Source organism: Coffea arabica, chromosome 2e (assembly GCF_036785885.1).
Source record: "Coffea arabica cultivar ET-39 chromosome 2e, Coffea Arabica ET-39 HiFi, whole genome shotgun sequence".
Lineage (NCBI taxonomy): Eukaryota > Viridiplantae > Streptophyta > Magnoliopsida > Gentianales > Rubiaceae > Coffea > Coffea arabica.
Genome location: NC_092313.1, coordinates 22,527,779 through 22,667,352, shown reverse-complemented (window position 1 = coordinate 22,667,352; position 139,574 = coordinate 22,527,779). Strand labels below are relative to the sequence as shown.

General features: G+C 35.8%; 16 protein-coding genes across 28 annotated transcripts in view; 8 read left to right on the top strand and 8 right to left on the bottom strand.

Moving 5' to 3' along the window:
* Window positions 1–9,083: 9,083 nt before the first annotated feature.
* Window positions 9,084–11,005, top strand: LOC140036159 (uncharacterized). The gene is made up of 3 exons (XM_072077459.1): window positions 9,084–9,394; window positions 9,790–10,904; window positions 10,985–11,005. The coding sequence occupies exons 1-3, from the start codon at window positions 9,289–9,291 to the stop codon at window positions 11,003–11,005; spliced, it is 1,242 nt and encodes a 413-aa protein (XP_071933560.1). The 5' UTR covers window positions 9,084–9,288.
* Window positions 11,006–11,027: 22 nt separating this feature from the next.
* Window positions 11,028–12,799, top strand: LOC140037235 (uncharacterized). The gene is made up of 2 exons (XM_072081421.1): window positions 11,028–11,645; window positions 11,726–12,799. Exons 1-2 carry the CDS (start codon window positions 11,040–11,042, stop codon window positions 12,689–12,691), a joined length of 1,572 nt encoding a protein of 523 aa, XP_071937522.1. The 5' UTR covers window positions 11,028–11,039; the 3' UTR covers window positions 12,692–12,799.
* A 5,254-nt stretch (window positions 12,800–18,053) lies between these two features.
* LOC113728731 (deoxypodophyllotoxin synthase-like) lies at window positions 18,054–19,613 on the top strand. Its single transcript, XM_027253096.2, has 3 exons — window positions 18,054–18,544; window positions 18,675–18,999; window positions 19,247–19,613. The coding sequence occupies exons 1-3, from the start codon at window positions 18,171–18,173 to the stop codon at window positions 19,493–19,495; spliced, it is 948 nt and encodes a 315-aa protein (XP_027108897.1). The 5' UTR covers window positions 18,054–18,170; the 3' UTR covers window positions 19,496–19,613.
* Window positions 19,614–20,582: 969 nt separating this feature from the next.
* On the bottom strand, window positions 20,583–30,415 carry LOC113731738 (probable helicase CHR10). 6 transcript variants are annotated; one of them, XM_027257144.2, is made up of 17 exons: window positions 30,160–30,415; window positions 29,896–29,903; window positions 29,079–29,157; window positions 28,817–28,977; window positions 28,512–28,643; window positions 27,642–27,819; window positions 26,456–26,591; window positions 26,154–26,271; window positions 25,863–25,952; window positions 25,440–25,547; window positions 25,143–25,346; window positions 23,801–23,926; window positions 23,067–23,731; window positions 22,590–22,735; window positions 22,014–22,178; window positions 21,481–21,595; window positions 20,583–21,036 (listed from the first exon to the last, which is right to left on the bottom strand). In XM_027257144.2, exons 1-17 carry the CDS (start codon window positions 30,341–30,343, stop codon window positions 21,012–21,014), a joined length of 2,640 nt encoding a protein of 879 aa, XP_027112945.2. In that variant the 5' UTR covers window positions 30,344–30,415; the 3' UTR covers window positions 20,583–21,011. The 6 variants fall into 6 exon arrangements, with proteins under 6 accessions (XP_027112945.2, XP_027112947.2, XP_027112946.2 ...); XM_027257146.2 differs by having other exon boundaries at window positions 29,852–29,903; window positions 30,160–30,248; XM_027257145.2 differs by lacking the exon at window positions 29,896–29,903 and having other exon boundaries at window positions 30,160–30,299.
* Window positions 30,416–37,756: 7,341 nt separating this feature from the next.
* On the top strand, window positions 37,757–41,633 carry LOC113728842 (carotenoid cleavage dioxygenase 7, chloroplastic). The gene is made up of 7 exons (XM_027253204.2): window positions 37,757–38,549; window positions 38,719–38,847; window positions 39,629–39,760; window positions 39,874–40,149; window positions 40,234–40,313; window positions 40,500–40,823; window positions 41,104–41,633. The coding sequence occupies exons 1-7, from the start codon at window positions 37,787–37,789 to the stop codon at window positions 41,266–41,268; spliced, it is 1,869 nt and encodes a 622-aa protein (XP_027109005.1). The 5' UTR covers window positions 37,757–37,786; the 3' UTR covers window positions 41,269–41,633.
* Window positions 41,634–44,520: 2,887 nt separating this feature from the next.
* LOC113731739 (uncharacterized) lies at window positions 44,521–54,140 on the top strand. Its single transcript, XM_027257148.2, has 9 exons — window positions 44,521–46,231; window positions 48,393–48,483; window positions 49,341–49,419; window positions 49,794–49,916; window positions 50,289–50,366; window positions 51,012–51,115; window positions 52,455–52,542; window positions 52,622–52,720; window positions 53,758–54,140. Exons 1-9 carry the CDS (start codon window positions 44,629–44,631, stop codon window positions 53,848–53,850), a joined length of 2,358 nt encoding a protein of 785 aa, XP_027112949.1. The 5' UTR covers window positions 44,521–44,628; the 3' UTR covers window positions 53,851–54,140.
* Window positions 54,141–54,266: 126 nt separating this feature from the next.
* On the bottom strand, window positions 54,267–57,144 carry LOC113731741 (uncharacterized). Of its 4 annotated transcripts, none has more exons than XM_072079995.1 (4): window positions 56,657–57,144; window positions 56,104–56,279; window positions 55,825–55,953; window positions 54,267–54,920 (listed from the first exon to the last, which is right to left on the bottom strand). In XM_072079995.1, exons 1-4 carry the CDS (start codon window positions 56,983–56,985, stop codon window positions 54,826–54,828), a joined length of 729 nt encoding a protein of 242 aa, XP_071936096.1. In that variant the 5' UTR covers window positions 56,986–57,144; the 3' UTR covers window positions 54,267–54,825. The 4 variants fall into 4 exon arrangements, with proteins under 4 accessions (XP_071936096.1, XP_071936097.1, XP_071936094.1 ...); XM_072079996.1 differs by having other exon boundaries at window positions 55,825–55,918; window positions 56,135–56,279; window positions 56,657–57,139; XM_072079993.1 differs by having other exon boundaries at window positions 54,834–55,292; window positions 56,657–57,140.
* Window positions 57,145–58,847: 1,703 nt separating this feature from the next.
* Window positions 58,848–65,591, top strand: LOC113731742 (uncharacterized). Of its 4 annotated transcripts, none has more exons than XM_072079992.1 (11): window positions 58,848–59,052; window positions 59,291–59,517; window positions 59,837–60,125; window positions 61,859–62,171; window positions 62,299–62,411; window positions 62,779–62,857; window positions 63,467–63,495; window positions 64,087–64,180; window positions 64,326–64,415; window positions 64,560–64,749; window positions 64,951–65,591. In XM_072079992.1, exons 4-11 carry the CDS (start codon window positions 62,028–62,030, stop codon window positions 65,340–65,342), a joined length of 1,131 nt encoding a protein of 376 aa, XP_071936093.1. In that variant the 5' UTR covers window positions 58,848–59,052; window positions 59,291–59,517; window positions 59,837–60,125; window positions 61,859–62,027; the 3' UTR covers window positions 65,343–65,591. The 4 variants fall into 4 exon arrangements, with proteins under 4 accessions (XP_071936093.1, XP_071936092.1, XP_027112952.1 ...); XM_072079991.1 differs by having other exon boundaries at window positions 59,821–60,125; XM_027257151.2 differs by lacking the exon at window positions 59,837–60,125.
* An 18,394-nt stretch (window positions 65,592–83,985) lies between these two features.
* LOC113728732 (uncharacterized) lies at window positions 83,986–91,949 on the bottom strand. The gene is made up of 4 exons (XM_027253097.2): window positions 90,501–91,949; window positions 88,078–88,141; window positions 84,655–85,637; window positions 83,986–84,597 (listed from the first exon to the last, which is right to left on the bottom strand). The coding sequence occupies exons 1-4, from the start codon at window positions 91,947–91,949 to the stop codon at window positions 84,316–84,318; spliced, it is 2,778 nt and encodes a 925-aa protein (XP_027108898.2). The 3' UTR covers window positions 83,986–84,315.
* A 1,260-nt stretch (window positions 91,950–93,209) lies between these two features.
* LOC113729685 (expansin-B6) lies at window positions 93,210–94,722 on the bottom strand. The gene is made up of 4 exons (XM_027253938.2): window positions 94,562–94,722; window positions 94,363–94,481; window positions 93,808–94,004; window positions 93,210–93,667 (listed from the first exon to the last, which is right to left on the bottom strand). The coding sequence occupies exons 1-4, from the start codon at window positions 94,704–94,706 to the stop codon at window positions 93,343–93,345; spliced, it is 786 nt and encodes a 261-aa protein (XP_027109739.1). The 5' UTR covers window positions 94,707–94,722; the 3' UTR covers window positions 93,210–93,342.
* Window positions 94,723–99,281: 4,559 nt separating this feature from the next.
* LOC113728733 (expansin-B6-like) lies at window positions 99,282–100,746 on the top strand. Its single transcript, XM_027253098.1, has 4 exons — window positions 99,282–99,384; window positions 99,625–99,743; window positions 100,124–100,320; window positions 100,422–100,746. Exons 1-4 carry the CDS (start codon window positions 99,282–99,284, stop codon window positions 100,744–100,746), a joined length of 744 nt encoding a protein of 247 aa, XP_027108899.1.
* An 885-nt stretch (window positions 100,747–101,631) lies between these two features.
* LOC113728734 (expansin-B4-like) lies at window positions 101,632–102,909 on the bottom strand. The gene is made up of 4 exons (XM_027253099.2): window positions 102,840–102,909; window positions 102,592–102,726; window positions 102,090–102,192; window positions 101,632–101,797 (listed from the first exon to the last, which is right to left on the bottom strand). Exons 1-4 carry the CDS (start codon window positions 102,907–102,909, stop codon window positions 101,632–101,634), a joined length of 474 nt encoding a protein of 157 aa, XP_027108900.2.
* Window positions 102,910–104,307: 1,398 nt separating this feature from the next.
* LOC113728735 (expansin-B18-like) lies at window positions 104,308–106,119 on the bottom strand. The gene is made up of 4 exons (XM_027253100.2): window positions 105,877–106,119; window positions 105,451–105,563; window positions 105,099–105,298; window positions 104,308–104,728 (listed from the first exon to the last, which is right to left on the bottom strand). The coding sequence occupies exons 1-4, from the start codon at window positions 106,058–106,060 to the stop codon at window positions 104,398–104,400; spliced, it is 828 nt and encodes a 275-aa protein (XP_027108901.1). The 5' UTR covers window positions 106,061–106,119; the 3' UTR covers window positions 104,308–104,397.
* Window positions 106,120–115,831: 9,712 nt separating this feature from the next.
* LOC113731744 (cyclin-U2-2) lies at window positions 115,832–117,776 on the bottom strand. Of its 2 annotated transcripts, XM_027257155.2 has the most exons (3): window positions 117,073–117,776; window positions 116,578–116,859; window positions 115,832–116,327 (listed from the first exon to the last, which is right to left on the bottom strand). In XM_027257155.2, the coding sequence occupies exons 1-2, from the start codon at window positions 117,489–117,491 to the stop codon at window positions 116,595–116,597; spliced, it is 684 nt and encodes a 227-aa protein (XP_027112956.1). In that variant the 5' UTR covers window positions 117,492–117,776; the 3' UTR covers window positions 115,832–116,327; window positions 116,578–116,594. The 2 variants fall into 2 exon arrangements, with proteins under 2 accessions (XP_027112956.1, XP_027112955.1); XM_027257154.2 differs by lacking the exon at window positions 115,832–116,327 and having other exon boundaries at window positions 116,385–116,859.
* Window positions 117,777–129,289: 11,513 nt separating this feature from the next.
* Window positions 129,290–132,456, bottom strand: LOC113731745 (transcription factor UNE10-like). Its single transcript, XM_027257156.2, has 5 exons — window positions 131,558–132,456; window positions 131,249–131,350; window positions 131,068–131,133; window positions 129,688–130,047; window positions 129,290–129,575 (listed from the first exon to the last, which is right to left on the bottom strand). The coding sequence occupies exons 1-5, from the start codon at window positions 132,284–132,286 to the stop codon at window positions 129,489–129,491; spliced, it is 1,344 nt and encodes a 447-aa protein (XP_027112957.2). The 5' UTR covers window positions 132,287–132,456; the 3' UTR covers window positions 129,290–129,488.
* Window positions 132,457–138,727: 6,271 nt separating this feature from the next.
* The window catches only part of LOC113731746 (F-box protein At5g51370-like), a 2,641-nt gene continuing 1,794 nt past the window's right edge, over window positions 138,728–139,574 (top strand). Inside the window, exon 1 of the mRNA XM_027257157.2 lies at window positions 138,728–139,574. This exon is cut by the window's right edge and continues 510 nt beyond it. Within this exon, the coding sequence (XP_027112958.1) occupies window positions 138,874–139,574 (701 nt within the window). The 5' untranslated portion in view covers window positions 138,728–138,873.

Genomic DNA, 139,574 nt, shown 5'->3' with positions numbered 1-139,574 from the left:
AACTATTAAAAATGGCATCCTTTGATCACCAAACTTTTTTTATGGCCGAAAAGATCACTAACTCGCAAAAATTTTTCAGCGGAGTCATTTTACCGAATTTCAGCGGTTTCTCATCCGGTTACAAGGGTCTTGAATTGAATAAATATTCTGATATGGGCAAAAATGTCCAAAAGATTATTGGGGCAAGTGAACTCACAGACTGTTTCGTTCCCAAAGTTGACCAATCAACCGACATTCACTTCATCTTCTCCGGTGAAGTTTACTGGCTGTGAACACTTCACTTTCCAATTTGACCCAGTGCAGAAGTTTACTAGCTGTGACCGAGATTCACTCTCCTCTCTGTCTCGTCACTTCCGACTAGGGGTGGCAATTCGGGTCCAAATCAGGTTGGCGGGTCGGGTTCGGGTCAACCCGCCAGAAAATCTGTTGACCCGAACCCGACCCGCCAACCCGTGACGGGTCAGGTATGCTGACCCGAACCCGAAAATTTAAGGTTGACGGGTTGGCGGGTCGACCCGAAATGACCCGAAACTTAATTTTAATTTATTAATTTATCACTGTAATTTCTAATAAAATCAATTTCTCACAAAACTAATTACATAATCAAGTAATAAAAATTTAAATAAATAATTCCAAACCAAATCTAAAATAAATTAAACACCGTAAAAGTGTTTTATCCCAAACAAAATATAAAATAAATTAAAACAATATAAAAGTAAAAAATAATATAATATATTATTTGTCCAAATATAATAATTTCAACTTCACACAAATTAAATAAATTCATTTAGGATTAAGTAATTAATGCCTTTGAAAAAAAGAATAACTTAGTTTAGTTAGATAAAATTATTTTTATGTTTATTAAATTATTTTTAATTCGTAAACGGGTCATATCGGGTCATATCAGGTCACCACGGGTTGACCCGAAATCGACCTGTTTTCTTTTCGGGTTCATCGGGTCCAACCCGATTCTGACCCGAATTCCCGAAACCTCAACCCAAACCCATTAATTTCGTGTTAGGTTCGTGTCGTGTTTTCAGGTCGTGTCGAAAATTGCCACCCCTACTTCCGACCTCCCCACTCTCCCTATCCGTCCCACCACTAACCCCAACCCCACATCTAACTCCGACGACGATGACCCCTTTGAGCCCACAAGTTTCATCACTGCTTTCTCAACGTGGTCTTTCGAGCCATACCCATTATTTGCTTAGTCTTCGATTTCCTTCGCCGGCCACCTAGCTGAGCTGGAAAGAGTCTTGGTAGTTCTAATGACTACACCCGGCCAAAAAAAAAAAAAAAGAAAGAAGAGTGACTCCACTACATATATATTTACCCAGAAAAATGTTTTTTTCTTTTACAGAAAAAGAAAAGAAAAGAATGATACTTTTTTTTTGTATTTCCGCAGCCGTGTGCTCTCACCCGTCACCAGTGGGCTGCCGAGGGCAGTCGTTGAAGGGAGTGCTATGCTATCCCATTCTTCTCAGAGAAAAGAAAATGAATAAATCCTAAAAGGTAAAGGCAAAAGAAGAATCTCAGGGCCTTACCTCTCTCTCTGATTTGTGTGCGTACCAGTTTCTACTCAATGGTAGGGGGAGGAGGGAGTGCAGAACAACAATTATTCACACCACCACCATTCCCCATCCCCATCCCCTTCTCTTCAAGTCAGCGATAATACTCTATAATTATTGCCACTGCCTTTAATCATTCCCCCTTTCTCATTTTAAATTACAGTCTCTATTTTTATTGCCGGAGAAGACGAAGTCAATCTAGGGGTTCAAAAGTGGTTTGGGAACGAGACAATCTATGGCTTCACCTGTTTCAATAATCTTTTGGATATTTTTGCCCTTGACTATATTCCTCCATTCCACGTTGCCCATGCCACCGGATGAGAAACCGTTGAAATTCGATAAAATGACTATGCTGGAGAGTTTTTGCTAGTTTAGTGACCTTTTTGGCCACAAAAAAAGTTTAGTGATCAAAGGATGCCATTTTTATTAGTTTAGTGATCTTTTGGGCCATTCACTCTTTGGGAAACGCTATGATTGCATAATTCAATTTGGGACTTTTCAGTTTAAGAATAGTACAAAACAGACAAATTCCTATTGGCACGAGAAAGAGATCATAGTAATGGTTTTCTATCCCACTGAGGTACCTTGTTCTAACATAAAAGAACAAAAATTCTTCTTCGAAAGCAAAAAGAAACAACACATTGAGGATCGCTAAAGGAAATTGAAACAAACTCTTGACATGCACAAACAAATCCAAAGTTGAGTTGAGGAAAAAAAGGAGAGTGATTACTGTTACAATCTGATTGGAAGACAAAACTAATGTGGTCTTTGGAGTTGAGGGCGTTGGAGATGGAGATGAGAGAGTTTAGAATGAAGAGAAAAGAAAGGAAAGAGATTGATAAGCATGTTACTGATGATAAGGAGGCAGAACCTTTTTCATTTGAGTGCTGTTGTTGTTAATAGCTGAAACGGTGTGGTGTGCGGGCTGCTAAGGAGAGGAGATGGTGGGGTATTTTGGACACATTCAGAGGAAGATACAAATGATTTCCAAGACCGATCAAGATGGAACAGCCCCCTGCTATGGTGTAGGTGAAAAGTCCAATTCTTGTTTCTTGATTTCTGCTCTTTGGTTTACTTTTCTTCCCTTTCCCTTATTAAGAAATGAACTATGATTGTGTGGTTTGAGTTTTTGGGAAATTTCCTCTATTGCAACTAGGGATTGAAGCAGCTGCTTTTGGACGGGAGAAGCAGTGGCTTTTGGACAAGAATGCCATTGCAATTTCCTGGTGCATCGCATGTGATGCTATTTTCATTTGCTCATAACTGGTAAAATTAACAGAAGGGCGAAAAAATTGTACTTTTAATAAATTGGGAGTTAAAAATTTTCTCATAATTGTTGGAGGGTTAAAACTTTGCATGGCTAAAAGTTTTAGGGCCACTGAGACTTTTTTTCCCTATTGTAAATGGCTGACTAAAATGGAGATTGGAGGAATAAAATGTGCAAGAGTGATAAAGAATAAGAGGCACGAAGACAATGGAGGACAGTAAATAGGACAAAATTGAACAAAAAAAGGGATTACAAATTTATACATATCTTCAAACAAATACATTTGAAAAAAATATTTATAATTAAACATAAGTTCCATGATTATAGACATACTGAGTTCAAGCATGAAAGAGAATTTAATCCTCTTGACACTCATTAAAGTCTATTCAAACACGTTGAATGCAAATCCTACATAGCTAGATTTTTTTTTTTGGTGGAGAATTGGTGAGCTTTATATAAACAAAATATAAGAATTTACATTGCAACAGTTAACTTTCCCCTCCTATCCTCCTCTACAATTTAGAAGATGCCGAAAAGGAAGAGGAGATTGGAGTTTGAATCAAAAATAACTTTATCTATCTTATTGAGATAAACAAAAGGAGTAGCCTAGATGACAAACAAGATGAGGAAAGAGAGAAGAGAGAAGTCATAATAAATTCAGAGTCAAAAACTTGTGGCTGGTTGGCTACAGGAAGGAGTTCCAAACCACTAAAATGGAAAAAGTGGAATGACAAAAGGAGGGTAGAAAATTGGTTATAATTGTATTATAACTGGCCATTTGGATAATTGTTAAGGCACATAATACCCTAAAATTACAATAAAACCAGTAGGAGAGGACAAAAAGGACAATAGGAGGATAAAAACTGAAGGAAACACATCTATCCACGGAGAAGAAGCAGCAGCTAGAACCGAATGAAACGGCCCAATTGACAAAAAAAAGGGGCCAACCATTTAGCAAGAATTACGGGATAATTGCTTGACAAAAAAAATACTATTCATAGGGCAACTCTACTTTTTATATTATCATATATTGTTATATATATACACACATACACACACACACCCACCCATACATACATACATACTAGGTTTGTATCCCGCACATCGAGTGGAAAATGTTTAATTCTGAGAAAAGTCACGTGTGCATATGTTGGATGCTTAATCCGATATTGAACTTATATGTGAATACTTATGTATTGCAGACTGTCAAATAAGATTAAGTTCAATTAAAGTAATCAATTATAGTTTGGATTTTAATGTATCTAATTGGATGTGAGCCTTTAATGTGTAGAAACCTAAGGTAATTTCTATTTCTATGATAGGTTGAAATAGGAATTCAAACGATAACATGAAAGTTATCTATAAATAGGATTATGGTTCTTAGGTCACATGTATTCTTATTGTTACAAAATAGCTATTTCCTGATATCCTAGGAAATATATCAAAGAGAAAATAAAGGGCTCTCTCAAGGAACCAGCGAATTCGTGTTGATTTGGAAGGTTACCCTAAAATCTCCAAAGATCCAAGTACCAATTAGTCAACAACTCAACATAAATTCACGTACGCTTCCGTAATTTTGCTATTAATTTATTTCTCAATTATTACCATAATGATTTTGAATTTAATAGGTGATAATTTTTCCTAAAAGTCAATATAAACAACCACCAATAAGTAGTATCAGAGCTAGATATGGTTGATTATTGAGAAACAATTAGAATTTAGTAATTCATAGTTTTTGAGTTTTTAATAAAGAACTATGATTAATTCTAGGGACGGCAACAGGGCGGGGTTGGGGCGGGGGACCCCTCCCCCATCCCCCGCCCCGCTACCTACAAACTCCCCCCGCCCCGTCCCCGCCGCCGCCCCGCCCCGCCCCGCTTCCCCCGCGGGTGCACCCGCGGGGTTAATAAAATTTTCCCCGTTAGGTTAATAAAATTTTATTATAGTTAAATTTTAATAAATAATCAAGTACTAAAATATCAACACATCATCAAGTTATTATTCATTTTAATTTTACAATTGAAACTCATAAAAACAATCAAACAAAAATTATTTGAATACAATCCAACATGATGAAATAAATACAACTAAAATAGTTAAGTTTTCACTTTTGGTACAAATACAATCACTAATTCATTATTGTGTTTGTACTTTTTTTTTTTGAGAAAAAAGTGTTATGCTATTAAGTGTAATTAGAAATTTAGTATAAATGTATTAGTAAATTTAGTATAACTAATTAATAAATTCTATTAGTAGACATGTCTAATTATTCGTATAATTGATAATATTAATTATATTACATACACTAATATACATTATATAATACATCTAACTAATAATATCATTATCATAAGTGTATAACTAATTAAATTACATATTATATATAATTATATATATATAACTTTTTTTTTTGCGTGTGGCGGGGCGGGGGTATACTCACCCGTCCCGTTTCTAAACGGGAGGAAAAAATTCCCCCTCCCCGCCCCCGCCCCAACCCCCGCCCCGAGAGCCCTCCACGGGGTGGTTGCCCGCGGGCACCCGCCCCCATTGTCATCCCTAATTAATTCTGATTTTGTTTGCATGGCCAACGAGTTTTTGTTTCGTGGTTCTGGTCTCGTTCACGATTCCATATTTGTACGTAGTCTACCATGTAAAAATTATGATAAGTTGGCACATGTTTCGGGAATCAAGTTGATTGTTTAATTTGATTATATCACATGAATACAGAACTTGAACGGGACAAGTCATGATATGACATTCATGTTCACTGATTGTTCACTATTGTTTCATAGGACAAGGAGGGGTCTGGATGGTTGCTAAACAACCGTCGAGAAACTTTTGACCGCTTGAGATAAGTGTTATATTAAAAAGCTCAAGGGTACTAGGTCCTAGAAAGTTTTAAAAAAAAACACAATAACTTAATAATCTTCCATTTATAATGTCTAAATGTGTAAAATGTATTCATAGTCGTATTAGGACCGGATTATTTAATTGCATAAACAATATTAATATATTAAGGTTATTATGATCATTTTATAGGATCAAGGGAGGTAAGTGTAATATTAAAAATTTCAAGAGTACTAGGTGAAATTATGAAAAATGTCAAGGGAGGTTTTTGAAATTATCCCTCTGCTTTAATGTTGAAAACTCATCTTGACGGTTTCACTCTTGTGTTCAATAATGAATAGCAAAATTTTGGGCTTCTCTAGGAAGAAAGTATCAGCTATGTTTTCAGAACCGGACCGGATATCGACTCGGTTGAACTGAGGGGTCAGGGGTCAATGGGTTCAATCGGGTTCGATAGGGGTTGAACCGGATGACGTCATAAATAAAATTTATTTAAAAATTAAAATATTATATGTAAAATATTTAATAACATGTTAATATTAATAAATGTATATTCATATATACTTGATGTTTCAAATATATTTAATAAGAAAATACAAATAAATTAGAGCAATCAAGTAGCATTAACAAGTTTAGAATTAAAATTATGGATTTAACTGAAAAATAACACTAAACTTTAAGACAACATTTATAAAGTATGAAATATTTAAGGTATGTCAATAATTTTTAACAACTTAAGGATCAAAACATCGTATTAAAAATATTCTGCCCTTTCAAAAAAAGTAAAAAAAAAAAAGATCGGGTTCATTTTTCCGGTCAAACCGGGTCAAACCCAGGATTTGACCTGGTTTGACCGAGTTTTTAATTTCCCTGTTTTTAGGATTAACTCGGACCGGTCAACTTGTCGATTCTCGGTTCGACCGGTCGAACCGTCCGATCCGATCCGAGTTTAAAAACAGAGAGTATCAGATATTCGTTAGATTTGTTAGCAAAATGAATGATTTACCAAACTATGTGGGTTGGGGGGAAGAAGTATCATATGATTCTTTAGAGGGATCTCTTGTACATGTGTTGCGGCTCATGATTCGTATGGTACCTCAATCCAATGATGACAGAAAAATTTTTTTTTTGTCAAATGATGACAGAAATGTTCGTTGTGGACAAAGGGTCTAAACAGTCATCAGGAAAATTATTCGGAGCGATTTTGTGCAAAGTACACAACATATAATTTTGTATGCACACGGTGTAACTCACTTTCAACAACATGTAATTATATAACAAATTTTTATGAGTCCCACATATAGTATGCTAAACGATGTACAAAATGAAATTTGAACCTTATATTTTTTTTAGCCAAATCTTGATAATGAACCTTCAGGAATAATTGCTTCCCCACCCCTGTTGCAGGCCATGAACCTGCAACCGTTCCTGCCTCTCCTCCGTTGGTTGTGCGCCTTGTACAGACAAGCACTTGACATCTATCCTTTCATCAAAATCAAGTGAATGGCTTGGAGGTGAAAACCAAGGACGGAAAATGGATTATTGTCCATATTCCTCCTCCTTGCCTGGTTGTTTTCGCTGGGATTCCCTATCGCTTTGCTTCCTTCTATTCTCCTACACGAGATTTTGTAATAGAGAAAAACAATAAACAATTGGGCGTACTTTATCATTTTTTTAAATTATTCCATATTTACCAATTAAATGCATGCTCATATTTGTTCAGTACCTTGCACATAGACAGTTTTTTTATTTAGCTTTACTTATCGAGGGTTAAAAGACAAGCCAAGTGACTTGATATATGAATTAATCTTAATAAAAACTTGTTTGAATTTGGTTTGCCAATCACTAAAGCAAAATATACATGAACAGCATTTTACGTTTCTTGAAGTTTCATTCTCGATCCAATGTGGCACATCTACATAAAATTTGAAATTTAAATGTAAAAAGTTTAAGTTACTTAATCTCGACTCATTAAGAGCTGATTTGAATTCATTCGATGATAGATAAGTCAAATTTGACTACAATTTCAGTAATCGGTATTCTCATTGTTCTTCTTTTGTTTGATTGTTTCTGCTTTGGAGGCTACGTATTATCATCCTTGTTTCTTTGGCTCAGCCATGGAGCAATGGTAGCTAGAATAAATCCTCCAATACATAAAGTGGTAAAGAGAGAAAACGAAGGCAGATTCAATGCTGCATTATTTTCATTTTGCAACGGAATGATACAAACAGCAGAAGAGCTAGTGGACAAAGAACAACCTATGGTATACAAGCCATTTGATGCTGTCGGCTTAATCAACTTATTTTTGGCAAAGGATTGAGAAGGTCAGCACAAAAACAAATTCTTTATGGCGGCTGAAGGTCAGCAAGCTGAAGACATGCTCACGAGTCAAGGCCTATACATTATGGTGTTTAATATCCCTTCATTAAAGCGCAAAAATTGTAGAAAAGTTCATTAAAGTTATGGTTTTGTACAATCTTGTCCCTATAATCTCCTTATGCCATATAATCCTTGTTCATGAGAACCGAAGTAGTTGCAGAATGAGGTGATGCAAATGAAGCCACAATTTACATTAGAGATATGGATTTTGCAATGCTTATGTTGGTACTATTGCCAAAATTTGGCAGTTTGGTTTCGCTTTTCAACCGATTTTATCTAATTTTTGAATTAGACCTAACTAATTTTCAACTACCAAATTTAGACATAACCTCAGCCCGACCTTTATATACAGTGTAAGTGGGAAGATTTAAATCTAAAATTTCTCACTTACACTTTCTCTCTTCGAACCACCCAAACCCACCCACCTCTCCCTTCTTCTCCTCTCCCCATCCCCCCCGCCCTTAACAAACTGTAGGCCCTTGAACCCTTCCTAATCAAATTAATCAATTTTCACGAGCTTATCAACACCATTATGCTAAAATGAATTAATCTTTTTTTCATTGACAGTGTTTACATTCGTAAACCTGGATGAATAACATATATGCATGAAGGGAAGCAACAATGGATGGAATAAAGCTAAAATTTGAATTTGGGCACTATTCGATGACACAATTCAGTATTAAACTTAATAGGTTGAAGCCTTAGTGTGTATAAACATATTTGATAACCAAAAATAGAATCTTAATTAATTAAGTGGTTATGATTCATTTAGGCAAAACTTAATAAAAAAAATAAGTGATAGGCTGTTCATTTATCACTTAATGTAGAATACACTCAAATGTTAAGATTTCAGTATATAACAATTCAATAGCTTCATTCAAATTTCAATGGGCAAATCGCCAATTTAGTCCCTAAACATTTTCACTAACGCCAATTTGATCCCTAAAAATTTTTAACTACTAAATTAGTCCTCAAAGTAAAATACATACGCCAATTTAAGACCTCCGTCGCAGCGCCGCTCCAAAGTTGTCTCTTATTGAAGTAGACGGCAGTCCATTCAGGGGCATTTTGGGCACTTCATGCCAAGATGATTTTAATGCTTGGATACAAAATTGATTTGCGTCCAACACTGTCCAAAATTAGGAAAGCTTCGTGCGAGAGTGTGTGTGAAACCGATTTAGGGCATTTTGCTGCCAACTGAAATCTGCATCAGTGCAGCTGAATCTGATGATGAAAAGCGACTTCGACAAAGGCAAAACGGTAAAGAAGGAACAATTGGGACCACCTAAGAGTGCTGGAGCTAAATCCCCCGAAATGGTAGTGGGAAAGTCTGGTAAGTCGAAACTTATTGTGAATCTATTGTGATGAATATGGGATTGATGTCTGGGGTCAGGAATGTGGATTGATGTTACTTTTTCGATTTTTCTTTAACTCGTGTGGTCCCTTTGTTGACAAAACTGCACTACATTGTTGCTTTCATAGTACTTTACTTTTCTTTAGCTCATGTGGTCCCTTTGTTAGCTCAGGTGGTACATTTCTTTACTTCGGCAGTTCACACTTTGTTGGAATGTTGCTTTTTTTTTATTTTCTTTAACTTATGTGGTCCCTTTGTTGGCAAAAATACATTATATTGTTGCTTCTATGGTACTGGAAATAGGGACAAAATAAAGGTTGAGCACGTGAAAAATAATTAATAAAATTTTTTTTGTCTTTATGTGAAAAAAAAAGAAACAGGACACAGATTGGATTATTTTACGCTGAAAATATTTCATGGTGGGGTATATTTTGGACCACCAGAAGAAAAGTATGTCGGAGGTAGTGTGGAATCTTTTGAGGGTGTTCTTACAAATGGATTGAATTTGAAAAGTCTCTCTGCATTCTGTATTTTGCTTAGATATGAAGGCAATGTAAAAATGTATTATAGAGTAGTTGGCAGAGAGAACAAATTTAAACTTTGCAAAATAGACAGTGAAGATGATGTTGCAGATATGGCTGCCATAGGGAGCCAAATTGGTGATGTTGAACTATATTTGGTACAAGAATTTCATATTAGGTTGTTGGAGAGTAAATTAGACAGGTATAATGTTGGTGCGGCTGAGTCTAGTGTGTCAAAAGAGGATTGTTGTTATGTTGACATAACCTTCGATGACTGCACTACCTTTGAAGATACTACAGTGCCAGTTGAAGTTATTGAGGAGGAAGGTGAGTGTATTGTTGATGATGATGAAGAATTAGAGTCTACTGATGCTGAAAGTTTTCATGATAGTGATTATGACTTTAGCAAAGATGAAGATGATGTGATTTTCCAGAAAGCTGTTGCTAGTACTGAAAAAGAGGTAAAAACTGATTTGAAAATAGGAGAAACACTTGCTGGTGGAGAGACTCAAGGTAGTAAAAATAATGCCACAAAACCAAGTGTTGATGCACTAGGAAAAACAGCAGCATGCAAACAAGAAAGTAACAAAAATGGGGCTGATCAGAAAAGAGGAGAAACACTTGCTGATGGAGAGACAAATGGTAGTCAAAATAATGCCACAAAACCAACTGTTGATGCACTAGGAAAAACAGCAGCATGCAAACAAGAAAGTTGCAAAAAAGGGGCTCCTAAGGATGACTGGAATCTATATGGTGGAGATCCCATTTTAGTGTGTGAAGAATCAGCCACAATGAACACTGAGGATCTAAATAGCAGCTGTGAGTCCTCGGATGAGGACAGTTTAAGAATGAGGAAGCCAAGATATATCAGGTTTAGGCCTGAAATTGACATGGCAGAACCAAAATTCTATGTTGGGTTGTTATTCGATGATAAACAAATCTTCAAGAGAGCAGTTGATTACTATGGTGTGAAATGGGGAAAAATTTTTCAATGGAAAAAGAATGATACTAGAAGAATGAGGGCTAATTGCAAGGCTGCAAATTGCAGCTGGTTCATTTATGCTTCTAAAGAGCCTAATAGTGATGCATTTGTCATACGAACCATGGGACCATCTTGTCATTGTGGTAGGACATTTTATCACAAACGGGCCAATTCTGGTTTCTTAAGTAGACATTACATGGAATTCCTTAGGCTGAATAAGAAGGTGACAGTTGCACAATTCATGGAAAAAGTTCACCTTGAACTCAATGTCAACATCACTAAGCACCAGGCAAGCAAGACTTTCATGAAGGCCAAGTTGTTGATTCATGGTAGTTACAAAAATCAATACAGAAAGCTGTGGGACTATTGTGATGAACTGCTTATGTGTAATCCAGGGACAACAGTGCATATGGAGACCATACTTGACGAAAGCAGTGGTAAGGAGAGATTTTTAAGATTGTATATATGCTTTGAAGCATTGAAAAGAGGGTTCAAAGCTGGTTGTAGACGTGTGATTGGGGTGGATGGTTGTCACCTGAGGGGTCCACACCCCGGAATGTTGTTAACAGCAGTCGGTATTGATGCAAATGACTGCATTTACCCTGTTGCTTATGCCGTGGTGGAGGTCGAAAATAAAAATTCTTGGAAGTGGTTCATAGAATTCTTGAAGTATGATTTGTCAATTTCTGAACAGAATAGCTGGACTATCATCAGTGATAGGCAAAAGGTAATATTGTACTGCTTATGCTTGCTGGATTTTTTTTTGTGTCAATGAATCGTCTTTTGCTTATTGGTCTACACTTGCAGGGTTTAGGATCTGCTATTGAAGAAGTGGTTCCAGGAGTAGAGCATAGACATTGTGTACGGCACCTACACAACAACATGAAGAAGTTGCACCCTGGACAATCCATTAAGAATAGATTTTGGGCGTGTGCACGATCATCCTATATGAGGAGATTTGAATCTGAAATGGAAATTTTAAGAGAGTATGATGGCAATGCTCACAGGTGGCTGCTAGACAACACTAATCCAAAACACTGGTCAAGATCACACTTTAGAGAAGCAGCAAAGTGTGATATTCTATTGAATAACTTATGTGAGAGTTTCAACTCAGTCATCTTAGAGGCCAGAGAAAAACCAATTCTTGGTATGCTTGAGAACATTAGAGTTTATCTCATGGAGAGATTAAGGACAAAAAGAGAATGGATGAAGAAACGGACTGATGACATTTGCCCAAAAATTCAGAACAAGTTGGAAAAGGCAAAAATTGAGTGTGCTGCCAATATTGCTCGACAGTCAGATGACAAAAGATTTGAAGTCCAACACATCTATGGGGGAACTTATGTGGTAGACCTAGACAAGTGTACATGTACTTGTAGAAAGTGGGAGCTCACAGGCTTGCCTTGTTGCCATGCAATTGCATGCATTTCACTTGCCGGAGGCAAACCAGAGGACTATGTGCACAAGTGTTATTCAAGGGAGGCGTATTTGGCTGCATATGAACCTGCTATTGCTCCAATAAGTGGTCCAAATGCGTGGAAATGCTCGACCAAGGAACCTGTACTGCCACCTAACAAAGTGAGACTTCCTGGAAGGCCTAAGAAAGCAAGGCGAAGGGAACCGGATGAACCTCGAAAATGCAGTAATGGAGTTACAAAGCTGTCAAAAGCAGGAGTATGTCCACTGAGTTGCTCAAACTGCCATGAAAAAGGACACACTAAAAGAAAAATGCCCCCGACTTATACCACCGGAGCAGTTAACTACACATGGTAGCAGTAGAGGGCCATCTGTCAACAGTAATAGGTGCAGAAATTGTCAAGAGTTGGGTCACAATAGAAGAACGTGCCCAAAAATTCACAACAACAAGCAAAGATGTGCAAATGAGATAAATACTTCAATAGCTGGTTTGTTATTCCTACCAAACACCTACATTATTTTGAGTAATATTAAGTCTCTTTGCTAATGTTTTCTCTAAACAGAGGGGTTACGTCCTACTGTGGCTAATCAACATCATGCTTGGCAAGGCTTTCCTGCTGGAGAACAAGCTACTAGAGGTGCAGGACATAGTTACTCCATAATCAAATTACAACTCGCATGTTAATTGTATCTATATAGCCACTGATGATTATTATTTTCCCTTGTAGCTCCCTGTGCACGAACTGAAGATCAAGAACCAGCTGAAACAATAGAGTTGACATCTTCAGCTCCTAGTGAAATTCTTGAACAAAAGACAAAGACTGTAAAATGCAGAATTTGTAGAGCTCCAGGACATAACAGGAAAACATGTCCTACATATCAAGCACAATCTTGGAGAATACGGAAGGCATCTATGGATGCTTATGGCCCATATGTTGAGTCAGTTGGGAAAAAACGCAGAGTAAAACAGAGGGTTGGTTTATGAGATTGTTAATTGTTTCTACTTTGCATATTTTCTTTATAACAGCACACTTATACTTGCATGTTTATGCAGGCACACAGGCTCATAGATGAACTAGACGAGGAGAATGAACCCAGAACTGAAGACCATCTAGCTGGTTATGATAAAGACCAAGTATCTGCAGTAGGTCACATCCAAAGTTGATCAATATATTAGTTGAAGAATATAGGGACTGAAGGCAGTTTTTTGAGCCTACTTATGTATTTTGGCTGACAATATTTGGCTAAACCTTGTTTGTGAGCCTACTTATGGAACATGTATCCTGGTTCCCTAGTTAAGTCATATTAGTTGGAACATTTAGTTTGCTGGATTGTGCTATTATTTTGGTATCTAACGATCATGTCCAACTGATATGAACATTTCCCTTTTTTGTTAATGGTTGGAATGATACTCATTGGCAGGTTCTGAAATTTTTTATTGCTAAGCTTGTTATCTAAAAAAACCTTAGCGTACTGTGTATTTAGTTGCTAGTTAGGATTCTTAAAAATGAAAGCAAAACTCTGCAGAAATTTTTTTTTGGGTGAGTATGACATAGTTGATATCTAGTTGCGGTCATAGCTGGTTATTTTGCTGTTGTTTGGTTTCAAGGTTGGGATTTTTCATATTCAAAGCAAAACTCTATTGAAATTAAACATGAGAAATAAGTACCAAACCATGTTCAATAGTCATACATAGTTATCACTCAACATCCAGCACTATCTTAGCTACTAGTTGCCGCTATCCAGCACTATCCAGCACTATTACTCATACATAGTTGCCGCTTTCTAAGCTAGGTTCAACATCCAGCACTATCCGAGCTACTGCAACATTTTGAGTCCTTGCTCTACATGCCTCTTTTTGGCATTATCACTCAACATTATCACTAATAAAATGCAGCAGCTAAACACAACCAACAGTAATAGCACGATCCTTTTATTCAAATTTTTTATTTCTTTCTTCATTTCCATGTTCTCCCCCTCTGCTTTTCTTAGCTCTCGTAGCAATTTCACCATCACGTTCTTGGTGTACTCCGGCATGGGAGGATCATGCCATAAAAAGAAATTGCAAGCATGGCCCCTCTGCAATGGGATCATATATTCTCAGATTAGTAATAAAAAAAACAATTAGCCAAAAAAAAGGAATGAACCTAAATAAATCCCATTCCAGTTGGGCACATACACCGTAATTTCTGCATCCGTAAAACCTTCTTGATGGATTTGCTGTCGTCCATGAACTAACTATTTTGCATACTTCTCGGCAATGGCACTCCACACGGGCATCTTCAGTGTAGTTTTCAAACTTTTCACCACTGAATCCTCCAACAGTTGAAGTGTGATATGTCCTGTTCCTTAGATCTCCATTGGTGGCTGAACTGGACGAACCCTCATCCATATTTCTCCTCCTATTGTGTGTTCGAAAAGAGGAATTTGAAGACATTTTAGAATGGGATCTGCTCAAGACCACACACACTCTCGCACGAAGCTTTCCTAATTTTGGACAGTGTTGGACGCAAATCAATTTTGTATCCAAGCATTAAAATCATCTTGGCATGAAGTGCCCAAAATGCCCCTGAATGGACTGCCGTCTACTTCAATAAGAGACAACTTTGGAGCGGCGCTGCGACGGAGGTCTTAAATTGGCGTATGTATTTTACTTTGAGGACTAATTTAGTAGTTAAAAATTTTTAGGGATCAAATTGGCGTTAGTGAAAATGTTTAGGGACTAAATTGGCGATTTGCCCAATTTCAATTTATCAAATGCATATGTGAACTCTATGTTTTACCCATATAACATACATTTAGATATGCTAACATATTCAACTTGAGAGTAGGAATGATTTATCATAATAAAGCATATCTTAGCTAAACTATCCAATCATTTAATATGTGTGTCTATACACACACATAACGGTAGCATCACAAAGGTCTGTAAGTTTTAAACTTACATACGCTATATCTACCAGTTGTCTAGTTTAAGTTTTACCCTTTTCCTTTTTATTTTGCTTAATTTTTGGTGCTAAAATTCCTTTGTTTTTCCTAGCTTGAACAAGAAATATGCCATGCTGGAGACTGGTTATGATCATCTGCCATTTAGTAAAAATAATCACAAACTAGTAGACTATAATGAATCTTGAAACTAATAAAATTGATTATATGTAGGAACATCTGGATACCATGTTTTCTATTTTTCTATGCCTGTGCATTGTATGACTGGTTCGGCTTGAACAATAGATCAACGTAATTGCATATAAATGCCAACATGACTATATATGTTTTTGCTATTAAAGCTTAATGGGTTTGCTTGACATGTGTTTAACAGGCACTAGTTATGAGAAGTTCCTAATCCTACTATACTGAAAAAGGAAAGTTAAATAAATCGAGTATCCAAATGCAGGAAAGAGTATAAAGTGTTTACATACATCGAGAAATTAGGCATGAGTAGAAAAATCCAATTGAATTGATGTCAACTTTACTGTGCTGTTTCCTGCCCAGGTTGTAGTTCAGATTTTGCTGTACTCAAATGATGTTTCACAACTAGAGACGTATTATCATGAATATGACGTCAATTGTTTCAAATCTTCTATCCCCAAATTAGTCTCTATTCCCTCTGTCGCTTCTTTGTATAGCTACCACATCGTTTCTAACTTTTTGATAACCCAAATTCAAACAAACCGATAATAATCGGTTGACAAGTTTACTTAAAACCAATTAAAACAGATAACTCTAAACTTTTTATTATTATTATTATTTTTTTGTAAAAAAGTCTTGTTGGTCGTAAACATAAAAATCAACTAATATTCTTTTTTAGTTTTTACCCCAAATCATCTTTTTCTTAAACCCTAACAAGGATTTTGATTCACTCATTATATCTTTAATCTTGCAACAAAAATAACGGGCCCTCATAGTTTCCGTGAGCAATTGCAGGTGTAAACGTCATAATCTAACATGGTAGACAGAGTTAAAGACAACGATATCGTAGGGATTTGGTGAGCAATTGAAACAAAAGAATAATTAGTTCGAGGATTAATTGATTGACATAATGTTGCAGGCTTGCAGTCTTCTTCTTCATGTAAACTAGAGTTGAAGGAATTCTGATTAGGGAACCACCGCTTGATTTATCTAAAGAAAAAAACAGTTTTAAGTTATTGGATGAATTTGTTTTGAGTAAACTTGTCAACCGATTATTGTCGGTTTATTTGAATTTGAGTTATCAAAAAGTTAGACGCAACGTGACAGCTATATCAAAAAAAAGACAGAGAGGGTAGAGACTAATTTGGGAGCGGAAAATTCAAAGCGGACCTCAACGGGATGTGCAAATCTAACGTATGTCATGTTTGATTTAATATCCATTTATTTGTCAGCAAAACTATATTTGTTTATGAGAACAAACACATAAGTACTCACGCATGTACTACGTATAGTTATTCATGAGAAAAATTTTTAAGGCAAGGACAGTACTATTTCGATAATATTGCAAAACAATCCAGGTGCATGTCATAGCTGCTGATCACCACAGGCATGCACCCAATTAGTTGACTTTTACCTCCTAATTATTTACTCTCTGATTTTCTATCTGCCTTTACTAGTTTATTACATAGGTTAAATCATCTCCCAAGTCTCAAGTACAGGGAGTTGAATACGTCAATTAAATATAATAGCCATTTGATATTGATTTTTTTAGTCTACCAATCAAAGATGAAAGAAAAAATCATAAATATATATTAATAGTGCTTCTTCTTTATCCTTCCCTCTTTAACCCAATTTGATTATTTCAGAGGGCAGCGGAAAGGTTCTTATAACACACATATATATATATATATATGGATTAGTCAGTCCCATGGGAACAGCATAGCTAGGTTTGGCAAACCTTGTGTAATCACAGACATTCACTGACCTTGGGAAAGGCACCCCAGACGTGCTAAGAATCATAATAAAGAAGTTTCTAGTCTAGCCCCCTTGATTAGCGATAAAACTCTCTTGTTCCCACCAACGCACAATTTTTATTACATAGGGAATAAATCCAACTTTGATAATAATTAAGGGACCGATGGAGTAATTTGACTTGTCCAGAGGCCCCCTATACGAAGTTGCTCTTTTGAAAGAACAGTGCAATTATTTAAATTTTAAATGTCCGATCCATGGAAGTAGCTTTCAGTGCACGAGCCAACTTCCGCTTCATGCAAGGGAGGTTCTGAACGAGAGATGTTATCTTGTAATTGTAAGCGTTGAATCCTCTTTTTCCGACTATGGCATACTCAAGTGAACTTGCCCAGCCACTAAACCTCAGATTGGGCTATTCTCCAATTGATTGGAGAGAATTCCCTCAAATACACATCTGCATAAATTAAGTTTTAAAATTAATTGTTTGAAGTCTAAAACCGTTCATAATCTGATTCACTTACAGAAGTTACACCAAAAAATTGATTTAGTCTTATATTTCTCTCTCTATCCAACTCTTAATGAATGTGGTGGTGTATTCACTTTTTCTTGATGTTCTTAAATAAGCATCAATATTGTGAAATCAACACAAAATGTTGATTCCTTTTCAACTTTGCCATTCAGAAAAGTGTAACTTTTCCAACTTTTATACTTGGATGGAGGGAGTATGATTTAGTCATGATTTTTGCCCTCCGTCACCCATTCAAGTGTTTCACGCAAATGCGATCATAATGCGCCCTCTATATTTGTTTACTACTGTGTATAGTAAAAGAGAAGAGCTCAACACGTGTTGGGATCACTCCATATAAAGGGAACGCTTCTCTTTACAACCTGCGGCATCCTAGCTCTCTTTTGCCTTGTAGAGTTGCAAGCAGGCCAAAAAGCTACGAGGTCCATCATGGCCGCTTCGCAATCACCCTGCAAACTCCCCATCATAGATCTAAAAAAAGACAACTTGAAACCAGGTACAAGTTCATGGACAGCGACTTGTGACTCAGTCCGCCATGCTCTCGAAGAATATGGCTGTTTTTTGGTAGTGCAGGATCATGTTTCTGCACAATTTGAAAAGGAAGTCTTTGATGTGGTGAGGGAATTGTTTGATCTTCCTACTGAAACAAAATCCCAACATAACCTCGACATGTTCGTAGGCTATGTTGGTCAACTTCCTCATGCTCCTCTCCACGAAAGCATGGAAATTCCCAATGCAACAACGATTGATGGAGTTCAAGCTTTCACAGATCTCATGTGGCCTTCAGGAAACAAGAGATTTTGGTACGAATGACGGAAAGATTGGGGTGCATATAGTTTTTTGTGCTTCCCTTTTAACACTAAATCCTTCTCTTTTCCAATATGCTTCTGCTTGCTTAATTTCTGTGTTCGTGATTATCTATCTTTTTCCCAGTGAAAGTATGCTAACTTATGCAAAGTCGGTGGCTGAAGTGGAACAAACAGTGGACAGGGTGGTATTCGCAAGCTACGGTACAATGGACCACTTGGAATCACATATTGAGTCTTCCACATATATCCTTCGACCACTAAAGTACACCCCACCAGAAATGCACAACAACGTTGATGTTGGCGCTGATGTTCATACTGATAAGGGCTTCATCACCGTGCTTCATCAGAACCAAGTGAATGCCTTGAAGGTACAAGCAAGGAATGGGGAATGGATTGATGTGGACTTCTCACCAGCATCGTTTCTCGTCCTAGCAGGCGACGCATACCAGGTTATTATCTTCTTCATCTTCCTGTTCCTTGTGTCTTTTCCATTTTCCTCCCTGTAAAGTATGTAACCTTGCTATCTTAATTAACAGAAGAGAGATAGGTGATCGAGTGACAAATATGCGTAGTCTTAAACTATGCAAAAGCATACACACATCAACCAGACAAACATTGTGTATTAAATATTATATAATCTCTTCAATCAAATTTAACGTCCTTAATTTTTCTCTTTCTTTTGTTTTTTTGGTATAGGCATGGAGCAATGACAGAATTCACCCTCCAAGGCACCAAGTGATCATGAAAGAAAACAAGGAAAGGTACTGCATTGCCCTGTTTGCTTACAACTACGGGATGGTGAATGTACCGGAGATACTAATTGATGAAAAGCACCCTTTGGCATTTAAGCCATTTGATAATTTTGATTTACTCCGGTGCTTCTTATCACGTACGACTGACATGTCCTCCAGTACTGCTAAAGCCTATTGTGGCATTAACGCCTGATTAAATTCCTCAGAATGAAAGGAGAAAGGAGAAGAGAAAGGCAAATCGTCGTTTGTAAGATAAATAAATAAATCATGGTTAAGATTGAAATCCGAAAACTACAAGTTCTGAATTCAAATACCACTCTCTCTCTTTACCATTTCTTCAATCCTACTATTCCCCTGCTGAAGTAATTTCGAACAAAAGAGAGTCAAACTTGTGCAAATAACTACCCATGCATGCGGGCGTGTCTTTGCATGCGCATGTGTTGTAAAAAAGTGCAAACATGTACCCTTCTGGTGACGACTCAGTTATATAAATTAATCACAGGTTGTATCGTGATAAGCTTTTCATCCTGTTCTAATTTACAGCGCTGTCCTCATATTAGCCAATCAAAGCGTGCAACCATTTCCTAAAGTATTTCCAATCCAATGCAAAACAAAGATGGGATATATAAATTCTACAGTCAAATAGCACATTGACTTACCCATCCAAAGTAAAAGATACCACATCCTTTTTAAAGTGAAAGGTACATTGGACTGCACTTAAAAACATCTAAAACATTTTGATTCCTCACCTCGCCATGGGCTACTTTCATCATTTTCCCTACTTCAACTTTTATTTTCTTTTTATCCTGCTTACACGGATTTTCCAATTCCATTTCTTTCTTGTTTTCGTGACGAGAAGAATTAAAAAGTGAAAAAACTAAAATACAGCAGAAAAAATGAAAAAAAAAAAAGAAACGAATTTTACCCCTATCATGGCTTTACAGACTTGCCATGATTGAAGCTTTAATACGCTAGAGATCCCAAGATTTAAAGGTCCTAGATTCGAATACCCCTTACTCCCTCCCCGCTTCTTAAGCTCCAAGAAGCTCCACCCTTTCCAAGAAACTGTAATATGCTCGACACAAGAAGTAAACTCCTATTATAAAATTGTCCAGCGGTGATTGACGCTCACTCGCTTCTTAGACTAAGACTTTAGAGTGCATGCTGAACAACAGAGAAATTGACATGAAATACCTCATCATCAATTATATTTTATGGCGGCTGTAGTATAACCAACAGAGAAATGTATAATGATCAAATCCAAATGTAACTCGATGAAATTGTATGAATGCCAATTAAAGACAATCATAAGATTAAAAAGCAAATTAGAATGTGGAGAAATTTACAAGCCAAATCCAAGTATGCACAATAAGCAAACTGAACACTTCCCCCCCCCCAAAAAAAACAGAGAGAGAGAGACCTGAGTTTCTTACCCGTGATCAGTTTTGCAAATACTAACTTTATACAGCCCACGAAGAGAAGCGAAAAAGAAACAAGCCACAATGCTAATACAACTATTTACATTACAAAGATAACATTCACTGCAAGAATGATGAACAAGTCTTCCGAAAAAAACACTCTATTTTCACTCTGGTTTTCCTAAAACTGACATCAAGGAAATCCAAAACAAGATAATAACTAAACACTGCAACCTAGAATACACGGACAGTTACATTTCATAGATGACATGAGCATCACACAAACCTTGCTCAACCAGAGCGCCGATAGTAGTACCTGCATGTACAGTTGTTACTAGGTTATCATTTCCAACAAACATACTGAAACAAATTAAGGAACCAACAAGCACAAATAAATTATCTCTATGCAATTTCACATCACATCAGATGACTTTGGTGCTTTTAAACCCAAGTGAATGAACCGAGTATGTCTAAAACTCCCCCATAAGATGTGATTAGTGAATATGACCGCTGACCTCTATGTTTCCTCTGAAGGATGCTGCCAAGTTAAAAATGAAGGAATGTCTAGCCTGAGAGTTTATTTGATACTATCGGACTTAGTTTAGTGAAGAATCATGAAATCCCAGGGATCATTCTTCCATAAGGTGAAATCTTAATATTCAACTTCAGACATATGCACACCCAGGCATACTTGCACATGAATATTTAAGCTGGTTATACACATAGTAACAGATGGAGATGGAAAGAGAAAGAAACTTACACAAAAATATTTGTTCCATATACAGCAGCATATTTCCTTAGAAGACGTTCAACAGTATACCATTCTGACCGATCTGATGCGTCCTGGTAACCAATCCTTGGCATATGGATTGAAGCTTTTGAAAATATTGAAAAACTGCTTCAGATAATTGCAAGGTATATGGAGACAAAAGGGCAGATAAAAAACATGATTGCAATTTTACTGAACATAAATGACAGATTAAACATTAGATCTGTCAGGAGGCGATTTAAGAATTAAAGCTACAGAATATATGCCACATCTTCAACCCACTCACATGAATGAGTAAAAAGATAACAATGACTTCAACAAAACACTAGTAAGAGACCTCACGGTAGACCCGATTTTAAAATGGAACAGATGGAGATGAAGTAAAAGAATTAGATGAAAACAATACAAGTTGCCCATCCAAGACAATAAACAGAATGAGCTCAAAATGCCATATTGAATGCATTAGACCAAAAGAGTGAAAATTGGAATTTGATTTCATTCAAATGGTGTAGAATCATATATACCTGAATTTTGAGATGCAAAAAATGATGCTTTAGCTAGACAACATTCCAAATCAGGAATAGAAATATTGCTCCGAGGGACCTTACGCCTAGGATTATATGATTGTACAACAGCTAAAGCTACCCATTGACGAACAGGACTGCCACTAGCTACTTCACCAGAATCCTCTGCAGAGTAACAAATCCATTATAAATCTGATAACGAAAGAACAACAGAGCATAGCTAAAGCTAATACTCAGATTTAAAAGCAAAACAGGAAACAAACAAAGGTATCAACAGGAGAAAAACCTCCCATCATTTCAAAAAAAATACAAACTATTTTCTCAATTCCTGTATCAAGATTACAGAAGTTAAGCACCACCCATTAAAACAGAAAGCCCAGGACATGCACTAGCCACAGCCTTTGCATTATTTATTAGTTTAGCAATTCATCTTGTTTTAGACCAACAATGATTCCTCTTGTAAAATTCCACGTCACATGCATGCTTCAATACAAGCTCTAGTTCTCACATCAGGAGACTACAAGATGATTGGAGCTTATTTTTAAAAATAAATCAAAGAAAACACACATAACCTACTTGTAATTTCAACGACATGCAGATCACCCAGATGAAGATCGCCAAACTCATGAGCTCGTTGGTATGCAGCCGGAATGGAAGCTGAAAGTTTTTGAAGTGCATCAAACAGACCACCATGACCCCAATTTCCAGAGTTATCTATGCAGCTGACAATAAGAAATACATCTTAAGTGTGTAAGTCTCTTTGGGTGCAAATGTAATGGCCAACTGCTTTGGAAGGATTTTCATATGTAGAGCAATAACTTTATGGTTTGACGAGTCACTAATATCCTCTATACTGCTTTCCTTTGGTATTATAAAGATCCTTTAGTTCACAAGAGAAAAACAAACACATAAATTTGTGAAAAAATGATTGTTAACACTCACAAAAGTTGTAGAGGTACGTACAGTTATAATCATCCAATCAGTAAAAGAGATTAAAAGAGAAACATAAAAGAGGCAATAAACAAATATGCTTACTGCATAAAGCACGCTTACCTGAATATAACTGTAGATTCTGATGCAGAAAATCGTGAAGGATCTGTGCAATCCCCATAAACAAAATTAACAGAACCAGAATCTGACAAAATGTTGTCCTCTGTAGGGATCACAGGATCAACAACAGCTAATGAAACATATCCAAGAGCTTCCCACTTGGACAATTTCTTCTGCTCTGCTTTTTTCCTAGCAGCCTGGGCTTTGAGGTGCTTGTCCTCCAGTATGCCTCTCCTATTTCCTACCTCTATAATACTATCATGGTTTGATGGTGATGTTTCCTTAAACTTTTCCACCCACTCACAGTAAGTTGCCTCATCTAAGTCAGGGTCATACTTTATGGACTCTGGACCTCCTCGAGTTAAAATGTCTGTCCCATGCAACATATCTACTGGATTGACCTCAAACTTTCTGTCATCTATTTCTGATTGTAGCTTGTAGCGAAATGCAACAACCCTCTCTGCCATTGCAGTCAATTCATTTTTGTCAATTTGATTGGAATTTTCATTGCTCATCTCTAGAGGGTCAAATTTATGCAAACCAAGCATGACAGACCGCAAGTCACCATCTTCAGGTCCTGACATCTCTTTCCCTTCCTGATTGACAATATCATCTCCTATAACATTATGGCTAAGTTGCAATTTGCGTTCTGCCCGACGCATAATAACCTGCATTTCTTTTAAACTCAGCAATAACTATGAGACAGAGGAACAGCAAAAGTAGGTTCTTGAAATTACCTCCTCTACTGTTTTTGATGTCACTAAATTTATGGATAAAACATGATTCTTTTGACCAATCCTGTGAGCACGTTGGAGAGCTTGCTTGTCGACCTGGGGATTCCAATCTTGTTCGTAAAATATGACCTGCATGATAGCCATTGTGAGCAACTTTTTACAAATCAACATACACAGCTACGGGATAAATAATCCCACCCTGCAATTCTAATGCAAAAATTAGCCAAAAGAAGATAATATCACTAAATTACTTTCATGAAATCAAGGGAGGATAGAGTAATTGGCATCTTAGCAAAATATAGATATAAAAGTTTCCCCACCATTCATTTTCTTTAAATTTGGTAGAGCCATCTTGACTGTCATTTTTATTCTACCATGGAAGAAGCTGGGCAATGTAACCAAAAGTTAAGCACTTAACTTCCATTCATTTGCATCTTTCAAGCGTCGATTATTTGCAGCCCACCCTTTTTTTTTTTGGGGTTGAAGCTACCTCTCTAATTCTGTCTAACCAAAATCGCATCAGAATTGTCTATCCCAAGAACAAGACATCAAAAAGCTTCTAACATAAACAAATTTTAATAAACGTCAAACATAAAAACTACAGAAGTTCTAACCGATTAACTAGTTAAAATACACTAAAATGTAACATCTCATAGGTTTTTACTACAATGCCATTCTTTATGCACATTTTTCAATTATTATGGAATTAACTGTTCGAACATTTTAACTCACTAACTAATATAAGCTAGCGACATGCCAGAATCTTCGTCATATCACATGCTCCATGGAATGAGGTACATATCCTTCTAGAATTCACAATATAAAATGTTTGCTATAATAAAATAAAGAATTAATCTTTCCTACACTGACAGTGTATACACTATCAGGGTTGGATAATTGACAACTATGCAAAATTTGAATTTGAAATTCAACTTTTGCACACATGTCATGAATCCAATGATGATAGTGTATACACCGTCAGTGTAGGAAAGATTTACTCTAAAATAAAAGAACAACTTTTATTGTTGAAATAAAATTGACCCAAGCCTGCATAAGATGTTTCGATTGTCCATACTGTTCTCTTTTGTCCCTACACAACCAAAATTAATACCAACCGTCAAGAATGGATACTCCAATCTACTTAATGCCCAATAGATACCCACCTTTGTATGTTAAGATGAACTCAATTAATCCCTTTGAAGAGGAGAAATACATGTGCTTTCAATCACACCCAATATTCATGTCACAAAGAATTCACCAATAATTGTTGAGCTTCAGGAAGTGCATGAAAATTTCTTATAAACCTAGAATGATAGGATTTATGAGAAGAAGCTGATAAACTCACAGTATCAGCAGCCACCAGATTCAGCCCGACTCCCCCAGCTCTAGTAGAAATCATAAAGACAAATTCACTGCTTTCATCTGCTTTAGAAGTTGAGCTTCCTTTTTGGGATTGTTGGCTGAAACTTCTTATTGCCACAAACCGCTCCTCGGCACGAACTGAACCATCAAGACGCTCATAAGAGTATTTCCTCCATTCTAGAAAATCCTGCAATTAAGAAACATATACTGAAGAGTTAGCGTCCAATTAGCCTACATGATAATTTCCAACTGTTCTGATAGCACATTACTATAAATCTACCTGTAATATATCAAGTGTTTTGGTCATCTGAGCAAAAAGAAGAACACGATGTCCAGAATTATGCAGCTTCTGCAGTATATGATCTAGAATTACGAGTTTCCCGCTAGCCTGATTACAAAATTAGAAAAGCTGCTAAGATCTAATTGCATAAAAATAGCAGGAAACTCACTGAGATGTAAAAAAGCAAAATTTTCCAAAGGAAAAAAATGATAGTTTAGGCTAAATCTTTTAATGCACAACTACTTGTCATGGAATTGTCTTCTACTTTCTCTCACCCTTCCATTCTACACACCCAAAAAAAAAAAATCAACTACTACAAATATAACAAGGAGAAGATTTGATCCCATAAAATAATATACCATCCAAAAAATTTGTCTAAATAAGTTGAAATAAACAAACATATAGGTTTTAGAATGCAGATACCTGAACTAGGTGTTCACCCTCTTGATATGGTTCAGGCTCAATACCAGGAAAAAGGTAAGGATGACTACATGCCTTGCGTAGCTGAACTACCTGTTAAAGCAGCAAACATTAATATATGTCTCAATGAACAGGACAAACACACTCACAATAAATCAGGTAGGTAAGACTGTTCTTTCTGATCTTACCCACACTATGATGCCATGATCCAAAAAGATTTTCAACTTTCCAAATGAAGTTGTCTAAAAGAACTGAATACCGAAGACTTAGAATAAGTGCAAGGCGTTCACATACAATGTTCCGCAAGGAAGCAGCATTTAAGGCTCCTGAAGCAAATGCCAGCAGCTTAGGAAGCTCTTTGCGCAATATGGACACATAGACTTTCTTCTGCAGAGGAACCAAGGGTGCCATCCTATTAAGACAAGTTGAAATGCATCATAGAAGTGTGTCACATGAGAATCGCAAAGAAGACAAATACAAAGATTTACGGCCAAGTTTGTATGAACAGATTACATAGCTAAATGTTTGACAACTTGAAAGTTCAAACTAATAGCTTAGCTTATAAAGACCTCCACGTAGATATAATGAGAACTAACACAGTGATCTCAGTGAGAGGCGGCAGCACAAGGTTCCCAGACTCAATAAGCTTTGATTTGGTTCTTCGAAGCATGAATGCTCCAAGTACATATTTCAGTTTAATAAACTGATTTCGAGCTATCTCTGAATTGCAACCTGCTTACCAAAAGCATAAAACATGGTCATTACTTATTTAATAGGTCAGAGAATTTTTTTCCAAAAAAATAAATGAGAGTCTGACAATAAAAAGAAGGAAGAAGAGTTAGCTCATGTAACAAACCCAAAATCATGTATCCAAGTTCCATATTCCTTCATTTTCAGTTCTAAAAATTTTAAGGGTCATTTTCCAGAAGGGAAATGTGATTTGCGCTCCAATATTTGTTATTTGCACTCCCGCCATTTGTTTTATCATATAATCTAATAAGTGAAAGCTATATGATTAAAATGATAGTGGGAGTGTGATTAACAAAAATGGGAGTGCTAATAACATTTCCCTTTCCAGAATATAGAAACTTCTGTTTTCTTGTTTTACATACTACTCTTAAATCCAAGTAGCAATCTAGAACACTTGGGACACATATCAATAACCTTTGCTATCTCATGTAATCTTGAGTTTTTCATCAAGACAATGAAAGGAAACCCATGAGTATCATAGATTTCTAGGAACCTATCCACTATACTTGAGCAATGCTCGGTGTAAGATGAAGAAAAAATGGAGTCAACTAAAAGGGCAAAGTCATTCAACAAGACCACAAGACAAGAAGATCCTCAGAAACATGTTTGACAGTCCATCAAAGTCTTGAAAGTCCAAATTTCCATCTTGATTAGTATCTTGAAAAATAGAAAACAAATTTGGGCAATTATCTGCACAACCAAATTTACTAATTAAAAAACTAGACTAACCTAGATCATTAGTAGGAGCAAGAAAGTAGATTTTGAGGTTTACTAACCCATTACAGTCAACCCAATTTACGATTTGCAAGGGAAGACACGTCATATTATTCCTAAGGACTCAAAAGCAATGAACAATTTCTGCCCACCTAAAGGCTAAAGTTCCAAAAACACTCTGGAGGAAAAGCAATGAATCACTTGGTCTTAACTTTGTAAAAGAAAACTTCAAATATAAATTATGTACTCATACTACAAGCTATAATCATATACTATAGGAAAATCCATGCCGCAGATTAATAGGAAGTGAGAAATTACATGAAGGATCTCCAGCTTCTTTGAATGCTGAAAGGAACTCCTCCAATCTTCCAAATACTAAGGGCATACAGAAGTGCATCAAAGCCCAAAGTTCAGTTAGATTGTTCTGGATAGGAGTGCCAGTCATCAGCAACTTTCTCAGCATAATGAACCTTTCTTTGAGGACATGATACAAAACCTATTGAATATAACAACCACAATACTTGAAATAAGAAAATTGAAGGAAAAAGCAGTTTACTCCTTCCAAAAGTAAGGGCCACATCACAAGTTACTTTTACAATGCCGCATCTTTTCCTTAAATACTAGAAATTTTAGTTCCTCCCAGGGAAGAAAAAATACTGCATTCTTCCCCAAATACTTTTATAACAATAGACTACTCAGTTGCAATGATTTTAAGCTGAAGAATACTCAACAACATTCAGCAATCCCAACAGATAAGATTATTATATCTCAAAAAATAACATATTTAGCAAAAGGGGCAGAACACATAAATCAAGTATTTTCTTCTTTAAGCGGGCTGGAGAAATCCATAAATAGACCTTCTTTTTTTTTTTTTTTTGGTTTTTTCTGTTTTTAAGGACTGCAAAGTAATAATGGATCTATAGTCTACATCTGCAAAAGTTCTGAAAGGGCTGGAAAGTAAATAGCTCTATTATGTACATAAATAGACCCTTTTTTTGGTTTTTTCTGTTTTAAGGGGTGCAAAGTAATAATAAGTCTATAGTCTACATCTGCAAAAGTTCTGAAGGATTTTCAAAATTTTTAAAAATTTGGAGGGGTATTGACTTCACATGGCCACTTGCATTAACACTGTTCACAAACAAGCAACAGGAAGATAAATTTAAAAGATAGAGAAACTTTTAGACATACACTTGAAGGATTTTTAAGTCTCTGTGCTTCATCAATGATTGCATAATGCCATGGAAATTGCGACAGAAAATCCTGATCAATTAATGCTATGTCATATGTAGTCAGTAGCATATCAAAAGCTAATGATGGTACCTGTAGCATCCATAAAAGAAGAAGGCTATTAGAAAATGACAGCAACTTTATGTGGTAATTTAACAAAATGCAATACTGTTTTCAATCTTCAATAACTACACCCAAAAACTTCTAACACTAATAGAGATACATTGAGTCATGTTAAAAGCAATGCAAAAGGGTGAAGCTCTTACATTAGACAATAAAAGCTGGCCTTTGACATGCTCATACATCTTCTTGCGCAAGGTACATCTATGTTCCTTTTCTCCAACATAACAGAGGACTCTTATCTTGGGAGCAAAATTGGCTACTTCGGATACCCAGCTATCAGTCACACTCAGTGGACATAATACCACTATAAAGGAATATAGTCAGAACTCAAAACATTTTGAAAGAAACATATAGAACATAGAACCAGCACATCAAAGTGCCCAACATAAGAGCACACCTACTTACAGAATGGCCCAGAAGACCTCCGATGAACCTTCAAATAACTCAAAAAAGATATTGCTTGTAAAGTCTTTCCCAACCCCATCTGCCAATAAAGCATTATAATCAGTGCACATCCACTCCAAGGTTACAAGAATCACATGGAGACACCACGTAATCTAGTCAATAATATAAGGAATGAGAGGAGGCGGTCAAAGAATGGAAATGGCTAAACATTTGATATTTTCGAGACAAAATCATGATCTACAACATGTAAAAAGCTCTTTTTACCCTTAAAAATCATCATCATTTACGACCTTAAAAATTTCTCATTTTTTATAGTGTTAAGAACTTCCCATTTGATACTGATTACAGCTTATTTTCTATTTTTTTTTCTTTCCACAAGAAAGCACAAGATAAAAATACTTTCCTGAACTTTCATTTCCTATCCTTACCAAATCTTAAGTTCCAAATGAGGCCAAATAGTAAATCACTTGAAAAGCCAACTACCATAAGCCATTTGACATCAACTTAAGAAACACATTGCAAATAAAAATGACGACTTAAACAAATATATATATATATATATATATATATATATTTATAGATTTCTGAAATCAAAACTTATCCTACTACACTTAAATAACTTGAAACTAACTATTACTCAAATAGCAACTTCACTTCTAAAATTCAGCTAGAATTCAAAATCATCCAACATGGTTAAAAACTTTGCCTTGGTAAACTAATAATCACAAAAATTTGCTTACGTTTGCATAAGTTTAAACCTTAGCTAAAATTACCAATTCAAACTAAGACAGTGCAATTCAGGCAATTAAAACAGTACCTCATCCCCTGCAAAAAGAAAAAAAAAAAGAGTTGCAATTACTGTTAATATTAAACATGTATGAATACGAGAAAGTTCAAGTGAAAAAAATAGGAAATTTCCAGAAACAACAGCTAGTTTTCTTCTCATTTTCGCTAATTCCTCTACTTTGTAGCAAATAGTCCGATAGTTCTACTCAATTACTCTTCTCAAAAAAATTAGTTGCCAAACTTGTATAATCTCAATCGTTATTCTTCATTCTTTGGCCTGTCACAGAAGTCGTACCTAGAATAACGTTGACGCCGAGAAGGTAGCGTTTAATTAGCCAGGAGAGGCCTTCTACTTGGTGAGGTTTGAGAGTGGCAGTGATTCCGAAGTCAACGGGATTGACCACCGGATCATCTCTGGCGGGGGAGTCGCCGGCGTAGACATACTTGGCCGCTGCCATCAGTCTTTGCTGGTAGTTCATCGTTGGATTTGGAGGTAAGAGTAGCAAAAATGGAATGGCGGTGGACCGAACCAAAACCGCCCCAATTTGAAAATCCAATAATTGACTAGAAGTTATAGAGGGGGCGCGGCTGTTTTTGGGAAAAAAAAAAGGGGTTAATATCAGAAACCTCCCTTGAGGTTTCTTCTAATCACATCTAGCACCCCCCATGTTTTTGAAATCACACTTAGCACTCCTGGAATGACAACTTTGGTATCTTGTCAGCCCCTCTATTTGAAAATGGTAGTAAAAAATGAATTGTAGGAGAGAGACTTTATTTTTGTTCCACTTTTACCCAAAGCCCAAAATGATTAGTGAATTTTAGAAGATAAAAATAGAAATAAATAGGCATATGATATTAATTTAAAAGCTGAGGGTGTAAAAGTGTAATAAAAAGAATGTTATAACTAATTATCAGAGATTTTGGCGATATAGTGATGCATAACTAATTATGGACCTGGGGCCGGAACGGTTGCACTCCGGAAGCTTGTGTGCATTTTGCACACGGTGTAACATCATTTGTACACGTTGTAACACTAGAACAACAGCGAGTAATTATATTACCTTTAACACAAGCATTTTGCACACGGTGTAACATCATTTGTACACGTTGTAACACTAGAACAACAACGAGTAATTATACTACCTTTAACACAAGTATTTTGCACACGGTGTAACATCATTTGTACACGTTGTAACACTAGAACAACAGCGAGTAATTATACTACCTTTAACAGCAGTAACCGTCCATGCCCCTTCTCCACTAAGTACATAGTCCATGATACTACATTGGATCGGTCTGGTAACATGATACGTAAGCCTTATATTGCAATCCAATTCTGAACAAAAACACCATCTATAACTAGTTGTTTAAATGGTGACGATTGCAATGCACAAAACTATACACAAGTAGTTCTAAGATTAGTCAAACAACACCATAAGTGGCAGGAAATATAAATCAGATGCACATTGCACCACTTATCAAAAAATTGTCCACAAAAGCTAACATTGCTTCAGTATTGCTGGGAGCTAAGAAGACTAGTACCTAAACTACTTCAGATACCAAAAGCAAGGATTGCGGGGAACCTTTAGCACTCTCAAAACATCATAGAGAAACTGCTGGTAATAGTGTTAGAGGCCACTATTGCAGCAGTATTAATGCTAACAGAAGTTTCGGCTTGAGATCCACCATTTAGAGTAGCTTGAGCATTTGGTACAAAGGGAATTATACCTTGCTTGTTTACAGCAGCATTGGTTTTCCAGCATTTCCCCGCTTAAAAATTTGCCTGGTGTTGGTGGTTTTTGGGTAATTTCTCACCTTTTGATTAGGACAACCTGTCACATTCTACTGTCAGGGGTGCTAAGTGTGATTTCAAAAACATGGGGGGTACTAGATGTGATTAGAAGAAATCTCAGGGGAGGTTTCTGATATTAACCCAAAAAAAAAGGCATATTTTGTGGCTCCGTTTGAATTAACTGTTTTTTAGGGTATTTTTAAAAAATTTTATTGTAACAATGTATATTAAATTTTTTTTTTCAAATATTTGATATATTGTATGGATGAAATATTTTTTGATGTATTATTATAGCATTGTATTTGAAAAACTTATTTTTGAAAAAATGATCAATCCAAACGGAGCCAGTATTTGAACTACTTGACAATTTCTCCCTCTAATTTCAGATAGTACATCCTAATTCTATAGCACAATATAGGTAAACAGTATTATATATGATATATTTTAACCTAGGTGTATTAATGAAAATATAGTGTAGAGAGTTTCATTGCTATTGTTCACTTTAAATAATTCATTTAATCATCTCAAAAGTCATAATAAATAACTCATAATACTTAATTTTAAGTTATAGAGTAAACAGACAAGTAGTTATGTGATCACAAGGAAAAGTTAAAAATTACCTAGTGATGATGTTCTTGACTTACCAACGGTTGAGATTTAGCTAAATCAATTTTATTCATTCTTGAAGAGCCAGTTTATTGGCTCAATATGTCTTTTTGATGCACATTATATACGATTATTGGTGTCTAATGTCTATTAGTACAAATTTGAGGGAACACAGACTAACAATAAATAAGTAATGAGTAAGGCACATGCTATATGTGCATATTGTAAAAGAAATCAACGAATAAATAAATTTTAAAAGGATAAAGAATACCTAATTAATTAGAGAAACAAAAGGTGAAAAAGCTTCGTGCAACTTATAGTTATCATTTTTTTTAAGTATTAAATGAGTGTCATGGGTTAATGATTGTTTGTAAGGGTATGAACGAAATTAATCAAATTGAATGCCTTAGTGTTTAAGTTTGTTTGATTATTTTAACAAGATTGAAATCTTGTTCAAACTTAGTTTGTTTATTTGCCAAACCGATTTTCAATGTGTTTTTTTATTGAGTTTGAATGTCGTCGAATATAAAACGCTGTTCATCCTTAGTTTGACTAGTTGGCGAATCAATCTCATACAAAATCTCACCAAGTTAAGATCGATTCGAATATCAAATAACTTGATTTATCTTTCAACTCTAATTATTTGGAGGAAGTTATACTAATGTCCTGTTTGATAACTCAATTTAGCACTTAAACTTAATGGATTTAGATCTTAACATATTCAGATCATTTGATAAATAAAAAATTAAACATTTGAATTAATTAAGTGGTACTGAATTTCCTAATCAAAACCTGCTCCCAAAATTAAATAATAAGCTATTTACTTATCACTGAATGTGATATGCATTCAAATATATTAGATTTAATACTTAACAATTCAATAACTTAATTCAAATTTCAGATTTTAGATTTCACACTTTAGTTTTCAAACTTCAGTTTTATTAAACACACCCTAAATACTAGTATCATATTATCCTTCTTCAATGTCACTGCTTACATAAATGCCATAAACATTGGAATTCTGTACTTTTACCTTAAAGTCCGAGTTCAGCATATTAACTGTTAAGAGTTCATTGTAATGCTCAAAAAAGTCGACATCTCTTTTTCGTTAGCCTTTTCTTCTTACTATCTTTTGTTTAATTTTTTTTGCTGTTGGTTGAATGGAGGTACTCGCATAACTAAAAATTTTCTTAGTGGATTGTACTAGATGTGTTCTAGTATAAAAATGTTTTAACCATTAGATGATCATCAGCCAATAGTTTCAGAGGCTTTGCATGTCCTGAATTGTCTTGAGGGTAGGTAATTACACAGAGCAAGGTCTCCTTTACAATTGTTAATGGCAATTAAACTATGAAATGTTGACACTAAACTAATAAATGTAGACACTAATACAATTTTTTTAATACAAATTTTAACAAGTAAAAGAATTTATTTTATTTTTATATGTTGCTGGGGTTAGTGTTTATATTTATTTTTTTTAGTATCCATGCTGCAAGGTTCAATTGTCACTGAGAATCGTAGAGACTTGCACCGTCTGAAATTTGCACTCCCTTCCCCACCTAAAATTTGCAAAAACTGGATAATAGAGTGAAAATTTGACATATCTGTGAGCTATTCTCACAATTACACCCCCTAAATTTTGAAGAATTCCGTCCTTCCTGTACTGTACATTCACCCCTTGAATTCTCCATTGACATTTGCCCATTTGCCCGTTGCGGGCAAAACAAACAACCACATATATTTTCTAAGGTACAGTGTTTTGGACCTATTAGAATCGAAATTACATACCACTTGAATGAGAAATAATTGTAGACAGTTTGAAGCTAAAAACATAATGTATACATTGTCTAAGTCTAATTTCCTATCCATAATAATAGTTTGAACTTACTGAGACGCCACCAACCTCTCTATAAATATTGATTCCGCCATTGCCAGCTTTAAAGCCATAACTATTCAAAATTATTGATTACTTAAAAGTAGCTATATATCTTTTTATATTAACAGTGTAAAGATATTTATAAATTGGCTTGGATTCATCATAATAATTTTTATTCACATATGCAATGTCATTTCACAAGCAAAGAATTAAAAATCTAACAGAAGAAACTTCCCCAAAGAAAAGCTAAATCATGTGAAAGCTTTTGAAGATGATCAATAGTTGATTTTTGCAAAAGATAACCAGACTGCGGACGGCTTGTTAAAGTATCGAACTCAAGCACATACAACTACAATCAAAACATGGCTTGGCTTGAAATTTCATGTTATATTATATATATATTTTCACCCAAATTTGTTACTTTTTTTCCCTAAATTTTTGCTCTATGATATTCAAGAAATCTATTACGATGAACTATGGATATGATTAAAGTCAATTATGGCTATTCAAGAAATTTATTATGATGTCTTGCAACTTCTACAAAATTTCTCCAAGTGGGAAGCCATATGGATACTACGTTCGTTGAACGGTGCAGCTCATAGCTTTGCTAGGAATGCTTGTATTGCCATGGATGACTATTTGTGGAAACATTCACCTTCGTCTTTTGTATTATTCGCACTTCAAGCGGATCTTATTCCATCTTAATAAAATTTTACACTTTTCTATCAAAAAAAAAAAAGAAGAAATCTATTATGATAAATTAGGGATGCAATTAAAATCAATTATGACTATTCAAGAGATAAGAGTATTATATACTTGCTATTTTATAAGATAAGCAATGTCCAGGAAGGAAGGAAAGAAGTAGAGTTAAAGAAGCAAACCATGTATATTTTTATGAAATTTACTTTGCCTTCTATGTTTCTGAATATGTCGAACTAAATAACATATAGATCGTGATTGGTTAGTTAATATTTTCGAGTTTAAAATCATGTTCGGGTTTGCATTGATTCCTAAACGAACAAACTTGAACGAGTCGGATTCGAGATGAGTTCAAATCGAATACCAAGTTATTTGGTTCGATTTACAACCCTACCCTGTCGGACGAAGCTCTTATACCACATCCTCAAACTAAGTTAGTGGCTGGCACTTAGCACTGCCGCTTCTCAATTTACTTAACCAATGAAACACAATCTCAAGAAGTCATAATCACGTCATTCGGGAAGATTCGGGGATTACTACTGATTAACACTAGTTGGTCATTAGCTTCACATAATCAGCAAGTTTATTATAGTTCTAGCACTTTGGCACACCATAATATCGTCTGTTCCCTATTTGGTGATTCTCAAAGCTTGAACTTTTGGTCCTACCATTAGCTAGAGATCCACACAATGGGAACAACCCTGATTGGGCTGCGGTCAAAATAACCCCAAATTGGAAACTCCCGCACATTTGGCTGCTTTTTCCTGTTACTTCTAATGCATCAATTATGAAAGAGTTGAAAATGAAATCATCAGATTCCCTCATTAAACGGCCGAGGTAGGGAACGTGGACCTTTCTTGTCTGTATGCCCCTGGCATCAAACCAACAACACCAGAGGCATCAGACCTAAAATAATGATGATTTACTAGTGCCACTAATTTAGTTGAATTATTAATATACCGCAAACCTATTTGTATGGTCACACAAGTGTTCATGTGTCATGGAATTTGAAAATTTTTCATTGGAGGAGAGCCATTCAACAAAGTGATGATGATAAAGTTAGCAGGAGCTTTGGTTTTGCTGGCCATCTCCCGCTTAGTGCCACCAAAGTCCAAGACATTTGATTTATAAGTTTGCTACTAGTATACGTCTGTTTTAATAAATTTTCACATATGATAATAATAATAATAATCTTATTCCATACATTTTTAGCAAACTGTTATGTTCAAGAAGATGGTGCTTTTCAATGTTTCTATTTTTTGGTTATTTTAATTTGAATGAGCTAACCATTTTCTGATGTTTTATGTCAATTTATATCTCAACCATCGACGGTCAATTTTTGTCTGTGTTTTCTTATATTTCGTGGTTACATTTTCTTAGCCTTCCATATATATATATATATATGCTGCAAAAGATGATTTAACCCATTTTAGATTTGCTATAAAGAAACAAATATCGCATGGCATGTAGGAAAACTCCACACCATAGAAGAATAGAAATATTTATGGATAATTATGTAAAATCACTAAGCAAACAAATATGATTAGACATAAGCATATTTAGGGTGCATTTGATAAAATTGAAATTTAAAAACAGAAATCTGAAATCCGAATCCATTAAGTGATTGAATCGTTAAATATTAAATCAAATACATTTGAGTGTATATCACATTCAATAATAAGTGAATAGCTTATCATTTATTTTTGAGAGCAAGTTTTGCCCAGAAAATTCAGTGCCACTTAATTAATTCAGATGCTCAATTTTTGGTTATCAAATGCATCTGAACATATTAAATCTGAATCTATTAAATTTAAGTACTGAATTGGATTATCAAATAGGGTCTTAGCGTCTAGAAACTGCAACTAAAACAACTTTTGTTGTGTGTTTATGGAGAACGAATCCTCAAAAATATTTTCCCTACTTTTAGTTCGTCCATTTTGTTCTTATGCTTTCGGAATATCAAATGGCCAATAATTCTACAACTTGGCAGTATTGATGGCTTACATCTCATAATCTTTTGTTGGAGTGTTTGCAAGTGAGGCGGCATATTTCCCACTATTTGAATGCCTTTCTGATGTGCAAATGCAAATGCAACCTTTGTCTTCTAACAATTAGACTAATACGAAACACCAATGGCCCAACACATGATTGACGTAATCAATGTAATTTCAATATGGTAACATATATAGTCCCACCATGCATATCTAAAGTGCACACAAATTAAGAAAGCACACAGCAATTTCCTTATTGGAAGACACGTAAACTTATTTTTAGACTCTAAATTGTCCAAGAAATCCTCAAAATTTTTACAGAATGGTCTTTTGCCGTGAGTCTCTAAGTGTCATTTTACAGAATGATTTGTTAAAACTAAGTTCAAGCAGGAATTGAAAAGTAGCATATTTTGACAAGCAAAAGTTAGAGCCTGTCAAAATTCCGATTCCCATTTTCAATTCGAATTCGGTTGATAAATCGGAATTTTTCGATTTTACACACCCCTAGTTGTGATTGCATGACATTTGGAGGTAACAAAAGAGAGGGAGATTTTGCTGTCATTTTTGAGTGTCATACTTACAAGTAAATCTACGTGAACACGAAGCGTTATTAATCCTTAGAGTAAATTAAATATTGTTAAGTATTTAAAAAATTTAAATTATTATTTTCAGTAAGAGATAAAAATTGAGAAAATGTCTTGCATACATTTCTATCATTCTATGTGGTTAGGTGAGGCCCTGTCACTTTTGATAGCATACTAAAATTAATTATACTTATGTTAGTTGTATTTGTAAAGATTAATTGCCAGGATTTTGAATTAGTTTTGTTGTAGGACAAATTCGTCAATTTGCACCCATGACCAAAAAAATATTTTTTTTTTCCTGTAGTGTATATATGCATCGAGAGCATCACGGCTTCTTCTTCATAAACTGCCACCCTTCTTCAAGCGAAGCCAAAATGCAGGCCAAGGCTCAGAATATCATCCCACCAAAGTTCATTTCACCAGCAAAGCTACCTCCAATTCCCAATATTTCATTGCCAAGTAATGTTCCACAAGCCATCTCAATCACTGCACCGAGTCCAGAAGTTTCATCAGCACCTCCCGATCATCATCCTCAACTGGTAGATGACAAAGTGGCTGCCTTCTGGGACTACCAATTCCTCTTTGTTTCACAACGCTCAGAAACAGCTGAGCCCATCACCCTTCGCATTGTCGACGGCAAAATCCCACAAGACTTCCCTTTAGGAACGTATTATCTGACCGGACCGGGGCTCTTCACCGATGATCACGGCTCCACGGTGCACCCTCTGGACGGTCACGGGTACCTCAGAACGTTTAAGATTGATGGGGCTAGAGGAGAAGTGGAGTTCATGGCTAGGTACATCCAGACCGAGGCTCAGGTGGAGGAGTGCGACCGCATCACCGGCCAGTGGCGATTCACTCATCGTGGTCCGTTTTCGGTCTTGAAAGGTGGAAACATGGTTGGAAATACCAAGGTAATGAAAAATGTCGCCAATACAAGTGTGCTGAGATGGGCTGGAAGACTGTTTTGTTTGTGGGAAGGTGGTGATCCTTATGAGATTGAATCTACTACGCTTGATACTCTTGGGAGATTTGACATAATTAATGGCCGCCACAAATTGCTGCAAGATGAAGACGCAACACCAAAGGTGGACGTTTGGGATGTAGCTGCAGAAATCTTGAAACCTATACTATATGGTAAGCACCTAGAGCTACACAACAAGCAACTTTATCCAACAACATTAATCAATCTCCTCATTAGCCTTCTCTTTTCTTTCCTTCTCTATTTTGGAATCAAAACTAGTATTAGACTATAATAACCTACTTCATTAGACTTTTGCCAATTTGGTATCAACTGCTGGTCCAGGAGTATTCAAGATGCCGCCGAAACGATTATTGTCCCATTACAAGATTGATGGCCGGAGGAAGAGGCTACTCATCATGTCATGCAACGCAGAGGACATGCTTCTGCCACGAAGTAATTTTACCTTCTACGGTATGTACTGAGAAGTGGTACAGCGACCAGATAGTGATATGTATGTTGTTTTCAGAATGTTCACCAATAACTCCACAACTTGTCGTAAAAACTTTTCTTCTTCTGATGAATATTGCCGTGAAAACTATCATAGTTTCATTACGTCAATGAAAATTAAGTACACAGCAAAAAAGAAAAAGAGTAGTGAAAATATAAATGACTGTATGATTCGTAATTTCAAGTTTTTGTGGATTATTTTTGAAAACGAGCTCATCTTCATCATATATTTCTTTTCCCTCTTGATAAACTGAACCTAGAAGTTGCAACTTCACAAGTAAGAATGACAAGGACTATCGTCTCTGGCGTGTACATAATTATCAAGACTTCACTTCAACTACTGAATGTCGTTGTATGCTGAATTTGACAAGATGTAACGATAAGAAGAATACTATAGAGTGGATAAGACTTATTTCGGTGACAATTCATTTCTTTTTCAATGTCAACGTTTGCAATGGAAACTAAGAGAAGTATGATGGTTATCGTATATATGTAGATAACAAGCTAAACATACGGAAAAATCCTGGGCATAAGCATTTTGTTACGTTTGTGAATCTTAAGGTATTTCCAACTTCGCCTTTTTTTCCCCCTTTTTTCTTCTCCAACTCCATGTTTAATTCACCTGAGTATGTTGGTCAGGACCTCCCACTTACCACCAAAAAAAAGATTCACAATTTTTTAGTTTATTGAATTAAGTCACAAGAACAGCTGCAAGTAACTGATTCGTTTTTGTTATTTGCACTAGAATTCGACTCGAATTTCAAGTTGCTGCAAAGCCAAGAATTCAACATTCCAGACCATCTGATGATTCATGACTGGGCCTTCACTGATAATTATTACATATTATTTGGCAATCGCATCAAGCTGGATGTTGCTGGTATATACTATTGCCCCTTCTCCAATCATCTAGTTTTGAATCTCACAAGAACTTCAATGCACTAATTAATCAATCTAACACACAAGTATTTTTGGCATCTAATTAATTTTCAGGATCAATGACAGCAGTATGTGGACTATCTCCTATGATATCTGCACTGTCACTAAATGCTAGCAAGCCCACATCTCCCATTTACATGCTCCCTCGATTTCCAAGTGAATCAAATGGACAAAGAGACTGGAAAATTCCCATAGAAGCTCCTTCACAAATGTGGGTGCTTCATGTTGGAAATGCTTTTGAAGAAGAAAGGGATGAGAATGGAAGTTCCAAGATTCAAATTCAAGCAAGTGGTTGCTCCTATCGTTGGTTCAATTTCCAAAAGATGTTTGGTAAGTGATGTTTGAAAATTATTTTGATTTATCATATGAGTGGCAAGAGATGCAACTTAAAATTCTTTGCCCATTTTCGTCCAGGGTACGACTGGCAAAGTGGAAAACTGGACCCTTCCATGATGAATGCAGATCAAGATAAATTATTGCCTCATCTTGTTCAGGTTTGATATCTTTCTCTCTAGCTTACGCAATATATTCTTTTGAAAAAGTGAAAGGGAAGTGATACCAAATTTAAGTAACATTAATTATGTAAGTAAATCAGTAAGTTCTTTTTCCACCATCAGGGAATTAAATTATCATCAAGGTGGAACAATTTTGCTAAAGCAAGTTATAATGCTTTAATGCAGGTATCAGTAAGTTTGGATGCAAGTGGGGATTGTCAAAACTGTAGTGTAAACGATTTGAACGAATGGAGGAAACCATCAGATTTTCCTGCGATTAATCAGGATTTCTCAGGCTGCAAGAACACATTTGTGTATGCAGCAACTTCGTCTGGCTCCCGTCAAGCTTTACCACATTTTCCCTTTGACACTGTGGTGAAACTCAATGTTAGAGATAAATCCATTTCCACTTGGTCTACAACCAGACGGAGATTCATTGGTGAGCCAATATTTGTACCGAAAGGAACCGGAGGAGGAGGAGAAGATGATGGCTATCTCCTTGTGGTGGAAGTGAGTACTTTTACCTATCTTGAACGTGGGATCCCACATGCTACTTGGGACACATTCTTTCTTGTTATAGATTCCCTAGACCGACTCTTGCAAACAGTTCTCAATAGAATATCGATTTTTATTAGCCTAACACATAAGGATTAGCTTATTTGAAATAAAAACGATACCATATATCTCTTGTCACTAAAAAAATAAGGCACTTGTTTCATTATAACCTTGTGACAAGGATCTTGCATCTGCTCAAAATTCTGAGGGATTTTCTGTTTGTAAAATTTTGCAGTATGCAGTTTCGACACAAAGGTGCTATCTTGTTATTTTGGACTCCAAACTGATCGGGAAGACCAATGCACTGGTTGCTAGAGTTGAAGTTCCAAGACACTTAAATTTTCCTCTTGGCTTTCATGGATTTTGGGAGTCTGCAGGGGATTGTGGCTTTGGTAATTAACCAAGTCCAACTGTCCAACAACAATCTCCATCATGCGAGGCAACAGAGAGGGAGACATGGCTCATTCTTTGTTAGCATAAATAGATATGTCCATAAATATTTGTACAGATAGAAATTTGACCACATTCAGGCAGGTATAAGGAGAGAGAGAGAGCATTTAGCTAACAAAGACAGAGTAGCTGGAAATTTTAGATTTCAACCATCTAGCCACGTTCAAGGTTGCTTCTGGTTCATTCTTGGAATTGTTATTGAATTGAAACTGAACTGCTCCAAATTATTTGGATGTGAAAAATGTGTACGAAATCTATTGTACTTTATGGCAAATCAAATGTTTAAATACCCTCTTCTCAAGGGAGCTTTTCTCATGGGAGTTTAGCTAATGTGTTCATACTTGACTAGGCACCAGCATGAGATGGTTTCGGATTGAAGGTTACTTAGATAACCCAAAAAAACAAAAAAACAAAAAAACCTCGGGTAATGATTGAATCCAAATGAAACCTTGACTAGGTTCTCATGTACTAAATTTGCAAAAAATGATACGGATTAAATTGATCCAATCCATGCCCAATTTATCCCACACATCTTCACATTTGATATATTTGTGGTACGTCTGATGTATATTTTGTCATTAGTGTAGATTTTACGAATGATATGATGTTTATATTAAAAAAAAATGGATGTATGCCCGATTTATAGCCAGGAATCCATTTGAATTGCAAGTTCAGTAAAAAAAAAAAAAAAAAAAAAGAAGCTACATAAAGAATTTTTAAGCTTACATGGAAAGAAACTTTATCTTGAGATGCTAGGGGAGTGAGTACCTGTCTTGAAAACTTGTAAATAATAAAATTGTAGTTTCATTGTTCTCAAAAAAATTTTAAAGAAATTGGAAATGTATAATATGGTAACGAGTTGAAATCTACATATTCCACAACTTTACCTTTAATAATAGAACTTTACCTTTAATTTTGCCAAAAATAATTAAATGGTACTATATTAAAGGCAGTGTAAATTATAATCTCTTCCTTGACTTCTTTATAAGATGATTTTTCTTCATCTTGAAAAAGCAAAACAAGTTTAGAATGACACTATAAGGAAAATCAAAAAATTAATAAGGCCAAAGAGCTAGAGAGTAAGCACTGTTCTTACCAATGCTTTTGCAAATGAAACACTAACATCTTCATTTTCAGCATTATTTTTATCATTAAATTCCAAGTAGCTTTCCCTTTATTTTGCTTTGAATCCTACAGCTTTGTCCAAACAAGCCAACCAAAGCATTTGAAATATCAAAATCATTTGAAATTGATAAACTATTTTCGTATAATTAATAGACAATAAATTCAAGCATATCAAAAGTGCACTCAATTTTTGTTCAATTTTAGACTTTCATTTCTCACCACCCTCTTTGGCAACTTGAATAATTGGATCATCAAATATTCATGTCACAAAAAACCAAATAAAGAATGTGCTTTTCAAGTTTAAAACATAATAATAAGTAAATACGGGTATTTGGATTTTCTTTCTTTCTCTTCTTATATTTGGATTCAATAGCTAGTTAAGATACGATTACCAGTCCATACATAAAGCAAAAAGGTATAACACAAAAAGAAGCATGAAAAATCATTAATCTAAAAATATATACAATTGTAAGACATTGTAGATCACTCATTTAAACCATTAATTGACATACACAATTAACATGCCATCTAATCCAAGTAATTTTAAAGATAGGAAATATAAAATATTGAGAAACTTAATTTGGAATACAAATCTACATATAAAAAGGAAGTTGTAAGCAAGTAAATTTAATCATTGAAATCACAGTTCCAATAGTATGTACCTAAAAGAATGTTAACCAAAGAATTCAAAACAACACTTCGACAAAATCTTAGTTAACAACATGTAGAGCAAGTAATTTTAATTTATCAATTCAGGAAAAAAAAATAAAGAGATTAAGTCATATGAAGGCCTAATTAATTGTTGATATATCCAATTAAACAAAATTTCTTAAATTTAACCAACAAAACAACGTGAATTTCAAAAATAGATAGAAAAATTTTTGTACAAAAGACTTTGAATAAAAAAGCAAATAGATTTGATTTCAAGCAAAAAATAATATAAAATAACTAATTCATTACCTTAATAACAAGATGAAATATGTCTCTTCAAAAATTCTAGCTTACAATACCTTTCAAATCCTGTAAAAAGAGTGAAAAAAAAGATGATAGATAGCAACACAAACTTAGGAAGGGTAAGTAGAAGACAATGTTTTGAAAATCGGACCGAATCGATCGAACCGTAAATCAGTTGTAGCTTCGGTTCGATTCATATTTTGGGTTAATTAGACTTAAAAATCGGATTGAACCGTTCAAACCGTGTGAATCGAATTGAACCGACGGTTTTTTTGTCCACTAAATTGAAAAAAATAAAAAAAGAATAGATTTTCTTTAACCCTAAAAACTATTTATTAAATGCCATATCCACTCATTTTTTTCTCATTTTTTGCCTTTTATTAAGTTTGTATCTCTATTTTCTATTTTCTTGACTTCCTCCAAACTCCAATATTTTTTTTAAGTTACAATCTTTAAATATAAAAAATGTGAATTAAAATTTAAACTCACAATATCTAATTCCCATAGACGTGAATTTTGTATAATTTTAGAATATATGTGGTTTTTTGGGTTGGATTTAAGATTTTTTTAGTAAATTCAATTAAGATGCAATTTATTTGTTTCAATTTATAATTTAAAAAATTTATTTGTGAATATCCAAGTTCTTTGAAAAATATTAAACTTTTCATCATATAAAATCTTAAATTAGTCCAATGCATGTCTTATTTTGTGCATATATATTTAGATAAATTATTTTTTTAAAATTTATGGAACCAGAATTAAATTAATCCAATCAATTAAATCTCGACTTGAACACTCTACCGATTCAATTAACGTTCCGAGTTTCAAAACATAATTGTATAAGAACATAGAAGCGGAAGAGAAGATGAAAAGGGTCATCGGCTGTTCAATTAATTCATTTGACTTAAAAGGGGAAAAGAAAGAAATTAATAAAGAAGGCTGTATTCAAGTGAAATGGAAGTAAAAGGCAAGAACTTTAAGAGGTCGGAATTACAATTGTAACCGATATATTTTTTTTTTTTTCAAAAAAGGCGAAAAAATGAAAAATCGCGGGTCACGGGTCAATCCGGTTCGCGGTTCACGAGTGACCTCCTCCTAATTTTCTAAACCACAATCTCAAAAACCCCTTTGCTCTCCCTCCACTTCTCTTTGCATTTGTGCAGTCTTCCTCGCCGTTCGCCTCCCTCTCGCCACCGTCTTATGCCCAAGTCCCGGCCCTCAATCTACCACAATGGCTGGGACCGGCTTTTCCGCCTCTTCATTATTCTCTTCCTCTTCCTCTTCCTCTTCGCCCTTCTTCTCTTCCTCCGCGCCTTCCCCTCCCTTCTCCTTCTCCACAAACCCTACCGCTTCTTCCACCCCCACAACAGCCTTCTCGTCTTCACCATTCTCATTCACTAACCCTAGCTCCACTTCAACGACGACTTCGTCTCCTGCTCCCTACACCTTTCCTTTTGGCTTTGGGAATTCGACCGGAGTACCGGGTTCTGGTTTTCCTAGCTCCACTTCAGTGACGTCATCTCCTGCTCCCTCCACCTCTCCCTTAGGCTTGGGCGGGAATTCCGCTTCCTCTGCCCCTTCCACCACTCCATTTGGCTTCGGGAATTCGTCCGCGGCATCCAGTTCTGGTTTCACCTCGGGGCTTTTCGGATCAAGTTCTACTGCTTCAACTACAAGCTCTACTAATTCCCCACTTTTTGGAGTGACGCCGTCTGTATCAGCCGCGGCCTCCTCATCTCCGTTCGGAACTCCCTCCGCGTCAAGCTCGGCCCAGTCACAATCACAAACTAGCATTTTCGGGTCGGATTCAAGCCAGGCAAGCGTATTCGGTTCTTCACCTTTGTCATCCGGCTCAAGCGCATTTGGGTCCTTCGCCACGCAACCTGGTTCAGGCCTGTTGGGAGCCGCCTCTACTAGTTCACCTGCGTTCTCTTCTACTACTTTTGGTGCTTCCACTTCGCCATTCGGGTCATCTTCATCTTCCCCCGTCGCCTCCGTTGCACCAACTGCATCCTCCTCAGCTTCCTCCGTACCGTCATTTGCATTTCCCGCGGCCACATCAGCGTCCATTTTCGCTTCATCAGCATCCGGCTTTAGCTCTGCGGCCACAGCAGCCACAGGTCTGGCTTCATCAGCGTCTGCATTCACCTTTCCAGCCACATCAGCTGTGAGTTCCACTTCACCAGCCACTGGATTTTCGTTTCCAGCCACATCAGCAAGTGGATTCTCTTTTCCTGCGGGAGTAAGCTTTCGTACTGCTTCTTCTTCTCCTGCTGCTGCGGTATCTACTCCATTCCAGTCTTCTTCAGCATCTGCATTTTCATTCCCTAAAGGCACCGGAAGCTCAGCAACGCCATCACTGACATCGTCATCAGCAGCAGCATCTGCAGCTGTCTCGTCCTCAGGGGGTTTTTCATTTGGGACTTCTGGATTTCAACCCTCTGCGTCCACATCAGCATCTATTTTTTCTACTCCGGCTTCCAAGTCTGGTTTTGGAACTGCTTCTACCACGACCTTGTTTTCAACAGTTACTACCACCACCAGCGCCTCAATGACTGCGGCAACAACTACAACTGCTGCTGTCAGTACTAGTTTAACTGGGTCTGGTCTAAGTTTCCCTGTTTTAAGCCCGGCTGCCTCTTCTGCTGCTACAACAGCATTCACTTCTGGTTCAGCTGCTGCTTCATCATCAGGAGGTTTTACTGGTTTTAGTGCTAGCACTTCTATTGGATCGGGCACAACCTCTGGATCATTTTCACTCTCAACAAAAACACCTGCAACTGGTACATCGTCACAACAGCACACAATTTCAACTGCAGCTGCAACTTCCTTTGGTATTTTTCTGATCAATTTACACCTTTATGACTTTTGTAGTAATTCTTGTATGTCTTAGGAATTATTGTCATTGCGGTGCCTGCAATTTGATACTTTTGCTTATCTGCCGCTCTGTACATGTTAGTCTTCTATGCTTTTTGTGGATTATGCCATGAAAACTTAACTTGAAAATGACATTAGTCATAATATATTTTCTGCTGAATGAGAACAGTATGAGCGACCAGTTCTCTTCTTGTTCATATTTTTAAGATAACTTCTTATATCTGGTGCTCTTGTGGTGTTGAATTTATTTGTTGAAGGGTGAGTTATGTGTGTGGTAGAGAAATACTTGTTATGGTATCAGTTTCATTAGATTCTGAAGTTGACAATTTTGGGGTAAATTGAGTTGAAGTTCCTCTTCAATTCATTTCAGGAAATCTTTCTTTTACTAGCAGTTGTTCTACTATCATTCTCAGGGTAGACTTAGGTAACGAATTGGAGGGCATATATGGTGATGAGATGCAGGTTAGATGCAATGAGAAAGAATTTTCTGGGGTTGGGTCTAATGATGGTGATATAGGAGAGGCTGGGAATGACCTTATGGTTGGCAAGCAAGACAGTGAATCCTTTGCCACTGCTGCTAGCACCATGCATCTTACCAATGGAGTGGAAGCCAATTCAGTTGCAGTTCCTTCTGTGAGTGTTTTCATGGATGTATCATTTTCTGAGCCAACTTTAACTATCATAGACGCATCAAACACAGAGTCTGCTGTGGTAGATGTGGGAAAGAAACAGCCTAGTGAGGGTGTTGGATTGATTGCAGAAGAAGCTGTGTTAGAATAGGATGCCCTTCTAACTCTATTTCCTACTGTGTTCCTATCCCTCCTTTTCCCCCACCGATCCTGTTTTAGAAGTTGTGTACTAGTGATTCATGTGTGTAAAAAAAGATTAATAATGATGTCCATTTTGTGGATTTCTTTTTCTCTGTAGATTTGTGTGTGCATGTGGAAAACTGGTGCAAGGGGCAGCACAAAATTGGTCATTTTTGGTCAATAGAATCTTTTCTTATATAACCCCAAAAAGGAGGAGTGCAAGGAATTTAATAGTGGAGGAAGAACCTTACTGACTTTTACAGCTGTTTTTTTCGTTGGTTCTCATCTCCATGTCCCATGTATTATCTTGGAAACTCAGTTATGCTTGTAATGAGGACAAAAAGTTGACTAAGCAGATAAATTATAAAGGTGTAGTTACTTTTAGATCAATAATGGAAAAATATGGTTGAAATTGAACAAATGCATTTTGCAATAGTATAGTGATTGAGTTTTTAGTGAGAAAACACACGAATCAGATTGTGAATTTGTTTATTTTTTGGCTTTTCTCATAATCATCAAATGTATGATTGGTTGAAAGTGAAGAAAATTGGTGTCATAATATTTCTCATCCGTGCAAGATGGCAAGCAAGGTCATTATTTTTGTGAGGGCATATTAAGTATCGGAACATTTTGTTAAAAGTTAGTTATAAACCTGTTTTCTGATGCTTTGAAGTGCTCAGATTTTTGTCTTGTTTCTTTTTCTTCAGTTTCTTTCTGATATTATATACAATGACTAGTCTGCTTTTGCCATTTGTTTTCCCTCTGTTCATTTTGTTAATTATGGATGTTTGTGTTTAATTCGTCGGCTTCGATGGAGTTATCACCATTTGTTAATTATGCTTTAATTGGATCTTATGCCACTCAAATCTTGTTAGGATGTTGAGAGTTGCTTGATATGGGTTGACATCAATAACTATTTCTCCTATGGGAATTTGTTGTGTTGCAAACTTGAGGATTGTTGGTAGGATGCAAAGGGTTGGAAACCTACTATTACTTTTCCACTTCTGTTGTAGTGATTGTGCTCCATGATGTTGCCTGCTTAAGCAAACTTATACTTCAGCATTTCCAGCACATTTATGTTCTCATCTTCAGCTCATATATGTTCTTGAATTCAGCATTTCCAACATTTTCTAAAATAGCCTAGAAGCCTCATTTATGTGCCAATATATACTTTCAGTTTGCACTTTTTCACCCATATTTCCATCTTGTCCTTGCATGTATATTAATTTGAGAGTCAGGTCATTTTCATGCAGCTGGAATGACATTCATTAAACTTTTTGATTTGTGGTCTTCCAAATTCTTTGTTTAGGTCTGCCTGCTTCAACTTCTACAGCAGCAGCAACTACTAGTACCAGTTCTGCTCCTCAAGCATCAGCATTGGTTGTAGCTTCTAGTAGTGGGTCAGTATAAACCCAGATATGCTTCTGCTTCTTTCCCTGATATAAGAAAAATGCATAAAGTCAGTGTTGTATTTTAGAAATAGCTCGATTCACTTTTTCTCTGAGAAGTGTGACTATAAAAAAAGGCAAAGATAATGCCTCAAAGCAACAAAATATTGTAAATGAATTTGAAATTCAACTTACTTAATGTGCATGGGAACAGATACTAAGAGTTTTATACAAGAATCTTTTTGTGTATAACTCTTACAGAATTGTATCAAAATACACTACAACTGAAACAAAACATCTCTTGCATTCTTCATTATTGGACATGCCAATGCAAATACAAAGTTACTTCCATCCATATATATAGTGAAGATGACATGCACTAAATGTTCTTTTAGGCTACAAAGTTAGTGGCTAAAGAGACATTAAATCTAATTTGTACAAGACACACAAGTATCATGTAATAAAGAATATCTCATTTAAAAGTCAATTGTTTTCGATGCAAGTGACACCATCAACGTAATTACCACACATTTTGAACATGGTTTGTATTGGAATACACCTATTAAAACCTTTGTTAGGTATAGTATTGGACTAGTCCAACAAAATTGGATAATTATGTTATAAAATGGTTACAAGGTCAACAAGTTCAGCATGGTGTGAAATTTCTCAATGTCCCTGCTCTTCTATTTGCACTCTACACCATGGAAAAAGAAAAAGAAAAGGAAAAAAACAGATATAGTTAGTGGTATGAGGAGATATTATTGTCTGCTGAATTTCATTTCTGATCTTATGTATCATATATATTTGATTCCTAGCAGTTCATAATATTTGCAATGTTGGAGCCTAAGTTCTATTTTATTGTCCTGTAGTACCACTTCAACTGCAACAGCAGGTCTAGCTGCCAAACCAAAATTGCCATCTGAAATCACTGGAAAATCTGTCGAGGAGGTAATTATGTGTTCTAATTTCCTTTACAGGTTATACATTTTACCATTGTACTTTCTTTCAACGATGTAGCTCATTCTGTGCTTTATGTTATTTTTAGGTCTTATCTGCTAAAGTTTTGCTATGATGTACTTTTGGAAACACTGGGATGTCTCCCCTATTGCTTTATTTGAGGGTTGATTGCATGTAACCTTTTAAGAGGTGTTTTATGCTTCTAGTAAATATGAGGATGGGTTTCTTTCTTTTGTACATCAGGAGGAAACCATGATGTCTTTTGCCTGGACAATTGTGGATTTGCTACATCTTATTTCCTTTTTCGCCTGTCCATTTGCGGGAATGTTCCGGTTTGACAAATAATTTTATATCATTTTCTGTAGATCATCAAGGAGTGGAATACAGAGTTACAGGAACGTACGCGCAAGTTTCAGAAGCAGGCTAGTGCAATTGCTGAGTGGGATAAAAGGATCTTGCAGAATCGTGACATCCTCGTTAGGCTTGAGGTATTAATCTCTTAGGGAACATAATGGTTTTTTTCTGTCCAGGTTGATGAATAACTCTGCTCTGGTATATGACTGCAATATACTGTTATGGAATATCAGCCTGTGACATTTTTCGTGTACATTTACTTTTTATTTGTTTCTGTCATGATACGTCTGGTTTTTTCTATGTCATATAGCACTTTGGGTATTGCGTATCCCAAGATCTATCTTTAGGATCATTTTATTCATAGTTTGTATTTGTTTTCTGTTGCACGTGTCAGGATGATGCATCATCTTTCTATCTGGCTTGTATAATCATGAAATATGAGTTTATTTTAAATTGGCATTTTCTCATTGGCCTCATTAAATTCAAGTGCTTGAACCTTTTCTCAGACTGAAGTTGCAAAAGTCGTTGAGACACAAGCTAACTTAGAGCGACACTTGGAGCTGATTGAGACTCATCAAGAAGAGGTATCCAATCTCTTCCATTGTCCTAGCTAAGTCTCACATCATGGTGTATGTGCTTGATGCTTGGATAGGTAGTGCTTCTTTAAGGTTCATGCATTTTTATGACACTTCCAGTCTGGTTACTTGTTGGTATGATGTGAGTTAATAACTATGGGCTGTGTAATAGCTTTTACAAACAACTTTCTGACAAGCTCTCAATGCACACAATGTACATATCTTCCTAAACACACTGAAATTATAGGAAACCCACCTCATAATTTCCCTTTAAACTCTTTTCCTTTTTGGTGACTTTAAACATCCAATGGTTAGTTTTTGATTTGGCTGCCTTCTATAAGAGGTTTGTGGCTTATAACACAGACCACATAAACTTGCTTTCTGGTTGTTGGATGTAATTCTTAAGGAGTTACACATTCTGCGCAACTTTGTGGTTATTATTATTGATTTTATATAATTTAGAAAAAGGAGGAGGTCTGTTGCAATGAATGTAATCGAATATCAATGACAATAGTGCTTAATGTTGTTAGTCACGAACCTGCTTTCTTCTTCAAAGACGAAAATTGTGATCTCCTAAAAAATATAATTTCATGATTAGCTATACAAGTATTTTTTGTGTCTGTTATATTATTCGCTTAATTATGTCATTTTAAGGTTGACAAATCGTTGCTAAGTATGGAAGAAGAAGCTGAGCGGATATACAAAGATGAGCGTGCATTGCTTCTTGATGATGAAGCTGCATCTACAAGAGATGCAATGTAAGTAACGGTTGATCTTTGTTTTTATGCTATATAATTTTTTTTTCATTTACAAATATGGTTGCGTACTACCTTATGTCACCTACCATTGAAATGTCATGTTAGTGTACGTTGGAGGGGTTGCATGAATTTTTTGAATGAATTTGGCGGCGATTTCTACTTTGCATCTTAATGTGGTTTTTGTACTGAGTTAATTGCAGGACCAAAGTTGCCCTCATCTGTTCATTAGTGCGGAAAAGCAAATGTTTGGTTTAATCTATCCTAGTGATAACTCGTGGACAATGGCCAAATGACTAGAACTATCACTGACATGTATTTGTTACTATAGATGGTCGGATTAACTGAGTATTGGTAGGATACTAAGTGAAAATTCTGTTGATCACCAAGCATGGTTCCCTTTGGAGCAAACAGATTTTAGGTAAAGGGCTTGTTCTCAAATGATTCTGTAACCTGATTTTAGCTTTTGATTTTAAGAAGTCTACTTTTTTTCTGTTCTTAACTGCTTTTCAAATCCTGCTTTTGGCCTTTTTCAAGGCAAAAAAAAAAAAAAATTCAGAAGCATAGAATTAGGTGCTTTTGGATTTTGATTCTGATTTTAAAAATGAGAATCAGTTGATAACAAGCACAATATATATAAACCTCCCATTAGGTTTGTTGTTGATAGATAGACCTCTGGGGTTCTCAAAATTACATTGTATCATGGTTAAACCTCTCCCACGGTCACTAAACAAGTTAAGATTTGATGGTGCAATTGAATAATCCTGATTTATTTCATAAGTACCGTTACAAACCTATGAAGAAGGCAGGTTATTCTGAGTACTCTTTTTGTCAAAACACATTTTAGACAATAAAATCAATTACAGGAGAGGTCAGTGCAATTTGAGAAATTGCACCGGTGGTTTTATAATTAGTAAAAATGCAGGAAGTTATTTTTGCTTCTCATGGCCTCCTAGAATCTAAACCCTGGGCTTCCAAAGCTTTGCTTTTCTTTCCAAGTTAACCTAGAATTACGGCATCACATCTGCCCTCCTTGTATTAGGAAAGCAATTTTTCAAAGATTGAGATGAACTGAAGTCCTATCTTATCTTTCCTGGTTTGACACTAGTATATCCTGTAGAAAGTTCACAGCAGAATATCGAAACAGCTTTCTGCTGGCTGGTGCATGAGAGCTTTGATCAAACAGTTTGAGCTCGTCTCAAGTTATCTCCTAAACAGATTAACAAAGTGATGTTTTTATATTCCATGAGCCTATCAGATAACCATACAAATGAAGGAGCTAAACTATAATACAAGTTCTCATCACTTGGTCTTTGATAGGTATTTTTCTTGGTATTATCAGGTACGAGCAAGCAGAGTTTATAGAGAGGGAATTGGAACAGATGACGGAACAGATCAAAGGAATTATTACTACTCTCAATAGAAGCCAGGTGATTGACCGCCTTTGGTTTCCCAAATTGTAGTTAAGCATTGCAAACTTCATGAACTTATCTTCTGTGCTTAATTTAGGGTGGGGAACTGGAGGTGACTGATGGAATGTCTCCATTGGATGTCGTCGTTCGTATTTTAAACAATCAACTTAGTTCCTTGATGTGGATTGATGAAAAGGTCAGTACATTCCTTGCAACTTGGTTCGCTATTTTTCATGGATGTAGGGTTAGTATTGTGCACTTATGACTTTCAAACTCATTCTGTAACAGTGGCATGAATGAAGTAAATTATAATGAAATTTAAGTGGTTTGATCTTTCCGATTAAGTTAGTTGAAATGTTCTTCATGAAAGTACCTGAAGATTGCTTAGCCATCTTTAAATTTCCTGTAGATCTTCTTCCTCTTGAACCATTGTATTTCTGTTATGATCTGAGTGGATTGGAGGGAGAAAAAAGAGAACAGAAACAGGAGAGAGAGTAGAGAGAGGGAAAGAGGGGGAATTTTATTGAGAGAAGAATGACTGTACAAATTGAATATTATCAGGTAATTATTTCGTTATAGAGAGCTATTACGTATACAAGATATCTGCTCAAAATAGCTGATCATCTACTAGCTAACTGCCATAACTGAATTAGCTAACTGCTAATACTAGAGGCCCCCACCTAACAATTACACTAATCTAACTAACGTCTCTCTTGCTGGTACTGAGATTCTGTAATGCTCCAGTCATAACAAATTCGTTGAGACTAAAATAGACTATAAGTTGCATCTCAATTTTTTTTTCTAGGTCCCTTCTTTTCTTCTTCCTCTTTTCCCCTGATGAGATTGCTTTTACCTGCTGCAAATGAAATGGCAACTAAAAATGTTTTGTCCTAACTCATTGTTCTCCATCTGCATCTCTCTAACAGCTTTCCTTTGTCTTTCGTTGGATGAGCTCACTAAATACCCATTAATATTATCTTTTCAATATCTGGAGCAATATTCCTTTGTGGTATCTGGTTCTCCAGTTTTCCATGACTGCAAGTCACTCCTGTTAATTCACGTATTGATGGTTATTGTGTTTGTGGAGATCATTGTACATACCTGTTTTGCAGAAACTTCTTCTTCCCACCTGAAGTTGAGTAGGGTTATTGTATAACATTATACTCCTTGCCAAGGATGGACAGATAGACTGACCATTTCTTGCTAATATGCTGGCTCTTTGCTCTTCCTTAGGCTGAAGAATTCTCTTCGCGCGTTCAGAAGATTGCTAGCCAAGGTCCTGCAGTGGATCGGCAAATGATGGGCCCTAAGCTTTGGTTGACTTAGTGAGAGAAGCTCGTCACAGTTCTCAGATATGTGCGATATATAACCTGGAGGAATAAGTGGACTGCACACTAGTGCTGTTCTCTAAACTACGAGACCTTGTGATTAGTTTATTTAGTACCTCTTTTGAAGTTCAGTCTTGTCTTTGATAGGAACAATTAACTTCTTAAGGCGTACCAAGATTCGGGAGATGTATAGTTTCTGTGCTCTTGTAGCATAAATTGGCTTGGAATATGTATTCTGCGGTGATATCATTGACGAACATTTTTTAGTGAATTCATGTTCTTAAAGCACGGGCATCTTCTTCCTTGTTTCTAAACCATGTTCCATTTTTAATCACGGAAGTAGGAATATATGCTATGATCTGATTTTATCAGATTAAAGTCTTGATGGCATCTCAAGTTGTTCATTAGAAGGGCTTTCTAAAATTCTCCAGCATGAAGAACTTTTTCGATGTTTTATGACGAAGTCATTTGTGGCCCTCAAAGTTGGAGCTGTAGAGGATATCTGACAGTTTAGGGAAACGAGAGGTTATTAATAAGTACAACTTTTATACTCCACTAAAGATGGAGAATAAAACAAAAAAAATGCAGCAAACGGTTTAATCACAAAGATGTGGCTGCTTCGTTTGCTAATCCAACAATTACCACCATGTACTGAAAAGCGATCCTACTAGAAGTCGATTTGCAAGCGTAATTAGTCCAGCAAATTCTTGTACTGGTAATGTTCCTTACCTGGCATCTCCACAGAAGCAGCAGCGTTGTGGTTGAATTGTGAACGGAGCAAAAGTTGTTCTTTGTTTACAAGTGAGCATGATTGATAGGCTGCTATTCTATTCCAGAGGATGGATATTAGACTTTGCTTACACTCAAAAGGACGAGCCTTTCCTTTCCTTTCTTTCTTTCATTTTTTCTTTCCCACCATCATTTTTCTGAAATAAATACATCAGTGTCTTTCTTAGCTCTGCTTGAAGGGCGGCTAGCAGCTATGGAAGCTTTGAGTTCCCGAGATTATTTTGTTGCATGTGTATGTTGAGACAAAGCATACAAACACGATAATGATATCCAGATAATCTACAACAAAGAAATGACAAAAGACATCAGATGAGATGCTAAAATGACTAAAGACTAAAGACCAACTTGTGTAGCCGCCGTTTATGCATTTGTCCGAAGACGAAGGCCTTCATCAGGCGCCATTGTTTCGGGTGACAACCACAATCAAAAGAATAACAACCGAAAGAAGCAACGAAGATCTAATCTTTTCTTCGACAAGATCAGTGAGTTCTGAGGTTGGTTTTTCCTTGTCACCGGGTATAAATAATTCAGCCATCATCAATCCAATTTTCTCAACCACATCCATAATCTTTGATATGGTAAATTCCAAAATCCACTTAAAGATGAGGCTCGCTATGTCTGCTTGTTCACTAGATGCCTGCGTCCTTTGTTCTACACATGCATGGAATGGATAAACATCGTCGAAAATAATCAAGGCACATAATATAATGGATATGTATGCTGCAAAAATACTGCCACAGCATATATGCCATTAAATTAAGCTACAAACTTCAAACCACAAAAGAGCAGAACGAGAAAACAAATGGTCTGTTTTTTGTTTGCTAAGCTGTGATCTTCATATTGTTTGACATGGTAACTGCTGGAAAGAAGAGTCAGTTGAAGCATTCATGTTTCTTCATTGTAAAGCCACAAGTGCATGCAAACTTCAGCTAAACATGTCTCTGGTCTTTGTCAGGCAATACAAGAAGTTCAAACAAGGTTTAGAAAGCTTTTGTTTTAAGCAATGAACAGATGTGAATAATAAAACTTCACCCTTGAATTCTTCAAATTATCTAAAAGATTCCTAGTAGGATGAATTGTTGCTGAGGTAAATGACTCTGTATGATTAATCATACAGAGGAGGCAGGGGAATAAACGTGTATATATTTTGAAATTTTTGTCAAATAAATTTGTTGCATATGACCTGCAGAGATTGAGCCCCCGAGATCCTGAACTGCCCTGTTGTTCAAGATGGCGTCCCAAACAGCTTTGTCGCAGGAGATCGAGGCCACCAGGTTCTGCAATTTTAAGTACGCACCTTTTAGAGACAGAACTGAAAGAAAAATTCATGTGGAAATGAAGTTAAAAAACTTTCAAACTATAAGCTGATATCTTTTAACAATAAATGCCATCCTGAGAAGAAGAGCAACAAGAAGGGCAGAAATGACTAAGTCATCAGCAGAATGAGATTTTAGAGAATTACACAGACGACAACTGCATATGCATTGTTTCACCTGAACTGATGGCTCTCTTTGAAGCATACCAAAAGCATCTTGGATTCTTCTATATCCAGGAGATTGCAGCATCCTTGAGTCGCTAGGATAAACTATTGGTTGAAGCCAGCGGAAGTTAGATTTAGCTTCTTCACCATGCAGAAACCTGAGCTAAACAAAAGCGGAATTGAACCAGAGATCAATTAGAAGTCATTAGATGCTTCTAAAGACTAACCATACGATCCAATTTATCTGGAGGTGAAACTCCTTGACCGATAGATACAAACAAGTATTGCTTCTGCTTTTTGGTTTTAACATCCATAAACCATCAAATGCTGCAGAAAAAGGTAGTCCAATCAATTCTACCAGATTGCAGCAATGTATGATGCCAGGGCTGATAGAGAGTATCTATTATACATTGACCCTGGTTTATCAAAGAATCATTATAATTTCATTTTTGTTTAATTTCAAGTTCTAATCATGTGATCAACAATAAACAGGAATTCTCTGTACTTTTAATGCGAAACAGGTGTTGTATTATACCTCTGTAAGTCAGTCATGGCCTTTTCTACCTCCAATCTTGATGGTGCAGGCCCAAAAACACAGCCAGAACAACACTTTCCTGCTGCAGCACCATATTCTGTTCCACTTGTACCATCCACTGGAGAACCCACGTTTTCATGGTGCATACAGCTTATCCCTGTTGATGGATTATTATTGAAGGGTTCTTGACTGGAAATGGCAGAGACTGAATTAAGTGACTCAATATTGGTGGTTGTAACGGCTGTTGATGGCTTAGCTACGGTGGATGAACAATAAGCAGCTGCTCCACCTTGTCCAGAGACCGCTGGGGACATGGCTCCCCCTCCCATGTTTCTTTCTTCTCCCTCAATAATTTTGGCAAGATGGATACCCACTCTTGCACGATATATGGACCTGTATATTATCGGATAAAAAACCTAATCTATGTTCGATACCTATACCTATACTGGAGGAGAGGAGTAGGCCTACCCAATATTTTAATTTAGCTAGAATAGGAAATGTTTTAGTTTCATAAACGATGTTTTCATTTTTTTTTTTGGAGAATTTGAATTGTTAGAAAAACTTTTAAAAGCATTAGTATGTGGTATTTTTAATTTCAAGTATCTTAGTTCCAGAAATGTTTTTACTCAGAAATTGTTTTTGAAAAAAAAAAGAAGAATAAATCGATGGAGAAAAGTATTCCAGTAGATTTCATTTGTAATTCCTTCCTAGTTATCATAAAAAAGGAGACAGAATTGTGCTCATATTGTAGAAAATAACGTTAAATTGAAAATAAACTTAAGAAAAGCAATGATTAATAAATTTATATTCTAAATGATAAAGCCTCCATCGTATTTTTTGATATGTTTATTTCTATTTCTTTTAGTTAAATGATGACAAAAATCATTTGTATGGTTTAGAAAAATAAAATAAAATAAAATAATAGAGATGAATTTTGTGACAAATACCAAGTTGTAACTTTTTGCTTTTATGTTTTTTCGAGATAGACATATATGATCGAAATACGTCTAATAGTTGAAACTACTAGAAAGACTCTTTTGGGTTTGATTGATTTGCTAACCAAAAAAAATTCTCAAAGCCAAGGCTCAGCTAGGTTCAATATTTTAAAATTCAGATTGGAGAGTGTACCCAAAAGAGCTTCTGGTTCTTGATTCAATCTGTTCAATTGGTTCAATTTTGGCTCAAAGATTTAATCAGTTTTTATTTATTATTGTATTATTGAAATATTCTTTTTAAAAAGAAAATATTAGTGAACTCCAATTGATTCTTTCGATTTTATCAGTCCAATTAGTTCTTAATCAAGCTGGTTAGGTTCAATTGAATTTTCGAGTTAACCATTAAATTGGATTGCAAACATGATTCGCTTTACAATTTAACCGGCACCTCACCTGCCAATGAGCCATCCCACATGGCGGGAAAAGCAGGAACCTACAGTTTCATTCCATCCCTGTCTAAGTTTCTACTTTCTACACGGTGGCTGATATAATTCATACTTCAACTCTCTCTCTCTCTCTCTCTTTTTTTAAGTGTAAGCGGGAGAACTGAAATCCGAGACCTCTCGTTTACACTCCCTCTCCCTGTACCACCCAACCCAACCGTCCCCTGTACTTCAACTCTCTTAATTACTTCTTTATCCCTCCTTTCGTTAGACTTATAAAATGTTCTTGAAACTCTAATATCATAATAGAATCATAAAATAAGATTAATATTACTTTTATAGCTAAGACTATTAAGATTACTTTTATGGTTACGATACAAAGATTAGCTTTCATATAGTTATACAAGAGTTCTGTGAATTAGTTTTCCTAACATTCTAATAAGTATTTATCTTCGAAAAAAAACTTCCTTGATAGTGTCCTCAGCTAAAATATTGCTCCAAAGGTTAAAAAAAGCGCCATAACTATCCTCTCTCCTCAATTTAGAAATTGGTTTGTAAATTGTTGAATGAACAAAAAAAAGATTTGTTATTGTTAGTGTATTTGCAACTGTTTCAATATATAGTAAAAATACTTTTGCTATGTAAGAGGTAAATAAATTTTGTCATCCCTGTCACTCAACAAAGATCACAAAATTTTAAATAAAAACAATGATAGGGCATATGTTTTTTTTTTTTTTTTTTTTTGAAAAAGATGGGGCGTAAGTTCAGCAAAATAAATAGTCGGCTTAGACTCACGCAATCAATCAGAGGAAAAGCTCAAATAAAGATTACATGCAAACCGTTGTATTATATATATATATTTTACGTTACCATAGGATTGTTGACTGAATTGAATTTGTATCTTCCACGATATATAGTAAGAATTCTTGTCAGTGTATGAAACCAAGAGCCATTCTTTTCCAAAAAGAACTTTGAGGAGCGATTATCCCCTTCTTCCGGCTTGTATCCCCTTCTTCCGGCATGTATCCTTCATGATTATGATTTTTATGTCGGACTTTTAGGTTTTGTTTGTTTGGGTGGAAAAGATTTTTTGAAAAATATTTTCTATATTTTTTGTTGTTTGATTGTCAATTAATTTAGAAAAATAAATTCTGAGAGAAAATAAGTTACATCACACGGGAGGAAAGTAACTTCCTTATTTATCATTATCACTGTGAAGTTATTTTCCTTTCTTAAAAGCAGTCTTCTTTTCACAGCCTCCGGTGAGGAACCATCGATAAAAAGACCAGTCTCTTCTTCGGCAGTGATAACAGACCATCTCCAGCGACATCTCATCAGCAAACAAATCCCTTCTTCGCCGGCGGCATCTCCAACTCCGGCGGCCAATATCAACGGCTCATCCCCACTCTGGCAGCGACATCTCATTCCCGTTCCTACAATAGCATTTCCAACAAGGGTGAAGACTCCTTCAGTATTTCCAGAGGTATGATGGTCTCTTATTAGCATTTTTTTCCTCCCTTTTCCTTTGAAAAATTGTCTAGAATTACTGGTGTAGATTCTTGAAGTTGGATTTGAATGAATTTTTGTGGGTTGCTTTTGTTTTAGTTTGTTCTTACCTGATTAGGGTTAAATCTGATTTGATTGATGCTAATGAATTAATTTGGCTGCTGAGTTTTGGGGGTTTTATGATTCTTGGAATCAGAATCCGGGTAGGGTAGGGTAGTGTTTTTCTTACAATCTGGTGAGCCTGTTGAGGGGATCATGATTGCTCACTCTGGGCGATCAGTGGTTACCCTTTTCAGGTTCGGGGATACAGCAATGAGTCATACCAAAACCAGGATGGAAGAAGCATGGACCATCGAGGAAGTAGCCTTTAATGTTCCTGGTCTGTCGGGAGAGTGTTTCATTCCACCTGCTGAGTTGAGATTGGGTTCTCTCAGCGAAGCATGTGAACTTCCTCAAGGACAGAGGGCAAGGACAGTGGCTGCAGCAGCAGCAGCTTATCGGGCTAAGGTTGTTGCACTGGAGAAATCACAGGAGAGCAATGTCAACAATATTGTACTCAAGATGGATATTTAAGACATGAAACTGGTTAGTAGCTTCTTAGTCCCAGTAGGCTAGTTTATTTGCACAAATAGACTGACGAAAGGAGGTAAGTTAGTTTGCTAGGAACTCAGTTGATCGAAGAATTTTGAACTTGAATACAGATCTTTCTGAATTGTATCTATTAAACTAGATATCTGCCTTGAAATGAAACTCTCAGTCAGCAGTTTCTTGCTAGTGGAGGCTTATGTTATGTACTCGCAGGGCACTTTCAAGCTCAGTTGAGCTGTAACTTTTTAACATTTGAGATTTCGCTCTTGTAAAATCTCGTCTCAACTGTAATATTGAATATGGTCATCCCTTTCTGTCTTGGTTTTGTATTATTTTAGGTTGTACTGGCATCCAAATATTAACTACCGGTACTGAAAAGCTGTTTGCGTGAGAGGCATTGGAGCTCTTAAATGTCTTTGTTCGTTTTGTATCGTGTCTAATTATTTCTGCCACTCTTTGATACGTCCACGTCTTAGCAGCCCCTGTATCTATATGCTAATACATTTGCAGGGAGTGCTCTGCAGAGCGATTATCCCCTTCTTCCGGCTTGTATCCTTCGTGATTATGATTTATATGTTGGACTTTTAATTTCATAATCCTTCCATTTTATCTTTTTGTCACGTGAAAAGACTAAAGTGCCTATACTAATATTATAGCACCTTAAGCTTTAATATGAAAAATATTCAAGGGCTCTTTAGTCTTTGCATTTTAAAGGGGGAAAAAAAACACGAATGAGTCTGTTTAGTTAAAAGCCAGATGTCTAAATCATTCCTTGAATTTTTCTAGGAGATTTTACAAAGTTCTTCAACAGAGTCGGACCAAATTGCAATTAGGATACACGTCTTTAGGTTTTGACCCTAAATCTTATATATTATGCCACTAGTAGCTAGCAGTTCGGTCAACGGCTCGACTCGAATTCAGTCAAAACCATTCTTAACTTGTTCAAGTCGGGCACGAGTCTTAGAGAAGAAGACCTGAGTGCTCGACGAGCTAGTTGGAGTAATTACGCTTTTTTTTTTATTAAAAATAATATATATGTGAAATTACACTTATAGGTATGGAAGTTGTGCAATTTATCACTACAAAATCGATTTAGAGCTACTCAAATGGCTTGCAAGGATCCTCAAACTCATTTGAGTCGAGCTCAAACTCATATACTACTTGCTAATAATCTTTATTTGATCGAGCTTGAATTGGACTAAATTCGAATGCAACCTTAGTCACAAGTACCCTCAGAGCCTTCCCACCATGTAACAACTTAATGAGAATATAAGAGATTTTAAACATAGAAGATTCTACTACCTATAGGTACTTGTTCAAAAACTTATTAAATAAATTATTTGTTGGTTGAATAAAATATTTGAGACAATAAGACTAATTTGTATTCAAAAACTGATATTTATATTATATATAAGTATGATTGAGAACGTTAAATACTAAATTATGTACATTATTGTTAAAATAGCCTTTGTGAAAGTCGATATTTGCAATGTTGGAACGGTCATAAGTTGTATTTGGTACATACCTAGAAACTTTTTTGGGATCCATTTACATTTATGGATTTTATTTAAGGACAAATTGATTTGTTCAAGGAACTTTGAGGATCAAACCGACTTGATTGTGATAGATGAAGGACTAGATGAACAAATTAAGATTTTTTAGGTATCCTGTTTTCCCGTCGCTTTATTTTTGGTGACCTTTGACGAGTTCTGAATGAACCCTGTTTCCAGGAACAACCTCCGATAACTCCCCTCCGGCTCTCGCCACCACTTGGCCTTTTCAAGAATCTCTGCCTGAAACAGCTTCGTGCATGAAAATTGTGTATTTGACATTCGAGTTAAGCTTCTCTTGTGGTAACAGGATGAGCAGCGAGTGTAGTTATTAGCATTATTAAAGGTAATGGGTTCGGAATTTGAATTAGTTGAGGAGAGATTGAAGACTTTTTTGGGTCGGCTGCAGACAGAATTTGCAATTCTCGATAGAATTGTCTACAAAAATAAGAATCAGCATCGAAGGTGCTCTTATTTTCAGTACCTGCTTAAGGTTGGTATTTTTTTTTTCGGCTAAAGTTTCAGTTTTTACTTGCCCAGTGTAAAGCACTAACCTGTATGCCTTCAAGCATTTGCTTATTGGGTTTGTTGGTTTAAAATTAATTGTGATTTTGTGACAGGTTAGAAGGGATTTGAGGCTTCTGCAATCAGCAAAGTTGGAGGAAATCTTGAATTCCTGCTTTCTGGTAATCCATGGCAAAAGGCCTAAACAAAAACTGCAGCTTTTGGAAAGGTATAAACATAAAGAAGGGCACATTTTCCAACATTGTTGTTTACCATATGCGTTGATTAGTGATTCATGCATTTTTTTTTTCTGGAGGAAATAGCAAGATTTCATTGAGGTTTCATCAGTAGATCGCAAAGCCATAAATTCTTAACGTTTTCTTAGTAATTTGATGTGGAGGCTTCAAAAAGTTAAATTGGAAGTTGAAAGTTAATATCCAAGGAAAATTGATTAAGTGACCAGTCTGTGAATGTAATGTACAATCAGTAGTGATTAGACTGTTACTTTCCGTCAAATTGCACATACCAAAACTTTTGGCCTTTCATTTGTTCAATTTGTAATCCTGTTTGCATGCCTGTTTTACATTGGGTTTCAGTTTGAAGCGGAGAAGGTGTGATGGTGGCAAATATAACTTTTTGGAAAGGCTTCTTGGAGTTGCACGTTTACTATCAAAGGTAGTACATTTGTTTGTGATTTGTTGCTCACAGCTGTTTCTTTAAATTGTTATTCTACCTTCAGTTTTCTACGTGCCTCAGTTGAGCGTATGTTGTGAGGCATGCCATAAACTATGATCTTACATCTGTGCTTTTAAAAAATTTCCCATTGTTTTGATGTCCAAATTAGTCTAAGCCATTGTCCATCAAAATCTTTGGACCTTAGAGGATTAAAATTGGTTGATTTCAGTCTCTTCCATTGTTCTTGTGTTATCTTCCTGTAGCAGCAAACCATTAACAGATCACTGTTGCCTTCTTTCTTTACCATCCTCTTGCATCTACTTCTTTGGTATCATTGTCCACAAGAGAAATAGAATTAGCTGGAATCTTCGTTCTTTCCCAAGGAAGCGTATCTGCTCCTCCACCTTACACCACAACCAGTGGGAGAACTAGAGTGAAGATGTGGTTATTTTCAATTTCTTATGGGGCTTTTAAGCGATTAGTTTCCTTTTGGTCTATTTACATCCAACAAGTACTAATTTTCCCACTAGTTGAAAACATAATTAGAAGGGATCAGTATGCTCTGATTCATGAAACTATCTTCTCAATTGTGCTCTATCTCTGTTGCAGATGGTTGAGCCACTGTTGAAGGCAGCTGTGTATCCTTTGGTTGAATTTTTGTTTTTGTATGCAGTAGCTTTGACTAAAGATTCACTTCTGGAAATTAATGGGTTCATTTATCCTAGATTCCCTACTCATTTCACACCCTTTATTTTCTTTTCAATTGGTTCATGTTAATCTTTTGAAATTGAAAGTCTTGAAGAGCTTCTGCTTGTACCAGTTTCAAAGTGACATTTCAAGTGTGTGAACTAATAATGTGGAGTAACATTTTGAGCTATTTATGTGGTTTCCTGTTAGCTTTCTTTAATCAAGCTAATTTTGTCTTTGTATTTTATGTCCTAAACTAGTTCTATGACTTAAGACCTCCTGTCATATATAAGAAGCATCCTATTGTAATCAGAGATGGGATATGAGTACAATTATCACTGCTCTAATTTACTCTTCTTTGTAGTTTCAGATTAAGATTTGATCCATTATTTTTTTGCTTTCTTTGTCTTAGCATTCATGGTTCAGTTAATCATGTAGGAAATTCCTCTTCACAGTTGGTATTATTGTGTAGGATTTTTTAGTGCAGCCTTGCGTGGTCCTTGCAGATAGTTGTCATCTGTTTTTTCCATAACAACCAACAGAGATATATCTAAACTGCTTGCTCAATCATTCTTCATGGGATTTTCACTGACCATTTTGTCACTGCTTGCACGCCTTCGAGTCTTGATTCAACAAGTAAGTGCTGTTGTGCTGTTTGTTTCTTCAATGAGCTTAGTGATGAAAATCCATGTAATCATATCGGTGATAGAGATTTGATTTCATAATTAATAGAGTTCACAATTTAATTTGTCTAAGTTGGTTTACTGTTCCTTTCAAACAGATACTCCTTGATGTTGTTTGTGTATACGGCTCCGTTTCTTCACTATCTCGAAAGGAGCAGGCTATTAAAATTACTGAAGAAGGTTTCGAGGTTATTTTCACTGAGTTTGTAGTCTAATGAATTCTTTTGCATTAGTTTATATTAGTTACTGTTTTATGGACCTCAGCTTAAAGAGATGATTTCCTTTGCCAATTCATTTGAAACATTCTCTTTTCTTATTTGGGCACTGTGCAGGTATTTAGGGAATATTATCCTATAAAGGAGCAATTTATCTCCTTAGAATGCATTTGGCAGACAGATAAGTATATATTAGTTGAAAAAATGAATGAAAGTGAATCCAAAACGCAAGGAAAGGATGGCAGGGAAGATGTTTCCCAAGGGGCATCTCCAGTGCAGTATCAGAGCATTGAGGTTTTGCTTGGAGGTAATTAAAGATTAGGCCTAAGGGGAAATTACTGCAGCTCTCTCTCTTCGTTTCTGTAACCAACCTTTAAGAAATTTGAAGCAACCCTCCACAATATTGCTTTTATAGGGTAGAGTACCTTTACCTCTACTTCATGCTAATCTTGTTACTAAAGGTATCACCTTTAAAGAACTTAACTGTATGCTTCTGGTTCTCCTCTAGATTACGAAACCGGCAAGGCATATCCTGAAGCTGCTGTAGAAGGTCCTGATGGCATGACCAAGGACAATGGTTCATTAGCTGATCCTGTTTCACAAAGTAATGAAGAGAAGCATCTAAGAGATGGTTCTTCTAGTGCAGGACCAACTGCAAACAGTAATATGGCTCTAGAAGGTGGCCTGCTCACAACTTCAAGCTCATCTCCACATTCGAATCCTTTAAAACGCAAGGCTGGGAAGGAAAAAGTTGCCTTCATGTCCGTGCGAGCTCCTTCACCATCAACATCAAACAAACTTGATTCTGGTTTCAAACTGACGGACAAAGTTGATGAACAGAAAGAAGATCCTTTCTTCAGTCTGCTTACTGGTGGAAATAAGAACACGAGTGTATTTTAGGAGTAATGTTGTCCTGTTACTGTATCTCTATGGCCAATTTTGTAGTCTACATATTTCGTAGCATAAAGCTGGTATCATGTTATGGAAGAAACTTTTGAACGAAGTGTCTTATCAATTTTATTTGTTGCCGACTAAGTGCCCGTGCTGGATAGTTTTTGGATACATGAGAATCAATTTTGTGTGTAACAAATTCTGAATCCTCGTACTTTATTTTTCTTTCTTGTATTTTAGTCCGTCCGGAATTTCTAATGCTTTGTTTCCTGCCATCTAACTTTACATCATCAATTCACAAGTTATTTTCACACCTAGTATTAAACTTCAAACGTATAGGAACCTGGAAGATGAAAAGTTGACAGAGATTATGAGCTTTCTCTTTAATGGGATTGATGGTCGCTCTCAGCAGTGTATTTAGCTGATCGACTCTCTGATGCTGCATAAATTCGCAGGATTGAACTTCTTGACTGGTATTTGATTAGATAGTTTATCTTGTACTAAAGGTTGCAGGTTTGGATATCTGAGAGCAAATGGCTGACATTTTACCAACTCTTATGGTTGAATTTTCATAATATGTAGGAGGATGACAAGGGGGTAGAAGTTCAGTTACATATGATCGGGAAATTCTATGGTCCTCGTAGGAACCGTTCCTTCAATTTGTATTGCTACGTGATAATAGATTTTTTTTTTTTTTTGTATTTTAAATGTTTGAAATTGTTAAAATTTAATGGTCAAAAAAATATTCATTTCATCATTTAATGATGAATTTAACTCGAGGATATTAAACCCAAAGGGATTGTAGAATATAATATATGTTAATAAAATATCTTTCTGAAAAAAAGAAGAAGAAGAACATTTACCAATTGAGATCTCTGTTTAAGCTCTTCCTTCGGCATTTGTTCAACCGCATATTCTCTTCGATCAACAAGGAATCTGAACCTATCGCAATACAACTCAATAGAATAGAATGACGGTGATATATAAGAAAAAAACACCAAGAAAAATTTAGTATTACCCAAGGTAATGTTTGTTTGCAGGGAATAGTATGAACAATTGAAGGAAACTCAGACATTTTTTCCTTTATATATGTTTTGTTAGAGGAATGTTGATTTTTTTTTTTTTTTTTTTTTGCATTTTTCTGCACTTTCCTCCATTTTTTTGCCTTGTGAAAAATTTAACGGATTTTGTAGAAAAATAATTGATTACTCACAAAATTTGAATAACTGCTATTAATTGTCACTAGTTACTCATGTTCTCTCTTTATATTTTTCTCGATAACAGATTACGTATAAAGAAAAATAAAAGGAAGTAAATATTAATTTGCGATATACTAGAAAGCCAAGTTATTGAGAATCTGTAACGCATTCAATTTGGGACACGACTCACTAGAACATGAATACTGCAAAAAAAAAAAGAACACTCTTGTTAACTTTGCTGAGCTTGGGTTTTATCCCAATAACAGTTGATGGAATAAAATTCAAGTCCAACAAACTTATGATTATTATTGTTGCCTTTTCTTACAAAAAAAAAAAAAAGAATATTGCAAGGATTGATTTTGCTATAAAAATAAAACAAAAAAAAAGAATATCGAAGACATTTGACTCAATCTTTTATCTTTGTTATTTTTAGACATGAACAATCCAGGGCCCCAATATGACCACACGAGTATCCACTATCCAGTTCAGGTAACAAAAAATCTGTATTAGTGGGCATTGGCCTGCTCTAATCTATCGGCAGAAGCGTGCTATTTTTAGATGTCTCGGCCCAGCAATGAGGAGGCTAACACGCTACCCACCATTGCAGCTTAGGACTTAAAGACGTAAAAGTAAAACAGAGGCTCAGATTAACCAACCTATATAGCAATTCAAGAGTATAAACTGTCTGGTTCACTTATCAAAGGACTAGCATCAAATGACAAACTAAAGTTAAGTTGCTTAGAACTAGGGCCGTAAATGAGCCGAGTCGAGTCGAGTTTTGGCCTAATCGAGTCGAGTCTTGACTTAGTTTTATTAAACTCGAACTCGAGTTCGAACTCGACGAGTTGACAATTTAAAACTCGAGCTCGAAAAAATTAAAAATAATTATTTAAAAAAAAATAAAAAAAATATTTTTCTTAATAAATAATAAAATATCAAGGATATATATGTAATTTTACTATTATATATATTTATATATACACACACACACACACTTGAGCTCGTGAGCCGGCTCGCAAGTAACGAGTTTAATATTTTGAGCTCGAGTTCGATCTCGAATTTGACTCGAGCTCGAGCTTGATATTGATTGAGCTCGAATCGAACTTGACTTGAGCCGCTCGTGAGCGGTTCGATTCGTTTGCAGCCCTACTTAGAACATGCACTAAAGAAAGCTTAATTTTTGTATTTGTCCAGAAACAGAGCACTCCAAAGTAAAGTGTAGACTGGCCTGTCAAAGCATTCTAGTAAAACAGTATGAACCAGGCAACACATACTCTATAATCTAGTCTAGTAACAGGATAATGATTTTCAAGCCTGTTACAGAAATGTATTTCAAGATTCAATGAACTCTAATGAAACCAGGTGTCTTGGTACTGTATGTCTTAATTCTGACCATTGCGTACTTGTAATGACCATTCCCTTTAGCATCACAGCCTAGCTGAGAAGGCATGTAGTGGGATGTTATGGCTCAACTCCATTCACTCAAGATTGAGGAGAAAATCCACACAAGCCCTACTTAATTACCTAAATTTGGCTTGGACTCATGATTAGCAATCTCGGCCTTGTTCGATACGACTCAGCTGAGTCACAGAATGGAGGGGACCGTTATGATACCGATCTCCGAATCATGGATAATTTTATATCTCCGACGACTCGCTCTGATTCGACTAATATTTGCCGATTTGAATCCGTGATGCATGGAATCGGTTAAAATATCTGAGTCCACTCGAAGTCAATTCAGATATTTTTTCAGATTGTGCCTTTTATGATATTTTCTATTTTTAATAATTTTTTCAAAACTTTTGAAATTTTTTATGTGCTATAATGTGTGTATCACTTGATATCCAATTGATATGCCGTGACGAATGTGGAACAACTACTATCGTGACGTGATCGCGATCCACCATGGTGAACCATGCTTGGACTAGTATTTTGCAAGTAATTATTTATTTCCAAAAATGTCAAATATCATAAATCTAGTAGTTTGCAAAAGTTGGATCAATTTCACTATCTCAATAATGACCGACTCTCCTCCAAGGAAAAAATTCATTAAGACCAATGCACAGAAGCCCAGAAAAACAAGAAAGAAACAGGAACTGAAAAGATAGGAACCAAAACTCAATAACAGCATGCATCCACAAATAGTGGTCGAATAATATCCATAGCACCACTTCTTTTTAACATCAAATCCTCAGCAAAAATATCAATAGAAGTCAGGCATCATTAGCTTTAATACCAATTAAGTTAGGCATCATTATCTTATTATATAGCAAACAAGAGAACTCCATCATCATCGTTCGGTCTCGCAGGAAACAAATGATTTTGTATTCAACTTAAAAGGCAGAAGCTTTATCGATTTATGCAGAAAAAGATCTGACCTTTCGGCACTTCTCTTAAAAAATGTAACTATCCTAGTTAGATTTATGATTCTTAAAGATACCATATGTTCTCGAAAAAATTACCTCTCTACCGAGCTTGAGCAGGAGGAGGAGGATTAGCTTCACGTCTGATGACAAGAACATCAAGCTGCCCGATTCTATAGGTCTAGACGTCCAAGACGGGATGATCGGCACCAAACCCTCCAGCTATATATGCTCGGATGGAATTTCCGAATACTCTAGTTGCGCTGTTTTCTGTATGCTTCACTATGAAGGTTTTATAAGCACCTAACCTCCTTACTGTGATATCCATTCCATCATCTCCTTCAATTGCACGTCTCCTCTGGTCATTTTGTCTCCAAGCTTTTGCAGTTGGACCGTTATCGCAGCTAGTTCCCACATGTAAGTCGTTTTGCAGAGACACGTCGGCTGAGTGGCATTGGGAGGAACAGGAAATTCTTGAAAGGGGTATGGCGGATTCTCTGCGGGCGGTCTAGTTCTGGGTCTTGCGGCTGTCATGCTTATGGACTTCTGCTGGTTTTGCCGATTTTGAGACGGGAAACGGCGATGAAATGTACTGCATGGTGTGGCTTGTAGTGTTTATACACGTGCTGATTGTTTAGTTTATTAATGCATGCTATCATCAGCACCGTCCACCACAGCATACTGTCCTTTCCTTCCCATCATCATCACATCTTGGTTTGCGGCATAAATAAAAATATTTTCTTTACCCCATTAAAATGTGATTTTTATGACAGTTACTGTAACCAAATTGGTGTACGAAAGCAACAAAAACTTAATCAAACTATCTTATTTGCAACCAGAATCTTGACCAAAAAAAAAAAAAAATTGTACAACTACCTGATTTTAAAGAATTGAAAATCATAAGAACCATTAGAAACTAATCTACGTACAAACGAAGTGCTATAAGAATTTGTGGTTATCGGTACTAAGCATTTAGATTTGGCATAGATATTTATTGTCATTTTATAAATTTCTAATTTTGTTATCTTTACAAAAACTAATTTTACTTTAGTTATATAACCACACCTATAAGCAATTTTTACTTTAAACATCTAACTACATATTCATCAATATAATCAATTTTAACCATTGTAATTACCACAAGGACAATAGTTATCATTTCGTTCAAAGAATATCAAGAGATCATTGGAGTGGATGTTCTAGGAGTAACTACGTCTAGATTTGTTAGTGGTTAAGGTCTGATCCTTGCTTTTGTTTAAAAAAAAATCAATTTTTTTTGTATAAAATTGATTCACACAAACCATTATACATCTCTAAATTGCACATACAGTGTGTGCGCTTGTGTGCCCTTAGCACTAGCGAAAAAGAAATTCTCCCCTCATAGCCGTTTTTCCCCCCTTCTTTCTTGGATAAATATCCTTTCTTTTTCTTTTTTCTGGGATAAACCTCCCTTGTTGGGTTGCTGTTACTGTCTGGACCAATTAGTAATTAAGTGCCTTGGCACGCAATATATATATATATATACATATATATATGTGCACGCCATTAGAAAAGGCCCCAGTCGACTAATATAAATGCCAACCTAAAATCACATTAGTTGACCATACCCGTGTATTTTAACATGCATTAGAAATATTGAAGTTTAGCTCGCATATCAATTCGCTATGCCTCTTAGTCGTGTAAATTTTGATCCTCAATAATTAATTGGCGATTTGATACAACTGTACTTTGCCTATTGGCTAGATTGATTGCTGATGTCTACTGTGTATGTTTTGTTGAATTATTTCGTAGGTTGAAGATTTTGATTTTTCCCATTTGATATTGGGATTTGGAATATTTTTAACTCGAGATCAATTTTGGGATGATAGTGAAGTAGATTTGTATTTCCGCGTGCAATATTAATATTTGACATTTGTACTTTGTGGTTGGAGTTAATTATGGAAGTAAAAAAACCATTTTTTCTTTGAGTTTATAGTAGAATGAAGCTATTGAAGGTTGGTATGTTAGTATTGTTGGCACCTCTCATGTGCTTGCTGCAGCTCACTTATCGAGACCCAGGAAACGGCTTGATAAGATGATAAAGAAGTAAAACGCAGGTAGTGGACCACGCCTAATGCTAATAATTATTCAGTCATTTTCTTGTACTGTTTCCATTGCACTAGTCTTTATCTCTGCAATTCATGTGATGCCTTTCTCTGAAAGTGTTTGCTTCCTTTATTTATTTATTTTTTGTTTTTTCTACTATGATAGGCATTATCACTAGTAAAAATGGAAAATGTTCACCTTGTCTCAAAGATCAGGCTAAGCTGCGTCGTTATGTTATTGGTGAAATGGAAAAGTGCTACCTAAATTTCAGAACATGCTAATTTCACTGGTCAAACTCCATTCTTGTGGTGCATTTGCTAAATCTCAGTGGTTCTGGATGGCAGATCATCTGAGTTTTCTTCTCCTTCTAATAAAAGTTCAAAATTTTGCAGTACACATTCGTCCGCCCCCTAAACCTAATTCTTGGCTCCGCCACTGGATCTAATGTGTCTAGTCAATGAGCATAGCATTTTATCTCTGGAATCCTAGTGTCGAACAATTAGTCAGATTGCCACAGTTCCACTGTGACCGTGGTAGGGGGATTTGGATTCATTGCCACCACGAATGAATATGTTGTGATCCACTTAATCTCCGACTCCCAGGGAGAGTTTAATAAGTTTGTTACTGGTTATGAGATACTAACTTTCTCTACTACTAATCATGATATTAATGTTACAAGAGACGACATCTTATGGAGTTGGAGAAAGCTTGGTGACAAGTGTTGTCATGAGAAAGATCTAGACGATATGTTTTGGTGATGGGATTTTATTATTGGAAAGTTTTGGATCATGAATGCATCATCTTCTTCGACTTGGATGAACACAAATTTCAAGACGTTCCTCTGTCACCTGCGTTTCAGGATTATTCAACCCTGATTGCGGGTTTCCAACTTGGGTATACCGGAAAGGAAATTTTTGTTTGGTGGATCCATCAGAAGAAACTACACAGCCCACGCCAACAATGGAGATATGGATGCCAACAAGGGCGAAGAACAACAATATGGCAACAGCATTATCATGGAAAAAGGAGTACAGCATTCCATTGCCAGGTTTTAATCTTCTTCTTTTTTTTCTTCCTGTCATACAATCTTGCAATATTTGTCCATATTCCTTTTGTCAACATTTACAGGATTGTGATAATTTCCAAAAGCTATTGTTTGTGTGTGTTTGTGGGGGGGGGGGGGGGGGGGGGGGGGAGGGGGGTATGTATGCTTGCTTCTTCCAGACGAAGCTTATTACGTCTTACTTTCCTTTTGTTGCAGTACTGGTTAGAAATAAAGAGTTTATGTTACTATAAGATGCATGAACTGAATTCAAGAGATGTTTAGGCTTGGACTTAACACATAATATACTACTATAGCTAGGATAACAGAGATTAAAAAAAAAACATATCCAACTAACGGCCTGCAATTATCTGATAAACAAAACATTTCCAAGTGATTCGTTGATTCGAAATTTTTTTTATGCTAAATGCAGATAAGAATCGGTTAACGTAATTCTACTAACTAATTATGTGTTTTTGCTGATTTTCTTTCTCCCAAGTTTTGCAACCCAATCTTGTTTGTCTCTCAATTTCTCATTCTGGTGGAACTGGATTCAAAGGTTCCATACAACCTTATCAACGGCCTTAGCAAAGCTCCAAGGATTAATATTACTAGGGAAGGTTTTCTTTTCTTTTCCTTTCTTATTTTTTCCCTTTTTTCCTAGAACAGTAGTAATAAAAGAGAACCAAACCAGCTTGCTGATTTTCTAGAGAATCGAGGATGCAACTCAAATTGGAATCCTGCTTATTATGTGGCAACTTTTCCTTCCTACCTTAGCCACGGGCAATACCTATTGGACTAGACAATGTTCACTGAAGCTTACATGAGGAATATCTCTGTCCCTCTAGTTCCTTTTACTCCTTAATTTCATTTAGGACAGCGATATTGGTAATCACTTGCTTCATATTTTTTCAAAATAAAATTTGTAAAGAGGATAAAGTGCCAATACAAAAAGTGGATACCAATGCTATCACCATTTTTTTTTGGTAAATTAGCAAGGGTCCTGGCTAGAACCTACACCATCAAAGGTAATATCAAAAGAACAATATGAAAATCTTTTTTTTTTTTTGTTCTTTTTATCTTTCCACCTGTACCCAAAAAAATTGAACACCTTCCATAATCGAAGGACCATTATTTGACGTATGCTCGTTAACTTTCACTATCACTGCTAATTGTTATTTTTATACACAAGAATTGAACCAAGATAATTTCTAAAGTATATCATTTTGAACCACTACGGCATCACTAGAGGTGTCAAATGGGTGATAGATCATAATTAGGTAATAGGTATAATGTTGGGTTAATTGATGTATATCCATTCAATGAATTGGTCAAAATGGGTCAGCCCATTTAATAAATGGGTATAGGTATATCTAATTTTCTAATCATGGCTCCCTTGTTCTTAATTTTTTCAATGTTGTTTGACAAAAAAATAACGTTATTTTATTATTATTTGGTTGTTAAGAAATTCAAATTTATCCACTTAACATCTACTAAAAAATTAGTTTAAATGAGTATAAATGAACAGTGCGAGTCAACCTATCCACCAATTAAATAGGTTTAATTGAATCACTCATTTAAACCTATTCAAAATTCATTGCATACTCAAATCCATTCATTAGTGAGTTGGTTTAAACATATCAACATAATTGAATTGTAATTGATATCTATAGGGTCTTCCTTCAGGGGTTGACGTGTTGCACATTGCGTTGAATGAGAATCTGGCTACATCAAGTTGGACTAGTAATACTAATACCATATTCTGTCCAGGCTGAGATTTCCTCTAGCAACTTTAGGATACTGCGAAATTGCTCGTACATTTTTTTTATTACAAAGTATGAAATCATCGAAAAGTTACCGGTTTTTCATTTCCAAAGTGATAATAGTGCCACTCTATTAGGATCGAAGACAACCAAGTGAAAGAGATAAGCAGTGTAAAGATCACAAACGTAACAATAAATAAATAAAAAGGAAAGAATTGCAAACCAATTAACTACCCAACTGCTCTTGAGCTTGTAGATTAATTCAAATAAGTTTCTTCAAATTGATGAATTACAATCACTCTTGTGTACAAAGGAAGGTTCACCTTCTCCTTGCCTCGAACTCCACTCGGTCAAGCCAGGACGTTTTACTATCCCTCAGGACAACCCTCACAGAGCTACACTCATGAAGTATTCACTCACAAATGAAAATCTTACAATGAACCTCACACCACTAAAACTACAAATCTTCTTTGAAGAGTATTTTCTCACTAAAATCACTCTAGATCTTTTGTATCTTTAGTGTGCAAAAGTTGTTTGAAGTATCTGACCAACCACTATTTATATAGGATCAAGAAAGTGCCTCATTAGTGCTTCCAACGGATAGAAAGTAGCTGAAGAGTCAACTAGCCGTTGGAGTGTCGGACGTCCAATAGCCCTGTTTTATGCGTCCGACAGCAGGCAGTGAGTTTAAGAGATTTTCTTCAATTCTTTCGGATGTCCGGTGCAAGGTTTTTGTGCGTCCGACAGCAAACAAAGAGATTTGAGAAATTATCTTGTTTCTATCGGACGTCCGGTAGAGACATATTCAGCGTCCGATAGTTTTGTCGACTTCGAAGAATCCTATCGGACGTCCGAAGCATGCGTCCAAAGTTGTGCAATGATTATCAGACGTCCGGTACTGTCTTCTTGAGCGTCCGACAGGTTCAACATATTCTGTCTTTTTCAAATGTGCTTAATCTTTGAACCTGATTTGTTTCATTACTGAAAAAGCCTTTGAGGAGATGTTAGCAACATCCATTTGTTTTGTCATCATCAAAAGTTAGGGACCAAGGTCAACACACTCCAATTACTATTAACCGCACCTTATATCTTTTATAATTTTTGTAAAAGAACATTAAAAAAATATGGTGCCAATAACAGCAAGTACTAGAGTGCCAATATGATCATTAACTGACAGAAACTGTAGTTCTGTTCATATATCACATATCTCTGATTGAACTACAATTACACTTTTTCATCTTTTTTCTTGTATTAGAACTAGTACTTCATATATAAAACGATTACGTGGCTCAATATGCAATGGCCTCCAATTAGATATCGTGCGAACTTGAAGATGACTTTTTCCCTTCAGTACTTTTGAGAAGCTAGCTATCAAAGAAACAATTATGAAAAGTATAAAGGACAACTTTATATTTCTTGTGTTTGATTAATGTTCTGTGGTTTACGTCAAAGGTTGAACTAAACAAAATGAAGACCAAGTATTTTAGGTACTAAAAATTAGAATTCATGCTTTTCTTTCTTTCCATTTTCCTAGTCAAACTGGTATACTAGGATCCTAAATTTCACCGGCTGCAGCTTGCCTTTTTATACATGACAAGCATTTTTTGCCTACAGCGTAATACTAGGAAAATGTGCCTGAACAATAATATAGTGTAGAATAAAAACCATCATTGTGTTGCAATCATTTAGGTTTGCTTAATTTAAAACAATCATATTAGTGGATTCACTGGAAAAATTTAGCCTTTGTAGGTGCATAATTGAATGTTATTTTTATTTGCTGGCTTTGTACTTCCTTAACTAATGCAAGAACCTGTGAGCCCTTTTGATATCATTCCAAAGAAGACTAAGTAGTGAAGTTGAAAGCATGTATATATTTTGAAGATCCTTCTGGAAGTGAATCACATGTGAAGCACGCAGGCAAGGCGTGGTTGTGTGAGGGCATTGAGTGTATAGCTTACTCAAGAGTGGCATGAAATCATGGTGTTTGTAGCGTGAACCTAAGGTAACTCCAGATGGTACCTCAAAAGAATATCCTCATTAAATTAAAATGTAAAGATAGCTTGAAACAAGGGAAAAAGAAGCAAATTGTGTGGAAGAATGCAACACAAAAGAAAAAGGTAGCACGAAGCTGTCTTCTTCCACTACAAATTTGAATGCAAATAACAGTAGTTTTGCTTGCTTACTCTTGCTCTCTTTATTTCATAGGTAAGCTATTTGAATCCTTATGCCTCTTTTTTTGTTTGCTCGATAAATGAAGGAGAGAAACATTCGGCAGCCTCCTCTTTTGGCTATATTGATTTGGTATTATTATTGAGTTGGTTTTTTGCCTGATTTTGGCTTTGTGGTGTCTAAGCTAACAATTTAACCTTTACTTCTTGTTAATTGTTAGATTGGTTGAGCTGTTGAAAAAGGTTAAATACTCCACTCTTGTGATCTTCCATAGGTGGAAATGGAGACTGTACTAGCGCGGTTAGGTTGTGAGCCACACACGTTGATACGGCAGTGAATCAGTAATTTAAAGCTATCATGACTAGTTTTCTTACATACAAGTAGAAGTTTTCTTTCTTCAGTAAATTCTATGAATATGAATTAACTGTAAAAAAATTCTCATATAATTGGATATAGAACAATATGATGCTAGTTCATGAACTGGTGAATGGATAATTTACATGCCAATTTGAGAATTGACTATTGAATTACTCCCAATATGTGCCACTTCATGAAGGTTTACTTGGAAGGTAAATGCTGTTAACGACTAAAAACAAACGTAATCACCTTTTCATTTATCAAGAAGTTCTAACTACAACTCCTCCATCGGAGCAGCGAATAATGAAATAGATAAAGTTGGGTCTTGGTCCTCCTGGATATTAGAGTACATTGACAAGAAACAATTCTCGTACAAACCCGATACTTAAAAAATGATGCAATACTCTTTTTGTACTATATTGCATTAAATGCCTTGATCTATAAATGGCTAGAAAACTTCAGTGTAAGTTCTTTTCAATTATATGAGAAATGCAACTCAAAGATAGTAGTTGCCTTCAATTTGCAACCCCTTCATTAAAAATAAAAAACTATGATGAAAATGGAGTTGACCTATCAGTTCTTCTCACCGGAACAAGAGGGAAAAATCTTGGACTCGTTAGGTAAGTAGCATGATTAATTTGTTCAAACACCATTAAGTATCAGTTACATTACTTTCTTCATCACATACTATTTTTAACTGATCGGGCAAAGTCCTATAACCATCCAACCATGTGTATTGTGCTCGATGCCAAACTGCTCATCTTTTTTTTTTTTTTTTAAATCAAATTTAGGCTTCAGTTCAGGGACTGGTAAAGGATATCAGCTCATAAAGAGATTGACTGGACAGTGAGCTGGACGTGATAAATTTACCACCCAGATGAAATAACTAGACTTTCCTTTTTCTTTGTGTTTATACTTGGAATGGAAAGTGTACACATAATCTGGCAAGCCATTGTAGTATGTGAGGAACCTTTGCTTGATAACACCACCACTTTAGCTGAAGTATGTACTTCTATTAGGGAAATTTGCCAAATTGATCCCTAACATTTTCACAAAAATTTTTTTTAGTCCCTAACATTTAAAATCAGTCAGAATAGTCCCTAACATATAAATTATGAGCCAGTTTGGTCCTAATGCTCGTATTTGCTCATTTCTCCGACTAAAAACAGCACACCTCTCTCACATGAGCATAATTTGAAGAGCAAAATCGGAAAACATTCGTTAATCCATGATTTTACAGGCAAAACCCTCTTTGGATTCCTATTACTTTTCTCCCTTTCCCTCGACACCATTTTGCAAACTAGCCGGAAACCATCAACAAATTTCACCTTCTCAGTCAAAGCAGCTTTTGCACTTTCCTTGATTTCCCTGTCCCCATATCAAACCCCCAAGCCCTTCTTCAATTTCACCATACCTCTCAAAATAATTCAACAAAGTCTCAGAACTCATCTCAGTTGGTTGGCACATTCTCCACCAATTTTATTGCTAACAAACCCATTGCTGACAAACCCATCAATTTTATTGCTAGGGTTTTCTAGGGCAAGCAAGAAAGACTCAACAGTCAACATTCTTGAAAGTAACAAAACCATAGACTTTTGATAAAAATCTTGCGGTAGGATGGGATGTCATCAACGATGGAAAGAACGGTATGGAGAATGCTAGGATGGACAATCGCAGCTTCTGAAGGATTCAACAATTTGGGATTTCGTGAAGGATTGCAAAATGCAAAATTTCACCTTCTTCAAACTTCAAGTTTTCTGGTTCTCTTGAGATCATCAGGCTTTGGGTTAGTGGTGATGGTGGAATGCATCTGATGGAGTAGGTGCAGGGAAAATGACTCAAGATTGACTCTAGGAGGAGTGGGTGGAGTTATGGAAGAGTAGCCATTGAGAACTTGAGCTTTGAAGAGAATATTCTCTTTCTTTAAGAGTCTAAAACCATGGATTAACGAATGTCTTCCGATTTTGCCCTTAAAATTATATCCACGTGAGAGAGGTGTGCTATTTTTAGTCGGAGAAATGAGCAAATACGAGTATTATGACCAAATTGGCTCATAATTTATATGTTAGGGACTATTCTGGCTGATTTTAAATATTAGAGACTAAAAAAGTTTTTTGTGAAAATGTTAGGGATCAATTTGGCAAATTTCCCTTTCTATTATAGTATTAAATTTAACCCCCAGTGTGAAATGATGCAGTAAAAAAATAGCTAAAGAAAGAGAAGTGCACAGTTCCATGTCTAGCAGTTAGAGAAAAGTAATTATGGCGGGTCACAAAGATGGAAGACTGAATTGGAACAAAACGTCCAAGTTAGACTGACAAAGTCGTTGAAAGTAGTACTATTGATTAAAAGCTATACATTGATTCAAGTTGATGACCCAAAAATCCAGAGTCACCAAAGAGGTGTAGACTAGATTCGTGGTTGCTAGAGTTGAGCTTTAAATTCCATCCATTTGGATACACAAATACAGCCGATCGATTAGGATTAATTAATGTTAGCAAGAAAGTGCAGTTCCAATGATGTAACTTGTGATGATGTATGGTAGTCTTTTTGGTAGAAATATGAAGAAAAGAGGTGAAAAGATTATTGTTGACTCGTTCCTTTTGGGGGACATAATTTGGAAGTCATAAGCCGGCAAAAGTTATCATAGGTGGTTTCGTTTGTTTCTCCAACCTTCAAAATTCCACACGAAGAAGGCCAATCAAGACTTTCCCCACCACTTACCACTCGGTGTCATGGATCGATTGCATGGTGCATAGAAATGTGAAGGCACTTGCTATTAGGTTTTTCTCGTCTGTTCTAAGTTTCTTTCGTTTTCAATGGAAGCAGGACCGACCCACCGACGCAATGCGCCTCACATCCAACTATAAAAAGCCACCCAACCCAATCCTCTCCTCTCATAACTATGCTCACTTGATTTATGTGGCATTGGCTGATTTGATCATCCATTAACTAAAGATTAGCGTTATCAAAGTCAAGACTTAAAGAGACTGGGAACTGGTCTCCAGATTGGTGAAGCTTTATGATTTTTTGTCCGAGCCAATTATTCAGATTTTATACTTGAAACTTGGTTACAAATAACTAGCTATTTTTCCAATTCATGCAAATTTAAAGCGTTAATTCTTTTCAATCATACTAAAAAGATTTTGTTAAAGATGTGCTAATCTCTCTACTTAGAATTGCCCTAGACAATTGGAGCCGTAATTGTTAAATCCTGATCCAAAAGAAGAATCAGGTCTGCTTAATTTTCTTTTCCCTTGTCCTAACTCTCATAGTAGAAAGTTCTGTTGAAGTTGAAGATGACACATCCACTTATATGTAAGGACAGAGAATCAAAAGTTTTCTTTTACTTCTTGAATAGGGGATTCGACGTTCTAATCCCAGTAAAATGTGCCATTGGAATTGCACGCGATGCGCAATCTCAAATATCTCATCCACTGAAACTATAAGAAAAAGGAAAAAGTTGTAAAGAAAGAAAGCAAACAAAAATGAAGTGGTGGTATATTCTAGTATTTGGTCATGGTAGCAGTAGTTCTGATTACACTTTCCTTTAGGCTTTTTCTTTTTGTGTGAAAAGCAAGATAGATAGGGGAGGAATCCCATTAGGCATTAATTCTGTGTAAAGAATATTAGCATGATCATTTTGACCTTAAAAAAAAAAAAAGCACAACATTGCATGGATCCTTCTCCATGGATGTTTCGATTGTTTTCAATTGAAAATACGTGTAACTCTGCTGAAGACTCCGGATATTTCTGGTCGTGGAACCGAATTTTCTTGTACACACTGGTTCAATTAAGAATCAGGTTTCATTTTAAAATTACTTTTCTATACAGTGATATAATGTAGTAGTATAAACTATCACTATTAAATACATGACAATTATCTAAATTTGAATTTAAAATTCAAATCTTATATATGTATTATGTATTCAACCAACCTAATATCGTATACATGTTCAATTCAATGTATATAATCTTAACTCTTCATTCTAATAAAAATAAAGTACTTCAGAAGCTCAAATAGAATGCTTAATTAACTCTTCATTGTTTGAATTGCTTGTTTCCGTCGGAAAATATTATCGTTTTCCGTGATCACATTTCCCTATCACATTTTTTCCTCACATATATCAAATCGCTACAGTAATTTTTCCATGAAAAATGACGGAAAATGCAATCCAAACACAACCTAAGATTCCACGATAACGGCCTCAACTTCTTTGGAAACATCCGTTGTCCCCCAGGCCAAAGATTAATTAAACAGGACCACATCCGTACCTCCTTAAACATAATCTAGTTGAATGAAAGAAAAGGTCGTAGGTTGCATGGGAACTAATAAACATATATTACATCAATTGCCTAATACAAGTTAACTCAATTAATAAGGATAGATCACTTTTTTTGTTTTATCAAAGGCCGTGTTTTCAAATCCAGCTGTCCATATGAGAGGCATGTATAATTCGTGTTCCGAATTCCAATATCAATATGAAGGCTGTATTGGTGAATGATTTATAAAAAGTTCTATAAGTACGTTTTGTATTTGAATACCATTGTCAATTTGAAGGATGTTGGTCGATAATAGGTAATAATTCCTTTTCGAGTGCATGTTTTAACTTGTGACGGTGACGAGTCGAATTCATCTAAACTTTGTCTATCCAAAAAATATATATAAGTACTTTAATTGCAATACGCAATTTTTTTTGGGGGGCACGAAATCCGTAAGCCGACCAAGGCCTCCTTGCCCATAAATTTGATTGGTTTCGTCATGTATCAGAGTTTTGACTTTTGATTTTTGTGCATTGATAATTTCTGTTGACCGAATATCCCTATAGTTAATTGAGCACAGAAAATTCTAAAATATAACCAGAAACAAGAACATCGTTGGTGTTGAATAACTCTGCTCTGGAACGAAACCTTCAAATGTCACCGATAAAATTTCTACTCTTTGAGTCATCCATCCATCTTGAGAGATGTGGTGGTCGAAGTTGACTTTATTTCCAACCCCAGAACCATGAACTAATGGACAACACAAAAAAGTAAAATGCCCAAGCTTGCAAGTTGGATGGTTGTTGAATGTTGAAGAATATTAATTAGTGGTTTTAATCAAATAGCTACTACATATTATCAACAGCTTCAATTCTTTTTCTTTTCCTTTTTTCTTTTGAATTAGAAAAAATCAATTAAGTTCTCTTTGCTTTAATTGGTAATTTTTTTTCAATTGGATATACTAGTTGCAATTTTCTTTTGTCAAGAAGTCAATTGACTTTTACTGACTAAACAAACCTAATCCCCAGAGCATACTCCAAAAGCCGGCAACTCTTGGAGCAGCCCCAGGAGACTTATCTACCCAACAAACCCCAACCCCCTCCCCGATGTGGGACTATAACTCACTCAACCACCCTGCTACTAAGAGTGTACTAACCCCCAAGTGAAATTGAGAAATGAGTTTCGTCTTTTGTCAAGAAGTCAATTGACTTTTACTGACTAAACAAACCTAATCCCCAGAGCATACTCCAAAAGCCGGCAACTCTTGAAGTAGCCCCAGGAGACTTATCTACCCAACAAACCCCAACCCCCTCCCCGATGTGGGACTATAACTCACTCAACCACCCTGCTACTAAGAGTGTACTAACCCCCAAGTGAAATTGAGAAATGAGTTTCGTCTTTTGTCAAGAAGTCAATTGACTTTTACTGACTAAACAAACCTAATCCCCAGAGCATACTCCAAAAGCCGGCAACTCTTGGAGCAGCCCCAGGAGACTTATCTACCCAACAAACCCCAACCCCCTCCCCGATGTGGGACTATAACTCACTCAACCACCCTGCTACTAAGAGTGTACTAACCCCCAAGTGAAATTGAGAAATGAGTTTCGTCTTTTGTCAAGAAGTCAATTGACTTTTACTGACTAAACAAACCTAATCCCCAGAGCATACTCCAAAAGCCGGCAACTCTTGGAGCAGCCCCAGGAGACTTATCTACCCAACAAACCCAGTACTGTGATTTTCTGCTCGACACGTCTGGAGCATGTTGTTTAGGCAATGAAAAGGAGCTCCAAGTTACTCCAATTTCCAAAAAATTACAAAAAAAAAATTGGCTTGCTGAAAATGCTGGCCATATAGTTATGCTTCGTGGCACTAAAGGAAACCCAACATGACATTTGATCCTAGGAAATGACAAGTGTCTCCTTATATCACTTTCAATGTGTTTAATTATCAAACCCTAAATAAGTTTTTTTGACTTTGTACTTAAGTCGTAACCCCTGGAGAATTATATATAATTCATTCATAAACAAAAGCCGTAACCCCTCAAGAACTATATACAATTCCTTCATTCATAATAGAAAGAAGTCGTAACCCCTCTAAAATTCGTCTCCTATCCTCTGCCATTGGCTCTAAAGATGTAATGAATACAACGTAATTAAGGAGAAAGTAAACGATAAAAAATCAAAATCACAAAGATAACGCTTTAAAAATCTTGAAAGTGTCTTCGCCTATGTTTACAGGATTCAGTCGTTCTACTTTATTAATTACTTACTTGTATTTATATTAGACGAAAAGAATATAGTAATTTATTAGTGTTCTTTTACGATTATTAAAAAAAACAAAAAAAGAAGAAGAGGTAAGCAGTAGAAAACCAAAAGCAAGCAGGTTGGCCAATCGATATCCACTCATCAATGTGAGTAAAGGCTGTGGTATATTTTCACTCACCATGCATGAACCTGATGCTACTAGGCTTTCTCATTGATAACACAACACAACACCAATGACCAAACCGTCCATCAATATTCCCCTTTAACAATTAAACAAAGCATAGCATTTTTCACTTTGCATTTATCTTTTCAAGATTTTCCAAGAATTGAATGGTATAAAAGTTTAATGTAAATTATTTGCTCCTAAAAATTGAAATGAAATTAAACTATTGAATTCTGTGGAGTGTGTACTAGACTGAAAAAAATTTCAGATCTCCAACCGAAGCCTGGAACAGTTGCAGGCACCACAGAAAGTAAAAGTACAAAAAAGATGAGAGAGGAAAAGAGGAGACAAAGACAAGGAAAGAACAGAGGAAATACTAAGAGGGAATTAGCTTCCTCTGTTGTTGCTGAGCTTCAATTCCACCGAACTCTAGTACTATTAGGACAGTTGTGACAGGTGGAACTTGCTTTTTATCATTATTTATTATTTCATTTCATTCACACACCTTCCTTTCTTAAGCAACTTCTTTCCCCCAAAAAAGCCAAAAAAAAAAATTTTTTTTTTTGTTCAAGAAATTACAAAGAAAATGCCTACTCGGATTGATTGAACAGATGGAATGGAAAAGAAAACCATGAGATCAGAGCACTTTCCATACTGCTTCAAGTCTTCCAACTCCCCCCTTCCCCACGCAGTCAAAATAGGGGGAAAAAAAATAAAATAATGAAAGCCACATTGAAATGGCCAAACTGTGATCCGCACTTGGTAGGAAGCCGAACCACTGCGCCCCACAAAACTGATTCCCTGTCACTGTAGCGACACGAGAGTTAATCCCATTGGTAAATATGAACGATTTGTTCTTTGTTCAGATCAATTACTTGTATTGGAGTCTCACTTGGGATTTTTCTCCTTGTCACCTATAGCATATATGAAAAAGCAACCAAAAAACATAATAGCAGTACCGTATTTCCATTATACCGAAAAGTGTTGGCACATGCAAGAGCTCTTTTCTGCATAATCTTGTTACAAATTGGGAAGAGTTTTAGCTATCAGTACTGATTAAAATGAGTTGCCTTGGGTTAAATGATGTTGTAGCTGTCAAGAGTAACAGGATTTGGAATGAAGCGAATTACAGGCCAATGATAAGTAAAATGGGCAAAAATCAAGAAACCCTTTCTATCCAATGGTTTAAATTACATTCTGATTAGTAAACCGATGGGATTTCATTCATTCAAGCTACCCAAGAAAAGTTCATCTGTTACTGTGAATCTACTTCTTTTTTTTTTTCCCTGCAAAAAGTTCCTAATTTGAAGAGTTTCATTGCTTGAATGGGTTGACAAATTCAGCATCAGAAACTGCAGAAAGTTCGATTTGACTGATCTCATCATCATCAACTGGAGCTGGAAGATTAAGATCTATGAAAGCCTCTCCAAATCTTGAAAATGGTTTAGCTGCAGGACTAGTCCTGATACTGACATGTGTGGTTGCTGCCGCCGCTGCCGCTGCTGCAGCTGCACCCATGACATGTGATCTCTTGTGCCCACCTAGAGCCTGACCTGATGAGAAAATTCTGTAGCAAATTGGGCATTCATGTATCTTCTCTTCAACCACCACACTAGAAACTGCAGCAGCTGAGGCCGCATTCCCTGTTTCCACCCCTGCTACTTCTTCCTCTGTTGAATTGCTGTTGTGGGCTTTAATTCTCTTGTGACTGGCTCTGTGCCCCCCCAAAGCCTGATAAGAGCGAAATGCTTTGTTACATGTTTCACATCTGTACTTCCCCCTAGTCCTGCTCTTGGTTACTTTAACCACACCAAAATCATGACAGTACTGGCTCTTTGCATCTTTATTCTTTTTCTGCTTTTCTGGTTCTTCATGATCAGCCTTTCCTTCCTCTGCCTCCTCCTCCTCCACTTCTTCTCCTCCGTACATGGCTTCTTCTTCATTGTCTTCTTTCTTCCACTTGTCTCTAGATAGCATCATCAAGCAATAAGCAACAACTTCTTCTGTGGTGGTATCAGAGATTGAACTAACGGGTTCAGCATCCGCAAATGGTAATTCACAAGAAAACCTGCCCTGTTTTCCGGACTTGGGCTTTTTCAGTTCTGCCATGCTATCATTAATATAACCGGAAAATTGGACTGCATCCGAAACTCTTGATTTCCTAACTCTTTTGGATCTTCTACAAATCGGATTCTTTGATGACTCGGTCTCACTCTCCCTATCCTGAACAACAACAGAATCAGCAGCAGCGGTTACCTCAACTCCTCCAAAACAGAATTCTTGATCCATCACCATGTCAACCTTTTTCTTTGGATTAATCTCTTCATCCTCTGACGATGATGATGATGAAAAAGATGATGATGGCACTGACTCAAACTCTTCACTAATTTGCCTCTCATCATTAATGTTCATAACTTCTTCTTCTTCATGCTCCTCTTTGATGAATTCCTGCTTGGCCTTGGTTGCTGCGCACAGATTCATCATGTGAGATCTCATGTGCCCACCCAAAGCTCTGCCATTAGCAAAACTCCTAAAGCATAGCTTACATCTGTGCTTCTCCATATCAAAGAAGCCAAAATCAACTTCACCCCACCAAAAATTTTTTGCCTCTTCTCTTTTTTTTTCCCCCCCTCTAACTTAGGATTAGGACTCTCTCTCCCTTTATGCTTTTGTTTTTTGTGGAGAGAAGTGCTTGGGAGGCTGCTTCTTCCTCTCTGGTTTGAAGCATAAAGAGAGTGGAAGGAAACTAAAAGGAGTAGTTGACAAGCATTTCTTTACACCGAGGAGAGTGACTATTTATATGAGCCTACACGAACAACCATTGAAAATATAATAATAATAATAATAATCTAGTAAAGCAGTCTTGAGAATTCGGTTCAGATTTCTTTAATTTGAGGAAGTAAATCTTTTTTGTTTTTGTTTTTGTTTTTGGTTAAAAACGGCAAACAGCAATAAATTAAGAAATTGTACTGCTTAATTAATTGAGGGGTATGCATGAAGACGTGTAACATGCGAGTTTTTGCATTTAAGTCTATCCGCATCTTTACATTCCTAAACAGCCCTTAATAACTCTGTTTCTTTTCTTTCTTCCTTTCCATTCCTTTTATCTTTTTTTGGTGGGTTTTGTTGGATGAATGATTAATATTACCTATCTTGCAAGTTTAATGTGGAGGTTATATAGTAACCAAAATAATCCAATAATAATAATAATAATAATAATTAAAGAAATGGCCCCAAACTAGTTAGCAGTGACCTGAGAAGAAGGGAACAACTACAACCTCAGTAGGACATTATTGTGTTTGACAGAACTGTATGGGCTGGTGGTATACTCAAGATTAATAACGGAATGTGGCTGCTTTGGTAGAGTAAATTTCGAGTAATTAAATACAATTAAAAGTCGAAAATCACTTAAATTAAAAGCCAGTAGATTCTGTTACCTTTTGGCTGGTTAAAAGGGGCCAAAGTACAAAGGTTTGGAAAGTGGGGCTGGTTCAAGAATGCCATTCCATGCATGACGTGGGAATTTATCTTGGGGGACATAGATTCATAATTAATGAGTCATAAAAAGATTAAAGAGTTTGGTATTATATTTGGAAAATCTGCCCCTTTAATTTTGGATCTTTGGTTGAAATGTGTGATAAAAATGTGGGGTGGGGAAATGAGGAGGAAACTAACTTCTTTCCTTTGAGAATGGAGTATTCTAGGGGAGTAAAGTAAATGCCGTTTTATTTGGGCAAATTGGTGGACCTGGTCCTCCTTCTTCTTCTTTTGCCTTTCATTTGAACAAGCATAAGATTTTTTTTTTTTTTGGGATGGGTTGAGTCGGAGACTTTGAACCCATGCCCTACTACTTACAATTCCTCTCATCTTATCACCCGACCCAATCCGGTCTACTGAACAAGCATTAGATGACACACTACGATGTAGTTTTCATCTATTTCTTTTTTGTTTTCCCCATTACATGTACAATTAGCCTCCAACTCAGTCCTTGCCCGGTGATTTGTTTTTTTCTGTATTTTGTACGATGAAGTTAATGCTAGAAATTTCATTGGAACTAGTTTAACATAAAACGAAAATGTAAAAATCATCATTGGCGTAGTTATTTTTTTCCCTTCTCATTTAGTTTTTTCTTTAAAGATTTTTTCAACGGGTGCCCAACCATTGAACACTCGTTAATACACGCAAATCATACTCAACCTATCATGTATATGTACATGCTAATAATTATTATCCACCTTTACATTTATACACTTTTCCAAATTAACTTTATTTTTTTCTAAAAATTTAACCTTTGACGAACATTTTAATGGGTGTTCGAAAATTAGGTGCAATACGCAAAAGTCAATAGTGTGGTCAAGGTGCAGAAGCTAGTACTCATCTCAATAAGAAAGAGCTTATATAATAAGTAAAATTTCATATTCTGATTTTGGGTAATAGTGCTATTGGATCAAAGATGACAAGCTCAAGAATTGCATTTTAATAAGGGTCGAACGCTAATGTTTAGCTGAAAGCATCCATTTCAGCTTAATCAAGCTGTAGTAATTGAAAATCTTCCAGTCACAGATGTTACTATCGAGTGACTTTTATGCTAAAATCTTCTTCTTTATTTTTTTTTTTTTTGAAAACGTACGAGAATGTCTCTTGAATGCTCACTCACCTATGTATTGGTTTGTATAAATGGCACCTAATGAATTACTTTTGAAATAACAACAGTGCAAAAAAGAAAAAGATTTTCATTAGGGTTATATGTATATATGGACCAAAAGTAAACAAGAAAAGAAATACGAGAGGTTAATGATAAGAAGTTGTATTTAGGGAATTCAGGGGCAGGACATATAACTTGTCTAGTGGGAGTGCTGGCATCTTCATGAGACAACTAGCTACTATATATATATATATATAGTGGAAGAAGCCAAGAAGGGCTGTTTGACATGTTAATAATCCACTTCGTAAAATGGGGCTAAAATCTTTCTTTGTATATTTTTTTCTTTTTCTTACTAGGTTGCAGGTCTGTATCTCCAACTTGGTCATACATTTTACAATTTTACCAGAAAAACAAAAAGGTCATGCATTTACAAGCTGCAGTATCTTTTCCCAAAGTCATGAACTTTAGCCGTGAATCCACAAAATCCTCCACCCACTGGTCCAAAAAGCAGTAACAAGGGAAGAAGATGAATAAAAACTAGTCGCTGGCACGATTTTGATTAGTCAAATTTAACAGTAGTATCTTTTCATTGCCAACAGACTTACATTATTCATTCATTTTTCCTTCTTCTTAACTGGGTTGGGTGGGGGAAATTTTGGCATGAGAGGAAAAAATCAGTTGAAAATGACATTCATCTAATTCGTCTTAGAAACTCCACAGTGAATTTTCAACGTTTCGAAAATTTACAAATGCTAACGGGTGTGTGCTCGCGCGCATACACGCACACATACATTATGACTAGTCCTTTCATCATTTTCACACATAAAAATTGTTGATTACTTAGCACACTATACAAGAAAATAGTTCCATAACTTCTACTGAACTCAAAAATATATATATATATATAGACAGGATCACTAACTGTATGTATATTATTATCATTAGATGTATATATATATATATATGATAATTAATCTTAATTTAAATATAAAAAAGTACCCTTTATTCCAAGTAGACGCATCTTATGCCGTAAAAAGAAAAAAGTAGGCTGAGTTTAGAATACGATCATGGCAAAATTTGCGGGATTAATTCAGGGGCCCTTACAACTTCACTATCAAGTCCCAATCATTTTTCTTGTAGTTTTGCGTGTTGGAGGGACAGTCAGAGTCCAACAACGCGTAACCCATTTTTGGTACTACACCACTCGTCTGTATACTGTAGAGGAACTGGACTCTGAACTCCCTTCCTTGGCTGCTTAATCTTTTGTTTAAAGTTTAATATCATGGGACAATTCTTCTAAGTTTTGATAATCTACCAACTCCCTAGAAAAAATGAAAAAGCAAAAGCCGCATTAATTAAATTAATTCTGGCAACTACACTTTCAATGGATCAAATTAGCTCTGGCTCTTGACTTTTAAGTTCTCTCCTTTCTTAAACCAAGAACTCATAAAAATCTGAAACTTGAAGTATTTTAGATCATTTTAGGGGTTATATTATACGAGTAGCTTCATACATTTTGCTGGTTGCATTTGAGATTTTAGGGTGTGGCTCCATCATTTGCAAGGTGAATTAGTCCATGTCTTCATGACATGAGTAACATGATGGTTCTAGATATATACTACATAATCATCATGGGAATATTAAAAAGCTCAATCTCATTTCTTGAACCCCATTCATATTTGACCGATTCAATCACTTTGAGTAATACTCCATGCGAGTCAACTCACTCCAATTTGTACAATTACCTTAAATTTTGTTATTTCAGCATAACACCCATTGCAATGGTGTGATGGGGAAAGCAATAATACTTACTGTAAATGCATAATTTCAAAATAAAACGAGTTTATTATAAATTCGGAAAACACTGCCAACTAATTTTTCTTTCCATACTTTTGGAATCAAGGGCTGCCAACAGTGTGTTGTTATCAAGTAACTTATCAATCCATATATCAAACTAATTAGTGGTTAGCCGAAATTCTATAAATGCAAGGGTAATGTTTTGAGAACTGACGCCTAGTAAGTATTAATAGTTCTTCACAAAATTTGCTTGTACATCTATGAATATGCTTGATTTCGTTCACAGATCATATACAAAGGAATGACAAAGAAAAGAAGACGGTTTCAAGTTTTTTGGTATTTTCAATTGCACTTTTTCTTTTTCTTTTTTCCCGTGAAAATTGGAGCTTTTTGAACTTTCCTTTAATTCATGACCTTTTGAGTCTAGTCTAAGTTCCTCGTTTGTCAACATTATCAACGAGTCTAGCATCTTACGCGGATTTTAGTCATGGTTGAATTCAATGCCTAGTGATTCTACTTCTTCATTTTCTCAGGAGCACTTATAATTCTTCGAAATCTATGGACATGAAATTTGGCATACTACAATTGAGGCAGCAAAGCATAATTGCGGAAGGTAGTTGTCGCTGGTTACTCTTTGCCCAGAAACGTAGTGCCCAGAAATGAGTAGGGTAACTGATAAATTACAACAGCACATTGCTAATCAAGAAAACCAGATAAAGAAAATCAGTAATTCTGTTATTTTTTGATCCCTTGCACTTGAAGCTGCGAAAATCTGTTTCTTATATAATTGGCTAAAATGTTGGCCTTCTTTATGTACAGTATACACGGATACATGACTTTGATAAGTTTTTCAGAATTTTCTCTCAAAAAAATATCCATCCCTCTACAGCTCTTTCAAAAAGTGAATATAAGTAGTATAAAAATTGTCACGAGAATGAAAAACTTTCCATGTACATTTGGATCGCTAATTATGAGTATTGTGTATGATGATACAAGAAGACGTATAATCAAATCTCAATTTGGATCAGCAATAAAATACCTAGGGGTTAGTGTTGACTCGAGCTGTTGAACCAATTCCAACTTGTAACCACTGTGAAGAATTTCCACTTAAGTTTATATCTTTGAGGTCACTTAGCTTTGCCAGCTCCACCTTACTATCAGCTTCATCGTCCGCATTTTCAATTGGACCGTTACTACAATTTATGTTGTTCTTGTTGATATTACTATCATTGTGGCGATCATTCTCGTTGCCTTGATCATCATCGTTCTGGTGATGGCAATTCTGGCTATCACATTTTGTTTCTGCACCTAAATTGGGCGTCCATGTGTGAAGGCGAATATCAGTAGAGACCTCAAAGCTCAATGGATTTTGAGGCCTTAATATGCCCAATAGTTCATGATCGCCTTGAGTTGCTGGGATGTTGAGATCTAGTGTCTCAGACTTGTTGATTAATGGTGGACCCTGGTGTAGTATTTGATGATCCATGTGATCATGATTGAATTGCAGCTTCACCAGAGAAGAAGTTTCCTGGGAGTTGGAGGTGATCCAATGGCACCTCTTGTGTCCACCCAAGGCTTGTCCGGTAGAAAAGACCCTGTGACAAATTGTGCACTCGTGCACTTTGGATTTTCTCCTAGAAGCCCCTGCCATTGTTGGGCCTTGTTCGAATTGTAAGGACGAAGGAGATTTGGATGGAAAGAATTCGTCATGGATGGTCACATCGTCATCAGCTAAACTGCTATCATCTTGCTGATCTTGCTTAGCTGCAAAACAGCCCTTCACCTTCTTGTGACTTGCCCTATGTCCTCCTAGCGCTTGATGAGAATTGAACACTTTCTTGCATGCTTTACATTCAAACAGGCCTTTGGATGCACCTTTAGGCTTGTCTAAAGGGACTCGACTTGCAATTAGCGGAGTGTTAAAGTAGGCCGTCACCGGATTAATCCGCCTTTCTTCCTCCTTACTGGCGGAAGCACAAGATTCTTCCGGCTCAACTTCAAACCTAGCATTTGCTAAATCTACTAGGCATCTTGCCAGGAGGAGATCTTCATCCTCACTTGAAGGATAAGCTGAGCCAAAACTTCCCACTTTAGTCCTCAATGACCTCTTCCTTTTAGACCATTGACACCCTTTTCGCTCCCCCTCGTACTCTCCATCAGATCCTGGAGAGGACACCAATGATTCAGCATCGTCAGAGCTACATTTGCCATGTTCAAGGAAAGATTTCCATGAGGCAAACTCTTTACCACAGTTCTCACAAATCCTACAACTTTTTAGTCGATTCGGATTTGTCCTTAGCTGGTACATTCTTCTACATGTCCTATCAGCCCCTCCAAATTTATCCTCCCAATCACTTGCAACATCATCGTCATCAAGACTTCCACCTTCATCTCCAATACCATGAGCCCTCATATGCCCACCTAAAGCTCTCCCACACATGAAACCCTTCTTGCATATCCTACAATAGTGTTTAAACTTTGGTGGTTGATCTTCTGTACAATCCATGAATTTTTTTTTTTTTTTAAAAAAAAATTATTTTAGAAGGAGAAGAAGTTAATTACTCAAGCACTGGGAAATATGTACAAAAGAGGGTTGGAGCCAGCTTCATTTTGTAGCAAGATTTGTTCAATTGGGAGGTTACATTATATGGTCAAAAGAAGGTTAGTCCTAGTTTTTAGTTTGAGTAGAGTTCTGTGGATGAGATTTAGAGGTAGAGAAAAATAGGAGTGTGAGTATAGTGTGTGTGACAAGTGGAAGGAGAAGAAGAAGTTAAGGACTTTTTCTACGACATTGTCACGGTGGCGCTGCGCTGTGAACAACCAAACGGACGGCGGAGAATGATAAATGTATGGTAGGATAGTTGTTTATTTACATTCTCTTCTAGGTAGAGCTGCGTACTAAAGATGCCGAGTATATTTTGCGGAGTGAGTGGAGGAGTAGTGAAGAGTGTTTTTCTCTCGTCCGTCCAGTGAAGTAGAAAAGTAAGAGTGGTTCTAACTGCTGACTTGTTTTTGTCCCTTCAATTTCAGGTCAAGAAAATTAAACTCTGTGTTTCTTGTTTGTGCGTTGGTCTTAGCTACTTTCTCGCACATTAGTATTACAAACCAATTAAAACTTTTAGAGGTCTCTTTAGGATTTCTAAAACAAGCAATCAGTCCAAAAAAAAATTTTTTTTTTTTTAAAAAGAGAGAGAGAAAGGCCTATGGTTTATTTTTTATTTTTTTTTTGACATAAGATCAAGCCCGTCATTAATTAATTCTAAAAGCTTAGAAGGTTGTGATGCATCATTTTTTTTTTTTTTTGCTTGGTATTACATGGCTACAATTAAAACTTGAAAGTTAATTTTAAAGCACAAAGGAGAATTCACATGCTCTAATCAATCATATTTGAAGTCTTATATCTAGACAAAAGCTTGAAAATGATAGAATTCACGAAATGACAGCACTTAAAATTTCAAGAAGATCAAGGTTCTATCAGAATACTATTAGAGATATTTATTAGTGTACACAGGTAATCGAAATAGAGGTTTATTATTTTTTAACCCCTTTCAGGAAGAGAAAAAGCTGGCCTAAGTCATTCAAAGGATCAACGAAAATTTTGAGATCATGAGTTAAGTCTGACAATTTTTGAATTTAGACTAATTTTATATTACTTCCTAGTATTTCTGAATTAATTATTTTTTTATTATTAATCTCATCACCATTTTGGGTTGCTTGAGATCAAATATTTGTAGAACAAATTGGCCAGAAATTGGCATAATTCTTCATCCTCAAGATCCCACTTCATTGATTGCAATAGTATATGTTTGGCCACAATCCAACAGATAAACGGTCCCTTAGCCTGACTGATAATTTCAATTCACCCCTGTGCTTGCCAGCTACAGAATACACAAGATTATTCAAAAATTAACAGATGATATGTAACGTGAGCCAGGCTTCCAATCAGCTGGAATCGCCTGTTGAGCCACAAGCCTTCGTCTGGATTCAGCTTGTGTCAACCTGATGGAAAACGGCCCATTTGTCCTCTTTGGTATGTTGTACTTGTATGTTGCGCCAAACACTTGTTGCATCGGAAACCACCGCCGGGATCCCGCCGCTTGGATCTCCACAGAAGCAACGTCTCCATCACCATTTTCGTACTCAATTGCAGCAGAAAAGTAGTATCGATTGGAACCGGGGTCGACTTTGAACGCAATCTTCTGATTAGCATAGTTGCATGGCACCCTTTACATTTGCACGAGTCAATCCCGAAAATTACTTCAGGAACAATAATATATTTATTGTACAGAAAAAAAAAATTGTCTTCTATTTTATCCCTGAAATTTACTGGCAAAAACTTCATTGCAAGTCTGCTATTTGCTCACCTTTGAAAATGGACGTTGATTCTACCAAGTTTGCGCAAAGCATCGGCCTGGCCTGGCTTTGCTAAGTAACCAAAAGCAGTTGAACTGAAATCAAAATGAACAGGATCATTGTTGCAGGCATTGGGACACTCATCTGTGATTGTTATCTTGACCGGAGAACCAGAGCATGCCCTATAAACGTTTGCACTGCATAGCACCTGAAATTGCATGCACGTGTCATTTGAAAACCAAGAAACCATCCCGGGTATAGTTAGCTAGCTCAAATATCAAGCAGGCATTCTTTAAAAAAAGAAAAAAATTATAGGCTGCTCTTGATTGCTGCAGATTTTGCAATATTGGATGGGTTTATAGGATCTAACCATTTTGCCAATCGAAAAATCTAAAATTCAGACACAGAAAAAATACAAGGGCATGATACAAGACACTGATTTCTTGAAATTAGGAAAAAAAATTAGGTGAAATACACGCCGTATCACGATTTAAGCTACCAGTGACCAGCATTATATAAGTAACTTATACAAGCCAACAAAAATGTGCAGAGCAGTAAGCATTTACCGCATAGCAATTGCCGCAACCTTTGCCCTGTTTAAATAGGGCTCGGTTTCCAGCAGCTATCTTGCTTGAGAAAGGCGGCTGAGCAATGTCATTTTCATTTCCAAATCCGCATGCTCCGCCTGTGTGAATCAAAATGAAAATAAATTATTTGAACAGCAGATTTGTAGTTAAGTGCGTCTTGTAAAAAATGCATATATACCACTCCCTTCATAAAATGTTGCTACTGCCGATGAATAACCAGCTAGAGTTACATTAAGCGACCTGGCACTTCTGCAAGAACAAAAACTGGACAAAAATGACATGATGACGAAGAAGGCAGACAAAAAACAATTTTTGAGAGCCATGCCGAATATTCGTCACTGTAAAACCAACAGGATGCGCAAGTAATATATCTTCTGTTTGGTACTATATATGCTGTGGAGTCAAGTGCTTGTGTAGAAATTAATTTAGTCAGTCTTGAATTTGGATGAACACACTCAAGGATATTAAAACCTTGCCATACAGGAATTTTAAAATCCATAGGTTATTAACGCATGAACATCTATGCTGCGAGTCAAGTGCTCATATAGAAATTAATTTAGTTACTCTCTTGAATTTGGTTGAACATATTCGAGATATAAAACCTTGCCATATACGGATTTTAAAAGGCATAGGCTGCCGTAACTTGTAATACATGAAGATGGGATATACAAACAACTTGAAATCATGTACCTGGTCTTGGTGACTGAAGCATTGAAATTTCAAATTGAAAGTATTAAATCACTTAGCTAATAGCTAGTAGAAAAGATATCCTCCAATTTAATGCTTTACAAATTTGGCTGGTTAGAAAATAACACTAAATGGTTTTAACATCCCAAATTTACATCATTAAAGCTACTTTTATTGTACTGTAATTTAAATGAACACATAAAAATAGTTTATCCTCTAACTTTCAACCAATATATAAAATCGTAAGTATGCTGATTTTATGGTAATCCTTCAATACCAATACTAAGCCATTTCTGAAATCAAATGATGACCACAAATGTGAGATAAAAGGTGATTGAGAAATGTATTCATGAAAATATAAAAATTTTTCTGCAAAAAATCACAATCCAAACAAGGTCTTAGTAGTTAGAGTTTTATGTGTCTTTTTTTGGGCAAATTACATTTTACCCCTCTGCGATTCAGCGTTTTTTTACATAACCCACTTATGGTTTCAAAAGTTATACATAACTATCTCATGGTTTGGATTAAAGTGTCATAGTGACAGAAATAGTCATTCGTAAAGGAACTTCTAAAAATGTCGAAATTACCTTATAAATACATGACACACTAATCCCGTATGATTTTTATATTTTACCATGTAACCCTCTTATGATTGCATACCATTACTAAGCCATTGCTGAAATCGCATATCTTGTTACCTTTACCTCTATATTACAAAAAATTTTGTTTTAAATTTGATTTTAATAAGCATAAAATTATATTCCAATATCCATTAACAATTTCGATAACATCTCGATGAAATGAGGCTAATGATTACCATATTTCCTAGTAAGTGTTGGTTTTACGTTATAAAATTCAAAGTCGGATGAATGATATTATGTTAAACACGTCTTACAACTGTGCAAGAAGAGCCTTGTGATTAACAATAATTTTTTCTATATATCTGCTGCACCCTATTTTCAAGCTTAGCAACTCAGTCATGAGATTGGAATATAGATTACATTACCAAGCTAATCTTCAATTGGTTTTGTGAAACGTTAGCAACTTCCCCGGTAGATAATTGTGGCAAAACAAATTTGACATGGCGCTGCAATTGTGAAATGAGCTTTCTCCTCATATAAGCTTAAGACAAGCTTTATGCATGATATGCCCCGCTAATCAAGACTATCAAGGTAGTCTCATTTAAATTAAAATAACAGGATTAGCATCCCAGGATTCGATGACATGTAGTAAGCTGAATTCGATGCTTTTGGGGATTTCACCTAAAAATCAATCTGTGCATTTGCCTGCCAACATCATAATATAACTTAAATAATTTTTCTAGAATATCAACTTGAATCTGCCACGTTGCATACTGAATATCTTAGATTTATTGGGCATGATTTCAATGAAAATTTTCACCAGACAGAAAAAATTATCGTTTTATTAAAATAGTACTAATCAATGAACACTTAATAGTGGCACTTTATGTTGGTTAATTTGGATTTAAGGTTAGTCCTAGTTTTAGTTTGAGTAGAGTACTGTGGATGAGATTTAGCGGTAGAGAAATGCAAAAGGTGGAGGATCTAATATGTTAACAACACTGGAACAGGAAGTTAATATTTCGTCACTTCAATAAAGAAGATGCAGAGCGAATACTGAAGATTCTTCTAAGCTTATCGGGGAGAGAGGATAGGCATTACTGGTTGCATGCGGCTAATGGGGAGTATACTGTCAACTCGGGCTACAAAACACAGATAGAGAACAATGCATTGCAACAGGAGAAGCAGGCACAGGGAGTTGGTACTAGTTGGGAAAGCAATAGTCGCCAGATGTGGAGGCACCTATGGAAGCTGACAATCAAGCACAAATTGAAACATTTACAATGCTCTTCCAGTCAAAGAAGCGATCTTCGAGGGAACTAAAATGGGGGATCCTTTGTGCAAGGGGTGTGGTACTGTGGTGAGAAGGTGGAAACTGTGGAGCATATGCTGTTGGAATGCACCAAGGCTAAGGAAGTTTTGCACATAGCCCCATGTCAGTGGGATGGGGAGCAGGACCAGCAAGGATATTTCCAGAATTGGTGGAGTACAATTACAGAAGCAAGGTACAGGCGGTCAGGAAATGACCACATTGCACTAAATGCTAACATCCCATGGCAAATTTGGAAAAACCGAAATGAAAGACAGTTCAATGACAAGTGCCAGATATCTTTAAAGATCATACAAAAGGCACTGGGAGAATGGAAGGAATTTGATGAAGCATTGAGCAGAAACAATGGGTTGAGCACAGCAGAAACAGTGGCCTCTAAAACCTTACCTCAGCAAGAACAGAATGGAGATGAAATGGTACAGCTAAGAGTGCAAATTAAAACACAAGTGGAAAGCCACAATCTTGGGATAGGAGTGGTAGCAACTGATGGCAAGAACAATGTCTTGGAAGCTTGGGCCCTGAAGGAGAGAAGTACAGGGATGGCAACATTAGATGAAGCAGTAGCGGTCAAGCTCACTCTCAGCAAAGCTGCAATGAAGCAATGGAGAAAAACTGAGGCCCAAGTTGAGAGCAAACAGCTCATACGACAGCTCACAAGTGAACAAGATGAGGACATCAGGCTGTCTGCCTTAATGGAAGATATACAGGACTTGAGAAAACTGTTTCATATGTGCTCCTTTTGGCCGGTTGGTATAGATATTAATCATGTACACAGTCGAATCATTAGCTCCTATGCCTTAGGTATAATTCAAGATAAGGAATGCATAAATCCTCAGTGTCAGGGTACACTCTTTGTATAGATCTGTCGAGCTTTGCTTGCAATTATAAAGTTTATACTATTAATACAATCCTGTTATCGTTTTGAAAAAAAAAGATACCAAGACCAGGCGCATGATATCAAGTTGTCTGTATATCCCATCTTCATGTATTACAACCTATGTCTTTTAAAATTAGTCTATGGCAAAGTTTTATATTCTTGAGTTTGTTCACCCGAATTCCCATGGTGCAATAGAAGAGAAGCCGATGCAACTGTGTAGTTATGATTAGATCGTGCTCTAACAAACTCCGGGTGGCAAAATCTGTTTCCAGGAAATGTGGCTAAACATCTGGCGGCCTCTCACTGAGACCATGTTCCAACTAAGGTGGAGATAAGACAGAAACGTAGAAGACTTCTTAGATTTGAAGCTACATGGTTACGTGATGATGACGAATCTAGTCAATTGATTAGTCAGCACTGGAAAAATGATGAAGATGATTTGGTTGAGCGTGTGTGCAGAAGTGTATCTGATATGGAGGTTATTTTAGGCGGTTGGGGTAAAAGGAAATAAGGGAATTTTAGATTTAATGCAGATGATTTTGCAAACTGGTCAAGAAATGGAGAGAGAGAGAGAGAGAGCTGATTGTGACCATCTTGTGGATGATATGGTACGCAAGGAATAGCAGAATATTATTTGAAGGATAGGTAATGAGACCTCAAGTGGTGGTTGAGTGGGCTAAATCATATTTAATGGAGTTCATTAAAGCTCAGGAAGAAAGCAAGTTTTCTGGCTCAAAGGAATTGATTGGGCAGTGGCATCCTCCAGAGCAAGGCCTTTTGAAGATCAACGTTGATGCAGCACGGACTCCAGAGGAAGTAGGAATTGGTGTTATTGTCAGAGATGATGAAGGACAAATCATGGCAGCATTTGAGGAAAGAATCGGTAAAACTTCATCTGCTGAATTTTCTGAAATTCTTGCTGTCATTAAGGGTTTAGAATGGGCTAAGGAAGTTGGAATTGACGTTGACTCCTGAAATTGACTCTATCATTGTCGTTCAAAAATTGAATAGTGATAGAGCGGAGTTCTCTTATTCGGAGAGCTGGCTGGATAAGGCTCGAATGTTATATGATAGCTTTGAATGCTGTAAGATTTTCCACGTGTGTAGAACTAGAAATGTGCCAGTTCATAGTCTAGCAAACCTTTCTCTTGGATTAGTAGGTAGAATTGTACGGTGGAATGATTTCCCTCCATCTTTGGGTAAAGCTGTAATTGGAGATTTGAATGAATGAATGAAATGTTTTTTACAGTCAAAAAAAAAAAAAATTCAAGAGTGACTAAATTAATTCCTATATAAGCACTTGATTCCCCAGCATAGTACCAATGAGAAAATTTATTAATACTTGCTTATTCTGTTCGTTTTACAGTAACAAATATTCCGCATGGCTCTCAAAAATTGTTTTCTGTCTTACTTCTTCGTTATCATGTCATTTTTGTCCAGTTTTTGTTCTTGCGAAAGTGTTGGGTCGCTTAATGTAACCCTAGCTGCTTATTCATCGGCAGTGGCAACATTTTATGAAGGGCGTGGTATGCACTTTTACAGGACACACATAACTATTGAATGTCATAATCTGCTGTTCAAAATAATTTTATTAGAAGATAATATATCCTCCCTTCTTTGTAAGAAAATACAAAACGAAGATAGCCTGTTAAGATATTGCAATCATTAATTCTTAGTACTGCTCTTAATGTGCCACAAATATTATCAAACTAGGCTATAACATGCATTTCTATGAGATCCATTTATTTTCATTTTGATTCACACAGGCGGAGGATGTGGATTTGGAAATCAAAATGATATTGCTCAGCCACCTTTCTCAAGCAAGATAGCTGCTGGAAACCGAGCCCTATTTAAACAGGGCAAAGGCTGCGGCAATTGCTATGCGGTAGATGCTTACTCTGCATGTTTTTGTTGGCTTGCATAAGTTACTTATATAATGCTCGTCACTGTTTAGCTTAAATCGTGATACGGCGTTTATTTCACCTAATTTTTTTTCCTAATTTCAAGAAATCAGTGTCTTGTATCATGCCCTTGTATTTTTTTTCTGTGTCTGAATTTTGGATTTTTCGACTGGCAAAATGGTTAGATCCTATAAACCCATCCAATATTGCAAAATCTGCAGCAATCAAGAGTGCAAAATCTGCAGCAATCAAGAGCGGCCTATAATTTTTTCTTTCTTTAAGAATACCAACTTGATATTTGAGCTAGCTAACTATACCCGGGATGGTTTCTTGGTTTTCAAATGACACGTGCATGCAAATTCAGGTGCTATGCAGTGCAAACGTTTATGGGGCATGCTCTGGTTCTCCGGTCACGATAACAATCACAGATGAGTGTCCCAATGCCTGCAACAATGATCCTGTTCATTTTGATTTCAGTTCAACTGCTTTTGGCTACTTAGCAAAGGCAGGCCAGGCCGATGTTTTGCGAAAACTTGGTAGAATCAATGTCTATTATCAAAGGTAAATTTCAGGGATAAGATAGAAGACAATTTTTTTTCTGTACTATAAATATATTATTGTTACTGAAGTAAGTTTCGGGATTAACTCGTGCAAATGTAAAGGGTGCCATGCAACTATGGTAATCAGAAGATTGCGTTCAAAGTCGACCCCGGTTCCAATCGATACTACTTGTCTGCTGCAATTGAGTACGTAAATGGTGATGGAGACGTTGCTTCTGCGGAGATCCAACCGGCGGGATCCCGGCAGTGGTTTCCGATGCAACAAGTGTTTGGTGCAACATACAAGTACAACATTCCAACGGGGACAAATGGGCCGTTTTCCATCAGGTTGACACAAGCTGAATCCAGACGAAGCCTTGTGGCTCCAAATGCGATTCCTGCGAATTGGAAGCCTGGCTCACGTTACATATCATCTGTTAATTTTTGAATAATCTTGAGCATTCTGTAGCTGGCAAGCAAAGGGCTGAATTGAGAATATCAGTCAGTCTAAGGAACTGTTTGTCTGTTGGATTGTGGCCAAACATATATTATTGCAATCAATGAAGTGCTATCTTGAACATTAAGAATTATGCCAATTTGCTCCAGAAACATTTGATCTCAAGCAGCCTAAAATGGTGATGAGATTAATAATAAAAAATAATTAATTCAGAAATACTAGGAAGTAATTTAAAATTAGTCTAAATTCAAAAAATTGTGAGACTTAACTCAAAATCTTTAATTTTTGGGACCAAAATTTTCGTTGATCCTTTGAATGATATAGGCCAGCTTTTTCTCTTCCTGAAAGGGGTTAAAAAAATAATAAACCTCTATTTCGATTACTTTTGTACACTAATAAATATCTCTAATAGTATTCTGTTAGAACTTTGGTCTTCTTGAGATTTTAATTCCTGTCATCTCGTGAATTCTATCATTTTCGAACTTTTCTCAAGGTATAAGTCCCTGAGACTTCAAATATGATTACAGCATGCAAAATTCTCCCTTGTAAAGTTTTAATTGTGGCCATGGAATACCACGTAAAAGAATTAATTTGGTCCATCGCAACCTTCTAAGTTTTTAGAATTAATGACGGGCTTGATCTTATGTCAAAAATAAAATAAAATTAAACCATAGGGCTACTTGTATTGTACTGTAATCTAATTAAACACATAAAAATAGTTTATCTACTAACTTTCAACCAATATATAAAACGGTAGGTATATTGATGTTATGGTAATCCTTCAATACCAATACTAAGCCGTTGCTGAAATCACATGCTGAAAATGATACGACTGACTGAGGTTGGACCAATAATTAATTAGTTAGATGTGAGCAATTAACATAAAAAGGAAGCACTAATTAACCTTTGATAAAGAATATTGATCCTGCTGGCACTGCGCAGCAATTGATCTGCTTGGCAACGCTTTGCCAAAGTCCCTAAAGCAGTTCCACTTGGATCAAAATGAACAGGATCACCATTCACCGCCGCAGGAACCGCCGCACTGATCAGTGATGACTACAGTTATTGCAGAACCAGAACAGGCCGAATTGGACGCTGTTGTGCATAACACCTAAAATTGGGATCCATGCATGCGTATCCTCAACTTATTAGTAGAGGCAAAATAACTTGAAATGTCTTATCACTGGCTAAGAATATCTCTTGCCTTGTCTTGTCACAATTTTGGTTGAGACTGGAGATATTTTTTAGGTATATTAGAATTTTCGATGAGGTAAAGGTCTACAGGATTCTATGATGTAGTAAAGACAATTAATAGATGGATAATTAATTAGTACCAAATAGCAACTTCCACAGCCTTTGCCCTGCTTAAATGAAGCTTCATTTCCAGTGATAAGAAAGGTGGCTTCTCCACAGCATCTTCATATCCACAAGCTCCTCCTACTCACCGAATTAACCATTGAAATTTTCAAACTTATTACTGCTTAAATGATGGGCGGTTCATCAAGGTTTAGAACATTGAATGTTAATTACTTTTACCTAATTCACGCTTTTTAGTCTTTGACAAAAAGAAATCGCTCCGAAAACCAACAGCTTTGCCCTTTGTGATTTTTTTTTTTTAATTTTTTACTGTTTCATTCTTTAATTAGTTGTAAATGTTAGATCTGAGTTGTCAAAAAGAAAATAAAAATGTTGCTTGCCTCTACAAAATGTAATGGAAAATTCTTTGTCACACCCTAAACTAATTTTATTATAATGTTCGCTTGAAAGGAAAATATGCATGAATGACAATACAATGTGAAGAGCTGGAATATAACATTTGTGTCACCATATACGAACCAGTGCTGCCTGCTCCATGGGGATCCCCATAAAATGTTGCAACGGCAGGTGAAAAACTAGCTAAAGATTGAGAAGCATTATGTGACTTGACACTCCTGGAAGAACTAAATGTAGCAAAAGACAGTGAGAAAAGACCTATGAAAGTTAGCAAAAGAGAAATCTCATGCAACCAAGGCTGGGTGGGGTGGGAGGCACACTTAAAGTGGCTTGGTTTCAAAAAAATTTCAGGCGAGTGTACTGTAATACACCCGTCTGGTCTGGTGGTGGTTCAACCATTTCTGGATTACCCCTGGACCTCCTTAGCATACTAAGAGCCATCTAAACAACAATTTACTTTGTAAAAAACTGACACGAAGCTAGAGCAACTTTTATTGCTTCTGTTCTGATGATTAAAGGATAGAAAACCACCATATATACAAGAATGATAACAAGAGATACTTCCGCTATTGTTAAACTATGTCTATTCTATCATGGATTCTACAAATAGATTTACAGCATAAAAAGAAAAGAACGGTGTGTGTATGTCGAGAAGACTTTAATCAAGTGGCTAAAATTAAGATGTCAAAACTCACAAATTCTAGGTCCTAATTTTCATTCCTTCTCTCCATTTCTTAAATCTCACCCCAAGTCTTGAGTTCTAATTTCCATTCCCCTTTCTCACTTTTTAAATTTCACCTCTTTCTTTCTTAATTTTTTTTAAGGAAAAGTAAGTTTACAGTTGACTATTAATGATAGAGATTTTCGAATTCAAAAGGTAGTTTGAGGGGACTAAATTGATTCGTGTAATCTGAGTTTGAAAGATTTAGGGACTAGATGAATCGCAACTTCTGCAATAAATTATCCAGTTCCTAAATTCCTTATTTGCACAGCCCCAAATGGCTCATTCGATCAATGAAGATTATGTGCATAAAAGAGGTAAAACCTTAGGACCGTGATGCATCACAAATAAGATTCAATTGAACATACGAGGGGCAATGTGATGCAACCATCTTTTGAGAGGAGTTTGGTTATCGAAAAAACAAAAAAAAAAAAAAAATTTTTTGGGTGGGGGCGGGTGGTTAGATTTAAGCCTAAGTCTACTGTTTAGGCCCAAGTTTTGATGGGTTGAGTGGACCGAACAAATCGAGTTTGGATTAACTTGGTCCATCGACGATTGTACCCTTTGCCCCTCTGTGTAGGCTGTGTACGTTTCGGACACAATTTTGTACAAGTAATCGATTTGGAGAAGTGCAAAAAGCGACCAAATGATATCACTCGTAACAATTCCATAATCTCGCATATTCATAGATTATTAGGCGAAATTTCTTACAAATCTTTCTGCAGTTTCTGGAGCTTTATCATACAGGAGTAATTTTGTCTAAACATGTAAAGAAGAGAGGTTAAATGCTTGTGAAAAATAATTAAGGAAATCAATGCAACTCGACGGTGGTTGACGTGCACTCTATAAATGCAAGCAACAGAAATTAGTAGTATTAGATTTATTTTTTGGACAGTCCGGAAGGATTCTAAGAGCCCTCTCCTCAATCACTGAATCGACCATAATGATTTAGTAGTACTAGTTTCTATGCTATATTAGCAACATTTATCTTTTTGTTTTTTTTTAGGAGGTAGGAAAGCAACATTTATCTTTGCTCCATAATGAAGTTTTTCCATTTATGTCAGCTGAAAAGGAAAAAGGATGCAAGTGTCAACTATTACTAATACAGATCTATAGAGTTACTAGTAGAACCTTATTTCCTTGACGATGTACTCATCATCCATTTTGCTCTAATAAAAACTATGAGCTGGTTCTTATATTCCTTAAACCTAGGCATTGAAATTTACAACTGATCTATAAGTGCTTCCAGGTTGCCAACCAGCAGGGATGACATTGTTTGCCACCAGAGCGGCGCCGGATTCTGCTGTTAGCTTAATTGAAAATGGAGCTTGCAATGTAGAACCCGTGTCCAATTTCCAAACAGCACCCCAAGATTGCTGCATGGGAAGCCATGATTCCGAATCCAGTGCTTGTTTGAGTTGAACCCCCGAAAGTTCACCATCCCCATCTTCGAATTCAACCAATGCGGCAAAATAGTCGGGATTGGAGCCAGCATCGACGTGAAAGGCCACAGATACTCCAGGATAGTTACACGGAACCCTGTTCAGAATTGAAAATTGCATTAATGAAAAAATGTCGAGTATGATGTTCTGTTGTTAATACTATATATAACAAACGTCATGGTGTCATCTCTCTTGGAAAATCAGGTTATGATGACACTAATCAGATTACGACGACCTTCATTTAGTGATAAACATGCTCCCATAATTTTTGCCATACGACTGACTGTCCATTTAGTTTGAATTTTTAGCTTTGTACTTCGAATTGTCAATCTGATTGGAGCATATTTTTTTGACTTGGTACGTCGTAGGGTATTTGTAGCATGACCTTAGTCAATTTCGAGCAGTAAAAATTAGTCAAGAATGACGGAAACTTTCGTCTGGAAAAAGAAGAATATCTGATTTCTAACCTCTTATACTGTATTTGTAAGACTCCGGCATTGCGCAATTCATCAGCTTCGCCGGAAGTGGCCATGGCTCCAAAAGCTGTGCCACTTAAATCGAAGTGAACTGAATCTGAGACGCAAGGACCTCCTGGACATTGATCGGTTATAACCACAGTAACAGGAGATCCTGAGCATGCTCCATTAACATCTGCTGTGCATTTAACCTGAAGATTTGTACGTAGTACGAAGCAAAAGAAAACTACGCATAAGACAGCCAAAATTAAGTACGCACAATTGCATAAAAAGATGTAACATTTTATACGGATTTAGAATTTTCTGAACAACTTAATATTCTTGTGTGTCTTGTGGCATGCACCTGATAACATGCTCCACAACCTTTGCCCGAGTCATAGAGGGAAGGACCTCCTGCCGATATTAAAGAAGAGAATGGTGGCTGATCAACCGCACTGGTGTATCCACAAGCCCCACCTACATTGTTGATTGAAAAAAGGAGTTATCGGAATTAATTCTCTGATTTTATGTCGGAATATTGTTGGTAAACAGGTTTTCTTCTTTGAGCTCAAGCTAATTAATGTACGTAAATTCATAAGTGTAAGGCGTATAATACTTAAACAATAAAAACACAGAATCTTGTAATCTCGTTGTTTATTACAACCTCAATATGAGAATTATACGTTAACAACAGTTCAAGTTGAGATGATTTTGCCCGGATGAGATACATGTACCTCATCGGGCAATCGGGGACACAGTTATATATCATTTTTTGTTTTCGTTCTCTTACCATCACTTCCTGCACCAGTAGGGCTTCCATACCAGGTTGCACCAGCGGGTGACCAATCAGATTGGGATTGGTATTGAATTTTCGATATATTAAGAAGCTTGGGGTTGAAGCAAGAGCAGAAGTTTGTAACCAGGAAAAAGAGAGTTAAGTAGGAGGAAAGGTAGAGGAGATAATTAGTTGCCATGATGAAGGGATGAAGGTCGCTAAAAAATCAGTGCTCTATATATCTATCTATGCTTTAGGTTTGATGGATTTGGTTTGATTGGATTTTGAGAATTTCGCTGCTATTTATAGAGGCCAGGCTCCCAAAGAAGCCAAGCTTCAGTCCCGCATATTGTGGTGGAACATGAGAATTTTGCCATGTGCAATATGTTCTACAAAGCATATACTATACACTGATACAGTATTAGAGATTTGACTACTGTAGAATCTGTTAAAGACTAAAAGATTTGCAGTTATTGACCATGAATATGGTCTTCGTTCTTCGTGTACTTATTTATGGGGCATCAAAATTAGCACTATTAATTCCTAATGAGTGGCACTGTTGTGGCAAATTAATTTGACTCTTTGTTCTTAGAGCCTTTTCCGCCGTCAGGTTTAAGAGGATTGGAATCTTATATCTGATAGTTGGAGGTGAGACTGAGCGTAAAAAAGGGTGAGAGGATTAAAAAAATTTGACTCCTTGCCAAATAATAATGTATCAGAATTACTTTAAAATAGTACTGGATCACAATCCGAATCATGAATAAATGCTTGATTTAAGAAAAATGTAACTGATAGATAAGATCCTCTGATGCTAAAGAGAGCACTAAGCAACAGAAAATCAAGGGCCAATTCCACGTCAATACGTCATCGTAATATCAGCATGAAGAAAAATTTATGGAGTCCGATGTAAGAGGCGCTAACTGAAGGGAGAGGGACATGCATGGAGGTTTCTTTCTCTCTTTTTTTTTTTTTTTTGGGTTGAAAAGACTGGAGAAACTAGTCAAAGTTTTAAAGAGATTTTTGCATGACTTGAAAGCTTGAGGGATGGAATTGGTTTATACGTGACAAATGCAAGGGATCCAGGAGAATTACAAACATGGAAAAGATTACTTTCGCAAAAAAACATAATTATGTATATCAACTAATTACGTTCATCAATTAGTTATGAGCTTAATGGATATCAATTAATAATGGAAAAATTCCGAATTCTACGGTTCGAATTAACTGTGGCATAGAATTCAGAAGATAGATACGATATGAATATTGGATTAAGAACCTTAACGTATTGCTAAAGGCTTAGCCTTTATGTATTCAAACCCGTAATGCCTCTCTTTGCAATAGGGAGAAATTTGACCCATTTTCTTGGACTTTAGCCAGGAATGTTAATTTGCTATTCCAAATACGTAATTTTGAGGAGGAAAATTTTCCATTGTTCAAATATTTTTCGTTTTCTTTCTTCTCAATAATATTCCCTTAAAAAATAATATGCTCTCTTGCCTTACGAAGTGAAATTAACAGGCAGACATACCCTTGAAAGATTTTTTTTTTTTTCTCCACAAATAAATGAAAATTGCAAATTATTTACATGCGCTGCGACAAACAAGCCAAAAAGTCTAACCAGTAGAAAATATGTCCAAACAAAGACCCCGTTTTCATGGGCCATTCTCCCCGTAGAATATTTGGCGCACATAACTGAAAAGGGGGACATAAATTGCCCATATGTTAGCCGTTAATGGTGGTTTTGGCCGTTGGCCGTTGAATCTCACGGTTATGTTTTGGCCGTATATATGAACTCCCCACATGGCTGTCGCGCTCTAGCATGAAAAATTGAACCGTGATTGCGTGCCTACTATTTGCCTAAAGTCTCCCGGACTTCCACTCAAAGCAGATTTTTCTTTTCTGCTTTTTGAATTTTGGCGATTGAGTGCCTGGTTAGATTTTCTTTCTTCTCTCTTTTGAAGAATCATATTTTTGTTATAAAAAAATAAGCTATTTTTCAATCAAACAGAAGCTAATATTCCTATTATTAATAAACTAACTGAAAATCGTTCAACACGATTTATTTGATAAAGAAAACTGTATTAATGGCAAAAAAACATGCATAGATCATGCCACTAATGTATCGGCAAGTGACATTGTTAGAGCAATTATTTTTCTACTAGAGCGTATTTTATTCAAATGCCAAGATTACCCTCCTCAATCAATCAACTTTTTATATGTTTATTGATTTTTCTAGGATCCATCATCCATTAATTACTCATCTTTTCTCTCTCTAATTAAGCATTTTTCCATTAGGGCCTCTCACTCTTCTTCTTATTATTCTCACTTTTCTCTTTCTTACTCAGTACTCACACACTAATAGATCTACTATTTTATAATTAAGTATTTTTCCATTAGGCTCTCTCACTCTTCTTCTTATTATTCTCACTTTTTTCTTTCTTACTCACACACTAATAGAACTACTATTTTATAATTAAAAAACATGTTTTTTTTCTTAATCTTTTCTTGTATCTTTTTTGGTTCTATGCGCTCTTGCTTTTTTTATTCAATTCTAAAACTTTGATTTATTCATTTATTTTCTTTTACAAATAGAACCTCATTTAACTCCAACAAATTTCAGTTTAAATTAATTATTATTATGATGTCATTGTAACTCAATACTTTAGCACAAAAAAAAATTTCTTGCAACATGCCACTTTCCTTTGACTTTTTGTTCATTTATCATGCCTCTAAGAAACTAATACTGTTAAAGTTTTACCATCTTTTTCTCTTTTATACTTGTCATGAAAATCTTGATTTTTATCTTGTATCAAGTATTCACATTTATCATATAAGACTTGATTTCTATCAAGTATTCATATCTCTAATAATTAGATGAAGATAAGTTTAAATTACATTATCAAGTTTTCATATTCTCTAACAATTAAATGCAACTAAGTTTAAATTACATTACATTATATATCCCATGAATATCGAAGGAAAAGTAAGGTTATTTTTTGGTATTATTTTCATTTTAAACTATTATTTAGTTTGACTTAAATTACATTGTGTTTGAAAAAAGAACCTTTTGAGTAAAATTTTTTTAAAAAAAAAAGCTTGTAGAATTAATATACAAGAAATTATCAAAGCCAAGACCAATTTAGTAAATCATGAAAATAATTGATGAATTAGTATGACAAAGAGAGATACAGAGAGCACCCTGTCAGTGAGTAGAAAAAAAACTTTAATTGAAAAGAGAAGAAGACGAGTAAATAGTATTTAATGGATCTAAAAAAATGAAAAAGAATATATGGAGTTGACCGATTGAGAGTAATCTTGACTTTTGAGGAAATTTTGATTTGGCAAGAACATTATTGCTCTCAAAATATCGCCAGTCCAAATGCATCTGATCCGATTTGAAAAATTAAAGCTGTTCTAATAAGAAATAACTAAAAATCATCCAAAAAATAGGCTGTATAAATTTGGTGCATTATTAATTATACATTCTTATAAATACCTTGATAACTAACGTCATTAGCATGTCTTGCTAAATCATGCGCTATGGTATTGCCTTTTCTAAACATTCAGTTCAAATCTTCGCCTTGATATATATTGGAGAGTTGTGAGGAATCAATTGGACCACTCAAATTTGGTTTAAAGAATCGTACACATCCATTAATCATGGAATTACAATGAGATTGAATGATTGATTTGTATGTCGATTCTAGTATTCTTAATAATTAAAAAGTTGGACTTAGTTCAATCATTAAAAATCATTGTGCCTAATTTTAGAAATAATTGTTGGTTCTCACTACGTCTATTTCCTTAATTAACCTTCCTGCTTCTTCTTTTCCGGAATGGGCCAAACCTCCCATGCTAACAAATCTAATCAACAATGAAGAAAGAAATAAATTGATAATGAACGAGATTAAATCAAAATTAATTGTAAATTAAGATCCATGTACATAAACTGCTCTAGACTACTATAGATCGGAAGGATAGATAATCATGCTGGGTAAGACTTTACAGTAAAAAACACATTATGAACATGCTTGAAGACTAAAAACTTTCGGACTTTCCAAGCAAAAAGGAATACTAGACTATCTCGATCTATTTTCCATACTTGAACTTCCTTACAAGTAGAATTCCTCCTATCCATCATTGCAGAGTGACTAATTTTCTTGTTATGCAAGTACACGGCAACAATTGTTTGTTGCGGGCTCATTACTGTCTGAAGTAATTCTAACGTGTAAGCGAAAGCAAGTTTAAAATGATTAAGTTTCAACATACTTTAATTTTTTGGTGAATAGCGTATGGATTAGCTTAGTTTGAGCCTAGCAATTTTGCTGTAAAACACCATATCATGATCTGCTTTTCTCGTTTTAAACATATCATCTTTATTATGGAACTTGAGTCAAGTTAAATGAACATTTACGTGGGCTTGAAAGATGGCATGTTCTCAATTAAGCCAAACGACATGCTTCATGTCATGCTCCACATCCATACTGCTGGGGAAGAAGGTGACCAAATAAAAAAGATGGAGTTAAATTAAATGAACCCGTGGAGGATACGTTAACTTTTTGTTCCATCAAATTTTAAGACATTTTTTTCATTTGACAACGTCAAAGTGACTGAAGATGTAGCATGTGGTTTTACTCATTTCAGCCTAGGCACAGAATAACTGTTTACAAGTGGCATATATATTAGGGATGCCTGACTTGTATTCCTCTTCATTCATCAGACGGTTGTATTAGCTAAGTTCAATTCATTCAACTACGAATTAACGTCCTCAGCCAAGGGTGAATAGTTTCGTTGCTTTACTCCATTAAATTTTTTGACTTATCGTTCATGATTTGCCTGAGATGGTAGAATTACGCATTTCCTTTTGGACTAGGATTTATGTCCATTTTTGTCCATTTTCTTAGTTACAAAACTACTAAGTTGTCGGCGGAAAAAGAAGGTAGATATGAAATAGCATACTGCTACGCCATTTTTTGGATTAAGAAAGAAAATAAGTATGCGGAGTTTTTCTTTTTTCTTTTTTAATTCATAAAGAAAAGCATATCTTTTTTTATTCTTTTTATCATGTGTTGTCAGACATGCCCGCGGAGGGGAGGGGGAGGGAAAGGAGAGGACGGTTGGATTGAATGTAAGACTATCAGTGGGGTTGGACCAACTCGAAATCGACCCGTTCTATCCGAAAAAAGTTCACTGAGTCTAAATTTTAATTGAGGTGGACAGCGATTGGGGCTAAATATTATATCCGAACTAAATTAATATGAGTCAAGTTTGGGCCATACGAGACTCAAACACGATTAAAGGTCATATGTGTATAATTATATATGTAATATATACAATAATAATATCCATAATTTATAATTATCTATACTACATATAAAGGGAGAGGAGGAGATTTGGAGTAAATAAAAATTTGTCACTTAATATACTTCCTAAACTGCCATTGATGATAAGGAAACTTTTGGTAGAAACAAAAATATATCTTTCTTTGACAACTGCCAACTACCAATATGATTTTTTACCAAGTAATATGTATTATTTCATATTCTATTTTTCAACTTATTTTATAAATCTTAATTTTAATTAGCAACTACCAATTATGGTTATGACGAACTACCAAATAATTAATTTTATAACTTTTATTTTGTTGAATGTTTTACATATGTATTTTCAAAATATAAAACCAATTTTCTTGAAAATGATTTCAATAAATATACTCAAAATATTTCACAAATATTTTTTTCTATTAGTTGCATACACATTAGTGTGTGCCTTGAATACTAGTAAATATTACGACATACAATGTTAATAATTTATATGTAAATTTGTATTAATTCATAATTATAAAATATATATTATCTATGATTATGTATTTAATTGTAAATTTGGGCCAAGGCCCAATTTGAAGTCGAAACTCATATAATAGTATGGGTTGAGTTTGACCCTTTTTAATATGAACTTGAAGGCCGAAAGCTAGAAACCCCACAATCCATGTAACTTGTGGGTCGAGTTTGAACTTGCTAAAATTTGGCTCAAAAAATCCGATTGACACCCCTAATTGAATGATAGGTTCTACTTTTAAAACCTCCCCACTTACCCTAAAAATATATATATATTCCGACAAAAGCCTGCAAGGTCCTTTTGGGTCAAGAAAAATGGGGTGTTTCCTGGGCTGTCTTTTGTTTCTTTTGGAGGATTTTATATGGGAAAAGCCCTCTTCACTTATTTGTGCTCAAAACGGGATCGAAGTACTTCTTGTGTATGAACCCACGAGGTATGGTCTGTGAACACAAGCGTGTGGGCCGGCCTATTCGAAGTCCAAAGAATATATGCTGATCTTGGGAATTCACGAGGAATATCGGTTCTACTATTCTTCCAAGTCCTTGGCCTTGGGATGTCTTTTGATGGTCTTTCTAATTTGGTCTTCACCAGGATACATTTCATCCCCGCAGTGAAATTGCCGGAGCTATATACCTTTTAAGTAAAAGTTTCTTGAGTAAAAACCTGCTGAACATAAATGTTGATGTAGCAGAATATAAGCTATCAGGGGAAGGAGGCAAAAGAACTTGAATAGACTCATCTTCATTAGTTTTTTCAGCACCTGGAACTCTCTTCCATAACAAAAGGCAAAAATGAAAACAGACAGAACTGATATTTTAACAATCCAAACTTGTTCAGTTCAATCATCGTGCGGTATGAACACAATTGAATCGAACACTGGAAACCATATCTTGCATTGCTTGTCGTTTTTCAACCCTAGGGCACTCAACCAGTAACAACCATCATGCCATCTAAGCTTTAACTTGACAAAAAAATAATACTACTTCTGATGATCTTCGCATTAACAATAATACTACAGTTAGGTGCATGTCGCTTAAGTGACGTACCAAAACATGATTAAAGTTAAAAGTAGATCCTACACACAAGATATATTTATATGATTCTAAAGCATGAGGAACATAATGCCGGGATGAGGATTAGTCTGGACTCCAAAGCCAGTCGAATGATTAATTTGTTCAAGTCTTCTTTTCGAAAAGGACAAAGTTTGACGAATTTGTATATGATTGATTGAAACAAATGGCTTGGAGATGGTCATTATTCGTTCGATGAAGTTAATTAAAGAATTCACTGCTTGTCGTTTTATGATACTTCTAGACTAGAGACGTATGAACAACGCAGACAACCAAGGATTAATTAAATATATGCCTTGGTGAAGACTTGTTCCATTAATTAAGGCAACCTAACAAGTTCTCCACGGTCGGAGCTGGAAGTGGAGAGGGTGATTAGGGTGTTTTGGGGGGGGGGGGGGGGGAGGAGGGAAAGGAGGGCACGGAATGTATTACATTTGCTGGCTATTAGACTTCTTGTAATTAGGTGGTTAACTAAGCTGAGGTGTGCAAGAAAAAACGTAAAAGCCTAAAACATCATCAAGGGGTTGACAAGGTGATCAGGGGTCAAATATCAACAAAATAACAGTGCATAACTAGAGCTTGATCTTACTATATATTATAGTTAGATGACTAACATTCAAAATTTTCCTTCCCAGAATTCAAGTGCTTGATGTTCATGAACTACCAACAATCAAAGTTTGGTGAAAAAACTGGAAGAATTTATAGTTGTTGACGAAGTTATGTAATCTCTGACTATCAAATGTTACACCAAGAAAAGGGCTTGTGAAGCCACTGAGGACCTTGATACTTGGAGCCTTGCTGATTTTGAAGGCTAGTTGACGATGTATGAGATGTGCCTAAATCAGAGGTCTAGACACACATATAGTGGAGTCAGCGTTACAGGTGAAGATAAACCAACCCAAAGAAAAAAGGGGAGGCATCAAATATTGCAGATACAAAACAACGGACCCAGGATTTTTGAGGCCGTGGTAGAGGTAGTTATTTTTTACCAGTGAAGAAATAAAAATTTTAATAGAAAACAACAAAATATAGAGCAGAGTAATCAACAAAATAATTTTAAAAGGCGAGAGAGATCTAAAATTTAGAGCCATAATTATGGCATAAGGTAGGTCACCATCAATGTGAATGTTAGTCTAATAGATTTAACAATAGATATGTGCATGTTAAGGTGGTTGAAAATAATAGCAATAAGCAGGAGCCTTTCTTGTGTTCTAGTTCTACAACTTAAAAACATTGATTGATTTATTAACTCTAGTTGTAGCAATCAAATGTGTGGGAAAAAGTAGCTCTGATTTGGATGAATCTTTTCGTGTTTTTGTGAAATTTCAGAATAATGAAAGGATATCTATTCCCGAAAAGAAAAGATTCAAATTATTCAGCAAAATGGATTTTCTACTTTTATATTATTTGATTCCAAAGGTGTATCGTAATTGTTGAGCTTGGGAGGGTTGTCTACAAAAAAGGTATGATATGCACTTTTAAATATGGTAATGGTCCTATCAATGATCATAAGTTGTGATTAATAGTTGTAGAAAGAATGAACCGCAGTCCGATGTAAATGAGAATGCAAAAACATCCAGTTAATTTTCCGTCTTTCTTTATGTTACAACTTTTTGTCAATTTCATCTTTCTTGTTTTGACCATAATTGAATATTCCCCTTACAACAAAAATTGGGCACAGATAGAATGAGTAAATCTTATATACACTGACCGACAGTGTATACACTATCATCGTTTGATTCATAACATGTGTGTAAAAGTTGAATTTTAAATTCAAATTTTACATAATTGTCATTTATCCAACACTGACAGTGTATACACTGTCAATGTAGGAAAGATAAATCCAGATAGTTATATACTTTCTTTTTTTTATGAATTCAATAATGATTGGGACACTTAAATCCCAGTGATTGAGCTATTTCAATGCGTGTGCTTGTAAATGCATTTGACAGCTCATAAACCGGTTCTCTTCTTTTGAATGGTAAGCTACACATCAAAGAGTCAAAATTGCTTAATTATGTTCAATATAAATGACAATAACAGGTGGAGGAATTCAAATTGATTCAATAATTTGGCTTTATTGTCTATCAATTCGTTTGGAGAGACATCCAAGCTAACAAATCAAATTTGCCACTTTAACAACCGTCCAACTTTTTTCTCCTATAATGATTGTAATGTAATAACTACACATAAAGCGAAAGCAAAGCGGTTATGATTACTATGATTGGAGCGTATGCTCATTGTATCAATTAAAATTCAAAAAAATTAAGTATCACTTTGTTATGGCTTATTAACCGATCTTCAATATGTTGAGGTCGTTTTAGTTGACCTCAAAATCATTCTACAATCTGATTCTCAACTTATTAGTGAATAGAATATGCAGCCCTCCACCGTCAAGTGAGAAGAAAAATAGCCTGCTCAAGGATTGCCAGATCTTGTTGCAAATAATCCCGACTTGTCACTTAGGTGATCGAGCCAAGAAATTTTGTAGTAATTTTGTAATATCTATTCTCTCAAACCATGCTTTGTTAATTCACCAGAATGAAAGAAAACCTATAAAAGTAGCTTCTGATTTTTGAAGACAAAGTTAATTAGTTCTATAATAACTAGGCAAATTATTATCCTCCAGAAGTTTTATTCCTTGGTAAGATGTCAATTGATACACAGTACAGCCGCAAGATCAAGAAGATCAAGCCTATTATTTCGCCTTGATCAGACATGTCAAAAAAAAAAAGACAAAACAAATAATTGACTGTACTTAACCTGGTTTCTTAACCTGGATTTAAGATCCATAGGAGTCTCGTTTTGTCACCAATTGACTGAACGTGAATTTTTTGTGAGTCTCCTTTAGATTACTCTTGTGGGTCGTTTAACTGATGACTTCCTGAATGTTTCTAATTTAATTGTGTGTGTTTCTTTCTACTGGAAGAAAAATAATTGACGGTACTGAAGAAGCTGATTTTTTTTTGTTGTTTTAAAAGTTAAAACCAGTGTAAAATCTTGCTCGCTTACTCGATCAATTAGCCAGGCCTCCAAATAGGCATGCAACTCTGTATTGGCCCCCTCTCCTTCTTGCATTCAATTAATTTCTCATTTGTCGAGGAGGACTGTCTGTCCCCACGCTGGTCTAATGAGCAATGCCCCGGTAAAAGGTGAAAAACGTCAAAACCAGTTAGCTTTCTAGATGGAGCTAAATAGGCTAATCCTCGTGGGCATCTAATGACAGAGAAATTATTAAATTGGCGGATCTTTTCTGTAAGTAATTTTTTTTTCAAATATAAATCTCTCACTTACATCTTCTTTTCCGTACCATCTAACTCGTCCTCCCCAAATTGAGAATTGGCTGATCTTACCTATTCAAAATTATTCAGAATTTTTCACGAAAAAAGGTTAGATTATCCTAAGAGGTAGATTTTGCGTTCAAGTCCTCTCCCCCACACTGAAAAGAAAAATTTTCCAATTGGACCGACGTACGGCTCTTCTGACTGCACTCCTTGGCCTGAGTTGTTGGCTGGCAGCTAATCATTCTGCATCTTTAATTTCAACATCTGTCGCATCCTAACCAAACATTAACGAGAGGTCAAACCGATGACGTTTCCCAAAACTAGTAACATGTGAAGGTAAAAAGATAGAAATAGCCCACAAGCTTTAATTGCTAATTGTACCGCACCAAGCTACATAAATGCTGAGCACAACAGTTTTAAGCATTAAAAGGAAAATTCATCTATACAATTTTGTACCCCAAAAAAAAAAAAAATAATTTTTAGAGCAACAGGCGGTAATAAATTAAAATTTCAGCATGAATTACTCTCAATTGGTGATCTTCTATAACAAAACTCTAGCAATTTGACTGTAGCCTCTTTGTTCTCTTTGCCTTGACTTGATTTCTTCGGCACATCGGATTGTCCTCTCAATTTGATACCCTCCTCCGATGCTCACTTCTCTTTCCAAATGGCAGCAGTAACTCTCGAAAACACTTACATTTACGTGCAACTTGAACCCCATCAAGAACAAGAATTCCAGCTCCAATTTGTTAATTTCCTTTGTTGTCAATCCCCCAACTCGTGCAAAATAAGAATTCCTATAATTCCTGTGAACCAAATAAACAACGAAAGAAAACTTTCATTAGACAAAATATTCACGGCTTCATACTACTAGAATTTTAGGGAAAAAAAAAAGCCTTTATGAAACAAACGTTAGGGAGTTTGTTAAGCTGCAAAAATAGGAATTATTATCTTAAACTACTGCAGTTTCAAAGAAAAATTGATTACTAAAACTGAAATTCCAGAAAGAAAGAACTTACATGTCTTCCACATATTTGGATGCGACCAAAATAGTTGTGATAAGAAGCCTATGTACATTCCGGGGACTGATTCGGAATTCGGAATATAACTGGCAAAATCGATCGATATACACATATGCAACAACATAGACCGAAGGTCCAGCTCTGGTGTACCGGAAAATTCTCTCCAGGTAGGACTGAATAGTCATATCCGGCGACTCGTGGCAGTCGAAAACCCTGGTTCTAACATCTTTTGACAACGTTGTCGAGGTCCACGTACATTTCTTGGCAATTCTCTCATTTCTTGCCAAGGTTCTTTCAATCAGAGAAGAAAGAACGGAAATGACTAATGGGATGTTGGAATCTTCTTGATACGAATGTGAGTAGAGATCATTTCTGAGCTTTCTTGGTGATATGGATATTGATGAAGACAGGGCCATTTCAATTAGCCGATAATTGAAGGGAAAGAGAAAGTGAGGGAAATTTACTCTTTTACCAGCTTTATGTTGAAGAAGGATGGATGGTGGGAAGGATTATATAAGACCGAGTAAGTAGAGTTGGAACGAGTGCAAAAGAGGATGGGGAAATGGAAAGTGGGAACTGGGAGCGGGAGGAGAGGCTTAGCTGTGTTTTTTGCGTATAAATAAAACTAAAGAAAGTAAACATGGCCAATTGGAAGGTGGGTAGGAAAGTAGACTGATATCCAATTACAAGATTTTTGCCTCCGTTCGAATGGAGGCAATGTCCCAACATGCCAGCCATTTTTCAGCTTTAAATAAATGCAGCATCAGTTATAATATGTGATGCAGTACGCACTCATCAAATATTCTACTCTCGTAATTTTTAAAGAAAATTAAAAAAAAAAAAAAAGAATGACAATATCAGGGCTTGTTGGTGTTTACTGTTTAGGGTTCAGGGTGGTGTTTGGAAGCATCCTGATGAATATTAAAGTCCCCTCCACATTATACTAAGAAAATACCCATCTTTTAGTCCTCCTTTTAAGTTTAAAGTACGCCCAATCAAGAGTATAGGTAATGACGCTATAAGAAACTTGTAATTATGCTTGTTTGGATTGCCAATTCTCCCAAAAGAATTTTTACGTTTTTTATGAACATATTTTTTAATCATTTTTTTATTTTAAGTATACTAAATCATTACAGTATATTCATCTACAAAAAAATTTCAAAAAAAAAAATAGCAATCCAAACAAACTGCGAATTTTTTAGTTCGATGCACAACAATAGCAGGCATAATTGATTTAACCTTTTTCTTGATCGTGAACATTGCTGTTAGAACACAAATAATCACTTCTTCATTTTTTTTTTTGTGTGTGTGTAAGCTCTGTAACTTTTCATCGATCAGCAAGATACGAGTACACAATTAAAAGGGCATATATGCCTTAATTCAATTACATCACAAGAAAACAGATAAATGCAGTAAGCAAAACTCTAGAACCAAACAAAGCCAAACAGAAAAACCAGCTTTCAAAAACTGATAGTGGACCTTATTCAAGGCACAACTGCACATCCACCAGTTACAATCTACTTTCTCACCCTAAACAATAATGTATGTTTTGCTATTGTGGATTGGATAAAAGCTAGAAACTAAAGCAGCAAGCTAAGGTAATTAATGTCGAATTAGATCCGCATGAGGCGGCCTTTGCTAAATTGGAAGTGACATTGCAAATTGGGATTGCCATCATTAAATGATTGAGTCTATAAAAAAAAAAAAAAAAAAAAAAGTAAAAGTAGGAACTAGTAAAATCTTAGAGGTCTTTTTAGGGTTTTGATACATTTTTCACGCTAGTAAAACTTGTACAATTGTTAAAACAATTGAAGCACTCCGTTTTCAGATGTGTCGCCGACAGTGAGTGGGATGAAGACGAAAATAGGGGTAGGTCTCAGATTGGGTCCACGAGGGATGACGGCATTCAAGATGAAGACTTTGTCTAGAGATTTGTGTCAAAATTCAATCCTACTATTTAGACAGCGACTCGTGACTGGTACAAGTTACACGTGCAGTGAATCCCATAATTCCCATTCAAATCAATTTCTTTATACTAACAAAAAAAAAATGCAATTCCTAGTGACAAAAGATGGAATTCTGTTGAATGAAACACAAACATTGTGGACAGTCTTGAGACTTGACAGTTCAAGATGGATATAATCAACAGTAAATTAGATAATGTGCTGGTTCACTTGTCTTCGCTTTCCGTAATTCAAGAATATTATGAGGTGACAAAACAAATAAAAGCATTTTGCGAGTGGCAAAAATTAAAGTGCTTGTTTAATTTTGAATTATTTCAAAAGCAATCAAAACATAAGCTTCATCAATCGCTGCGGTTGGTCCAGTGACTAAGAAATAGAGGTTTTTTATCATTCGTTTCACTGTCAAGTTTACAATTCAAATCCTGAATCTCATAGTTGAAAGTAGAAAGAGTGAGAAAAAAATTGGAAGGTCAAAAAAAATTTAAAAAGCATAACAATTTACTAGCGATCCTTTAAAAAAGTGATCATTTTTAGATTATGCAAATCACACATGCCGAAGACGAATGGTGTTAACATCACAAACACGACAATGGACTTCCAAATTGTATGTCCCTCAAATTTATGGCTCGTTTTTAAGGGAATGTAATTTGGGACTAATTTGAACCTAATCTAGTGTCTTTCCATGCGCTTTGAGCATCATCTATACATTTCTCTTTAACTTCGTATGCAAAATTCTGCTGCATAAATTGGTGGTTCGCGATCTAGATAACCCAGAAATTAAATTAAATTAAATTAGTTCTGTAAGCAGAGACCAAAAAAAAAAAAATTAAACTGACCGCAAGATTCATTTCATTCCAACTTACAATGTACAAGTACTTCAATTCAAGGATTTGCATCTGGTGGGAATAGAAAATTACATCTCTTTGTTAATAAGGAAAATTTTTGCAACCTTTGACTTCATCGCCACATAAGCTTTATTTTATTTTCAGCGCTAAATTGGTTCGAATTACCCAAAAGAGAATGAATAAAAAAATCATATTAAAGATATTCCTGTGGGTTCCATGAATTATTCTGGAAATAATAAGAGATCCCTGGTGTTATAATTGATGTACGATTTTGTACAATATCATGAGTACCAAAACGTAGATGGGGAAAAGAGCTTTGGACCTACTCACGTCTTTCCCATAAGTTCCTCTGTATGGCCGCGATCATCATAATGACATAAAACAATTTCCAGCTATATTATCAATTATTTGCTAACAAAAATCTTCCCCTTTCCACCCATCAGTCAACAGAAATTTCGTTTGTTCCAAGTTTTTGTACATGGAATAAGTAACAGTTATCATGCTGTTGATTTTGTCCATGAATCATTGCACTGGGAACCTGAGCTTATGTCGGGCATCCATAACACACTGTCCTTGCTTTCTCCTTTCCTGCACTATTTCTTGGCATAGTCGCTAGCTTCGTTTTAGGTTTGATAATATATATAATACATTATATGGCAGTTAAGACTTTTGAACGAGAAACCAAAAACTTATAAATTCTAATTTTTTTTCAATAAGCAATTGAGTTCTGTCAAGCAAACATGTGCTCGTTTTTGTGATAATGTGACAAGTTAGAACAGTCACCAATGTAGTATACATGCCAAGGTCAAGCTTATAATAAGCAGTTGAAATAAAAATAAAAATAAATGATACAGTGATGATTTTAATGTGGATATGAGGACTACGACCAAACGAAGCTGTACAATTAGCTATAGGATAATTTTTTCATACACTGTTAGTGTATAATTTTATTTTACATTAGTAGGTTTAGATCATACTATATAACATGACATCAATTTTATATCCTTATACTATATAAGAACGAGTTTAGGGCTAGATTTCAACCGCAGGGATGAAGCTATTTTGAGAATGTGAGAGTGTTTGAAGAGTAATTGGAACATTGAGTACAAGTCATTATAGCTTTAATTTCACTATAATTACTTATATAACCTTTCAGACATTTAAGGATAGGGGCAGGTTTGGTATGTTACAATGTTTGGTGCCAAATTGAGTATCAAGTACAACTGAATAAAGCTTGTGTTTTGATAAAATCACATAAAAGTCCTTTTAATCATTTATTATACTAACATCAAAGCCTTCCAATTTCCTGAAACCTTTCTCATCCGTTAAGAAATTAATTGGATTTTAATTATAATTAATTAACTTAATTATTATCTAAACAATCATTATCATATTTATGTCTCCATGTTTAGCCGATACCCTTTCTTCTTTTTCGGTTTCACCTCTTTGGTTTTATTATGGCTATTAAATATTTGGTGGAATGCATAGCTTTTCCTTTAAATTGAGGTGAGTTCTTTGGATTTGTCTTCTTCGACTGTAGTTTTTTTTTTCTGATAATTGGTTTATTCAAGAACTCCATATAGTTTGCCTTTTGATACTTTTAATTCCAAAAACTGACTAATTGTATTGTTTTCCTTAGTAGATCTCAGAGATTCTGTCTCTGGTCAAAGTACAATTTGAGATAATGTTATCACTTTCTAAAATAATCAGAAAAGCAATTTTATCATCTTCTCCTCCTCGGCCAAGGTATTATCTCTTTATTTAAATCAAATAACCTTATTTCTCATGAACTTTCTCCTATTGTTCTTGACTCCAGGGATCTGTTGACTACATTCCAGCAGTTATGGTTCAAGTAGTTATTTTTTCATGTAATATGATTTGGAATTCAGCTTGTGTTTATTTTAATTGAAAATTTTATGATTGTAAAATTTATTAACTTAGAATTTTGTACTTCATTGAAACTAAAAAAGAAAATTAATCATGCTACATTGTACTAAGATGTCATTTGCACTCTATTTGCTTTCCATGTTATGATCTCGTTCTTGTATTATACTGTTTATATAGTTTCAAATACAAAAAATTTACTTTTTTATGCTATTTAAAAGAATTTGTAGTGAATCTTGATGAGTTTAAATGCTTTAGCTACAGCACCATTTTGATTGCATTGTATTAATTCATTTACTCATAATTGTATGTTGTACAATGATAAATAATGTTTCTTGATTTGATTGAAGCAACTATTATCCATAGTTCAAACAAGTCAATTAAGTAGAGATGTTATATTGAATACTTATACAAGTAAACATTGGAAAATATCATTAAGCAGTTTCTACCTATAGTTTGCAATTCGAATTCATATGAGGAATTTCTTCTGATTTTAGTTACCATTTTCTACAATTTCAAATTTAGAAAATATTATTTGCACCAATTTTTTATAATCAAGATAGTTTCAATTCAAATCTTAACAATTATGCAGATTTGAACTTATTTATGAGATTATAAAGAAATGCCCCTAGCAAAAAACACCAAATTTGAATAGTTTCTACAAAATTTTGAAAAAGACCACTTAAGTTTCTTATTTATCTATCATTTTTGGGCATTATTACATATCTTTGTAAGAAACATGTGATTAAGTCGTATTATGCCCACCAAATTATATAAATAGTTAGTCAAAAATAAAATTATTTTAGATTAGATTGGATGCAAAATGATTGATGGATAAACTTGACTTGATAATTCAGGTTGAGCTTAAGTTGAGGGAGAAATCAGAAGCATTGCTTGAGAGATCTTTCACGAACATATATAGATTCGAGAGATGAAGGGTCCAATTGATACTTTAAAATGTTTTATCATCTTGGATAAGTTTTAGAAGAGACCTTTGGATACTTTTCAATTGCACTTCAAACATTTTTACATTTTCAAACTATCCTTATCTTTGTAGTTGAAATTCAAACATAATATTTGATCACAACGGATTCTTATATAGTATAACGATAAGGATGTCTCATTGCACATTATTTTTATTGACTCACTATGTAACTTATGATTTTTCTATTAAAATCACATGATAAAATCATCATACTTCAGTTCTTATACTACAAAATATTAAACAATAATTATTAATTATCTTGAATCACTAGCACCAAATTCCCGCGCGTCGCACGGGCTGTCCCTCCCTAGTATGTGGCATACATTCAAAACTGTTAGTGTTAAAACAATCTCTGTGCATAATAAATTAATCCTCATCTATATTTGACACTCTAATTATGGCAAAACTCTACCATCTCTTTTGGGTGTCATACCCATGATTGTAATCCAATAAACTCTTGTCACATCATTCAATAATTTAAACTCTTAAAACCATTTAAGGGTTGATATCTCTTTTTGTTACATCTAATAGTAAATTAATATGTAATGGCATGGCACTCAAAAGGTACCGTAGAACTCCCTCTAATTATGATAGTGCAACTTTTTTTTTTTGTAACATACAAGGGAAAAAAATAAAAATTTACAACTTTTCTGGTGGTAAGCTTTTACCTTTTAGATAAGAAACTCTAGAGGAGATGAGACAACATTAATCTTTTTTGTTTTTTTAAAAGAGACTCCAAACCTTATAAAAGAGAAAACTTAAGAGTTAAATCAAAGATGTCACGATCACCCGACTAATATCCTTATTGGTTAAGAGTGCGTTTGATAAAATAAAATTTTGAAAATTGAAATCTGAAATCTGAATTTATTAAATTATTAAGTACTAAACCTAATACATTTGAGTATATATCACACTAAGTGATAAACTTATTTTTGGGAGTAAGTTTTACTTAGAAAATTCAACATCAATTAATTTAAATGTTCAATTTTTTATTATCAAATGCATGTGAACATGTTAAGATTTGAATCCATTAAATTTAAAACATGTTAAAATTTGAATTCATTAAATTTAAATCCTGAATCTGTTTATCAGGTAGGACCTAAGTTGAGACTTGAATGACAACATTAATCTCTTATTAGCACTCATACAAAAAAGGACACTATACTCTTGGGCTCTGATCCTCATAAAACATTTTGATTGTCCTTAAAGAATATTTTTGGCTAGCTACTGATAAGCAAGTTGTGGGAGCCCATTTTATCATTGTATGGAAACTGAAAGACTGAACTCGATCCATCCCAAATTCATGTCCGACAACTGCAGTTAAAGGCCTCCTCATACTGGACTACAGGCTCGACTTTTGGTCTATAAGTTGCATTGTAAAAAGTAATGCCTTCATTTCCAGAAGGAATCAGCAAAATTTTCTGGGTTCTTTAAGTGCGAATGATTAATTCAATCACTTCTTGGTGCCTTCCTAGCTCCTACCCTGTTTGCTGCATGTCTATATGGTGATTTATGAGTCAGAGGTGAATAATTCTAATAACCAAAAGCATTATGTAGGAGGACACCAAGAAGCTGAATATGGCAAAACAAGTAAACAACTCCTTAACCAAAAAAGACTTGTTATTTAGGAGGAAAAAGGTTTGAGGAAATTCAGTGAAATGTATTTTTACACCATTTTACACTGTTTGCAAGATGGGGATAGTTCCCATATTTGCTACTAATGGAGAGTTTTAGATATTTTGAGTCCTAAATGCTCACCTACCAGAACAAGACAGTTGATAAAATATTCATACATAGGACGAATACAGTCAAATAGGCCAATTCTATTCATCAATCCGGCAAAAAGATGTCGCCAGAAATAACTACTGTATAGCAGCCAGAAATGAGAAATCTACGGTGTGGCGAATCCAGATACAAATGCAATCCAGGATTTAATGGCACCAAAACATCTTTAGGTTCTTAATGGAATACCAACTTTGAAATTTCTTAGTTCAACCAAGTCATTACCATAGGCAAGGGGGAGTAATTCAACAATGGGATATGCCGCATTATGCTCTAGTATGCATAATGCTGGAAAATTATTCTAGATCATGCATGTATTCTTTTTTACTCTTTAAAAGGGATTCTGTTAATGTTTGTTACTGAACTTGCTATGTAAGTACACGCAACTACACTTTTCATGTCTTTTTTGTTAAAACCCTAACGTTAACGAATGCTCAAATGGGTTCCCGTTAGCCAAACCGTTAAAGAAAAAATCCCAATTGGAAAATGACAATTCTTTTAACCATGTTACGAATCCCAGTTTGAAATCCCTCGTAACGAATGCTCAAATGGACTTCCGTTAGCCAAACTGTTAAAGAAAAAACCCCAATTGGAAAATGACAATTCTTTTGACCATGTAGATTACAAAAAAAAAAAAAGAAATGCATCTAGTTTTCATTAAATTTACAAGTGTCTCTATTTATGGAGTTATAATTCGAATAAATAACGGGACATTTTCATCATATCATACTATAAATTAACAAAAAAGTCTATAAACAGATAAAGAAGCAGTACCATTAACATTTCCCAAACAAGAAATAGCATCACACACACAGAGGGAGTAGCAGACTGCGTACTAAGGCACAAAGTATCTTAGATGGATACCAATCATGGCATTCCTCAGCTGATGCTTTATAATCATGGAAAAAGAAAAAAGTTGTGATTATCGATTCTACAATTAAGGCAAAGCAAATGGTCCCGCAAGCAAACGCTGGCAAGGAGGGCAATAAATATTGGAAGAGAAATGTGATAATAATAACAAGGTCCAAACTCCAACACGACGATTAATAGCAGTGAACTGGGACAGGAAGGATTTGCGCAGAGCAGTTCACAAGAGGAGCAAGTATGTGGTTATCCGAATGAACAAGCGTCCCCTTGATTCTCCAATCATTTGTGTTATAGCTTCCGCGTCTATTACTATTGCACTGAAAGCGATGAAGTTGTAAGGTTGCGGAAACATCAAAATCATATGGCAGTACCTTGTGTTTTCAACGAGTCCTTTCGGAAAGGGAAATTACTCCGTTCTTTTATACACATAACCAAAATGGTAACTCTGGAAAAATTTCGAAAAATACAATGAAGGGAAAGTTATTTTCTAAAATAAAAATAAAAATTGAGTTATTCTCTTGAATTTCCTATCCCAGAAGGAAAGAGAGAATCAGTGAAGGGATTAATACAGAAACACAGCTAGAAAGCAAATGGCAACGATGATATGAGTCAAAGTTCCAAAGGTGTAAAAGCCTATTTCCTTTTTTTATTTTTCTCTCAGTTTTCTACAGTTAGATAAGATTGCATAATTGTCTTCCATCGTTGACTCATTTTAGCAAGACGAGAAACTTTTTGCCACATTTACTTTACATCCTAATTCTGGCCCTAGTTAGTGACATCTCTGCAGTATCCTTCTTTCTTTTTTTCTTTTTTTTTTATAACCCGGAACATGCCCTGACCCGAACTCTTAGGACCTGAGCCGGCACACCAAATCGGAGGGAAGCCGGCAGCCCAATACAACTTTCCCTGGCAAGTCAGAATGTGCGACGCAGCGGGCACGAATCGAACCCTGATCAGTGGGGAAACCAACAACACAAGGCCGACCCCTCAACCGCTGCGCCATATGCCCTGGGGCCAGTATCCTTCTTTTTGCTAATGTGATGATGGGTTGGTCCAAGTAGTAGGTCTAATTTTATACTTTTTGATAAAACAGATAAATTCTTTACAAAAAAGTAGTTGCAATTCTGGAAGTGAATGACACTTTTAAATTATTAATACTTGATTCACTCTATTTTTTTTAATGTGCTTATTTGGTGCCCCCAAATTTTAACCCCCAAATTTTAATGTGTGTATATATTAAGCTTCTCCTATAAAGATATAGGAGAAGCTTAATATATACACACATTGTTAGCTTAATGTATAGGAGAAGCTTAATGTATTACGCATTGTTAGCGTATAAATTCTTTTACATTAATAGGTTTAGATATGTCACATGTATAAAATGTAGATCTTAAATTGTCTAAACCTGCTAGTATAAAAATATTTTTACATTGACAAAATATAAAAGAATAATCCTATATACATATATATAAATAAAACTTACTTACCAAATAAAAAAGAATTACCCTAAGGCTCGTTAATGAAATTTACAAAAGGATAGTTCCTTAGGGCATTCTAAGGGCCTATTTGGGATTGTGATAATTTATTGAAAGATACTTCACGTATTAGAGCTTTTAATAAAAGCATTTATTAAGTGTTCAAATGCTTATAAATATATTGTTTGGATAGATAGTATGATAAGTACTTATTGTATTGGATAATATGTAAGTTTAAAAATTTTAAATGTATATATCTCTTTATTTAGTTCGTAAGATAGGATGAAATGCTTAAATTTAATGTTTTATTTTTTAAAATACAAAAAGTTATTTTAAAAGTACCAAATTTTTGTTTTTGCTAAAGTGTTTTTAACACCAAAAGATTTATTCCTATTTTTATGAGATAATATTCACTAGACACCTCAAAAGTGCTTTTAGTATTTAAAAATATTTTTTTATCAAAAACACCGCAACCCAAACCAGGCCTAACTAACCTTGCCACTGTTTTGATAGCCCCCCACTCTCTCTCTATCTCCACTCTAACTTTACTCTACTTCCCCAATAAATTTATCTTTTCATCTTCTCCATCTTATACTACATGGTTCTCTAGGTACTAATCAGGGCAGAATTACCCATCAATATGTTTGCAATTATATGGCCATTTTTGTTTGGATCGCACATTATTTATACTTTATTTACGCACATTAATTTTGTTTATATCATCAACACATTTTCAATCATATTTTTATCTCATATATATTACATCAAAAAAGTATTAAAATATATTTTTTTTCAAAAAATTATCTTAAGTAATCTCCGATCCAAACACAGGTCCAAAAGATAAGTAGTTTGCCTGGTTTTTATCTGTGTGATGCTTTAATGAGTGACTCTTCCTAGATGTCGACTTTTCAACATTTGTCATATCAAATTGAAAGACATGTTAACCCATTGTAGCCGTTTAGGTGACAATATCGGCTCTATCAACATTGAAAGATTGGTACCCAAACGGGAGGGAATCACACTTTGCGACTCAAAAGTCATTGACCTTATGAAAACACGTATCCACGTTCATATCCTGTAGCCATCGTGTGGCGATTGGTGAAGCTTTACTTCAGTTCACAATCTTTTTAGCAAACACATCATGTTATGCAGGTTTGTCTTCTATAGGACAGCCTTGGTAAAGGTTTACCTAGTAGCTAGCTAGATGATGGGGATGGATTTTGTTACTATATTTGAAAACCCATTGACAAGATTTGAAGAAAATGGACAATTACGCGTCATTTATTAATCACATTCTTTTACTTTAGTTGAAAACCCATTGATAAGATTTAAGAAAAAAGGATAGTTACGCAATATTTGTCAATCACATTAATCAATCGCCTTTTTTTTACGACGGGTTATACATTGTAAATCTCAGCAAAAGTTACAACTTCTTGCTTGGTTTAGTTTATCTAATTTTTTTCATAATCTTCACCTTGCAGCTTTATTAATTCGTATAAATATAAATGCAAATTCTGATTACATCTAGCTAGTTGTCAAGAAGACCGTTTCAATTGAAAAAGAAATTCAGCTACACAATTAAAATGCATAAGGTGGAACGAAGTGTCGAGCTATTTATTAGTAAAGCTTGAAACCAGGTTTTCTACAAGAAGTTAGTATTATTTATTTGGCGACTTTGTCAGACTTGTTTAGTGATCCCAGCTGCTACATTTTGTCGGGAACAAAATTTGCAGTCTTTCTTCATTCTTTACTACGCCATCATTATGTCTACTGAAATTCTTTATTGCTGCATGATTGCATCTCCAATTCTCCAGTCAATTACGTGCTTTCACATTTTGACTCCAACTTAGGCTACTTCTTCTTTTTTATTTTTTTTTGTCAGCAAAGATACATTTGTATAACCTATTTTATCCTAATGTAGGAGGGGATGGGGAGCCTAAAGAGGTTGTGATAGGGCTTAATGAGTATACAGACTCCCAACTTAGGCTACTTGATTGATCTACTTTTGAAAGTAGTAGCTTTTCCAAGTAAGCAATGATGAAGTAATCCCTCGAATAGCTGAAGCAGAGCTCAACTTGGAAACATTGAACATGACACTTTACCAAATATATATACAAAAATCCATCCATTTTTTGCAACTTGCAAGCAACTGTATCGTGAAGCCTTGATTCAATAGTCATTTCTATTGCATGCAGCGAGAGGCAGAGGCCTGGGCAAATTGTTGTCAGGGACGCAGATGAAGAGAAAACTGGGGAAAAAATTAAGAGAAAATTGAACTCCGAAACTGGGAAAACAAGAGTTTATATAGCACATCGGAAAATGGTTGGAAGGCTCTTTTGCCTCGTGTTCTTAGTGGGAGGGGTAATGATTTCTCAACAAAGTTAATTCTCTCAAGGTTGTTGGACTAACGGATTCAGCAAAAATCTGCAAGTACTTCTTCTTTTCGTGCAGCTTAATTTCTCAATGGGAAGGAAAATTAATTGTGCGCTAGCTCTCGCATGCATTAACTAACAAAGACACTGTTTTCAATACAAATTAATTTCGTCCATTTGGATATATATATCACACTTGTTGAATAGGGTATCATCCAGGAGTTTGAGAAAAAGCTATATCATTTATTTTTCGAAGCAGGGCCTGGAGGCTGTTGAAATTGCTGGTACAATGCTGCCATCCTAGAATAAGCATCCATAGTCATAGGCTGCATTAAGAGATTTACAGTAAAATTGTCAATCCAGATTATGTATATTACATATGTGCACCAAGATTCAAGTTCCTTATATGTGACAAAAGACAAACTATCAAGGCTTTACCTGAGATTGGCATGTTAGGAATGCAGCCAGAGGATCTGGCATTGCCTGAGAAGTTGAAGCGGCTAGACGACCCGCCAGGCCATCCCAGGCCGAGGTTGCCGGCATGTAAGCGTTGGGGTGAAGCAATGGAGGTAGTCCGGCAATGTTGGAGCGACCGATTGAGTTCAAGTCCATGACACCCATTCCCATACCCATGTTCATTCCCATGCCCATGGAAGCCATCATAGACATTTGAAGTTGCTGTTGCAATGCCAGTGGCAACATCATCGGTGACATGTTCATTCTGCTCATTATATTCACTTGAGCTTGCAATTGTTTCAGGTATTCTATGACTTCATCCAGCATTGATGCTTTATCCGTCTGAAATACCCATCAACCAACAATGCATAAAAAGGATATCAGAGTCTAATTGTGATATCAAACCTTGCCGGTTGAAATCACTTACAATGAATGTATAATACATCGGTAGATGTGAATGTCTATCGCATTAGCAAAACTTAAAATTCAAAATCAAATTGAAATTATTTAATACCATGCATCCAAATGCTCTAACACGCTGCTGTATACCCTATTGAAGCTTCCCGTATCATTGACAGTGCCAGCGATGGATGAATAAATTCTTCCATGTAGGACTTGGCGGGTAAGATGGTGAAAAAGCCCTTATGTGGAATGCATTACCAAATTTAGTGAATGAATAAAGAAGGGATATACAGCAATCATTGATTTCACAAAAGCACAGAGAGTAGTTGCTGTTTCCCATAGATACGGTCCTACCCTGTGGAGATTTTATCAATTTTGTGGTAAACATATCATTGTCTTCACAACCAACAACTCTCTGTCGGATTGTCTCAAGAGTAGATGTGTGTGTGGATTAGGATTATTATCCTGTGCCAGAAATTCACACCACCATATGAAATGTATCAGAGTAGTGGACCACGTCCTTGCACTACTGTTAATCGTCTGTAACACATTATCAGCAGCAGCAGCATTTTCTTGGCTGAATCTTGCCTTTGCTTCTCTGGGTCCAAAACCCCTTTTTACTCCTTTGATAGGATAATACTTACTCTTCTGCTTCTCGATAATGGAGCTAAAATTAATTTATAACATTTTGCATTGTTTTTCAAAATAAACGTGGCTAGAGTACTCTTATTATATGGATGACTAAATTTTCAGTGCATTCGGTACAGTATAATACTCCAATCAATTTCCAAAAATGCCCGGCTGAAATGTTCCCAGAAAAAAAAAAAAAAAAAGAGTACCACTACCATGCAAGAAATAGAAACACGATGTCTTGTACCTCATCAGACATCTCCTGCCATAAAATCAAAGAGGATCAATGAAGTGTCATATAGTAGAAGAATGCTCGAACATCATTCGTACCTTATTTGAATTTGGGACCAACTTCTGCAATGTCTTCATTCTTTGATTAATCTTGTCTCTTCTTTTCTAAGACATCAATTTGTAAGATACGTTAAGATTAATCTTGTATCCCATTTCAGAATTATCATGACCCTTTCAAGATTTGGCTGAAAAAAGAAGATACAAAATTTGGAGAGCTCACACGTTCAGACTGGTTATGTACAGCTGCTGCCCTGCTCCTTTTGGTTGAGACAGAAGATTTCCCGTTACCCTTTTTCTTTTGCTCCTCATTCCCTGCCTCCCTCTACAATCACAAATAAAGCACAATAAATACAACAAAGCAAAACTAAAAATTCCATTTCTATGTATATATTCAAACTTGGGATTATTCACACGTTAGGACATGCAAGCACTTGTACCAATCCACAAGAAAATGCATGCAAAGCATTGATAGTCAAGAGAAACACAAGCACCTCAAACTCACTCCAAGATTGCTAGTACTATTACTTGCCTCATATCGGCTCTGACAAGGAGAGTCCTGGTCGTCCACCGTCTTGGTGCATTGTTTGCCGGAACTGGTGTTTTCCGGCGACCCGAAAGAGGTGGAGGTGTAAGCCGCCGTACCAAACTCCCTGTCGCACGTGTCAAGTGTCACCTGGCGGCTATCCCTCCCACACGTGGCACTCCCACTTGCACTCTGGTCTGCCTTGCTACCCCACTCCATGGGAGCAGCCGCCGCCGCCGCATTCATCCTTCGCAACCGGGCATTCCCAGCGGCAGCGCTGCAGGACCCCACACAAGTGGAGGAGCAGCCCACCGGGCAGGCGCTGATTTTAGGCACGTGGGTGGAGGGTTCTCGATGATCATTTCTAGTGCTGTTGTTGCATGGAACCAAAGCATCCATAGTCAAGGCGAGCGAAGCTGCTGCCGGAGCTCTTGCTGCACGGCGGTGGTCTTCAAACCACGGCACGAGCTCGTCTCCGCAATCGCGGCAGCCACTCTGGGCAGCCGATTTTCGGTGGGTGGCGATGATGGCTGCCGGGTTGACTATAGACTCCAGAGTTCCACCAACTGGTGGCTGCTTCTCCCAGCTATTGTACTTAGCGGGAGGCGAGGCAGCTAAGCTCTTACCATTTGGCAAGCGTGGAAGGCCCAAACCATGCATTGCCAGCTGCCCATTTTCCCACGTTAACTCCGCCACTTCATAGTCTAACCTGCAAAAAACTTCCGCCCAATCCATAAACAACCACAAACGATAAAAGATTTATTTTGTTTATTTCTTCCCTAGTGAAAATTATCATGTTGTATAATTTGTAATTCGAAAAGAATAATTTGTTATAGTATAGACAAATATATATATATATGTTTGCATTTTGAAAAAAGTGATCAAAGGCACAAAGGCCTAATTTTGACTTTATACGAGAAACTAAAGACAAGAGAAACTGAAGATATGATAGATAATAATCAAAGAGGTTAGAAAGAACTTTCCCTTGCGTAATTTGGGAGATTTGATACAGCGAAAGAGAAAAAAGAATTATCATTTTGTGTCTTTTTTGAAATAGTGAATCATTTTTACGGATTCAGAAATCTTCCCATCCCCATCATTTTACTCCATCTAATGTTCTGAAGTATAGAAATTGTTGTTTCTCTCTTCGAAACCATCTTGTTCTTCATTTCCGTTCCACCCAAACAAAGTGAAATTGATAAAACCTAAAGCAAATTATATTGTCTTTCTTGACATTAATGACATTATTTTGCGGTTTGATACATATCACATATGCAAAAATTTTAAAAATTTAAGATTTTTATGGACATTATATGTCAAGCATTTAAACTTTGTAGTGGTAAAGCTTTCAGCATTTATCCATATTAGAAAAAGATCTTTTCAACTTTTGAAGATTCCATTGACCTCCCATCTCAAGTTAATGTGTAAGTTTTTGACCCTTTTATTAATTTCTGCTATTTGACCTAATGGAATGAAGGGACAAAATTATCCTCCTGAAAAAAAAAAAGAAATGATGAGTGAAAGGATCAAATCACCATTTTTCTTCTTATTTTTCCTGAATCTCCTAAGAAATAGAACTACAGGATGCAATAACCCATGAAGAGAAGAAGAGGAAGAAGAGACAAATGCTCGTCAACCCTTTTGTTTTTGTTTTTTTTCTCTTTTTAGAAACAAAATCATTCCTTCACTCCGTTAGTTCAAATAGTGAAAATTGATAGAAGGGTCAAAAGCTTTCATATTAACTTGTTTAACGGCTTAAACAATACATAGTATAGCTTAGAAGTTAAAATTTGTATGAATATAATAATTTAGGAACCGACCGGACAATTTACAACCTGAACTCTCCATTGCCTCAGGAAGACACAATTGGCACTGAAACAACATTGGGGGACATCAAAATGGCATCGACTATCAAGGAAAAAAAAAAAAGAAAACTCATGAAATGTTTAAAGACGGTGTAAGCCCGCACTAGGTCAGACCAATAAGCCACGTCCTTCTGTCCAACGGCAGGCCCAATTAATAAAACCAATCTACGAGGATCCACTGAAAACGCCCAAATCCAATCTTGGCACTTGGCAGTATGTCCTCAGACCATTGCATTTGTTTAGATAGAGTATTATTTGAAATAATTACTATAACATTCTTTATAATGTAATGTATGTGAGATAAAAAATTGATTGAAAATATAAAAATATGAGTTGAAAAATATATTTATGATACAAGCAAATATTATTTGAAATAATATGATATCGAAACAAACCCAATTATTATCTATATGGATGTTGGGTTTGATGTTTAAAATCAAGAATGAATCCACGAAAAGTTATCCATGTTTAAAATCAAAATGTTTATTCCAGATCCTAGACAGTAAGGGATACACTTGCCAACAGCCTCTTGGCATTATAGGCGTGAGATCAAGGGTTCAACCCTCCCACCTTGCCACTTAATTATGGCTGCCTTCGACAGGGTTTTCTGTCAGTTAGGCTTTCCCTCTCCCTATACTAGTTTAGAATAGGTTATACTGATACTATCATTGCGACAAAAAAAAAAATAAGGGATCCGATCCTCTGAAGAACCGGATTTGGTAATTTGGCTCTAGATTATTACATTATCACATAACTAGGAAGAATATGAGGAAAGTACTTTGCCTTTGCAATTATGGTGTTATTAGTTGCTCCTTACGGCACCCAACAAAACTAATACAGTAGTATGAAAAAAAGAAAAGGAACGAGCTTTTGAAAAAAGGGAAAACCCACGTAGAAAATGACAACAAATGGGTGTGAACTGGCAAAAATTATGCAATCATGATCTGTGGCTAATGTAACTGTACGTGCAACAACAAAATGTCAAAACCTCAGTTTGCGCGTGGGGAAATGAATTTTGGAGGGGAGAAAGTGACATAGGATATGGACGCGTGTGAATCAATTAACAAGCCAGTTGAGGTGTGCAGTAGACACCGTAGAATTTTGTGAGTCCACATGTCAGCTCCACGCGCTATGCTTGAAGACTGACAAACCACGCTCCTGCTTCCCAGATCACATGCGCCGCTACATTACGAATCCATGCAGGGCGAACGTCAGAAATTTGAGCACCATTTTCTCCGACAATTCTTAGCAAACCTAACCTCCCAATTCGTTGTAATTCATCTTTTCTTGTACTTTCAACTAATCTCTATTTTTGAAACCGTAATGAAATTAAAAAAAATATATAAATACCTATTTGATTCTATACAATTAAATATTAAGAGAAATAAATGGTACATTAGGGTTTAAAAGAATTTATGTATTATGGCCTATAAAGGTTTAATTTATTTTTTGAATTTTTAGCCGTATTTCCATTTTAAGCTCATCGAGATCAAAATCAAATAACAAAAAGTGATTCATTCAATCATACATAAAAATTTCTTAATAATCTTTACTATTACTATATTTTAACAAAGTATGAAATTATCGACAAAAAAAAAGGAAATGTTATTTGCACTTCTATTCTTATTAATCACACTCCATTATCATTTTAATCGTATAGTTTTGGCTTGTTAGACTATGTGACAAAACAAATGGTGAGAATGTAAATAACAAAAAATGGAATGTAAATAATGTTTTCCAAGAGAAAAGACCTCTCCCTATTATTGAGATACAAATATGAGGAGATAGATGAGTTGTTTTTTTTTTTTTAGTTTAAGTGGAAAATTTTGAACTTATACTTTCTTCCCGTACCATCCAATTCATCTCTCTCTGAGGTTATCAATCCTTACGTATGAGTTGACGAAATATCTTTTGGCGGCTTAGCTGTAAAGATTTTGCACATGTTCAGAAAAAAAAAATACTACGAGTCATCAAAGATATTTTCACAAACTATTTGCGTCACTACTTCTTGAATTTTTGTGGTACTAAATACTAATCTATAGGTGTTGGCTATATGATTAATTTGGTTTAAGTGTGACACGATTTTTATTTATGATTTATTTTTTTTGTATGAAGACTCTATGTTAATAAATTCGATGCTGAACCATTTGCCCCCTCGAATTTGTCCACGCATCTGGCAGATAAATTCTTTTGACTGAGCCATTTAAAAGTGAATTGTGGATGCAGGAAGAGAGTCGAGGGCCTGGTCTGGCCTCAAAGAGCTTGGGCTTGCTTCTATAACTTCTTGAATCAAGAAAGACAGAAGGGACGGCCCATTGGATGTTTAGTAATTTGTCCGGAATGTGCCCAAGGAAAATAGAAATGTTACCTTTAGTTACTAAAATTTTCGACCCTTGACTTTTAAACACCTTCACAGATATTTAACATCCCAAGCGATGCAAGTAATGAATGAGAAAATTTTATATATGTTTGTAATTTTTAAAAAAAATACAATGTCTTAATACCATTGGAATCCTATGCTAAACACGAAATACATGTTTAAGTCTCAATCTCAAAATTGGAAATGATTTGCTTGCACTAAGAAAGAATTTCCAAAATCTTTAGCGGCTTTTTCTGTGCATTAAGTATATGAAATGGGTAACAAGGCCCTGGAGCATTTGTTAAGATATATTTAATTTTTTATTTTTTTGGCAAAATATCTAAATGCAAGCGAGACAAATTGTGAACCTGTACATTCACATGATGATAAGTGGAATTAATGTAATTTGAATATCTTAACGAGCATCCTAAAACACTCGTCAAAAAAAAAAAAAATCTTAAGTACTCCTGTCCTTCCTCTATAATTGGTTACATAGGTTTTGAATATATCATGGGTAACTTTTTATTAGAAAGAACAAAATGAGCTTGTGAAAAACAAGCGATAAATGAAGAGAAAGGTGGACTGTTTTCCAACACAATACCAAGTTCAATTGAATCTGTAAAACGGTCCTCAAGACCAAACTTGTTAATCGGAATATTAGTCAAATAAGTATAAGATTTCTAGCTCGATTCTCATGCTCTTTATTTTCTTCCTTTTCTCTTTGTAAAGTTTGGAATCTTCCATGAGACAAAAAATAAGTAAAAATCCACAAACGAATCCCCGCAATTAAGTAAATATTAAGTTTGCTATAATACAAAAGTAAACTTTCTAATTACTGACTAAAGAACCAATTTGGATTACTATTTTTTGAAATTTTTATTGAATAAAAGTATTGTAGCGATTTAATGTAGGTAAGATAAAAAAAAAAGATAATTAGGAGATATATTCACGAAAAATGTGAAATTTTTTTTTGGAGAAAAAATGACTATCCAAACAAGGCCTTGTTTCTAGCCAACACCATGAACGCACTAATTAGAGGAGTGTGTTTTCGTACCGGTAGGAGTGTGCAAAATCGAAAATTTTCAATTTACCGGCTGAATTCTAATTGAATTTGAAATTTTTGAAATCGGTAATTCGAAATTCGGAACTGAAATCAGGTTTTCCGATTTCAAATTCTGCGAATTTGGTTCGAATTCGGTAATGGGACTTTTCAAATAGGAAATTCCGATTTCGAATTGTGAGTTCGAAATCGGAATTCCTATTTCGATTTCAAATTTGTTTTTCATATATATATATATAACATTTTTATGTATATGTAATATAACATTTATATTATAATAATAATTTTATAATCCTGAATTTGGCGATTCGGAATTTCTATTTCAATTTTAAATTCATTTATATATATATATATATATAATATTTGTATACATATGTAATATAACATTTATATAATAATAATTTTTATATTCATGAATCCAGAATGAATTTAAATTAGGAGTTGGTGAATTCAAAATCGAAAATTCTGATATCAAAATTCCAAAAATTTTAATTTCAAAATTTCGAATTATCGATTTCGATTCCGATTCAAATCATGCGTACCGGACATGCATTCCTACCAAGGGTAATGAGATCTTTTTGAGACTGATATTGTATTCGTCTTTGTCGCTGAGATTTGATTGTATAGTCCAAGGAATCTATTTTGTTTTGCTACGTCCGAAGCACTACTATCTACCAAGTGTTTGAGCAACTGCGTATGAGTTGAATGCTTAACTCGCATTTGAGCCTTAGAAATAAGTCCTCAAACAGAAGGAACCAGTTATGTAAGTTATCAAATCGCAACTTATTAACTGGCGAGCATGTCTTGAAGTTCTAATTCAAGTCGTTCACGTGGTGCGGTGCACTAAAACCAATAATATGTTACGAAAGAGTGATCCAAATTATAAATCATTTCCTAATAGGATTCAAAGTATGTAATATCACAACCATTCAGTAATTATTGATTAATATTACGATACTATGTAACATGTCACGTGATGCACGTAAGCATGCAGTACACTCTTCATTCTTGTGTACACTAGTTAACTAGGAAGAATGTCCTGTGATAGTCCGACTGATTTTGTAGTCTGATAATTACTATCAGGTTCTGTGATCAACTCCCATATGCAATTCCGTTGTGTATTTTTAGAGTAAGGTTCTATATAATTTCAGTGAATTAGTTTGGTTTGATCGAAAGATTAAAAAGAAGTTAACTAGGAACAATAACGAGACCTTTATTTTAACTCCCAAAAAAGTTTGCTACTATTGCCCTTTCCCACGTCTCTTTCCAATTGGCAATTATAGTACCACCAAGCATCCACATGCAGCAACTTAACTTCCCAAAAATTGCCCTTTTCCCATTTCAAACTTCGAAGGCTCTGCTCCTGTACTTGAATTAACCCCATCATCAAATCTTACTCACAAGAAAACGTAAAATCACTTGCACAACAAGACAATTTTGCAATGCGGGGGGACCTGCTTGACCTTAAAATAATAATTTCCCAATTAATATAAGTGGCAAAAGTTTTAAAAGGTGTATCCCATTCAACATGCATCCCACTACCAAACCATACACACCAACCCTCTCTACCACACAAAAAGGACCACGTCAGCAGAGGCACCCACATAGTCCCACGCGTCATGATTTTAGTAGGTGACGAATAGAGGCACACCATAAGGGCATAAACCCTCCTACCTGGTAGCCCCTTCCCTGCTCCAGATTATGCTACCAACCTGGAAATTCAACTGGAAGATTGTGCGCCCCACAAATCTCATCTACTTTTAAATTACGTATTTGTGTAGAAATCCAACATTAACAAAAAAAAAAAATTCTTTTTCCAAAAGTAAATTAATAGTAGTAAATTGATAAGACTAACAAAGAAAAAGAAATAAAGCACTGAACCTTTTTTTAATTATTATTATTATTATTTCCATCCCAAAAACCTCTCCAACAGGATCAACACCCCCCCCCCTCTCCCCCGGGGGAAAAAATTTATGAGAACCCTAACCCCAATCCGAGCTTTTATACTTTCATTATTAACAACCCACTACCGGAAAAAATGTCATCACCTGAGCGAAACAGAACGACACCGTTGAAGAAGAAAAACCGTCACACTCACACGGCCAGCTTGCCAGAGTTCTGGTTCACAAAAGATCCCAAATCCCATCCCCTCAAAAATGCGGTCCTCAAAATGCGTCTCCATGCTCTCTCCAACTCCGCTTCCGCCTCCGAGACCGAACCCGAGTCCGAGTCCGATTCCCAAGCCCGCCCGCCGCAGCGTCTTTCTTCCGCTGCTCGCTCCTGCCCGGATTTTACTGCCCGACTCTCCGACGAGCTGTTGATGAACATCTTCTCCAAGCTTCAGAATAGTCAGCTCGTCTCCAACACGCTGGTTTGCAAGAGATGGTGCAGGCTGAATGGGAAGCTGGTGAGGTCGGTGAAGATTTTGGAATGGGATTTCATCGAGTCGGGTCGGGTCATTTTTAGGTTCCCGAATTTAATTGACGTTGATATTGTTCAAGCTTGCGTGAAGTCTTGTCGGAATTCTGGGATTTTGTTGAGTAATAAATTGGTTTCGGTTCATTTGGATTCGGCTAGGGTTTCGGGACGAGGGTTTTTGAAGAAAGGGGATTTTTTGGATCCCCAAGTGATTGATAGAGGGGTTAGGGCACTGGCTGAAGGGTGTGGGAATTTGAGGAGGGTTGTTTTAATTAACGTTAGTGAAGAAGGGTTGAATTATGTAGCTGAGGAATGCGAAAC

What these genes read in the sequence shown, in the direction of transcription:
- LOC113728733 (XM_027253098.1), top strand. Translation starts at nt 99,282, where the DNA reads ATGTCATTTTTGTCCAGTTTTTGTTCTTGCGAAAGTGTTGGGTCGCTT. An exon ending in GCTGCGGCAATTGCTATGCG is followed by an intron (nt 99,744 to 100,123) that starts GTAGATGCTTAC and finishes ATGCAAATTCAG; the next exon opens with GTGCTATGCAGTGCAAACGT. An exon ending in ATCAATGTCTATTATCAAAG is followed by an intron (nt 100,321 to 100,421) that starts GTAAATTTCAGG and finishes GCAAATGTAAAG; the next exon opens with GGTGCCATGCAACTATGGTA.
- LOC113728732 (XM_027253097.2), bottom strand. Translation starts at nt 91,949, where the DNA reads ATGGATTGTACAGAAGATCAACCACCAAAGTTTAAACACTATTGTAGG. An exon ending in GAATTGGTTCAACAGCTCGA is followed by an intron (nt 88,142 to 90,500) that starts GTCAACACTAAC and finishes TTTTTGGACCAG; the next exon opens with TGGGTGGAGGATTTTGTGGA. An exon ending in GGGAAAAGATACTGCAGCTT is followed by an intron (nt 85,638 to 88,077) that starts GTAAATGCATGA and finishes CCTAATCCTAAG; the next exon opens with TTAGAGGGGGGGAAAAAAAA.
- LOC113728735 (XM_027253100.2), bottom strand. Translation starts at nt 106,060, where the DNA reads ATGGCAACTAATTATCTCCTCTACCTTTCCTCCTACTTAACTCTCTTT. An exon ending in GTTGTGGAGCATGTTATCAG is followed by an intron (nt 105,299 to 105,450) that starts GTGCATGCCACA and finishes ACAAATCTTCAG; the next exon opens with GTTAAATGCACAGCAGATGT. An exon ending in TTACAAATACAGTATAAGAG is followed by an intron (nt 104,729 to 105,098) that starts GTTAGAAATCAG and finishes AATTCTGAACAG; the next exon opens with GGTTCCGTGTAACTATCCTG.
- LOC113731738 (XM_027257144.2), bottom strand. Translation starts at nt 30,343, where the DNA reads ATGAACTACCAGCAAAGACTGATGGCAGCGGCCAAGTATGTCTACGCC. An exon ending in AGGGTGAACACCTAGTTCAG is followed by an intron (nt 25,548 to 25,862) that starts GTATCTGCATTC and finishes TTTTGTAATCAG; the next exon opens with GCTAGCGGGAAACTCGTAAT. An exon ending in AAACACTTGATATATTACAG is followed by an intron (nt 25,347 to 25,439) that starts GTAGATTTATAG and finishes TCTTAATTGCAG; the next exon opens with GATTTTCTAGAATGGAGGAA.
- LOC140036159 (XM_072077459.1), top strand. Translation starts at nt 9,289, where the DNA reads ATGATGAAAAGCGACTTCGACAAAGGCAAAACGGTAAAGAAGGAACAA. An exon ending in AATGGTAGTGGGAAAGTCTG is followed by an intron (nt 9,395 to 9,789) that starts GTAAGTCGAAAC and finishes TGAAAAAAAAAG; the next exon opens with AAACAGGACACAGATTGGAT. An exon ending in GAGCAGTTGATTACTATGGT is followed by an intron (nt 10,905 to 10,984) that starts GTGAAATGGGGA and finishes TGCAAATTGCAG; the next exon opens with CTGGTTCATTTATGCTTCTA.
- LOC113731745 (XM_027257156.2), bottom strand. Translation starts at nt 132,286, where the DNA reads ATGGATTGGGCGGAAGTTTTTTGCAGGTTAGACTATGAAGTGGCGGAG. An exon ending in CTTGTCAGAGCCGATATGAG is followed by an intron (nt 131,351 to 131,557) that starts GCAAGTAATAGT and finishes TTGTGATTGTAG; the next exon opens with AGGGAGGCAGGGAATGAGGA. An exon ending in TCCTAACATGCCAATCTCAG is followed by an intron (nt 129,576 to 129,687) that starts GTAAAGCCTTGA and finishes CTCTTAATGCAG; the next exon opens with CCTATGACTATGGATGCTTA.
- LOC113731741 (XM_072079993.1), bottom strand. Translation starts at nt 56,985, where the DNA reads ATGGGAGGGGGAGCCATGTCCCCAGCGGTCTCTGGACAAGGTGGAGCA. An exon ending in GCCATGACTGACTTACAGAG is followed by an intron (nt 56,280 to 56,656) that starts GTATAATACAAC and finishes TGTTTAGCTCAG; the next exon opens with GTTTCTGCATGGTGAAGAAG. An exon ending in CATATGCAGTTGTCGTCTGT is followed by an intron (nt 55,954 to 56,103) that starts GTAATTCTCTAA and finishes TTTTTCTTTCAG; the next exon opens with TTCTGTCTCTAAAAGGTGCG.
- LOC113731742 (XM_027257151.2), top strand. Translation starts at nt 62,028, where the DNA reads ATGGGTTCGGAATTTGAATTAGTTGAGGAGAGATTGAAGACTTTTTTG. An exon ending in AAACTGCAGCTTTTGGAAAG is followed by an intron (nt 62,412 to 62,778) that starts GTATAAACATAA and finishes ATTGGGTTTCAG; the next exon opens with TTTGAAGCGGAGAAGGTGTG. An exon ending in CATTGAGGTTTTGCTTGGAG is followed by an intron (nt 64,750 to 64,950) that starts GTAATTAAAGAT and finishes GTTCTCCTCTAG; the next exon opens with ATTACGAAACCGGCAAGGCA.
- LOC140037235 (XM_072081421.1), top strand. Translation starts at nt 11,040, where the DNA reads ATGGGACCATCTTGTCATTGTGGTAGGACATTTTATCACAAACGGGCC. An exon ending in TCATCAGTGATAGGCAAAAG is followed by an intron (nt 11,646 to 11,725) that starts GTAATATTGTAC and finishes CTACACTTGCAG; the next exon opens with GGTTTAGGATCTGCTATTGA.
- LOC113731739 (XM_027257148.2), top strand. Translation starts at nt 44,629, where the DNA reads ATGGCTGGGACCGGCTTTTCCGCCTCTTCATTATTCTCTTCCTCTTCC. An exon ending in TGCAGCTGCAACTTCCTTTG is followed by an intron (nt 46,232 to 48,392) that starts GTATTTTTCTGA and finishes TTCTTTGTTTAG; the next exon opens with GTCTGCCTGCTTCAACTTCT. An exon ending in TTGAGACTCATCAAGAAGAG is followed by an intron (nt 50,367 to 51,011) that starts GTATCCAATCTC and finishes TGTCATTTTAAG; the next exon opens with GTTGACAAATCGTTGCTAAG.
- LOC113728731 (XM_027253096.2), top strand. Translation starts at nt 18,171, where the DNA reads ATGGCCGCTTCGCAATCACCCTGCAAACTCCCCATCATAGATCTAAAA. An exon ending in TCAGGAAACAAGAGATTTTG is followed by an intron (nt 18,545 to 18,674) that starts GTACGAATGACG and finishes TCTTTTTCCCAG; the next exon opens with TGAAAGTATGCTAACTTATG. An exon ending in TAGCAGGCGACGCATACCAG is followed by an intron (nt 19,000 to 19,246) that starts GTTATTATCTTC and finishes TTTTTGGTATAG; the next exon opens with GCATGGAGCAATGACAGAAT.
- LOC113728842 (XM_027253204.2), top strand. Translation starts at nt 37,787, where the DNA reads ATGCAGGCCAAGGCTCAGAATATCATCCCACCAAAGTTCATTTCACCA. An exon ending in TATTGCCTCATCTTGTTCAG is followed by an intron (nt 40,314 to 40,499) that starts GTTTGATATCTT and finishes GCTTTAATGCAG; the next exon opens with GTATCAGTAAGTTTGGATGC. An exon ending in GCTATCTCCTTGTGGTGGAA is followed by an intron (nt 40,824 to 41,103) that starts GTGAGTACTTTT and finishes AAAATTTTGCAG; the next exon opens with TATGCAGTTTCGACACAAAG.
- LOC113731744 (XM_027257155.2), bottom strand. Translation starts at nt 117,491, where the DNA reads ATGGCCCTGTCTTCATCAATATCCATATCACCAAGAAAGCTCAGAAAT. An exon ending in TCCAAATATGTGGAAGACAT is followed by an intron (nt 116,860 to 117,072) that starts GTAAGTTCTTTC and finishes TTTGGTTCACAG; the next exon opens with GAATTATAGGAATTCTTATT.
- LOC113728734 (XM_027253099.2), bottom strand. Translation starts at nt 102,909, where the DNA reads ATGGCTCTTAGTATGCTAAGGAGGTCCAGGGGTAATCCAGAAATGGTT. An exon ending in ACCACCACCAGACCAGACGG is followed by an intron (nt 102,727 to 102,839) that starts GTGTATTACAGT and finishes TAACTTTCATAG; the next exon opens with GTCTTTTCTCACTGTCTTTT. An exon ending in GCTGTGGAAGTTGCTATTTG is followed by an intron (nt 101,798 to 102,089) that starts GTACTAATTAAT and finishes ATCACTGATCAG; the next exon opens with TGCGGCGGTTCCTGCGGCGG.
- LOC113729685 (XM_027253938.2), bottom strand. Translation starts at nt 94,706, where the DNA reads ATGGCTCTCAAAAATTGTTTTTTGTCTGCCTTCTTCGTCATCATGTCA. An exon ending in GTTGCGGCAATTGCTATGCG is followed by an intron (nt 94,005 to 94,362) that starts GTAAATGCTTAC and finishes ATGCAATTTCAG; the next exon opens with GTGCTATGCAGTGCAAACGT. An exon ending in ATCAACGTCCATTTTCAAAG is followed by an intron (nt 93,668 to 93,807) that starts GTGAGCAAATAG and finishes GCAAATGTAAAG; the next exon opens with GGTGCCATGCAACTATGCTA.